The following is a 117,750-nucleotide window of genomic DNA, read 5'->3' as shown; positions in this document are numbered from 1 at the left end:
TTTATCATATTAAACAAAGATGACCAACACTTGTGTGCCTGCCTGTATTTGCTCAGCTCTCAATTCTGCCTATTAAATAGACAGATTTTAGAGTTATGGATACAATGGTACCTCAATATGTGTCATTAATTCATTCCAGAACTTGTGAGGAGTGCTAAAACCATCGAGTATGAAAAAATGAAGTATTTTCTCTTGCAGGGTGGCACTGTGACTCACACAACTTCTAGCAAGTCCAATGAGTCCTGAGCAACCAACAAGTGCTAAAACATTTTTATCTTGTCAAAACGTGACAAGTACAGGGTTTGATGAGTTCTGAAGCCCATGAGTACTAAGGTGTGAATGTATTTGCAAGTGTGGTAATGATTCCAACTCTTAGATATTCTTTCACTACAGAAACTTCATTAACATAGGATAAATCAAAGAATGTGAATGCGTGAGTAATTCAACATTATATCAGGCTGCTAAAGCAGGAAAACAAATTCAGCATAGCTTCCTGCATAAAGATGGAATGTGGGGAAAAGCAGACAGCATTTACATTTTGAGAAGTGGTCTCAAAGAAAGGAGAGCTTTCTCCAAAAAGTAATGCATACAGAAGTGATGCCCGTGTATTTAACTACACAAGTTTGTGTAGGATGCATGGGGATAAGCTTCAGTCCTCCAAACATGGAGACCACCCCCTTTGAATTCCCATTAGTTAATGTGGCTAAGCCAAAGGATGGCTCACTGAGGTGTGAGAAGGAAAGCCTTCCCCTGGTTAGAACAACACCCTGGAGTCACAGTAAATCAGAGCATGGCTAAGTCCTTATTTAGGGATAAGGCATGATTCTAAAACCCAATCTCCATCAATAGCAATCACCTTGGGACTTAGCTTCAAGTTACATATGCTTTACATAACATGAGTAATATTGAGAGTGTCATTCTAATTACAACTAACTCTTCTGAGGCACATCTTACATTCGGCCTCATACTCTTCACTATTTAACACCCAATCTTATAATTTGTTATTTATAAGAGTCTGTGCTTTGTGTTTATTTTCATTATGTTTGGAAGTATTCCCTAGTGGTGAAGCCATTTAGGCCTGGGATTTTCTGTGTGAGAATGTTACAGAACATAAGGGGGGCCAAAGGGGGCCGAGGGCAATATACTATTACTGAAAGGAACCCCCCAGGTTCGTTATGTCCACTGCCAGAGGAAGACATCTCTCGATGCCAAAGATTTGTGAAAAGGAAAGAAAATGTTTATTTAATGCTATACAAACTTAAAGTAGTGGCATAATGTCTTCATCAAAATCCCAAAGTCCCTTACAACATCCACAAACACACACAGTCCTCCCTTCCCCCTTTGCCCAGTCTGGGGTACCATATCTCAGGAAAAGAAATAGAAGTCCGTGGCTCAGGCAGCCCCTGGTTCTTCCCAGTAATCTGTGCTCGGCTGGTAGGCCTCTCTCGGTTCCCAGCACCATCAGTGTGTCACCGGGATCTCTGCTAAAGCTGGGTGGTGGTTCCCCCTTCTAAAGCTCTGGGGGTCCCCACTCTGGCAAAGCTGTGTGGTTCTCCTTTCTATTGCCACAGCAGCATGTTCCTCTCTGCACAATGGCTGTGGGAGTCCCCACTCTGGCAAAGCCATGTGGTTCTCCCTTCACTGCCCCAGCCTCGTGGTCCTCTTTTCTTTATTGCCACCACATCTGGGTTTAAATCCCCGCACCAGTCTTCCTCTGCAGCCTCATTTCCAACTCCTCCCACACTTGTCTACACTTGCCAGCACTCCCATATACTTCCAGCTTTACTGGGCTGTCATTGTGAGTCTGGGCAGGCGTGGCCCCATGTCATGGAGCCAATCTTCTCCAAGCTCCCATGCAGGCACTGTAACTCGGGGGAACTGCCCCCCAGTTACATCTTGGGGTGATGTTCCTTCCATTCCCCTGGCTTAGAGCATGCCCAAAGATATTTAACATATGTATGTAACCAATTAAAGGTAATAAATATGTTAACTGACCACACCAGAGGTTAGCTGCTAAGCTATTGCTATGGAAAACAGCTCTCAATGGCCCTGCTCCATGTCTCCCTTCCCCCAACCCACCCTGAAAGGGAAGGGGTGAGGACATCCTAGTATTTCCTGGACACCCTGAATTCTGGGCCCCATTCCAAATCCCTATTTGGGGCCCTCTTCTTGGCTGCACCCTGTTACAAGAAGGTGTTAAATTACGAATTCAAAAATTATTTGCTACCTGTTAGGACTATTCATGTCATATTTATTCTTATGCCTCTTTGGATTGTGTTTTCTATTAATTTATCCAACTAATATTTTTAAATTTTTTATTTTTTTTAGAGAGAGGGAAATAAAGGGAGAAATAAAGTGAGAAAAACATCGATGTGTGTGTTAGAGAAACATTGATCAGTTGCCTCTCACACGCCCCCATCTGAGGACCTGGCCCACAACCCAGGCAGGTGCCCTGACTGGGAATCGAACCTGTAACCTTTTGATTCACAGGTCAGCCCTCAATCTACTGAGTCACACTAGCCATGGTATAATCAACTAAATTTTTTAAGTTCAGTGATAGGATTTTGTTTATCTATCCTTATGCTCTTTTTATTTATTTGAAATGTCCCTCTTTATTTCTACTAGGGCTTTTTACCTTAATGTTAATTTCATATGATATTGATTTAGCTATACAAGTTTTCTTTGTGCTTCATAGTTTATCTTTTTTCATCCTTTTGCTTTCCACCATTCTCTGTCCTTATTATTATACTATGTCTGTAGTAAATAGCATTTACCTGAATTCAGACTATTTACATTGATGACCTTTGTCTTTTAATTAAATATTAGTCTCTTTGTATTTCATGGAGTTTTGATATTGGGTTGGACAAAAAGTTCATTTGCTGTTTTTCTTTTTTTCTGTAAGATGGCTCTGGTAGTGTTTAGTTGTCTTTAACTTCATCCAAAACAATTTTTTTAAATTGTATTGTGACAGCTGTCATATCAGCATGCATTAAAAAATTATCAAAATTGGTGAATTTTTGTGTAGCCATTTTAATGTTGAAGATGGAAGAAAATATGCAACATGTTTGGCATATTTTGCTTTATTATTTCAAGAAAGGTAAAAACACAACTGAAATGCAAAAAAAAGATTTGTACAGTGTATGGAGAAGGTGCTGTGACTGATCACATGTGTCAAAAGTGGTTTGCGAAGTTTTGTCCTAGAGATTTCTTGCTAAAGAATGCTCCACAGTTGGGTAGGTGAGTTGAAGGTGATAGCAATCAAATCAAGACATTAATTGAGAATAATCAAAGTTATACCATGCAAGAAAGAGCCAGCATACTCAAAATATCAAAATCAATAAAGTTATTGATGAAAATAAAAAATGTGTTTTTTTATTTTACAGAAAAAACTAAATGGACTTTTTGGTCAACTCAATATTTTGGGGTTTTGATCTACATGTCTTTGTGGGCTTTTTATTACATTGAATGTTTATTTTTTTCCCATTTATAGCCACATATATAAATTCAACTGTGTCCCTTTTATAGCCACATATATAAATTCTGAAAGTGTCTGCTTTTCATGTAAATTTTTGAATGTTTTAATTAATTACAGTTAGTTGAAAGCCCATGTTCGATGATGTCAACATTTGCATTTATTTATTAGTTTGATTTTAGTATTCAATCATATGATCTTGCCTCTTAAATTTGGTAAGTTTTGAGTGAATGCCAAATATTTTGATTGAATGCCAGATAAAGTCTAGAGATAAGTTAAATTATTGGATGATTTTATCTATCTCCAGAGAGGTAGATAAAACTAAAGTGTTTGTTTTTGGCTGGCAGTTAGTATTGATACAAGGTCAGGTCACTTAATCTGTTCAAGGACTAAAGTAGTTTGAATCACCCTGACCATTGTGGCCCAGCGATTGGGGATCATCCTGTAAAGCAAAATGTCACCAGTTTGATACCCTGGCCAGGGTGTGTTTTTGGGTTGTAGGTTCATCCCTAGTTGGGGCATGTACAAGAAGCAACTCCCTCTCTTTCTCCCTCCTTTCCCCTCTCTCTATAAATAAATAAATAAATAAATAAATAAATAAATAAATAAATAAAATCTGTAGGAAAATAAAGATAGTTTGAACCTAAGCCTCAGGCTTTATAATGGCTGTTTTAATTCTTGTGTCCCCTATTGACATGATTAAGTCTTTCAACATTTCAATTGAATGTCTTGGGTGTTTACCAGGGCTTTTCTTTATGATAGAACTTAAACTCTAATTTTATATCTTGCTCTGTGTGACTACTTATCTTATGAACTTTTCAGCTCCCCTTTGTCCTCAATTTTTTGACCTTTCTGGCACCATTGGGGATTGGCAAATGCCTCAACAAGGAAATAAATCAGTGTCCCGAACTGAGATTACTTCTGTGTACTTCCTTTCCCTCTGAAATCTTAGTCACTCAAATCTTCACTTTCTTGATAGCTCTCCAGTAACTTACAGTATTATTTGGTCTATTTTGACAATGTTTTATGGTTATTCTTGACAGGAACATCATTCTGCTACAAGCTAGTCTGCTATTACCAAGAGATAATATTTATCCTCTAATCTGGGTAATAAAAAATATTAGACATTTGGGGGCATACGGATGATATGATAAAATCAATGTTTTAGAAAGATTAATCAAGTGCTGTTATGGTGGTGGGCTTGAGAACAGTTTATGGAGATACAAACAAGTTAATAGTAGATAGCCATAGGAAGAAGTATAAGAAATATTCACATGGAATAACCCCAAATCCTAATTTAGTTTTAGAATGCATTAAGTGCTCAGTGGCATTCTCTTCTTAAACATTTTAAATGATTTCTCCAGTGCCCACATAAAAAAGTTCAAAGTCATCTTTCTAGCCTTCAGGCTATGAGTAAGCTTTATTTCTACTGTAAGGTATGTGACCTTGACTGGGAAATGATCAGGAACTAATACTGTGACTTATGGCTGTTCCTAGGGGAAATGTAATACATTTACAGAGAAAGAGCCCAATGTTGATGTCATAAAATCCTAGGTTGAAATAACCCAGCCAGCTAGAAAGAAATACATATATTATATATTTATATATAATCTATATAAAATATATACACTTTATATATGTATATATATATATTAGAGATCTAACCTTGCTGTTTCATTGCAGTGAATATTCTGGTTGTTTAACAGAGTGAAGTGTTCCATCTCCCTGTCTGCATCTGTTCAAGCCTGCCTTGTTCCCTCAGTCTTCAGGCTAATAGCTTCTGCTCTTGACATGTTAATTATTACAGGAATTCTGCTTGGGGCTTGAATTTTACAAAAACAAGTCCTAGCATTTTCCCTTCCCTGGACAAAAAAGAAGCCTGAACTCTGTACATTCTTAAGATGGATTTGAAAAGAAGGGTTCCCATCTACTTGGTTGGTACCTTCCTGTCAATAAAACTTTTCTTACTCCAAATTCTGACATCCTGAGTTTTGGCATTTAGAAACATCAGACACATGGACTTTGGACTGGTAAAAGTTGTGTCACGTGCAAACTACAAAATGCACTGGCTTCCTTCCTTGTAATGCAATAGTATAGAGTTATGTTTCTGTATGTCTCACATTTCATAATAATATAACAGCATAGGAAGAGCAGCAGGCTGGGAGATTAGAAAGGGATATAAAGTGGCAGGTAATAGAGAATCATTTCATCTCTGGATGTGTTATATTTAAGACCCCTATGGGGCATCTATCTTTATATTTAGAGTAAGTGGAAGAAAACTGTCCCAATCCTTTATGTAGTATACCTTTATGTACATCTTCTTTTTTCTCATTTGTTAATTTTCCAGGGAATGAGAGTTGTCACTAGAGATTCAGACCCAGGAGGCATCAATGATTTCATGGTAAGCAAAGCTATGTGTATGGGTGCAATCTCACAGGGAGATAGATGTCAGCCCAGAAGGAAAGGTGGCCAGAGATGAAATTTTGGAGCTTCTTACATTTAAGGGGGTGTAGAGAGAAGTCTACAAGGATGGCAGGAAGCAGCAACGCCAGCCCAGGGATAAATCGTGGATAGAACAGTGACATGCATGCCAAGGGGAAAGGTAGAGTCAAAGGCTGAAGAATAAGGACCTGGTTGTTCATTTCAGATGCCACTGAAAATTTGAGCAAGTTTAGGAATAAGTGTGTCATGTTGGTAAGGCAATTTCAATGGAATGTTGGAGGCAGGAGCCTGACAGGGACTTGGGCCACTCAGCAAAGAAGAAAATCCCAGAAGGGCAGAGCTGGGAGTGGTCATGGGAACTGGAAGAATGTGTTTGCCTGTGCGGCAGACTGGAGAAGGAGAAACACTGTCCTCTGCAGTCAGTCACCAGCAGCAAAGAACTCAGAGAGGATTCCAGTCAACTGATGGGGCCCAGAGCAGACCACTCCAAAATTTGCCATTTTGGCATATTGATTGTTTTTGAATTAAGATTATTTAAGAAATGGTCATTGCAAGAAGGATTCTCTGAACCTCCTTTGTTCCCCTGAAAACACGAGGTCTGTCCAAAAAAAGTCCAGCCACTGTTAATATAAGGAGAATGGTTTGTGCAATATCAACGTAACCTGGCAGCCAAGGAGAGTGGACTGGAACACACATGTGAGAACAATGGTGACTTCACTGTACTAGTCAGTGGGGGTGGTAGACACCTTTGATGGAGCATGTGTACTGTGTGGCCATTGCATTCAAAATGCCTGGATGGGTGCAATAATGAATTTGCATCAAATTTTGCATTAGTTTGAACATTTCTCCATGGAAACTATTGGAATGATTCAGAAGGCTTTGAGGGACAATGCAGCAAGTGCAGTGCAAATAAAAATGTGGCACAGATGCTTCAAAGAAGGTCAACAATCTGTTGAAAGTGATCCACATTCTGGAAGACCTGCAACAAGCAGAGTATCTGAGAATGTGCACAGGCTGCAGTCAACAAAAATTGGTGACTGACAGTGTGAGAACTAGAAGCTGATCTGGGGGTTCCAAAAACTACTGTGTCTGGGATTTTGATGCAGGATCTGGGCATGAAACGTGTCATGGCAAAATTTGTTCCACAGCTTCTACTACTAGAGCAGAAGAAACATCGTGCTGCAGTTGCTAATGACTTGATTCAAACCACTACCACTCACCACATAATTAGAGCCAGGTAGGGCAGTGCAGTATCCCCATTTTACTGATAAGGGTCATATTGAGAATCTTAACCACATGGTCTCCCTTTCTGCCCCTCCTGAACATTCAAGATACCGAAACACATAAAAGGTTCCAAATCATCTTGAAATCACTGTGTGGTCAATAACATTCAGAGGGAGAAATTCTGGAAATGAAAATCTCTTTTGGTAACTCAACAGTCTTTTCTTTTATAAAAAGTATACTTTATTGATTATGCTATTACTGTTGTCCCATCCCCCCCATTATTCCCCTCTGCCCTGCACAACCCTTCCCATTCACATCCCCCCCTTTAGTTCATGTCCATGGGTGATACATATAAGTTCTTTGTCTTCTATATTTCCTATACTATTCTTAACCTCCCCCTTTCTATTTTCTACCTACCATTTATGCTACTTATTCTGTGTACATTTTCCCCCCTCTTTCCTACCTCCACTCTCCTGTTGCTAACCCTCCATGTGATCTCCATTTCTGTGGTTCTGTTCCTGTTCTAGTTGATTGGTTAGTTTGCTTTTGTTTTTGTTTTAGGTGTGGTTGTTAATAACTGCAAGTTTGCTGTCATTTTAATGTTCATATTTTTATCTTCTTTTTCTTAGATAAATCCCTTTAACATTTCATATAAGAGCTAGATGATGATGAACTCCTTTAACTTGACCTTATCTGGAAGCACTTTATCTGCCCTTCCATTCTAAATGAAAGCTTTGCTAGATAGAGCAATCTTGGATGTAGGTCCTTGCCTTTCATGACTTGGAATACATTTTTCCAAGCCCCTTCTTGCCTATAAGGTCTTTTTTTGAGAAATCAGCTGACAGTCTGATGGGAACTCCTTTGTAGGTAATTGCCTCCTTTTCTTTTGCTGCTTCTAAGATTCTCTCCTTATTTTTAATCTTGGCTAGTGTAATTATGATGTGCTTTGGTGTGTTCCTCTTTGGGTCCAACTTCTTTGGGACCCTTTGAGCTTCCTGGACTTTCTGGGAGTCTATTTCCTTTGCCAGATTGGGGAAGTTCTCCTTCATTATTTGTTCAAATAAGTTTTTAATTTGTTGCTCTTCCTCTTCTCCTTCTGCTATCCCTATAATCTGGATGTTGGAACGTTTAAAGATGTTCTGGAAGTTCCTAAGCCTCTCCTCATTTTTTAAAAATTATTTCTTCATTCTTTTCTGGTTGAATGTTTCTTTCTTTCTTTCTTCTGGTCCACTCCATTGATTTGAGTCCCAGTCTCCTTCCCATCACTACTGGCTCCCTGTACATTTTCCTTTATTTTTCTTAGCATATTCTTCATTTTTTTCATCTAATTTGCAACCAAATTCAACCAATTCTGTGAGCATCCTGATCACCAGTGTTTTGAACTGTGCCTCTGATAGGTTGGCTATCTCCGTGTTGCTTAGTTGTATTTGCTGTGGAGTTTTGATCTATTCTTTCATTTGGGCCATTTTTTTTTTCCTCAGCACACCTGCTCTGTAGTTAGGGGTGGAGCCTTGCCAGCCAGCCACCACCTTGCCTCCAGTCCTCCCTGCCTGCTTGCATATCTTCACCCCTCCTACCAGTCTGGATGAATGTTTCTTCTTTTATTCCTTGGTTGTCAGACTTCCATACAGTTCAATTTTCTGTCAGTTCTGGTTGTTTTTGTTTTTAAATTGTTGTTGTCCTTTTTTTGGTTGTGCAAGGAGGCACAGTGTATCTACCAATGCCTCCATCTTGGCCAGAAGTCCTAACAGTCTTAAGAGTCAAAGCCATGCTCACCTGAGGCATCCTTGACTATAAATGAGGCCCAGCTATGGATAGTGTGCAGCAAAATGCAGATTCCAGCACTCCTGCTGGGGCACATGTGGCCTCCTTTGGGCATCTCTTCCTCTCTTCTTTCTCCCCATCTTTTCTCCAAGGTCTTGGCCTGCTCCTGAGACAGTAACTAACTGGGCTCAGGATAAAAGCTGCCTTGCTCAGTCAGACACCTCACCAGTGGAGATAGCAGTGAAGCCTTACTTACAATAGATTCTTCCAACAAGATGCCCCTTGTCTTGTGAACACTTCAGTGAGTCTGCCCAGATCTATAGCCTGATACCAGGGTGGAGGGAAAGAGAACGATGAAATGCCCCTGCCACAGGGACAGGGGAAATAATGCCTATGGCCAGAGGCAGCTGGTTCAGCTAGAATATCAACCCCTCACTGGGAATTAGCTGCTCCTGGTGATAGGTGAGTAAGTGATTGGTAGGGGCTTGGCATGGAGGGAAAAGGAGTAGGGAGGGGTTGTGCAGAGCAGCGGAGTAGGGACACCATCCCCTCTAATGTCTATGGTAGGCCCAGCTGTGCTCAAGCACTGCCTTCAGGAAGGTTTTGCTGACTACTCTGTCTTTGAAAGCTTGGCTCAGCCACCAGAATGTACTGGATAAATCTCTATGTCTCTGCCCAGATCATGGGAGAGGTGGCACTTAACAGAGGACACTCAGACTTAGTGATAACTTTTAGGGTGAGGAAGTCCTTTGTTTGAATGCCTCTGGAAGGGAAGAAATGTTTCTGTCCAATATACAGAATGAAGATATTCAGAGTAGATGGAAGAAAACCTGTCCCAATCTTTCCTGTGCATCTGCTTTTGTATTCATCAGTTAATTGTCAGTTAAAAATCAAAAGTAAATTCTCCACAAATTGCTTTATTAGTATTTACCTTCATATGCAGCAAGTCCTGTTCCCACACTGGAGAAAGAAAATATAACATGTATGCACAGCAAGGCATATAATTAGGAGATGATACAGATGGTCCATGTGGAACAGTCAGCCCTAGACGCCCCCATCCATGACCCACATCTGGCCTGCACATGCCCTCCCTGGGCTGCACTTGCCTTTCTAAGTCCCAGTGGGTCTCAGGACCTAGGCCTCACAGGCTATGCTTCTAGTTCACTGTTAACAATAGCTCAGGTTTTTCTGTTCCCTCAGTGCCTGTGTTACAGAACAACAAGGCGGGGTGGGGTGAGGTGCTGGGACGACACACTATTACAGAAAGGAACCCCCCCCCAGGTTTGTTATGTCCACCACCAGAGGAAAGATGTCTCTTAATGCCAGAGATTAGTGAAAAGGAAAGAAAATGTTTATTTAATGTTATACAAACTTAAAGTAGTGACATAATGCCTTCATCAAAATCCCCAAATTCCTTAAAACACCCACAAACACACACAGTCCTTCCTTCCCCCTTTGCCCAGTCTGGGGTACCATATCTCAGGGAAAAAAATAGAAGTCCGCGGCTTAGGCAGCCCCCGGTTCTTCCCAGTAACCTGTGCTCAGCTGGTAGGCCTCCCTCAGTTCCTAGCACCATCAGTTGTGTCACCGGGATCTCTGCTAAAGCCAGGTGATGGTTCCCCCTTCTAAAGCTGTGGGGGTCCCCACTCTGGCAAAGCCATGTGGTTCTCCCCTCCCATGGCTGCCACATCTGGGTTTAAATCCCCACACCAATCTTCCTCTACAGCCACATTTCCAACTCCTACCACAATTGGGTATACTTGCCAGCACTCTTATATCCTTCCAACTTTACTGGACGGCCATCATGGGTCTGAGCAGGTATGGCCCCATGTCATGGAGCCAATCTTCTCCAAGGTCCCACACAGGTGCCATAACTCAGGGGACCTGCCCCCCAGTTACATCTTGGTGGGGAAGTTACTCCCATCCCCCTGGCTCAGAGCATGGCCACAGCTATTTAAGATATCTGTGCAACCAGTTAAAGGTTATAGATATGTTAAATGACCACGCCAGAAGTTAGCTGCAAAGCTGTTGCTATGCAAAACAGCTCTCAATGGCCCTGCTCCATGTGTCCCTTCCCCCAACCCACACCTGTTTTGGAGGGGAGTGGTCAGGATATCCTAATATTTTCTGGACACCTTGAGTTCTGGACCCCATGTCAAATCCCTGTTTGGGGCTCCCCCTCTTTGCTGCACTCTGTTACACCTGTATTGTTGTATCCCCAGGGATCTGGGGTCTGTCAGGCTGGTGGGGTCCCTCTCCACTGGAGTTGTCCCAGCACTTCCTCTAGACCCAGCCTCTCTCCACATGTTTTATGCTTTAACAATTCTTCACCAATTTTCTGCATTTGAGAAATCTGTGAAAAGTTTCTCAGGTACTGATGGTCTATATCATTTTTTTAAATTTTATTGCCTTATAGTACTTTAATATTTCCCTTTATTAATTTAAAAGTATCTTAGAATGGAAGGGAGTTAAAAGTAGGAGATTGGCCTGACAATTTGAATAGAGAGATCAAGGGAGTTTTTTTGCTTTGCTTTTTTGTTGTTGTTGTTGTTGTTTATTTTTGGATGAACTCTTATCTGAGCTTGTTTAATAGCTAATGACAGTGATCAAGTACAGAAAGAAAAAAATATATAGAAAAGTGACCATCATTATAGAAACAAAATCTTTGAGAAAGGAGAGGAGATGAGTTGCAAAGCATATAGGTAGGCCTGGCCATCTGCAGAGTGGTTGAGTATAGATTCTGTAGTTAGATTTCCTGCTTTCAAATTCCAACTCCAGTGCTTGACAACTAGAAAATCTTTGAAAAATATTTAAACTTTTTGTGCTTCAATTTCCTTTCCAGTAAAAATATAGTATCATGATAATGCATACTGCATAGTGTTCTTGTGAAAGTTTAGATAACAACGTATGTCCTGTGCTCAGTATAGTGACTGGCGCAGAGCAAGAGCTTCATAAATGTTATCTATTCTTAACAGAGTGGACGACATTGGAAGGAAAGAAGATACAAGAAATGCATAAAACCATAGTTTTTATTTCTGCTTGGGACACTAAAGACACTGTCTTATAACTTTTACACTCTCAACGAGGTGAGAGAGTAAGACAGATATTTCTATTTAGCGTTTCCCTGTGAGAATGCTTTATGTCATTTCTCAGGAAATTTGCTTGCTTTTCTGAGTCACACGGAAAATTATTTGAGAAACAGGAAAAACTGAAAAGTGTTATACATCTGTAAGAATTAAAACTTGGTGATTAAGATACTGACAGTAATTGGAAAGCATCCAATTACTGACATCAAACAAAAAGCAAGTACATGAAAGAAACTCTCATTGGCCCACAGAGCTGAACTTTGAGGTTTACTTCCAGAAACCTGAGCAGGAACACAAACCCAAGGAGGAACCCAGCTGACAGCCAGCCAGTGCTGCTTACAGCTGTTGCACTGTTGTGAAGGTGCTCGAGCTCTTGTTGGCTCCAAACACTGAGTGCCAAGAAGGAAATAGTAATGCACATGTACCCAAATACGCACTATACAAATCTTATGCATGAACACAACTCCAAGAATAATGAGTTTTAGAAGAAAACTGGCCCTTAAGTTGGCTATTTTAAAATATGCTAGGAATTTTCTAGGATCAGTGTTGCTAGGAAATACTCTAATATAAATCAGAATTATCTAAAATTTATATTTTCAAAGTCATAATATTTCAAAGACAAAGCTAAGTTAGAGCAAATAGATAAAATATTTTCATTGTTAAAATACAAAATGATTTTAACACTGACCATGGAGCTCAGTTGGTTGGAGCATCATTCCATATATACCAAAATTCTGCCGGTTCGATTCCCGATTAGGGCACATGCCTGGGTTGCCAGTTTGACACCCAGTCAGAGCACATATGGGAGGGCCACCAATCAATGTTTCTCTCTCATATCAATGTTTCTTTCTCTCTCTTTCTCTCTCTCTCACTCAAATCGATAAATATATCCTCATTTGAGGACTAAAGAAAATATGAAATGATTCTATGATACAATACATTCCCTAACACCCAACTTGAAGATGTTTTAGATGCATTCTTAACAAGTCCACCAAAAGCAATGAAAAATTATTTTTCACATCTAAAATATTTAACAAGAAATAAGGATCAAGAGTAATCTGTAGGGCAATTAATGTTTTGTGTTTTAAAGTTTATTTTTAGAATAATGTTTTGAATGTTAAATATTATTGCTGTTCTATATCTTACATTTTTAATCTTTTTATTTGACAGCTATTTTGTGTTAATGTTTTTTTATTTTTTCCTGCTATCAAATGTCTGTGCTAAGTACAAATAATTTTTACATGTAATAAACATATATAATTATATTGGACTACATGTTTCATAATAAAATTGTCATACATTCATTATTATATTATTATACAGAAAACTTCTTAAACTTTAGTATAACCCTATGATAAAAAAATCTACTATTTATTATTATTTTCATTCATTGTCATTTAAAAACTTGTAAGTAAAGTATTAAGAAAACTACAGATCAATTAAAACTTCTAGAATCCCCCCAAATTACTGGAAATTTGAATGATCTGTTCAAAATCCAGATGATAAATTGAGACAGGAAGTGGTGAGAAAGATGTATGTGTGGGGGGAAAGTGGGACTTCACCCTACCTTCATGTAGTATAATGCAGGAAATGTATGAGTGCTAATCAAGGAGAGTATTAAAATAAGCTATATGTGAAATATGGTAGAATGGCCAACTAGTCTTAAGGTAGATAATCACAAATTTATATTCTGAGTGAGTCTCCCTTCCTAGTGACCAGCTTCATTGCTGAGAGGATGGATGCTATGTCAGTCACAATCAGGAGCACTCAATAATGACAATGAAGAGAAAGGTGAGTCAGGGAACCACCTCCACTTCACTATGAGACTGGATGAATTTAGATCTGGTCATAAGTTGGAGAAGATTGGAGAATCCCATTAAGGACTACAGGTTGCATTTGCTAGGCTTATGAGATAATTCTCTGAGAAAGATCATTGGCTAAGTAGTCACATGCATGGCCCTGGGAGAGGAAGTACCTGGCTGAAAGGGACAAGAAGCAAGGTAGAAAAGAGGAGCTATGTAAGGTAGAAAAAAATTATTTTACTCAGTGCACATAATGACAGGTAATGGCAATGATTCCAAAAATGTTGCTATACAATGCGTAAATTCATGATACTGTGCATGTAAAGTCTGATGCTTTAATGTTTCCAACATACTTTTCCATAATTTATTTGTGTGGTTGTTTTCCCTCAGGAGTTTTTAGTTAGTTTGGTGTAGATATGAAGATCTGATTGAGTTTTCTCAGGGATAAAGTTTAGTAAAATAACTATAATGGATTGACATTGGCCAAAAGCAGTTGGTCTTATTTGCAAGGAAATGCAAAGTAAAGAAAGATTTAGAATATATTTACAATAAACAATGAATGAAACAAATACTAAAGGTCCTACATAGATATAGATAGATAGAAAGTTATAGAATCAGCGGATTGCATGTGTTGATAATGGTGAATAGTTATGAACTAGAATGATAAGGTTGTGGGCAAAAATGGCCATTTAAACTCATTTTGGGGATAAGAGTTGTGGGCAAAAATAACTCATCAATATAAGGGTGTTGATGAATCATTTACATAGTGAAGAATAAGGAGAGTAAGATACTGAAGATGAGCAGTACCATGAGCAGATACTGAAGTCTTTAATGGGGTGGAATAGGGAGGAGGAGCCAGGACCTCAGTGAATAACAAGGATGAGGAAGCAGATGGCAAATGCCTCTTCTTGGGGAATCTATAAAAGGGGAGAGAAATAAATTGATATTAGATAATGAAAAGTACATCAGCTAGTTGTAGAGGAGACTTTAAATTTCTATTCTCTTTCTCCCTCTCTCTCCCCCTCTCTCCTCTCTCTCTCTCTCTCTCTCTCTCTCTCTCTCTCTCTCTCTCTCTCTCTCTCTCTCCCCCATTCATTCACCAGGCTAGCACCCTAGCTCAGCACATCTTCAGTAAGTTAGACAATTTATACCAGATCTGATGATCAGCATTTAAAGCCAAAAGGGAAAACAAATGTTCAACTGAATATGCTACAATTATTCTCACTCCTGCTCTTCCTATGGCTTCTGGCTTTCCAATGTAGTCTATGTTTCAATGTTATGTTTATTCAAGTTTTATGTTAATTTCAGTAAACATTTCCATAATATTATGAGAATATATTCAGCTCACTGTCTTATTTAAAAAAATACTTTTCCCATTGATGTTTATTTAATAGTCTTGTAAAGTTAAAACAATAAGAACTATTGGTTTTTCTGGCTCTGACCATGAAAAAATAATAGGTATCAGAAATGCCTAAGGTTACTATAGGTAGTTAACTAGTTATTAATAAGAAAGGGAGCAAAGGGAATTAGGCAGTGAGTTTAATAACCTGGGGAATGTAAGCTTGCTTGCTTGGCTAGGAAGCTACAGCATTTACAGACTCACTCACACACTCCAGAGGGTGGCTGCTGGGGAGGCTTCATCCTATGAGCACAGGAAATCTCTCCAGGAGCACTGTCTGCTCTCCAGGGCTGAATTGTTAGGGGGGCACAGGGAAAGCTGCTTCACCAAAGGGACCCATCAGTCTAACTAAGGGACATGAACCCATCAAAAAGCTCATGGAAGCTTGGGACATTGATTGTTTTGCTTTGTTTTTAATAAGCTCCTGGATATAACTCTAGAGGAGTGCTCTCTCCCTCTCTCTCCTTCCCGCCACCTCAGCCTGCACTCATGCCATTCATTCAGGTACTTTCTAGCCCAGGAACATGTTACCATGTGGGTCCAGCAGCTACTGGAGTCCACAGAAGGTGGCATGGGACCAAAGGACCCAGTTTTAATATAAAACAGAAACTCTGGACACTGGCTTTTGTTTTGGCCTTGCTGAGAATATCGTTGGATTTTTTCCATGGCAGGATGACAGAGATGGGACATAGGGGCAGCCTTCCACCCAAATAAACCTTACCACAAGACCATGATTTCCCATGTGTGGGTCTGTGAAATGCTTTTTTCATAATCCCATGGAAGAGTCTGATTTCCACAAACAACCTTACTAACTAAAATGGCCTCCATGTCCTCCTTAGCTTAGCTAAATTTAGACAAGTTTCTTCTTGACTATAGTTTCCTAGTCTCCCTTTTCTCAGAGCATTTACTTTAGCAATCTTATAATTGCAAAATTTTTCTCTGTCAGTTTGAGGTGTAAATCTCTCAGCCAGGGGGCAAGAGAGAGAGAGGATCTTTCCATTTGCAACAACATTGATAAACTTGGAGTACATTACACTAAGTAAATCAGTCAGACACAGAAAGACAAATCCTATATAATCTCACTTATTTGTGGATATAAAGAACTCACACTCACAGAACCAGAGAAGAGAATGTTGTTTGCCAGGAACTGAGGGGTAAGGGTACAAGAAATGTTGGCCAAAGGGTCCAGACTTTCAGTATAAAATGAAAATGTTCTTGGGCTCTCAGGTATACCATGGTGACTGTATTTAATCATAGTGTATTATATACTAGAAATTTGTTCAGAGAATACATCTTTAAATGTTTTTACCACAAAGAAGGTAACTATGTGAGGTGATAAGTGTGATAAATACATTTACTACAGTAACCATTTCATAACATAAACGAATATCATTATACACCTTATATTTATAATTGTATATTCATTTAAAAGGGATCTAGGTGAGGTAATGGATGTATTAATTAACTTGATTCACTTTAGCATGTTATATGTATAGTAAATCACATTAAACATCTTTAACAATTTATATTACACAACCTAAATATATGCAATTTTTATTTGCCAATCATATCTCAATGAAGCTGGTGTGGGGAGAAACATAGTCATTGGGAAGGGTAGCATTCCTATGCACTAGTTTCTGTGAGTGAAGGAGTATTACTTCAGTAAGTGACACTTAGTAAACAGATACTCACATGGAACAACCTTGCTCTTAATGTCCTCCAGCACTTTTTTATTTAGCTCATTCCAGTTTTTTTAATCCTCCTGCCTTTGGATTCAGGAGAACTGAATTTAATCTCTCTTCATATTGTAATAGTCTTGTTTTCTTGCAATAGTGTGGAATAAAGTCTTCTTTGGCTGTTTTTCTCCATTCAGTGCAATTTCTTGATGACACTAACACAGCAAACAACTATAAAACCATATGAAATACATGAAGGAAATGTTTTCAGGCATCAGAACAGCCTGTGTTCCTCAAGAGAAGGGAAACACAGAGGTAAGCTTCACATTTACTCTACCTTTCTACCTGGGGCACTTTTCAAACGCTGTTAGTTTTCCAAGGCTACTATAACAAATTACTGCAAGCTCAGTGGCTTAAAACAACACAAATGTATTATCGTACAGTTCTGGAGACCACAAGTCAGAAAGGACTGTTGCTGAGCTAAAATCAAGATATCAGAAAGGTTACTGTCCTTTTGGAGACTCTAGAGAAGAATCTGTTTTCTTCTCTTTTCTAGCTTCTTGGGGCTGCCTTTACCCCTGATTCCTTGGCCTCATCCTCCATCCTCAAAGCCAATAGTGTAGAATCAAACCAAAATAAAACAAAATATAAAGAAATATTTGAAAAACAAAAAACAATACAAGAAGAAAAGTGCCCCGATCACTTGAATGGAGCAGCAATTGTTACAATTGCTGCTCCAATTCCAATTGTTACACAATTTTCTGAATGCTTATTTCTCCTTCAGTATTTATCTGCTGTAAGGACAATAGCAACATCTTGACCACTAGTTCTCAACCATAACTACACATCAGAATTACCTATGGCAATTTTTTAAAAAATTTTAAAAAAGAAAAGAACATATGGTTGGGTCTTTTCAGAGATTTCAACTTAATTAGTCTGTGGTGAGACCTTAAAACTAACATTTTTAAAAATTTCTCAGAAGAGTCTGATATGGAATCAGAATTGAAAACCACAGATCTAGGCCAATGTTTTCAACCTAGGTAAGCATCAGAATTGTCTGTGGAAATTTATAAATGTACATTAATATTTACATGTGCCCAGGACCTACTCAAATCTCACAAAATTCAAAGTTCTGGTTCCAGGGCAGGGGTTCATTTACCAAGTGCAGCAGGGAATTCTTAGGGATAGTGCTGGATTGGAGCCATGAATTCAAGCAAACTGCCTTAGTTTACTTGTAAAGAGGTAGAGGTTCTGAAATATTAAACATGAAACTAAATCATGCATAAACCTAGGTATTGTGTGAGAGAAACAGAGCATTTCAGTTTTTAATATTTCACTTTTCACCTATGTGCATCGGATCTTCCTGAGTGTGAAGGAAGAGACCATATACAACAATGTCATTATTGCAAAAAGAGTGAAGGACACAGCCTTGCTCCATCTATAGAAATTGATTCATTATGTTTGATGATTTTGCTTGATGTGTTAAATTACATAATTTTACTTCTAACTAGCTGTTTGTTGTTGAATGTGTGAAGATCTAAAAGGTAAGCAAGGGAAAAACAATAGGTTTATTTAAAAATTGTTGTGGCCACATTGGCCCATAACAACTATAGTTAATAAGTAACCTACAACAGAATTAGGTGGTTTTAATGTTATAACATGTAAGACTGTAGGTGAAGGGCAAGGTGGTATGCTGTGTGTAGGGTCTGGGAGGAGTGAACCTTGCAAGCACCTTTTGCACAAACTCAAAGATTTGGGCACCAGAGGAAAGAGCACTGAGGATGTGTGGCCACCGTGTGCCACCAGAGATGTCCTGCACCTGAAGGAGGCGGGAGATGAGATTTTTCTGGCTCCACAACACTATACAAATTAATCAGGCAGTGAGTAATTTTTAAATCAAAAGTGTAGCTTGCTCTGATCTGAAAGTAGCATGATGCACAAATGTGATTAAGACACCCAAGTGCCAAGCTACCCTGGGAGATAATTTTCCCTTTACATACAATAATGTTGGAACCAGACACAGGTCATTAGTATGGATAACCCATAGTCTGCTGTGTATTCTGTCACATCGTCCTTCTGTCAACTGGAAGGTCAGACTAGGTCACCCTATCCTCAGCCAGGTGGGGTCTCCAGAGAGGAGACCAGTAGCAGGACAGCAAACTATCCAAATCCTGTTTGAAGGACACAGGGAACCCAAAGTTCTCTAATGACAGGTTGGGCCTCATAAAATATTCCTGGGAGGACAGCCACAACAGCCACATCTTACACCATCTCTCTCCTGAGGTAAGCTTGCCCCACTGTGGCAGGCAGACCACCCATGTATCAACAAGACCCAGACCCACACCCACACCCTCAGTCCACCTCTCCTCTAAGCAGCGGACTGTCCACCTGACAGCTTCTCTTAAGGAGCTCACTGGACTCCCAAACTGAAGTTGTTCTAGGTGCCCACCTTCTCTCATCAACCTGTTCTCATGTAATCTTTGTTCTCTCACAAATGACATTATTATTCTACCAGTTCCTTGAGTCCTACATGTGTAAGATATTCTTGATGCTCCCTTTTTCCTTATTTGAAATCTATCACCATCTTGTCAATTTTACCTCCAAAACATGTCTTAAATTCCTCCATATTTCTAAGCCGTAATCATCTCTACCTTAAATATTATGCAAAGATCTTACAGAAATCTTCCAACTGTTCTGCCTTCTTCCACTCTAACTGCCACTCAAATACCAGACTAGTCTTTAAAACTGTTATTAGATCACATCACTTTTTTGCTTAATACAAGTAAGTAGCTTATTGCCCTTCAAATGAAGTCCCAACTCCTTAACTGGATTTGAGGGTTAGCTTTATTAACTGGGCTACAGTAACCAACACCAACACAGGCATGGCTGTGAAGGTGTTTTTGTAGCTGCGATTCACGTCTATAATCATTTGACTTTAAGAAGATTACCCTTGATAATGTGGTTGTGCCTAATCCAGTCAGTTGAAAGACCTTAAGAGCAAAAACTGAAGCTTCCTGGAGATAAAAAAAAAAAAAAAAAGTTCTGCTTCAACACTAAAAGCATCAGTTCTTGGCCAAGTTTTCAGCCTATGATCCTGCCCTACAAATGTTGGACTTACCAGCCCCACAATTACATGACATGTGAGCCAATTCCTTGACTAAATCTCTATTTACTCCTCTTCTCCTTATCCTTCTCTCTCTCTCATATATGTAGCTCACCACTCTTCAGCTGCAGTAGTTGTTCCATTTCCTGATAATCCACAGTTCTCTTGCCTCCAGTCTTTACACGTGCTCTTCCCTCCCCCAAGAATGTGAACATTCTTTATTACATCTCTTCTTGGATGCCTTCTTCCCACCATTCAACACGCAGATGACTGTCACCTTCTCAAAGAAGTTATCCTGACCTCCCTACTCAAAATAGCTTTCCTGCATCCTCTCTCACAACACTTCCACAGTCAGCAATTATATTTTAATTCACTTAGTTGCAGTTTACATCTGCCACTAGACCCCAAGTCCCATCTAGGGACTATTTCTGCTTTGCTAGTCCTTAAAAACTCAGGTGCCTACCATAGTGCCTGGTACACAATAGGTGTTCAATAAGTATATGCCAAATGAATTAATAATACTCTCTTTATTATAGAAAAATACCTAAAAAGGCATGGTGAAAGGGTCCTGGACTAAAATTTAGGACATTTTTGTTTAGTCCTCACTCTGCCACTGAGAGACTTGAGTAAATGTTTTGCCTCTCCAGAATCCACACCTGTATATGGGAAAGACATTGGATTTTGTAATCATAAGAATATTTAACTTCCTGAGACTCTCTGGGTTGGTCTCTGATATGTAGCAAGGGGCCCTTTGGGGTCTGACTGCAGCTGAGGAATCCAGTTGCAAAGTGACTCACTCACATGGGTAACAAAGCAGTGCTGGAGGGTGTATTCCTTCCCCATGGACACTCCACAGACTGTTTTACTATCCTCAGGACAGGGAGGCTGGTTTCCCCAAAAGAGTAATCCTGGAGAAATGCCAAGTTAAGTCCTCTGCAGTATTTTATTGGCCACAGATCTGAGTCCTGTTTAATGTGAGCGAGGACTATACAAGGGCATAAGTACTAGGAGAGAAGAATTGTGGGGGTCATCTTGGATGCTGGCCCCCACGAAGGGTCAAATAGCAGTGGGTATCCTTAAGTGGTAACAAGGAGATTGTATGTTAGCACTTACATTCTTTTTTGATTCCTAAAATGATGGAACACTTTCAAGTAACAAAAAGGTGATGGTAACCCAGAAAACCACCAGAGACACAGCCCATTCCACCCCAGGAATGCTGCTTGCTGGGAGTTAATGGAAATGATCCAAATCTCTCTCCTTCTGCCTTTCAGACATATCTGTTATCATTTCACAGAGAAATAATTCTGCCAACCTGGGAAATTTGAAAGGTCTTTACAGAAACAACCTCTTGACTTTTTTCTTCCTAACTTGATAAATTTGAAGTGTTCAAACATTCTTGGATCTTCTTGCTGAGGTTCTCTTTAAACACAGAGGTGTAGAATTCAGTAACAGAAACACAGGCAGCAAGACTCTTTCTGTATGTGGTGAGGGACATACAGCAAGACTCTCTTTCTGTATGTGGTGAGGGACATTCTTGCTCTTCGAGAGCAAAAATGTAAGAGAGTCATGGAGAAAAGTTGAGGGAGATTTTAAAAAGAGAAGAAAGAAAGGATAAAAAAGGAGAGAAAGAGAGGTGAGAGGGAAATAAAAACTAAAACATTTTTACATAGCAAAGGAAACTACTAAGAAAATGAAAATACAACCCACTAAATGGAAGAACATATTTGCCCATGATACATCTGATAAGGCAGTTAATATCCAAACAACAAATGCTGGTGAGAAAGTGGAGAAATGGGAACACTTATACCCTGTCGGTGGGAATGCAGACTGGTATAGCTACTGTGGAAAGCAGTATGCAGATACCTCAAAAAATCAAAAATGGAACTGCCTTATGACCCAGTGATTCCACCTCTAGGGATATATCTGAAGAAACCAGAAACACTAATTTGAAAAAATATATGCACACCTGTGTTGCAGTGTTATTTACAATAGTAGAGATTTGGAAGCAACTCAAGTGCCCACCAGTAGATGAGTGGATGAAAAGCTGTGGTACATTTACACAATGGAATATGACTCAGTTGTAAAACAGAGGGAAATCTTACCTTTTGTGACAGCATGGGTAGGCCTGGAGAGTATGAAGCTAAGTGAAGTAATCAAGTCAGAAAAAGACACTTATATGTAGAATCTAATGAACAAAATAAACAAATAACCAAGATAGAAACAGACTCATTGATATGAAAAAAAAAAAAACAGACTGACAGCTATCAGAGGGGAAGGGGGTTGGGAGGCTGGGTGATAAAGGTGAAGGGATTAAAATAAAAAAACCCTCATGGACAGACAACAGTATGGTGATTATGAGAGGGAAAGGTGCCCCAGTCAGTGTGGCTCAGTGGATTGATTGAGCACCAGCTTGCAAAACAAAGAGTCACCAGTTTGATTCCCAGTCAGGACACGTGCCTGGGTTGTAGGCCAGGTCCCCAGTAGAGGGTGTATGAGAGGCAACCACACATGGAAGTTTCTCTCCCTCTTGTTCTCCCTCTAAAATTAAATAAAGACAATCTTAAAAAAAAAGGAGGGAAATGGGTGTGGGGGAAGGTAAAAGAGGGCAAATGGGGAAAAATAGTGACAGAAAGAGACTTGACTTTGAATGGTGGACACACAATATAATATAAAGATGATGTGTTATAGAATTGTACCCTTGAAACCTACAAATTTTATTAACCAATGTTACCTCAATTAATTCAATAAAAATTTTTTTAAAGAAATACAGTTGTGATAGGCAAATTTTCACTGCAGCAGGAAATATTAGACAAGATACCAGAGAACACCTGCAAACCAGGAAGATGGAGCTGAAACCCACCAAACAGAAGCTCATGCTTATACTTGATGAGTCAGGGAGATGGAGGAAATGGTCCCCTGGCACCATTCATAGGCGTGTTTAATATTGGCCTGACCTGAGCAGTGGATAAAACAGGAAGAACAGGGGTCCTGGACAGGGGAGACCACTTATTAGGCTGAATCTCTCAGAAGGCCATATGGTTTTTCACTGAGCAGTGATTGGCATCCCAGAAGCACCTCGTGTGACACCCTCACCAGGCCCTGTCTCTAGCATCTTCACTCAGTGTTGAGAACTGCCCTGCCTGGTTTCAGGAGCTGCAACCCCCCATGGCTAAGTCTGAGTGAGAGACCTCCAAACCAGAAGTCACTAAGAAGACAAAGCTTATCTTCCTGGCAGGAACACCGCTTCTGCTCCTTGCCTGGCCCTCATTGCTTGATCAGTTAGCCAATGATGGGTAAGATTCCCCAAGGGGGGAACCACCCAGGACAGGCATGATCATGTGAAAAAGCCCTCAAGGAAGGATTTGGGGTGCTGTGGAAAAAGGGGTGATTGCCCTTCACCCCTCAGCTTTCACAAAGCCTGAGTTCTCATTCTGCCCGCAAGAAGTCTCCAATCTCTTGGCTGCCTTGTCCCCTCTGCCTGACTCAAGCCTGTAACAATGACAAGAGGCAGTGCAACCCTGTACTGGAAAATGGCGGGCTTCCCTGGGGTGATTAGGCCTGAGAAAGGATATGTAAAATCCTGTGAAGACTGCTTTGCTGAGGATGCTTTTAATTAGATTATAAAGGTCCAGGCAGGAAATGAGCTTATTCCCTTAAGTTTTGTAGCCTTTTTAGGTGGTAGACCCCAACTCAGTGTGAGCCCTATTAGTTCTTTGAATGTTATCAATCATTTGATCCTCACTGCCAGACAATGATTGATAAGCTGTATCTGTATTCCTACCCCCCCAAAAAAACAAACAAAAGCCTGTTTAGGCAGTGGTGCAGTGCACTATCCTCTTGAGAGAGTTTCTAGGCCACTCCGAGGCACCCTCCCCTTGAGAAGGTAGCCGTGCCATCCCTTTTCCTCCATAGGACTCGGTAGTCCGTGTGAATTTCTCTAGTGTCTCATCCATCCACAGTGCCTCGGATACTGCTGGCCAGTATCTGTGTCAACCCAACAGTCCAGGAGACCATGGCCCTTCTGCTCCACTGCAGCCATAGGGAACCCTTCGAGGTCAGAGCTCCCGCTCAAGAATGAGTACCTTCCAGGGCACAGGGACCATGGCTGAGGGCACAGATGCTTGTAAATAGGAGATGAGGCATCCCCAGAGACTGGGGCAGGTACACTTGGAAGGATAGGCTCCACCCACAACTGTGTTTAAAATATGGCTGAGGCAGATCACTGAAGTGAAACTCGAACAGATGCTTTTAACGTTGGAAGTTGTCTCTCACACTGGAAGATCAGCACCAGAGTGTGGCAAGACCAGCTATGCTCTAATTGCTAGAGAAGGGTCAGGAGAAAACATCCCTGACAAGGACGTGACAGATTCAGATGCGCCGAAGGAAGTCCTCACTGATGTGGGTGCACAGGGGAAATGGGCAGGTGTGCTCGAGTTCAGAATGTTCACAGGTGACATGAGAGAAAGAAACATGTTCACATGTGCCAGACATTATGTTCTTGCTCCTCTTAATTCTCATGACAGTCCTGAGAGATTCTCTGCTGGTGTTTCCATGATACAGATGATGGAAGTTAAGGCCAGGGAGAGTAAAAACTGCCTTACATTACAGCAGAGGTTAAATTAATAGCCAATACTCAGTTTACTCTTACTATATGCCAAGCACTCCCCTGAGCATCTGCCCTATGAGGTGGGTGATGCTATTGTCCCCACTTTCCAGATGAAGGTGATACAATGAGATTACGGTAAACCCGGAATCCAAGCCAGGGCATCAGCTGCAAGTCCTGGTCTTCCAACCAACGTATCACACCAAGCTGCCTTGTGACAGGTTCAGGGAATAAAAGGGGGCCATCTGACCTCAGAGACACCCCCCTGGAAGGTGGGACTCCTGCCTCTGTGCAGCAGCAGGTTTCCCTCCCTGTAGTTGTGGGAAGACAGAGGGCTCAAGTGAGAATGAGCTGAAGTTTTTGCTTCACATAAAGCAAATAGAAGAGTTTCTGGCACAGGAAATAATCAGCAAACACTTCCTAATTTTACTATTTGCTGCCTCCAGGCTTATACTTTGTGGCTCTCTCTGGCTGAAAGGCCTACACTCAGAATAGAGCATGCACATGGGCTACATTTAATTCTGGATTTGAATCCCAGTTTGGCCACATACTATCATTGTTAACTTGGACAAGTTATTTATTATTACTAAGACTCAGTTTCTTCCACTGAAAATAGCATTAATTAAAGCTTCCTCAGGAGGCTATTGTGACGATGAAATGAGAAAACATATTTAAATACTCAGCACAGTGCCTAGTAAGCATGTGGTAAATATTAGCTGTGGTTTTGTTATTAACATCACTGAAGACTCAGCCCTGGCATTCTCTTTCCAGGATTTCCCTCAACTCCAGGGCTATCTTCCTTCATCCAAGCCACCAGGGAGAGACGTTGCATCATCAACCCATAGTCCAAGAGCTAGCACAACACCTTTGTTTCAACCCCTATCAGCATTTATAACTACTCTGAGCTACTGAATTTCTTAATTTCTCATTACTTAGATCTCAAAATGAAAAAATAAAAAGGTTTGTGTCTAGTTCTAGGCTTTATAGACAATAGGAGGCCACGCTGGTCCAAGGCTCAGGAATGAGTGGGGATCTTGCTAAATCTAGAACGGATGCCAGTAGACAGGCTGTGATTGTGTTGTCAGGTAAACACTAGGCAAAGTATTTTTACTTGTAGGACATTGTTTGGAAATGCTTCATTGTTTCTAGTAGCCTCATGAAACAGAACTAGGAAGTCTCACCCAACAGAGAAAGTAAATACAAAATAGAACTTTTTGTGGAACAAACACATGCACTTACCGAATGCACATTTCCTCTTCTAAAGCAATCTGAGCACATGTCTGTCCTGATGACATGCCCATGGCTCTGGAGCAGGATGAAGGGTGGCCTCAAAGACACATTCATTCCTAATCCCTGGAATCTGTAAACGTGGCCTTCTCTGCAAAAGAGTGATTATTGCCTTATATGACAAACAGAATTAATTATGATTCCTGAGGGGAAGAGATTATCTTTAGTTATCTGCCTGAGCCCTACATGCAATCATATACATCCTTAAGAAAGTAGAAGGGAAACTAAACACAGAAGACAGACACATGGAAGAGGCGGGTTGTGGGAAGACCGAGGCCACACACCCAGGAGGGCCAGGGCAGCCACCATAAAAAGCTAGAAGAGGCAAGGAATCAACACCACCCTAGAGGCCTGGGAGGAAGGGAGGCCCCCAACCTGGAGAAGGGCAGGGGTTTCCCTTAACACATCGGAGCCCTTCATCTGCAGAACGTGTTATCTGCAGACCCGAAAACAAATACTACAGGAACACTTTTTTCCCCATAAGTGATAGGCGCACCCCGCGACTGATCCTAGGGCGAAGTGGAGAGACACAGGAGAGGCCACAGAGGTCTGCCAGTCACCATCACGGGGAAGACAAAGGAACATAGGCAGCGGCCAGCTGCCCCCAGCTCCCCCCACGCTCGATCATCATCGCAGCAGCGTCTGGTAGCAGGGGGCAGTATTGGGCCGTCACGGATTTGGAACCCCATCTCCCATAACATTTTCCCATGAAGGTGGTCCTCTGAAGCCCCGGCAGCCTGAACACGGAGGACACGCCCACCTTCCCAGGGAACGAAGGCCTTTTCCCCTGCGGTGCAAAGATCCGAAGAGCCAAAGCAGTGCAAGAGCAATTAAAAAAAAAAAAAAAAAAAGGTTGTGATTCAGCGCCACCTACAGGAAAACAATAGAAAGACTTCTTATGAAGTGTCACTGGTGCCTAGATGCCTAACTGGAGAAGGAATCTGTCAAATACCAGGAATCACCAAAGTAACAAGCCAGCTCAGGAAGAAAATTAAAAATCTCCAGAAAACAAATTCAAATACATGGAAATGTGTGACTTAAATGACGGAGAATTCAAGATTGCAGTTCTTAATATGTTCAACTAGATGCAAGAAAACACAGATAAGCAGTTTAATAAATAGAAACAAAACCAACAAACAAAACAAGTACTTTACCAAAGAGATTGAAACTTTAAAAAGCCAAGTAGAAATTGTGGAGACAAAGAACTCAATAAAAAAAGATAAAGAATGAACTAGTGAGCTGACCGGATGGAGGGAAGGATGAGCGATATCAAAGACAGGAATCTAGAAATGACGCAGAAGGAAGAAGAGCAAGACTTACATGTGAAAAATAGAATAAAAGAGCTCTGGAGAACTGCTACCAGGGTTCCTCAAAAAGAGCAATGCAGGAGCGACAGGCACCCCAGAATAAGAGAGGGACAAGGAAGCTGAGGGCCTATTCAATAGTGGACAAAGGCTTCCCAAATCCACGGAGAGAACAAGGTCCTTGAACCAAAGAAGCAGACAGAACATCTACTACCTCAATGCCAAAAGGCCTCTCCAAAGCATATGGTATTAAAACTGCCCAAACTAATTGGCAGAGAGAGAATTCTCAAGGCAGCCAAGGAAAAGACAACAGTAACCGGCAAGGGAAAACCCACTAGATTATCACCAGACTTCTCAGCAGAAACCCTAAAAGCTACAAGAAAGTGGAACCAAATGTTCAAACTACTGAGAGAGAGAAACTCCCAGCCAAAAGTAACATATCCAGACTGTTGTCTGTGTTTATGAGGGTTTTTTTCTTTGCTTAACTCCTTCACATTTTTACCCACTCCCCAAACCCCCCTCCCCTCTGATGGCTGTCAGTCTGTTCTCTGTATCTATGAGTCTGTTTCTATTTTGTTTGTTAGTTTATTTTGTTCTTTAGATTCCACATATAAGTGAAATCATAATATGGTCCTTGTCTGTCTCTGGCTGGCTTATTTCACCTAGTATAACATCTGTGAAGCACATATTTTATAATGTTTCCCAGTGATTCCCACAGATTAAGGTGGTAGCTGGTTTGATAGTGTACTCATCTTGGCTGACTCTCTACTCCCAGGACAGCATTCTCAGATAAACTGCTTGTACTTGGACCCTGGCCTCCAAGTCTCCTCTTGGCAGAATGCTGCCTTGGTTTGTTCAGGCTGCTGTAACAGAATGCCATAACCTGGGGTACTTGTAAATAACAGAAACGTATGTCTCATAGTCTAGAGGCCGGGAGGTCCAAGATCAAGGTGCTGGAAGATTTGGAGTCTGGTAAGGACCCACTTCCTCAGTGATGGCTGTCTCCTCATTGGAACCTCCCATGGCATAAGGAGTGAGCTAGATCCTTGGGGATTCTTTTATAAGGACACTAATTCCAATATAAGGGCTCTTCCCTTATGATCAAATTTCCTCTCAAAGGCTCCACTTCCTAATATTATAATTTTGGGGGTTATATTTCCAACATCTGAATTTTGGGGATCACCATCATCAGACCATAGCAAACACCAACTAAAATTATTTTCATGTGCAAATTAGGAATGCACATACTACCTAAATTAAACTATTTTTTAAAATTTAGTTAATGATAGCTATGAAAGTACCTGGAAAGTAATAGACAACAATCTATGTTGTTAACTTCCCACTCCTTTCTCTTAGGCTGGAGGATGGATTCGATTTCAGAAAAACAGGCAGCTACAAATATTGCAATAATGGAGGCAAGAAATGGCAAGGATCGTAAGTCGGCCACAGCTGTGGGGAGAGTGAACTGCACTGGGAGGAACCCAAGACTGAGAATAAACAAAACTAATAATGCGCCTTCTCCAGGATTTCAACATTTACTTTCTTTCCTCAGGAGAGCAAGATTAATCTGGAGCTTTGCATTTGACAGAAGGATTTTATCTCATTTTTGCCACTCTAGCCCTGTAGCTGTCTAAAGATAAGACCTTCCTCTCAAATTCTTTTGCTTCCTGTCTCTCCTAAACTGGTTTTTCAGAGAGCCTTACTGCTCAGAGGCTGAAAGTTTCCTCTTGAGAGGATACAATATAGGCACTTACATTTGTTGAATGAATGTTCATCTTCCAAGCTTCTAGCTCTGCAGATGCAAGTAAGGTTACCATCCACAAACTATGAGAATAAACACTAGTTTACCCTGACGGAGCATCTCCACATAACCCACGTGTACTTTTCCAAGCATCTTACAGATATTGTCAGAATAAGATTCCAGTTCAGTCTCATTCTGAAAATGGTGTTCTGAACAACTTGCCACAAGAATCCCAAGGAAGCTTTCAGCCACTCTGCACGATCACTGTCATCACGTTCGGGTGCGTTCGTTTGTTTCCACCATCTGTAATTCAACTTTCATTTTGTTTAATTCTCAATTATTTCTCCTACAACACGGAATATTCACAGGTCATCTGCACCAATTTCTTGGATTCTGTTTTCTCCCAGGCTGTGTCCGTCACCTTTATTTAGCATGCTTGGGTCCTTCGGGCCTACCTTTCCTCTCCCCTGCTGTGTGTCCCTGCTGGGCACACTGTCATCCCCACCCCCACCCACCCCAGCTGTGAGAGTGCTCTACAGTCTTCAGGCTGGCAGTGCTCTGACCTTTAGAAGTTTCCTTTCCTAACCAATAGCCCCCTTTCCTGGTGAAGTTTCTATGAGGTTGGTTAGGTGCACATCCTGCAGCTTATTGGCTTCAACTGTGCTGTCCTTTGGTGTGGTCTCTTACAGGCTGATAGGGAGGAAGAGAAACCAATAGTGCAACTGTTTGGATACTGAAAATTGAAAATTGAACATAAAGAACCAGTGCCTCCAAAAAGAGTATCAGATATCAGAGACTGCTGTGACCCCAGGGTAATACCAGGGTGGAGGGCAAGTGCTCTGCGCTGCATGGGTTTCTTCAGCTTTAACTGTCCAGGTATTGTAAGAAGAGTTCTCAAGTTAGAGTTTCATAATGTATTCCCTAGCTTGTGATAAATGTCTAAGTTTCTAAGAAACAGATCACTTTAATTCTATTTACCTCTTTTCTTGATATATATCAAAAAATACTTTTACCATTCTATGCAGAAATATCCTCATATTTACCCTCTTTCCTCCTAGAGGTCTAAGCTTCCCTCTGGAATTCTTTCCCTTCTACCTGAGTAACTCATTTTAGAATTATTTGAATGTGGCACTACTGATATGGGTTTTCTACTTTCATTCATCTCAAAATGTTTCTCTTCCAGGTGATTCCTTTTTATAATTCTGATTTTCTTAGGATGTCATTTGCATACCACATGAAGCTGAGAACCCACACTACACATTCTCAAGGCCGACCTGAGGAAGGCGTGCTCCAGCCCATTCCCTGTCCAGCAGCAATTCCTTGCCTCATCCTTCTTCCTCCTATTTTAGGCAAGTATCTAGGTTTTCTAATTCTTTGCTTGATCGGCTTAATTGGGCTGAATTCTAGCCTTCACACTCCAGTGTACTTTTTCCTTGTTAACTTGTCTGTATAGATCGGTTATTCTTGTGTTTTTACCCTTAAAATGATGAATGGTTTTGTGTCAGAAAATATCATCTCTTATATGCGATGCATGACAACTATTTTTCATCTATTTTTATGCCAATCTGGGGTGCTATGTGCTGGTATCAATGGCCTGTGATTGCTATGTGGCTCTCTGCACTCCTCTGCTGTACCCAGTCACCATGTCCCCCAGGTCTGCGCTCTGCTAATGTCTGGTCTGAGAGTGCTCTGGTTTGCCAGGGTCATGGCCCACACCAGAGGGGTTCTGGGATAGCCTCTGTGGTTCTGACATCATTGACCATTATTTGTGTCCAGGTCTCCCCTTGTGCAGCTCTGCTGCACCAGCTCCCATGCCAACAGGCTGGCACTTTTTGGTGTTGTTGGAGGGGTCATCACAGCATCTAGCATCAGTATCTCGATCTCTCATGCTTTGATTCTCTCCCAGATCCTCCATGTTCCTTCTGCCAAAGTCAGGTGCAGAGCCTTTAACTCACGTGGCTGCATATACTCCCTCTTGCTCTGTTCTGGGGGTCAGGGCATTCACCTATTTAGCTACTCCTTTTCCAAGAACTGTGGACCAGGATGAATGTGCCTCAATCTTCTACATCAGAGTGGTTCCCATGCTTAACCCTTTAACCTACAGCTGAGGAACAAGGATGTTCAGTTTGCCCCAGGGAAAACACTGGAAAGAGTGCTTTTCCAGTGGTGCTGTTTGTATCAGTCAGTTACGGGAAGGCATTGTGCTCAAGTATCTTTTTGTCTACATGTAAGGGAATTTCAGTTTTCTTTCTCAAGTATCTTTCACTTTAAAATAAAATTGAAAGTCACTTGCTTATAGTGTTTTTGAGAATTATGCTATTTTGTGCAATTTAAATTGGTTCATTGCATGCAATTTAGCACCTATTAAGAGCCCATTGTTTACTGGACTCTATACTAGGCCCAACAGATGAATCTAATGAAGTCCCATGCTTTCCATCCCTTCCTTGTTAGGCTAAATGGTTTTGTTCAAGCAACATTTTTGGCTGGGAGATGGAGCAGGTAGTGGTATGAGGACCCAGGAGAGTGAATTTATTGTTTCTTCAGTTATGGGTGCAGCCTTATCACAGAGCAAATGTAGGTACCTTGGGCCATAGGTGAAATAGTCTAAGTTCCTAGAAAGATTGCTTGGCTAGGAAGATCATAAAGCATATCTTTCATATACATATATGTACATACAGGAGAAGGCCTTACACCAGGAGTTTCTTATATGGTTTGACATGTAAAGATAAATCAAACCTAAAATATTTCATTTTCAAGTTTTAGAATGTTTAGGAGTTGGTATAGTAACCTTGGGTAGGTGATCTTGTAATTGGACCAAATTCTTGGGCTTTGGATGCTAGGGCTGAAAACAAAAGAAAAACAAAGGAGAAATTCTATGAATACACATGATTGTGTTAACTGCTACTTCTACCCTGCCCTGGAAACACTCTACGTCATGGGGCATTTAGGAAAATTCTTCTATTCTTTAAAGTAAATTTAGACTTTACTGTCTCTAAGAATATGTTTGGTGTGTATTTATGTGTATGTTACAGTTAACTATTAAAGAATCAAGAAGAAAGAGGAGTCATATTACACTCCCCATGCAGTACAGAGAGAGGGAGGGAGACTTGGAAGGACTCCAGATGTCAAGTAACAAAGACCACCCTGAACTGCTCTGCTGAAAATGCTGCCAGTCTCATTGAATAGCTCTGATTTTGAAGAATACATGCTCATAAACTGCCCTGAGCACAGGCAGGGTGGGGAACTTAGGGTTAGACTCACCTTGTAGAGAGGTAAAGATGCACACCCATGGTGTGGTCAGAAGAATTGGGCAAAGGCTCACTGAGCAGAGGCTGTAATTGGGGTGTCCTTGAGGAGAACTTCTGTCTTAAGTATTTGATATTTTTGGACATGGGGAGAATCATATAAAGTTCTGAATCTATATTTTGCTTTGCTTATATTTCTCCAATTCTTCCTTAAAATTGCATAGGTTCAAAGTGTATCTTGGTACAAGAAACAAGGCAGCAAAGAGAAGTAAGGGCTTTCTCACATTTACTGCTCTGCTGACATGCACACGGAAGGAGCAATATCACACTGAGAAGAAAGGTAGGTTTCCAGTCATGGTCAGAAGCAAGGCAAACATAGATGGGGCAGAAAGCAGCCAGAGAGGCACTTGCATCATGGAACTGACTAAGGAGGAGATAAGAGACAAACCTCATATTCTCCAAATATGCTAAGAGAAGGTCTGTGAAGAAGGTGGAAAAGTCTAATACTTGGATTATGCCTAGATTATGATAATGATGTTTAACATTCACGGAGCATTTATTACACACTTGGGAAGTAGGTGAGGTGCCTTCAATATATTGACTTATTGGAATTGTGTTAATGCCATACTGAACCACTGCTAGTTAGTATCTAGGTTCCGTCAGCCCTCCAGGAACTGTGTCTAGGCACATGGGGATCTTGGGATATGAGGAGTGAGCAAGAGTGAGGAAGGATAAGAGTAGATATTTTTGATATAGATAAAGAAAAAAAACAACTGCTATCAGTATACATGAGTAAGAAATAAGAATAAATCAGAACAATAAGCATACAAGTAGAAAGGAAATATGATGAAGCAAATGCATTAAAGCTCAGGAAACTTCCCTTATATTCGTTCCATGTTGGTATTGGGGTGATAGAGGTGAACGCATAAATCTGACTTGATGAAATACTGGCTTGGATCTTTTGGGAAGATCCTTTTGTCACTGAAGATCAGGAATGATAAAAACTCATGGTACCTTGTCTGGCTCTTGCAACAGCCCAATAAAAGCCATTTATTGCTCTGACAGAAAAGACAACATTTTATAAACTCCAAAAACCTTCATCTCTCTCACAAACCAAGGACAAGTCACACTGCATATCATTTTAGGTTGGTGTTGAGGAATTGCTGGTTCTCAGGGGTCAACAAATAGGAACAGGTTTTGGGATTGCTGCTTTACAGTAGCTGAGAGACATGATTTGATATTCTGTCAGATGTCCTGAAGTGAATCTCTCTGCCACAATACCACCATTCTGTTGCTTCATGACATCATGACATTTTGATGTTCAATAAAGGATTTTTTTTTCTTAGGAAGCATACTTAAAGTTGGGATTCCTTCAGGTTTGGTCCTTGATCTACTTTTCTTGACTCTATCTGAGGCATCTCGTTAGCTCCCATGGCTTCATCAACTGTGTATTTGACAGTGACTCCTAAACTCATAACTCTTGTCTTTATAATTATAGTCCATAATCAGTGGTAACTTAGAGTTATAAAAGTATTGTCAACATTGATGTCCAAATAGAATTATGTATCAATTTGTTGGTGCAGTTTTGGGGTATAAAAAAGAATAAACTATTCTTGAAAAACTCTACATTCTCCTATATTCTAAACAGGTAGGAGAGTACAGAGATAAGTGATAGGCACCACATAGCAGAGTGAGAGTTCAAGAATTTTCAGCTGCAGCTTGGGAAGGGTGCCTTCTTATACACTGTGAAAAAAACATGTCACCTTCTCTGCCCTCACACTTCTATAAACGAAACCCATCATTTACTAATTGTTTAGCTGCTAACAACATAAGTTTAACTGAAATGGCTTAAACACATGAGGGTTCATTTTTCTCCATCATGAAAGACATCTTGAGGTAGAGGTCAGGGCTGATATGAGGATGGAAGTCATGGAGGACTCAGCCTTCCTTTGCTTGGTAGTGACTTTATTTTCATAAATGCATCATGGTTTCCATATGGCTGACAGAGTCCCTGTGGTTTTGTTCACATTCCAAGCAGCAGGAAGACAAAAAGGTGAAAGAAGGCAAGGGGTACTTATTCAATGTGGGACTTCCACTGCATTTCATTAGCCACCTCTGCTTACAAAGCAGAATGGGAAACTTAGCATTCAACTTTTTAACACTGCAACCTGGTAAAAAACAAGAATTTGCTTACTAATTCAGAAGGTGGAAGTGGCTAAGGCAGGCAATTAGCCATTTCTACCAAAAACAAAATTTGTTTCACTCGCTAAGAGGGAGCAGTTTAGGAGTCAGCACTTTCCATCCCTGTTTTTTGCTTTCTTTCTTGGTCCACTCAATGGGAGGAGGATAAATAAATCTGACAGATGTGATGGAAAAACACTGACACGTTGGTTATTGACGGAACTGTGCCCATTGTCTCTGATGTAAGGCAAACTCTTGGCAAGGACAAGTCAGATCTGTGCAATTTCATTTCCTATGTCTATAAAAGACAATGTGCTTGTTAAATCTAATTTATGTAGTTTTCATTTATATAATATATCTAAATGTAATGTTATGTGTGTGTGAGTGTGTGTGTAGTTCTATTACAGTAGACAGTTATTAATGAAAGAGAAGGGAGCCAGACCCTGGAAAAGCCTGATGAAGTCAGGAAACAGCAGTTTCACAGTCACCCCCAAGAGTAACCAGCATCACTCTTGTCAATGAACATCCTGCCTAGTCAACTAGGCAGGAAAGATCACTTTGCAGCCATGGGGCAAGGGAGATAACCAAGAGCAGTTCACCGGATTAATGAAGGGATGGAGAAAACAGTAAGGGAGAATTTCTTTTCCTAAGCACATATGCAGTGGGAGCCAAAATGGTGACCATAAAGGAAAGGAGCCTAGCCAGGGAATATCTGAGAAAAAAAAAATCAGACAGGATATGTTCACGACACCCTGAAAGTTCCATTGAGAGGATGGCTGCAGAGTCAGTGGCAGCTGAGTCCACTAGCTTGGGCTCCCAACCTGGATTTGTAGCTCAATGTCTAACAATCACCCTGCACAATCAACTGAAACTTTGCTAACATGAAGGTTTAAAGCCAAGGAATACAGAGATGCTTCATAAAACTGGAAAGAGGGGTTTATAAGTGGAAGGGCAAAGACCCCAAGCATGGCTGCTGTTGCAGCTGAAAGATCTGTTTGAAATAGCAGCTCTGGAGCTCCTTCCCCACTAGGAGCCCTTAGTTCCCTGCAAGGGTCCTCAACTCAGTCAACATTGATGGGAGGAGGAGATTGTTTGATGTCATTGGGGCAAATTGGTGGGGATCCACTGAGCCCGTGAGACTCAGGTCGCATGCTTGCAGCATACAGGCTTCCACTGATGCAGTGTCAACCTGGAGAGCTCAGAGTAGGGGCTCAGACTGCTGAAGAGACCAGGCTGCTGTGCCCGGGTCTGTCAGAGACACCTATAGACTGCAGCCAGCAGTGATTTTGAAAAGCAGTTTGTTTTATGGGGAGGTTTTATGTGGAGACCCAGACAGTGACTCAGTTGTGTGGCATGGGTACTGGATAGAGCTGGATAGGAGGGACTGAAATGTGGATGGGAAAGGATCCATATGTAGCCACTGTGCCAGCTGAGAGACCAGATAGAAAGCATAGATATCACAGCTGTGGAGCTCCCTCTCCTTAAGACTGTGAGGCCATAATCATACCCAGTGATCCCCAACCCACAGGAACACAGACGGGAAAAGAAAACTGTGGGGTCTGTGGCAGTAAGAAACAGTGTAGTTCCCCACACCTGTGAGAATCGGGGAGCACACATTCAGTGTGAAGTACTCCTGCTGCTTCAGTGCCAGCCTGGAGAGTTCACTGTGTCAGCTCAGATGGTGAGAGAGACCTGCTGCTATGATGGGGCCTCTGGGGGAGGCAGACAGCAGCATCCTAAAGGGGCATTCTGGTTTCTTGGGAGGTGCAAGATGGAGACCCAAAGAGAGAACTGACTGAATGGCTTGGTAAAGAGGACCAGTTTCCCTTCTCTGGAGCCTATGAGTAGGACTCTCCACCCACCCCACCGTGAGCCACTCCTGCCATGGTTGCCGCAGAGAGGAACCTAGCAAACCTGGGATTTTTTTTCACTTCTTTTTGCAGCCATGCCAAGTGATTCTGGGTCTGTGGGTCCTTTCCCACTGAGACGAGCTGCACGGCAAGATTGGAAAATTGCACAACGAGGGGTTTGGGGTCCCACCCAGCTCAGTTCAGGAAACAAACCAGATGCTGTATGAAGCAGAGAGTTTCCAACTGTGTCTTCTGAAAAGTCTGCTGCCTGGGAACTAGACAGAAAAGGGTGGGGCTGCTTGGATATTTTGCAGGAAGGCAACCCGAGTCTCAACCCACACTACTCTGGGAAGGGAAAGGAGTGCCAGCCCCTCTCCTACAGATTTGCAGGCACCACCCCCAAGGGGGATACACTGCAGATCAGCCCTGCCAGAGCTCAGACTCCCCTGCTGGGTGCATTTCTTGTGGGGGAGGGGAGAAGAGTAGCTCAGATCAGGCACAAAGTGTAAGGTCATTGGAGGATATTGCCAAGGAACTGGACAGAGTGCTTAGCCTCCAGGACTGAGGTCTTGGAATGAGAGAGAGAGAGCTTAGTCCCCACCTGCAGACTGGTTGGATCCAATCCCAACTGGAGACTCTTTTGACATATCCCCTGAAGTCCAGAGCTGCTGAGCTCACTCCTGCAAAGAGAAAAGCTGAATGTACTCATCCTGAATCAGCAGTGAGCCCACCTGAGGAAGTAAGTGCTGGAGTCTCCAGCAGAGACCAAAGAGGTTGGCTTTGAGCAGGGGATACTCTCCCCTCACTAACTGCCCTATAGACTGTGTGGCCAACCAAGTGGGAAACCTGCTAGTTCTATCTCAGTAGGCCTGGGTTTATCCTACAGTCCCTCATCAACAGGCTCAGTAGGAAGACGAGGTAACCTCAGGGGCAGTGGCTGAAAGGTAGAGGCAAACCTCAGGGAGCCTCAGTTCTTATACAGAGCTGCCACCGGCTCCAAGCAGGAAGAAGCTGATTCTTTTACACAGACTAATTCCTCACATGCACATGCAGGTCCAGTACACACACAGACACAAACAGTGAGCAGCCTGGTAGGTACAGAGAGGTAGCTAGCGTAGGCCAGTGACACACAACATCTGACAGTGACCTGTATCTGAACCTACCTAAGTGGACCCAGTACAAACAAAACTAGTGGTAGGTTTCAACTCACACTCAAGTGCAAACCAATTACCTTACACAATCAGTACACCCAAGTGGGGATTCCTGCAGGCTCCAGACCCTTCTGGGATCAACGCCACATCCAGGGGCAGGCCCTGCACAGCATCTCACACATGGAGGTCTAGGGTTTCCCTTACAGTCTCCTAGCCTGAAGGGGTAACTCTACCCACAAAAGAGCCAACAGCATTTCAGACTCGACTACAACACAGGGGACATAGAACCCAGAAGAAACATTCCTGGACCATGGAGCTTGGGTGTTCTAAAGCACTGTGCAACTGACCCCAGCAAGACACCTTTATCTTAAAACCATCAAAGCAGGGGCAGGAAACATAACACATTTACTGAACACATGGAGATAAGATGGGCAACAAAGAAAAATGTCCCAAGCAAAGGAACAACAGAAATTCCCACAAAAATAATTAAAAGATATAGCTGAAATGTGAGCATGCCAAATACCAGTGGAGAGTTTAAAATAATGGTTATAAAGATGGTCAAATACCTTAGGGGGAAAATGGGTGATCTCAGTGAGAGCTTAAATAAAGAGATAGTAAGCACTAAAAGGGGCATAGAAGCCATAAATAAGAACCAGCCAGAAAGGAAGATTACAATATCTGAAATTGAGAATATTCTTGAAGAAATCAATAGGGTGGATAACAATATCCACCCAAAGAGAATATGAAAAGGAGACTTAAGAGAAATGGTGAAAGTCTAAGTAGCCTTTGGGACAACATCAAGCATAACAACATCCAAGTCGTAGGAGAGCCAGAAGGAGATGAGTGTGAGCAAAGGACAGACAAATATGCGAAGAAATAACAACAGAAAACTTCCCTAACCTGGTGAAGGAAAATGTCACCAAGTTCAGGAAGCACAGAGTCCTAATCAAGATAAACCCCCCAAAAAACCCACACTAAGACACAACACAATTAAAATGGCAAAGTTTACAGACAAAGAGAGAATTTTAAAGGCAGCAAGAGAGAGACAGTTACACACAAGGGATTTCAGTTGATTTCTCAACACAAACACTACAGGCCAGAGGGGACTGGCAGGTAATAGTCAACATGATGAAACTTAAGAAGATGCAATATAGATAACTCTATGCAGCAAGACTATCATTTAAAATTGAAGGCCAAATAAAGAACTAGCCAGACAAAGAAAGTCTAAAAGACCTCATTACCACCAAATCAGCACTGCAAGAAATGTTAAAGGGCCTCCTTTAAAAAAAAAGAAATAGAGAGAGAAAAACACAAGTATAATAAAAAATGGCAATAAACAAGGAGCTATTTATAATCTTAAATGTAAATGGATTAAATATGCCAAACAAAAGACATAGAATAGCTGAATGGATCAAAAAAACATGGTCCATATATATTCTGACTACAAGAGACCTATCTCACAGCAAGAGATTTCCACCAGATGAGATTAAAGGGATGAAGAAAAATATTCCATGGAGATGGAAATGAAAAAAAAAAGCTGTGGTAGCAATAACTATATCTGACAAAATAGACTTGGAAACTCAGGTCATGAAAAGAGACAAAGAGGATCACTACATAAAACTAAAGGGATTGATCCAACTAGAGGATATAACCCTTGTATACATACATGCACCCAATAAAGGAGCAACTAAATATATATTAAAAAATCTTGGTGGACTTTAAGGAAGATATTAACAACAATGCTGTCATAAAAGGGGATTTTAACACCTCACCGTCATCAATAGATAAGTCCTCCAGACAAAAAAAAGTCAACAAAAATATAGTGATATTAAATGACACACTAGATCTAACTGATTTGATATTTACAAAACATTTCATTCCAAAGCAGCAGAATATACTTTTTCCTCAAATGCACATAGATCATACTCAAAAGTAGACCATGTTAGGTAACAAAACAAGTCTTAACAAAATCAAGACAATTAAAGTTATATCAAGCATTTTCTCAGATCACAATGGGATGGAATGAGAAATCAATCTCAATAAAAATACTCGAAAACACTCAAATACTTGGAAACAAATGACATGTTATTGGATAACAAATGGGTCACTAGTGAGATCAAAAAACACCTGGAAACAATTGAAAATGAACACACAACAACCCCAAAGCTATAGGACACAGCAAAAGCAGTCCTGAGAGGAAAGTTTATAGCAATACAGGCCTACCTAAAGAAGCAAGAAAAATCTCAAAAAATACTACACATAAAAAATAATAAGTAGAATAACAACAACAAATAGAGCCCAGAGCAAGTAGGAGAAAGGAAATAATCAAGATCAAAGCAGAAATCAATGACATAGCAACTAAAAACCAGTACAGAAACCAGGAGATGGTTCTTTGAAAATATAAACAAGATTGATGAACTTTTAATGAGACTCACCAAAACAGAGAGAAGCCAAATAAATAAAATCAGAAATGAAACAGGTGAAATAACAACTAGTAGTACAGAAATACAAGGGATTGTAAGAAATTACCATGTACAACTACATGCCAATAAATTGAATAACCTGGAAGAAATAAATAAATTTCTAGAAACATAGAGTCTCCAAAAACTGAATCAGGAAGAAGGAAACAACCTGAATAGATGGATAACAATGAATGAAATTAAAGCCGTAATTTAAAAATTCCCAGCACACAAAGCCCTGGACCAAATGGCTTCACAGGTGAATTTTACCAAACATTCAAAAAAGTACTAACACCAATTTTTCTCAAACCATTTCAAAATATTTAAGAGGAGGGAGGATTTCCAAGCTCTTTTTATGTGGCCAGTATTATCCTAATTGCAATACCAGATAAAGACACAACAAAGGAAGTAATTTATAGGCCAATATCTCTGATGAAAACATAGATGCTAAAATCCTCAACAAAATATTAGCAAACCTGATCTAGCAATACATCAAAAAGATCATATATCATGATCAAGTGGAATTTATCCTCGGGATGCAATGTTGGTACAATATTTGCAAACCAATAAATGTGATACATCATGTAAACAAAATGAAAAAGAGAAATCACATGATTATATCAATAGATGTAGGAAAAGCATTTGATAAAATCCAGCCCTCATTTACATTAAAAAACTCTTAGCAGAGTGGGAATAGAGGGATAATACCTCAACATAATAAAGGTCATATATGGAAACCTATAGCTAACATCATTCTCTTTAGGGTCAAAAACTAAAAACATTCTCCTTAAGATCAGGAGGAAGATGGAGATGACCACTTTCACCAATCATATTCAGCAGAATTCCAGTAGTCCTAGCCACAGTGATGTGACACAAAGAAATAAAGTCATCCATGTTGGAAAGGAGGAAGTAAAATTGTCATTATTCACAGATGACATGATATTATATGTAGAAAATCCTAAAGACTCTACCAAAAAACTATTAGACCTAATAAATGAATTTGGTGTAGTAGCAGAATATAAAATCAATACCAGAAATTGATGACATTTTAATACACTAATAATAAGCTATAAGAAAGGGAAACTAAGAAAGCAATTATATTTATTATTATAACAACATCAACAAAACAAGGTACCTAGGAATAAGGTTAACAAAGGAAGTAAAAGAACTGTACTTGGAAAACTATAGGATGCTACAGGAAAAAAATTGAGGAAGATACAAATAAGTAGAAGCATATACCGTGTTCATGGATTGGAAAACTTAACATCATTAAAATATCCATATTACCCTAGTCAATCTATACAGTCAACATAATTCCTATAAAAACACTAATGGCATATTTCACAGAACTAGAACAAATATTCCAAAACTTTATATCAAACCAAAGAAGACCCCAAATAGCCTCAGCAATCTTGCAAAAGAAGAACAAAACTGGAGGTATCACAATTCCTGATATCAAAATATATTATGAGGCCACAGTAATAATAACAGCATGGTACTAGCATGAGAATAGATATATAGATCAATGGAACAGAACAGACAGCCCAAGAACAAACCCACTACTTTATGATCAATTGATATTTGACAAAGTTGGCAAGATCATACAATTGAGCAAAGATAATTGTCTTCAACAAATTATGTTGAGAAAAACTGAACTAGTACATGCAAGAAAAAAAAGAAAGAAGCTAGACCACCAATTTATACCATATACACGTTAAACTCAAAATATATAAAAGACTTAAATGTAAGTTATAAAACTATAAAATTCCTAGAAGAAAACAGTAAAATCTGAGATATTTCATATAGTAATATTTTTGCCAATATATCTCCTAGGGCATTGGAAACAAAAGAGAAAATAAACAAATGGGACTACATGAAATTTAAAAGCTTCTGCACAGCTAAAGAAACCATCAGCAAGACAAATGGGGAACCCACTATATGAGAGAACATTTTTGCCAAGGATACATCTGATGACGTTTTAATCTCCAAAATATATAAAAAACTAATACAACTCAATATTAGGAAAACAAACAACCCTATTAAGAAATGGGCAGAGGACCTGAATAAACACTTCTTCAAAGAAGACATACAGATGGCTCATAGACCATGAATGCTCAACATCACTAATCATCAGAGAGATGAAAATTAAAACCACAATGAGATATCACCTCATACCTGTCAGAATAGCTACCATCAATAAATCAACAAACAAGTGTTAGTAAGGATGTGGAGAAAAGGGAATCCTAATGCACTGATGGTGGGAATGCAGACCAGTGCAGCCACTATAGAAAACAATATGGAGTATCCTCAAAAAATTAAAAATGGAATTCCCTTTTGACCCAGTAATTCCACTCCTGGGAATATGTCCTAAGAATCCTGAAACACCAATTCAAAAAACATAAGCACCCCTATGTTAATAGCAGAACTATTTATAATAACCAAGTGCTGTAAACAGCGTAAGTGCCCATCAGTAGTTGAGTGGATAAAAATCTGTGTACTATGCAGCAGAAAGAAAGAAGAAACACCTACCTTTAGCAACAGCATGGGTGGACCTGGAGAGTATAAAGCTAAGCAAAATAAGCTAGTTAGTGAAAGACAAATACTGCATGATTTCATTTATATGTGGAATCTAATGAACACAATAAACTAATGAACAGAATAGAAACAAAAGCATAAATGTATAAAACAGACTGACAGTGTCCAGAGGGGAGGGGGCACACTGGATGAAAAATGGTGAAGTGATTAGCTGAAGAACATTTATGCACAACCCATGGATGTGGACAGTGATGTGGGCATTGACTCTGGGAAGGGAGAGGGTGGGACTGCGTGGAGGTGGGCAAGGGGAGAAAAAGCAGGAACAGCTGTAATTTCATAAACAATTAAAGAAAAATCTGGAAGATCCAGGAAATGGATTGGATAGGGGAGGGCACAAGCACAGCCCCTGGAAGACCCAGGAGAGAGACAGGGTAGTTTGAAAGCAGCCTGCTCTCTTTAGAACCTTAGAAAATACATGAAGACTTAGCAAGAACGTTGAAGCTACCACTAGTAGCCCTATAGTATAGCCCTAAGAAGTCTCGCCACTATCACTTTAAATCCTCACTAGTGTGTCCTATAAATTCCTTTCCTGTGACACCACAGAAGAATCCTTTCTCCAGACCATGCCAAGGCAGACCTACCTTGGTCTGGAGAAAGGATTCTTCTGTGGTGTCACAGGAAAGGAATTTATAGGACACACTAGTGAGGTGTGTCCTCTATTACTTGAATTTCTAAATTTTTACTTGTAGAAGAGAGAAAAAATACAAAGTGGTGAAACATCTAGAAAATGGATATGATATGCAGTGTTTTGCCACATGTAATATGTGCAGCTTAAGCAGAAAAATAATTCATAATCTTAAAAATTAATTAGCAATTAATAGGTCAGTAAAAAGAAGATAATAAAATTAACTAAAAATAGCAGGTAGAAATTAATAAAATTAAAACAAAAATTATTTAATTAGAAAACATAAATGATAGATTTAATGAATAAATTTAAAAGCTGTCTCATTGTAAAATTAATAAAATAGATCAACTACTATTTATTCTAATTTTTTCTAAGAAAAAAGTGGAACAAATGTGAAATTTAAAAAATACAGGAGAAATAAAAATACAGGAAATTTAGCAACTCAAAATAAACTACTTTGGGAGTTCTGGCCAAGATGGGGGCATAGGTAGAAACCCTTTGCTTCCTTGCACAACCAAAAGGAGAAAAACGACCAATCTAAAATCAGTAAATAACTAGAAGTGCCAGAAAATCAGACTGCATGGAACTCCGACAATCATGGAATTAAAGAAACAGTCAAACAGAACAACCAGACTGGTCAGGCAGCAGATGGAGAGAAACTGTGGTGAGGAGATAGACCATGGGGGCAGGCCTGGCTGCGTCAAGAGGGCAGGCTGCATGGAAGTGACTGATTTAAGGGGAAACTGAGACTCAAAGATGGCTGTGGACTGCAGCAGTTGCCGTGGTAGAAGAAACTTCCAGTCTCACACAAGAGTTCATTGAACAGTGCGCTAGAGATGAGCAGGCAAGCTGCATTGTTCCCTCTCTAGCTCCTCCCCCGCAGGCAGCAAGGAGGTTTGCCCTGCCTGGGTGCATACCGAAGGCCCCACCCCCTTACAATTTATCAGGGGCCCTGAGCAAAGAAATAGGGCCAAAATGAAGGAACAGAGCAAAGCCTCAGAAAGAGAGCTAATCGAGGAGGATATAGCCAACCTATCTGATGGAGAATTTAAAGTTCTGGTAATCAAAATGCTCACAGAACTGATTGAGCTTGGTTGAAAAATAAAGAACAAATGAAAGATACCCAAAATGAAATAAAGCAAAATATTCAGGGAACCAGCAGTGATAGGAAGGAAACCAGGACTCAAAGCAATGATTTGGAACAAAAGGGTGAAATAAACATCAAGCCAGAACAGAATGAAGAAAAAAGAATAAAAAAAATGAAGAGAGGCTGAGGAATCTCTGGGACAACCTGAAACATTCCAACATTCAAATTATAGAGGTTCCAGAAGGAGAACAACAGCAAGAAATTGAAAACTTATTTGAACAAATAATGAAGGAAAACTTCCCCAATCTGGCGAAGGAAATAGACTTTCAGGAAGTCCAGGAAGCCCAGAGAGTCCCATAGAAGTTGGACCAAAGGAGAAACACACCAAGGCACATCATCATTAAGTAACTTAAGATTGGAGATAAAGAGACTATCTTAAAAGTGGCAAAGGGGAAGGAAAGAGTTACCTACAAAGGGATACCCACAAGGCAATCAGCTGATTTATCAAAAGAAAACTTACAGGCAAGAAGGGACTGGAAAGAAGCATTTGAAGTCATGAAAGCCAAGGACCTACATCCAAGAATACTCTATCCAGCAAAGCTATCATTTAGAATGGAAAGGCAGATAAAGTGCTTCCCAGATAAAGTCAAGTTAAAGGAGTTCATCATCACCAAGCCATTATTATATGAAATGTGAAAGGCACTTATCTAAGAAAAGGAAGATCAAAAATGTGAACAGTAAAATGACAACAAATCACAACTATCAACAAATGAACCTAAAAAAATAAAAGACAAAAAAAACAATGAAAACAAAAACTAAGCAAACAACTAGAACAGGAACAGAATCAGAGAAATGAACATCACATGGAGGGTTTTCAGTAGGGAGGAGGAAGGGAGAAATAGAGGGGAAAAGGTACAGGGAAGAAGAAGTATAATTGGTAGGCATTAAATATATGGGGAGAGGTCAAAAATGGTACAGAAAACAGAGAACTTGAGGAACTTATATGTACAATCCATGGACATGAACAAGGGGGGTGGGGAATGCAAGAGGGCTGAGGAGTGCAGGGTGGAGGGGGGATAAATTTGGGGAAATTGGGAAAACTGTCATAGCATAATCAATAAAATACAATTTTAAAAAATAAACTACTTTGCTCAGCTTCTTCCCAAATGCTTTCACAGAAGAATTCTATGAAAGAACAAATAATTCTAATACTATTTAAACTAGTCTAAAGCCCAGCAGATATTTCAGCAGCATAAAAAGTAGTAACACATCATACCTAAGTAAGTTTTATTCCATGGATTCATGATAGTATAATGTTAGGAAATCTAATATGATTTACTAATAGAGCTAAGGAGGAAAGTCATATGATTATTCCCATGGATGCTGAGAATGTATTTATTAAAATTCACTATAAAATCTTGATTAAATTGACCTTATAAAATAGGACTTGACAGAGCCAATCTGAAGGTTAGGTCTCTGTTCCCCACCTTCCCAAAGATAGAACTGAAAATCCTATTGGCTTTATTCCATTTACTTTTATTTATAGAGATACACAGTGGTCAGCAAACTGCCTGCCTTCTTTAAAGAAAACTCACAGAGACATTTTGTTTGTCAAATTTCTTTCCTGGCCCATGCTACATTAGGTAAGATGTAATATTCTCACTGTCTTCTTTATTTATATTTATAAGTCCTTTTCTTCTGTGGCCACTTTCAAGTTCTGGACAACTATTCTGGGCTCCATAATTATAAGACCAGAAAAACACAGCATATTGTCCTTAGCTAAGGCCAAGTGCCTATATGTGGCATGAAATGTCTGTTTTCTTAATTGTGCAAATATAGCTCTCTTGTGCGAATGAAGATATTTTATCCCCCTTTGAAAATGAAAAGAAATGCAGCAGAGAAACTTCTAAGGAGTAAATTGAATACGTTTTCATGTAACTCCCACCTGTCCTTAGCTTCTTAGAAGGTAGAAATAAAGAGCATTCTCCTGGCTATCATCTTTTACAGAGGAGGATGCTTTCAGAATTAAAGAGTCTGCTAAAAGTCACCAGAATGTGGCAGACTGATTTTAAACCCCACATTATCTGGCTCCAGCTCCATGCTTTTTTGTGCTAATACACATTGCCTTCTGGGAAGGAATGGGAAAACATGGGAAAATGAAATAGAGAAATATGAGAGCACAGAAGAAAAATGGCAATCTGGAGAAGTATCTGCAAATCCACACAGAAGAGGGGGAAGCAGGACAGTGGGGTCCCAGAGCCCTATCAGTGCAATAGCCTCACTGGTTTAGATTCCAGAGTGGATGCTTGCACATCCTAGGTTTTCAAAAAGTTTGTATCTAGGACTTGGCAAAGAAAGTCTGCTACAAAGGAACATTTGGCCTTGATTTGTTTCCAACAACAAATCTCACAAGATTGGGGAGAGTCAAACTGATGCCAGGAATATGTCAGAACCCTCAGGGACATCATATGTACTTAAATAGTGTCACATACTTTTGCATATTGAAAGTAAAGTTAGTACAAACAAGTCCATAATTCAATTCAGTGATACAACATATTCTGGTAAGAATACAAAAGAATTTATGTTCCTGGCACCATTTATTCTAAAGGATGGGGGAAAAGGCTATTCCTTTTATGTATATATCAAAGACTTGAGGATTATAAAATTGAAATTTTAATCAAATGGTTTTAATATGATTAAAAACACAATTTTATAAGAAATTTCCACCATAGGTTATATTAGTAAGCATTGAAAATTAGAAAATAAAAAGAGCTATGTTCATAGAAGTTTCTATAAACATCTATTATATACTAATTAATTTATCAACTATTTTATTCCGTCAAAAACTATTTATTGTACTGCTACTGTATTCCAAATATGGGAATAGAGCAGTAAGCAAAATAACTTTTAAAACATTTATGCTAACAGTTTAATTTTTTATGTTTGAATAATTTGTGTATTACTTATATTGTGATTGTCATGTCTTATTCATTACTTCTTCATAACATAATATAGTAAGAGCCCAGCAAGTTTTACAAATTGAATATATTCAACTTGTTTATTTTTCTATTTTTTATTTCATCTTTACTGTACTTTTTCCATTACCATTTAGTCCCTTTACACACCCCTCCCCCAGCAATCACCACACAGTTGTCCATGTCCAGGAGTCCTTCCAACCTGTTTAATTTAAATCTGTTCTAAAGAACATCTTTTTAAAACATTTGTTTTAATAATGAATTAAAATTTTTATATGTGTTATATAAAATCAATGGCTATACATTCTATGGGCATAAAAATGCAAAGTATAATCTTAAGTAAATTCATATATATACATGTGTATATATACACATGTATATGTATGTATATACATACAATTTGATTTAAACAATGTTATTGAGTCAGCAGCACAACCTGGTGGCTGCTTAAGTGAACTGCTTGGTTCTGTGTTTAAATTTTCTATTGTGAACTCTGTTTCCATTCTTCTATTGGCTTGGTCTTTTTTTTTTCTTTTGTATTTATAAATCACATTATAAATTTTATAACTATTATCACTAAAATTTACACAACTTTTCACAAAACAAATAGGTATTTCAAAATATTGGTTTTCCCTGGCTGGCGTAGCTCAGTGGATTGAGCGTGGGCTGCGAACCAAAGTGTTGCAGGTTCAGTTCCCAGTCAGGGCACATGCCTGGGTTGCAGGCCATGGCCCCCAGCAACCGCACATTGATGTTTCTCTCTCTCTCTCTTTCTCCCTCCCTTCCCGCTCTAAAAATAAATAAATAAAATATTTTTAAAAAATACTGGTTCTCTAATAACAAAGTAATTAGAAGATTCCCTCTCCCCCTCAAAGTTAATTTCTAGAGGGCCAAATGAAGTGTCATTCACCTTTGAATTATCAATGTCCTGCTCCCTTGTAGGAATTCATCCATTGTAAAATGAAAGCAATTATTGTTTTATTTCTTTGCAACACTTTAATGGGTTTGTGGGTTTTCTGGGTGATTGGTGCCTGCTTAAAAGAGTTTGCCAAAAGTATTCTTTGTCATATTCATACCTGTAATCTGCGTTGGAAATGGCCCTTCTTCCAAGTGACCATGACTAGAAATATCTGGACACAAACCAAATGACTATCTGCCAGAGAAATGTCTTGAAAGGTACTTCACCATTGATGGGGGTGACTGTCCTGGAAGAACTCTGCTTCTAATATTTTAAAACCACTAATAATTTATTAAAATAGGTAGGGTTTTTTTTAAGTTTTATTGATTTATTGGAGTGACCATCAGGAAAAACACATAACTTATGATTTTACTTATATGTGGAATCCAATGAACAAAATAAAATAGTTTTAATCTGCTTGTGCTTCCACAAACTAATTCAGGAATTCAGCTCCTGGGAAATCCCCTTAAGGATTTCTGGCGGTTTACAGAAGGATCTGGTTGTGCTTAGAAATCAGTCATTTCTCTGGTCCCTTACTGACCCTCTCCTGCAGCCTCCTCCTCCCTCCTAGTTGGAGAATACAGTGTGTGACAGAAAAGAAGGGTTGCTTGTGCCCCTGAGTTTCTGTTGGATTTACTACCTATAACCCTCTCGTATCAGAAGTCAAGGGAGTACAAATACATTTTCTGAGGCTCTGTTACCAGCCCCTGGCACAGAATTCCACTTCTTTGATCCTTCATTTCCCACCACCTACACATCTCGGCTGCTGTCTGGAGGCTGGCCCCTTTCCGTGCTTTTTTCTTTTTCGTGTATCCATGTAAGAAGCGTTAACCCGTGCGCCTGCAGTGCACTGGCCTCTGCATTCGGCACTGGGCTCTGCATTTGGCACTGGGCATACAGCTTGGAACTATGCAGGTACGGTCTTGGTTCATGCAAATAAATGCAGACATGAATTATTAATGAAGCCCACCACTGAATTGGATTTATGAATCTGCTTGGGGTACTCCTGTTAAATAAGTATTGATTTTAATAACTTTGGTAAATAATACAATCTTTAATGAGTTTTAGGTGAAAATGTAGGCTTAACCTAGATAAAAAAAATAGAAAAAGATAAAAAAATAGAAAACAAACAAGGGAAGTCCAAGTAAATATGCTGTGTTAAAATACATACATATGTGTGTATGTATGTATTATTTCCAAGTTGTGACATATCTTAACCAAGATCTGTGTTAATATATGCATGTATGTGTGTATTTGAATATATACACACACATTTTTAAAAAATGTAGATGATATAGGTAATGGAGTTCCTAAACCTTTAGGGAGTCCAGAAACTGAGTATTTTGAAAATTTGGTCTTCCTTTTTTCCTTTGTGCCCAGGTGTTTTAATTGCTATAAAGCTGCTAGAAGACTCAATGAAATGAATACTCCCTGGGAAGAAAGAGCATGGATGCTTTTGGCAATGGAGAGAATTAGAGGTTTCTGGTCATCTATTTTAGATTTGAGATAACTAAAAAAAACACCTGGATGCAGAAATACGGGAAGGGGGTAGGGAACTGAGGTAGCTTAAGGCAGTGTTGGACATGGGCAACCCTGTGCGCCAAGAGAATGATTCAGACAAATGTGTAGGGATTAGGGATATATGATCAATGCTTTCGTTCTAAATACCAAGTCTAAGTTGCTTGGATGCAATTTTATTTTCATCAGTGTGAACCAATGTGGGATGAAAAAAGTGTTTAACACATGCACTTCTAGTGGGCTCATTTGAACCTTGGGAATCATTTGGAATGTTGAGTGGCTCTATAAGTGGGGAGAAATTAATTCAGGTAGGAGCAAAATGCACAAGAGGATACCCCACAACAGTGTGTATTAAGGACACACTAAAGCCTAAAAATGCTGTCCTAGTATGTAAAATGTTTATTATACTGAAACCATACATTTAAAATAAATACAAGATAATGGTAAAGTGAACCTAAATGGATAATATCTTAGGATTTCACTTTCAAGGATAATATAATTTTAAAAACATTTTGAATGCCCCAACTTTCCTGTTTCAGATATAAAAAGCATATACTTTCAATTATTTAGAAATAAACTTTTAATTTAACTACAGATTCATGTGTAATTATAAAAACATTTCAGAGAGATCCCATATATCTTATACAGGGTGGGGCAAAGTAGGTTTACAGTTGTGAATATGTGAAACAGTTTGTTTTTTTAAGATTTTATTCATTTATTTTTAGAGAGGGAAGGGAGGGAGATAGAGAGAGAGAGAGAAACATCAATGTGCGGTTGCTGGGGGTTATAGCTTGCAACCCAGGCATGTGCCCTGGCTGGGATTCGAACCTGCGACACTTTGGTTCGCAGCCCACGCTCAATCCACTGAGCTATGCCAGCCAGGGCATGACACAGTTTTTCTTGATTATTTTCCATACTCACAACTGTAAAACTACTTTTGCCCCACCCCGTAGTCCACTTTCCCCAGGGGTTACATTTTGAAACTATAATATCACCCCCAAGATATTGACACTGATACAATCCATTGTATTTCTATTGGACAGTGTGGTTCTAAGGAATATTGAATGAGAGAAAACAACTGTTTACATGCTCTTTCGTTTCAACCACAGTTTACACCCATGAAGCAAACATCTGTGGCCTCTATGTAATAAGAATGCTTAGACACCTTAAAAGAATTTGGGGATACTTAAAGGAGTTAATTGCAGAGAAAGATGTTTTACTAAATCTTGGCTGTGGAGGACTTAGTAATAGTCACAAATCAGCCAACATCTAAAATATTGAGCATACCATTTGTAAAAGCATGGGGCACAGACATTCCCATTCCATGTAATCAACAAAGGCTCTCTCATGGGACACTCTTATGAGTAACAGCCCCTGACCAATATGGGCCTGGTCTATGTACACCCATGGTTAGAGAACTGTAATTCCTATACTCAGGGCCTCACAGTTTTTCACCTTGATATAAAACACTAGATTGTTGAGTAAATGATTTGATTTAAAGCAGAGAATTATTAATTAACCCTCAAGTCAGAGTCAGGATAACCGAGGGAGTCCGGACACAGAGGACTACAATTTCCACTGAACTGGGGAATAGACATCCCTAGATACAATTTGAGTAAAAGATGGCGTCCCTGAGGAGACATTGTGCACACCCCAGCTCAAATATAAGTATAAAAGTGTCAGTTTTCTAGGAGATGCTCTATCTCTGGGTACTAATCAGTCACCTAATATGACCAAACACAAAATAATTTCCTTTGTGCTGTATTGCTAAGTTGTACATCTGATAATGACCAGGCCACTTCTTCTGCTGCAACTGAAGTAGACTTGGCTGAAGGTCAAGACATGGAAGCTAGATCTTCAGTTCCAGGGGACTCCCAGAGCCATTGTGAGGTTGAGGTCTATGCTTGGATGCCCTCAGCACTTAGAGCAGCTACAGCTTTTATTATCAAAACTATTTTATCCAAAATAGTAGCAAATGAGAGAAAATAGGGGCCAACACTGACTTCTCAAAGGGGTAACCCTTTGAAGGATTTTTTTCATCCCCTAAAGCCATAGCCAGTGGAGTCAAGGGCTCTGTGAGCTCCATCTGTCTCTTTGTGGCAAATAGCTCTGAGCATGAGGTCCTCTGATTGCAGAATCTGCAAGGGAAAATGTAGCCAATGCAGAGAGAGAATGAGAGTCACTTCACAGCCAGACAAAACCTTGCTCTTGAGACTTTCCTCTGTGAGCTCATCTAAATTCAATAGACTTCCAGCAATTTGATCTTGGGTGAGGTCCAGTTGCTATGCTAAAATATTATCTAGCCATGTCTGAAACAGAAAGAACAGTTACCTTGAAATGTCTACACTGTCAAGGGAATATCACTGATGAAGACAGTAAGAGTAGGTAATAGAAATCACATAGGAGTAATATCCAGAGAAGGATAATTTTGAGTTAGTTTTTATTCCACAACATCAAAAATGTGTTAGGTGTGTAATGTGTGTCTGGAATATATTATGCAGAATGAATGCACAGTGAATGAGGCAGGCAAGGGGCTGGTCTTCATGAATAAAGTTACACTCTAGCAGGAAAAAAAATGACACTAAATAATTAACTACATAAATGCTGTCCTATCCCAGAACTTTATTTTGTCTGAGTCTTTCTCTTGTTTCATTCCAAGTCTTTACCAGCCCCAGAAATTTCATCCATCCCTAACTCCATGTTCTTGCTCCTCTCCCAAGAACTTCTCTGTAGCCCTCATCTTAACTCTGACTTTGCCTCCTATACTTCATTCCTTAGTTTCTCCTTATCACTCACTCAATCTCTGATTCTAATTCTATCTTTAATCCTTACCAATTCCAGATTTTAACTCGTTTTCACCCCTGTCCAACTTCCTGATTTTATTGAATCCTTACTTCATAAACTCTCACCCTATTCTTTACCTCTGAACACTATCCTATCCACGGAGCCTTAAATAGTATTTGAGGTTCCCTTCAGTCCTCACTCTGTCTATCAGCTTTACTGTATTGTTGACATTCTCTTCATCTTTGGACCTCGTTCCATCAATCACCACATCCATTAAACTCACTCCATCCTTGAACCTCACTTCTTTTTACACTTCACCCATGTCCTTCACACATTAGTGACCCTCACTTCTGAGAATCTGACCCATACCATGTCTTATGTTCATCCACCTCTCTGAGTGAAGCTTAGAGATTGGATGAAGTTTAATGACATGAGACACAGTATGAGGTTTAAAAAATGTGAAAGTTCAATGTTTTAGCATCAGGAAACAGATGTGTATGCCAAAGTGTCAACTCTATGAATAATGCTCTGCCAAGTTATCATATGCTTCAACTCTTCCTCACCCTTTTATCTTTATATTTGTTCTGATTACTCCAGCCTTCTCTCCTCAGGTATGCTGGAACAGCCAGCTGTCTGACACGGTAGCCTTTCTATACATTTAATGTTGCTGAATATCCTAGGGCCTGAAAAGTCACCCCAAGGATGCCAGTCTGCATGCCTTTTCCTGGGTGAGAAATGGCTCAGAAAACTGAAATTTTCCTCATGGGCTTTTCCTTCATCTCAAGGATGATAGATTAAAATTACTCCTTGGTCCTGGGGTTTGTCCTCAAGGGTTTAACCAGATCCACACCTTAGGCCAGGGCTCCAGATCCACACCTGTTTCCTATTCCTAGGGATCTGGTTCCAGTGGCAGCTAATTTGGGCTTGATTACATTAATTTTTACTAAACTCATACCTTCACATAATCATCTAATATTTATTCTTTAATCTGTTTTCGTATATATCTATTACACTTCTGTCTTTGCCCCCAAAATGCTAACAAACTTTCTGTTGGAGGAAGACATCCTCTCATATACAGGATGCCAAACGCAGCTTTATTTCCTTTTTGTATCACACTGCTGAATGTTATGTATTGACAGAAATGGTACACAATAACATGTTTTTGTTGGTAAACCACTGATATATAAAGTGATACTGTCCTCTTGTGTTTGGGATATATGCAATGGGATGTTGGGGCTCCCTGGCCTACACTCTGTGTAGTGAGACTGGCCTTCTGTGATGCCAATATTGCCCACTATCACCTGTGTGACATACTCCCTGCGTTCCAGCTTTCTTGCAGCAGTACCTACAAAAATTAGATTGTTGTGTTTATCTACTTTGCATGAATTTGGTGTTTACAAACACTACTTTCACCTCCTATGTTTTTATCACCTCCAGCATCAGCTCCACAAAGAACAGGGAGAAAGCCCTCACTAGCATCTGTAGGTCCCACGTGATGATGGTTTTACTTTGCTTTGGGTCAGCAGCATTGAGGTACCTCCAGCCTCCCAATGAACCAGGGGGAAGTGGCTTTAATCTTTTATACAAATGTTGGGCCCCTGCTGAACCCCTCTATGCACAGCTTAAGAAATGAGGATGTCAAACTTGCTCTGAAGAAAATCTCTAAGAAGAAAAGTATTTTTTGAGCAGCAAATGTATTTGTATGAGAAATTTTCAGGACTGAATTATTCTGCTGATTCAGTGAGGGTGACTTCATGGCTAGAGTTTTAATGTAATCAAATGGAATACATTTTCAAACGTTGAAAACACTTTCTCCATTGCTTCCTCCCTTTCTCCCTCTATCTCTTCCTTCTTTCTTCCTTCCTTTCTTTCTTTTCTCAAATTTTTCTCCTGCTTCTCCACTTAGCTTTTATGAATGTAATTATATAATTGCAACATTAAGAAAAAAGAAGAATTATTATTACCTTGTTTTTTATGCTGAATGACATGTATGTGGGACAAATATTGTAGGTTCTATAATTAATTAATTGAATAACATTACAAAACATATCTACACATCAAAGTAATATGTTTAATAGCCTGAGGACTCTGCTTTGCTACACATGTCTTTTTTGTCAATAGTGGAATTCATATGACAGAGTTCTAAATTTGTTCACAAAAGCAAAAATGTTCAATATGACTTTTTAATTTACTACTTTCATTTTTTCCTTGTTTTGTTAACAGTTGCAAAATTCTTACCAACTGTTATTAGTCTTTAAAAATTATTAGAGGGAAAAATATAAAATGACAGCTTACATATCTGTGTATTGAAAATAAATACTATGATTATTACAGGACAGATCTGGGGGTGGAGGGGGTTGAATGATATACTGTTGCCAAATGGACCCCCCTTGTGCTTCAGGGGTCCCCCACCCCACACTAGGTTCACCTTGCCCACCACCAGGGAAAGACATCTCTCAATGCCAGAGATTGGTGAAAAGGAAATGGATTATTTATTTAAAGAGTTATACAAACTTAAGAGTAATAACTTAATGTCTTCATTGAGATCCCACAGTCCTTTAGAATACCCACAAATGCACTGTCCTTCCTTCTCCCTCTGCCCAGTCCAGGGTACCATATCTCAGAAAAAGAAATAGAAGTCTGTGATTCTTCTCTGCTCCAGTGGCATGGTCCCAAGAAGACACCCCATGGCTGCTTCACCATTAATCTTCCTCTGCCTCACCATTTCCAACTCCTCCCACAACTGGCCACAGCTGCCAGTATTCCTGTGTTTTTCCAGCTTTACTGGGCTGCCATAGTAAGTCCAGGCAGGTGTGGCCCCATGGTGTGGAGCCAATCATCTCCAAGTTCTTACGCAGGCTCTATAACCAGGGGGAGTTGCCTCCCAGTTACATCATGGGTCGAAGTCACTCCCATCCCCCTGACTCAAAGCATGGCCACAGCTGTTCAACATATCCATGAAACCAGTTAAAGGTTGTATATATGTTAAACAACCATTCTAGAAGTTATCTGCAAAACTGTTGCTATTCAAAACAGCTCTCAATGGCCCTGCTCTATGTGTCCCATCCTCAGCTCAGACTTGTGGAGGTGAGGACATCCTATATATGTATACATATTTTTTTATAATATTTCCTGGACACCAAGTCTGGACCCCATAATATATTCCTGTTTGGGGCCCCCTCCTTGGCTGTGCCCAGTTATATAATGAGTACTGCCTTTTACAATTTGAATATTTTACTGTTTTTGGCAGAGTTGATCTTGAATAAGAATTATTCTCTGATACACCTAACAGATCATGAACTTTTAGAGAGTACAAACTCTTTTTATCTTTGTATCTCTGGTGTTTGACACAGTGTTGGTTTTGAAGTCCTTGACTATTTAATGCTATTAATGTTATAGTGTATAACAAGTTATAATATTTTCCATTTCCAAAACATAAAGGTTAGTAGTTCTCTCTTTGCAAAATTCAGTATGATAAAGATAGTCAAATTGTTTAATATAAACATTTAAGAAATGATTAAATGCTTATAAAATTCATGCAATGTCTATTTTGCAGATATTAGTAATTTTTAATTCTAAATTTTCAGAAAGCCAAAATAAAACATGAGTGTATGTTCTATTTTTATTGATTTAGAGCATGAACTCATTACTACTCATATTAAATTTCTACAGTTTCTATTCCTTTTTTTTGGTTATGATATTATAGTTGTCCCAGTTTTTCCCCCTTTGCCCCCCTCCACCCAGTACCCCCACTCCCTCACACAATCCTCACACCATTGTTCATGTTCATGGGCCATGTGTACAAGTTCTTTGGCTACTCCACTTCCTACACTGTACTTTACATTCCCATGGCTATTCTGAAACTACCTATTTGTACTTCTTTTTATTTTATTTTATTTTAATTTTTGTTGCAGTACAGTTTTCTATCTTTTACTCCCATCCCAACCCACCCACCCATCCCTCCCCTCCTCCCTCCCATTTTCCATCCACCCCTAGTGTTTATCCATGTGTTCTTTATACTTCTTCCTGTAAATCCTTCCCCTTTTCCCTGAAATTCCCTCTCTTCTCCCCTCTGAACACTCTGAGTCTGTTCTGTATTTCAGTGTCTTTGGCTATATTTTGCTTGTTTCTTAAGTCCTTCACCTCTTCACCCATTCCTCCACAACCTCCTCTAATCTGGCAACCATCGAAATGCTCTCTGTATCCATGATTCTGTCTCTGTTCTTCCTGTTTGCTTAGTTTGTTCTTTTAGATTCAATTGTTGACAGATATGTATTTATTGCTGTTTTATGGTTTTGATCTTCTTTTTCTTAACTAAGTCCCTTAACATTTCATATAATAATGGTTTGGTGATGATAAAGGAACAAGTAAGTACAATATGTAAACATGTTTGTTAACATTTGCAAATAGTATCAGCATCCAGTTTTTGAAAGTAAATGTCTGAAATGAGTATCAGTTTCTCAGCAGGTCATAGAAAAAGCTTTCTATGATGGCTGGGTTGATTCTACTTAATACTCTAATTAATGATTTCTTCTTCACAATATTAGATTAATAGTATCAAACATATAATAATTCATGTGTATCAGGGGCTTTTTGATAACCTCTCTTAACTAAAAAAGAATTATGAGCTAGATGTTACAGATGAGAATATTGAGTCATAGGTGATATAATTTGTCTGTGGTCACGTACCTGTGAATTACAAAGCCAAGATATGATCCCAGGTAGGCTGGCTCCAGAGTGGCATTAAAGCTCTAATTGCTATACTGTTGTATTTATTTGTTTTAAGTTTGTATGTGTTTGTTTCATAAATGACTTAAAAGAACATACATTGCAAGACAGGCCAACTGTTCTGAAAGGTAACCCTGAAGAAAGGTTATTCTCAATTTTGCATGTATGAACGTATTTACTTTCTTTCAGTAATACAATGGATGACTTCATTTCCTTGATATGATGTCCCATTATTTGCATTTGATTTTTCTATCAGAAACTCCAGTGAGCCAAGCGGTTTGCACAGACCCCAAAATTTAATGCCCCCTGTCCTATTACATTGGTTTAAATAAAAGATTTTGCTTGTGTGGATTGCTTTTTTTATTAAAATGATATCTAATGAAAGTCACAATTGGCAAATGAAACACCGAACTGTCAAATTGAAGTTGCTGAGCTGTTAGCCATCATTGTTAAAGTTGAAGAAATTTGTAAGAATATAAATATGCAAAAAGGCCACATGCTTGATGTCAGTGACAGCAGTTAATGACCTCACCCTCCTGTGGCTCCCATGCTTATCTAGGGGTGTGGCGGTTACTTCAACAGCTCTTCCTAACAGTGAAGAAAAAGAGATTGGCACAATTGCCAACACAGCTCCTTCTTAAATTTGAATCATAATATCCCATTATTCATAGCTTGCAGTATGCACCCAACTCTTAATAATTCTCCCAAAGTCACTGTATGAACCCCAAGAATCTCCTGAACTCTCTGTTCCTTGAATGATAACTTTGTAAGTATTGTAGTTGAAAGAGAGTGCTCTTGATGAGGCCAACAAACAAGCACTGTTTTTCTCTCTAAATACACTCGTCCACTTTCCAGTGTATGCCCTCTGAGTAAAGGTGCCTGTTGTTTGGGGGATCTTTGGAGTAATACAAAGTAAAGTCAGAAATTATTTTATAAATGTAAAAGAATTTTTAAAAAATAGTGACTGATAATTGATTCTACATCAAGTGTGTTTAGCCTGTACTTCTGACTCCAAAAAAGATGCTCTCCATCTGTGTCATTATACAATCATAAGGTATGAGATTTGAAATTAACAAAGATTTTGTTACTATGAAATTCATAGAGATTTTGTGTCATTTGCTCTGGTTAAAGTAGCAAACACAGGAATATCTCATCCCAACAGTATCTGAATCTCATGAAAAACTAAACTTCATTCTCTACTCAAAAACTGAACTAAGTAAATTATATTTTCTTCAAATTATACCCACTTTATTAGAGCCCAAAGAGACATCCATATTCCCAATGTTTGGGATTCTGATATCTAACCAATTTTATTAGTTTCTCTTGAATGAAGAAGTTACATCACAGGAAGGTATTGGCCCCAAGAATGAGTGTACCTGTTGGAAAGGGCTTGTAGTGGCTAACCAGGCTCAGACTAAAGAACAGAGGCCAGCAGCTATTACCTACCGCACAGGTGGCCTCGCACACAAGCCAGGCTTCAGGGAGCACCCACACCACTGCCTTCCCCCTGAACTAAAGTGCTCGTCTTGCTGTTTCCAGTTTTCTTTAACAGTTCTCTCATGTCCCACCTCCGTTTTAAATTGGCTGCCTTCATTCTAAATTCCTCCAGATTTGTTAAAATCATTTCTTTAGCAAAAGAATAATGTGGACCTGAGAAAGGATCGGTGTGGACTGGTATCTTCAATGAAGAGATACTGTGATGTTGATATTGATGTCTTACAGATGTTTTTACTTACATTCAGTTTCCTGGCAATACTAAAAGTTTTAAGTCACTAGATGATATCCTCAGATAAGTAAAATATTACTACACAGTTGTTGCTTTCCTCAATCTACTGGGCTCTCTCAAAGCATAACACAATGGGTTTGTTTATCCTGACATCAGCAATTTTAGCCACAATATCAGCGGGAATATCCCTACAGTCACAGAAAAATAGATGTTTTGGTTCTGACCTCTGAATGACCCCTCCTAGTGGTAATGCCTTAAATATTATTTGGAATTATAAAAGAAAATTTAGTAAGTTTATGTGTGAGCCTATTATAAAATGGTCATACCCACTATGTGCATCTCAACCCAAAATGCCCCACCTGTTTTCTGACTGACTTTCATGGAGTGTTGGCTTCTATATGAATAATAAAAACATCAGACAAGCCCTGGCCAGGTAGCTCAGCTGGTTAGAGCACCGATGATATGTCAAGGTTGCAGATTTGATCCCTGGTCAGGGCACACACAAGAGTCAAACAATGAATGCATCAATAAGTGGAACCACAAATCAGTGGTTCTCTCTCTCTCACTCATTCTCACTCTCTCTCCCCCACCTTCCTCTTTCTCTCTAAGATCAATAAATACAAAATATTTTAAAAATCAGTCTTATTCCTATGAATCCTTGAACAATTTCCAAGCCTGTCTGGAAATGGCCTTATGGTCATTACTACTCAGGCTGCTTTCAGTTGTATCCTGGAAACTTTGGCTTCTTCTCTTAGAGTGTCATCCAATTTTCTGAACCCAGAAGCATGGCTCTCTCCTCGTGTGTTTCTGGAGCTAACACCCACACAAATGTACCATACTTTGTCATGTATAATGTGCTCCCTTGTATAATGTGCACCCACATTTTGGGCCCAAAGATTCAGGAAAAAAATCTTTCATTTTAATTTTTTGATTCGATTTTTTTATTTATTCATATTTAGAAATAAAACTGATTGTCATATTCCAGGATATTATTTTGCATACAGATATCATTATTACTTTCTAGAGTTATACTTTTAAGCATAAGCACAAATAAAATAATTCAAAATATTTTATAAATACAAAATTAGTACTACCCATATATTATGTGCATCCTTACTTTTCCCTCAAAAATTTAGGCAAAAAAAATGCTTATTATACATGCCAAAATATGGTAATTAAGCCTCTTAATCAATTATAGAGAACCCTTAATATGCTATGAAGAGTATAGAGAAAAAATAGATTGCAGCAAAGTTTCAGAAATATTTATTTTTGATAATATGAAACTGATCACATGTTACATATATTTTTTAATGATTTTATTTATTTTTAGAGAGAGGAGAAGGGACAGAGAAAGAGAGGAAGAGGAACATTGATGCGGTAGAGAAACATCCTTTGGTTGCCTGTCATATATGCCCTGACTGGGGTCCTGGCCTGCAACCCAGGCATGTGCCCTAACTGGGAATTGAACTGGTGGCTTTTGCTTTGCAAAATGACTCTCAACCAACTGAGCCACATCTGTCAGGGTAAATGTTGCATATCTTTCATGCAAAATCAAAGCAAATTATGTTTTTTATTCTATGTAAGAATTTTTCCTCCATTGGTATATTTTCTCCTTTTGGAAAATGAATTTAAAATCATACCAAGGCTTAGATACTACATATGTTCTTGCTTAAGTACCATGAGACAGGACCATTTGTACTATTTAACATGACTAAATAAAACTTTATCACTTCATTCCTTATGTTAGCGATTTTCAACCTTTTTCATCTCATGGCACACATAAACTAATTACTAAAATTCTGCAGCACATCAAAAAACATATTTTATAGCAATCTGACAAAACTAGGTATAATTTTTATTCACTCACACTGAACTGTTCTGTTAGCTGTTGTCATTTTTTTATTTGACAGTCTCAGGGAAAAGAGGTCAGTGACCTGACTGAATAGCCAGGCACTACATGTGTTCAAAATTTTTGCGGTACAACAGTGTGTCTTGGGCAGCGCACCAGTTGGAAACTGCTGCTTTGTGTAATGTATAATGTATAAACTGAAATCAGGAAACCTGTTGCATTCAGCAAACATGAGGACAAGTGTCGGAGACTTTCAGGATATCAAAGATTTTGCTTTATTGGCCAAGTTTAACCTGCGCAGGGGCGAACTTTTAAAGTGTCCAGAGACACGGTACCCACAGGGGCTGCAGATGAAAGAGTCGCCTTGAGTGCTCACAGCTAGGTTCTTATATAGGGGTTTTGGCGCAAGCAAGCAAGCAAGCGCTTTACAGAAGCTGATGTGGCAGTTAGCTATTTGCTTACAGAGACCTCGCACGGGAATAGGGTAAAATTCAAATTTTTAAAACTAAACAAAGCATTGCTTATCTAGCATACCCAGGGGAGAATATCTGCACGACACAGGACATTTGCTTAACTACATCCTACACTCTGTCTCCCTTGTTAGTTCCTTTTAGCTACAATGCAGTTCTTGTTTACTAAGGCCACATTTAGTTCTTAATTTTCTTGTTCCCAACAGATGGCAGCCCAGTAAAGCTGGAAGGATATTTAAACCCAGACTAGGCAGCCATTGAAGAGAGAAGCATGTGGCTGCAGCCATGTAAGGAGGACCATGCACTTTTGGCACAAGAGGACACCCCCCGCCACCCCCCCCCAGCAGCCATGAGAAAATGGTGGCTTTAGCAGAGAAGCACCACGCAGCTTTAGCAGGAGATCCTGGCAACACAGCTGATGGTGCTAGGAACTGAGGGAGGCCTACCAGCTGAGCACGGATTACTGGGAAGAACCGGGAGCTGCCTGAGCCATGGACTTCTATTTTTTTTCCTGAGATATGGTACCCCAGACTGGGCAAAGGGGGGAAGGAAGGACTGTGTGTTTGTAGGTGTTTTAAGGAACTTTGGGATTTTGACAAAGACATTAAGTCATTACTCTTAAGTCTATATAACTTGAATAAATAATTTCTTTTTCACCAATCTCTAACATGGAGAGCTATAATTCTCTGGTGAAGGAAAAGGTGAACCTAGTACAGGGAGACCCCAGGAGAAGGAGTGGTAGCTTTAAAGTAATACAACTACTTGTACATACTCAGTAAAAGCCCACCAAAACTAGCCAGGAAGGGTCCGTGCTATAAGAATAGAGTCCCTCCAGCCCATGAAGTCAACTCTGCTTGGAGTTGGCCTGCTCCCATGTTCTCTGCTATAAACTCTGGGTATTCAGTTCAATTCTTTGTCCCGATCACTAAGAACCTGGTTACCTATGCCTACCTGTGACAGATACACTGCAGTATATTTACATCTTATTGATAAGCATTAACTTTTTTTAGATTAAAAATGCCACTATTAAGTATAATGCTATTTTTAAAATATATACATACACATATTAGTTTTTTATTCTTATGGAATAATTCCCAAGGAGAGATATTTATGTATTAAATAATTTATAACTTTTTAAATATAAAGGAGGCAACTTTAATTTCCCAAAACTGCAACTTCTACACTTTGGTAGCAAGATATAAGTACCCATTTTAGTGCATCCCTACCAGCAATATTTGTCATCTGTTTTTCCCAGTGTGTTGGGTATTCATGATAACTCATTATTATGCAATTTGTCTTGATTTGTTCTTAAATTGTCTATTGTGATGTTCATTGCTTTCTTTTAAACCGTTGATACTCTTTGTCATTAAAAAATTAACCTTCTGTCTCTCCTTTGCATTATGATTTTTTCAGCTATTACTTATGTATTGATTTTATTGATGGTATCTTTGCTATAGATTCTTAAATATTTAAATAGCTGACTATAGTTAGCTTTTTTAATTTATAGCTTCTAGATTTTCAGTATTGGTTAAAAAGATTTTTATGAGACTGACATGCTATCTACTGTGCTGACAAGGCACCTGGTTAAAAAGGTTTTTACAAAGAAAATTTAGAGAAACATTGAAGAGAAAATAAAGTTCCAAGGGTAGCTTGAATGTGCAGATGTGGAAGGGAGTTACATGAGGTATAAATCTGTTACAGTCAAATGACATGCACAAAATCATCACATTTTTTTTTAGTTTATTTAGATCTCTGGTGCTCAAACCATGAGCACCAGAGATCTAAATCATTTTTTAAAACTGTAATCAAAACTTAAAACTTAAATAAGAAGCATCACCATGCTAATATTATGGAACATAGTAGGCTCTCACTAAATCAAATGTTCCTCAGAAAATATCTGTTCAAAACTTTACTCTATTGATTTCCCTTTCCAGCTTGAAGAAAATTTCCCTCATTGAAGGTCAAGAAAGGAGTAGCGTTGGTGAAGTAAAAGCAAGCCAGTCATCTGAGAGGTAAAGAATGTGACTATTTTAGTAGGAAAAGTAGGGAAAAGTCCAGGCTTGGGGTCTGAGGGTCACTAGTGGAAAATTTCTGAGAGGAGCTTGAAATGGGCTCAGTCTGCTGTTCACTAGTTATTACTGAATAGCAAGGCAGGGCTGGGCTTGGTTAGAAGGAAAGATAGAAAATTACTCTCTAGCAATACTTCACTGCCACTTATTCAAAGGTAATATACTAGGCTTCCCAATAACACTTCCTGAGGATACATGCTTTAATTGTGTTCAGGCATTTATAATACACATGGGAGGTAGTTTATCTATAGAATAGGTGAAAAGAGATGATAAAGATCCTCTCCTTCACTGATTTCATACCACTTCTAAGTGCTTTACATATAGTGTTTAATTCTTCAAGCACCCTTGAAATAGTAGGTATCAATTTTATCCCTATTATACAGGTGAAGAAAGTGAGGCACGGAGAATTTAAGAGTCAAGATTTAAACCTAGAGAATTTAGTGCCAGAGTCTTCCTGTTCTTGTCTACAGAACCCCCTACTTCTACTTAAATGATAGATTAATACCTGTTTTTTACATCTCTTATCTTCTCACTTACTACAAAACCCTAAAAGACTGAGACTACAAGGAAATTTGGACATCATGGGATGTTATAGAATGGTTCAGATTTCAAAACATTCAAGGAAAGAACAAACCTAGGTGATGTGCTACTACAGGGACATGCAGCTCATGCATCGTGAGCCACCTGGGGACACAGCACATCCTGAAGTGGGTTAAAACAGGCCTGTTGGAGATCTAATACAAACTTTTAGATCTCAGAATGTTACCTAACAATGACTGGGGCTTGGAGGAAACACAGAAAAGTAAAACATAGTTTTGCTTTTGAAGGGACTGTTACCTAGTAGAATATAAAATGTACACAAAATTACTTCAAGAACTTCTTTTCATACATTCTTTAAAGTGATACCTTGAAGCCTGGCCAGTGTTGGTTAGTTGGTTGGAACATCATCCCGTAACCAAAAAAGGTTGCAGGTTTGATTCACAATCAGGGCACATACCTAGGTTGTGGGTTCAATCCTCTGTCGGGGTGCCTACAACCCCCAGTCCAGGTGTATACAGGAGGCAACCAATCAATGCTTCTCTCTTACATGGGTGTTCTCTCTCCCTTCCTCTCTCTCTAGAAGCAATGGAAGAAAGTCCTCTGGTAAGAATAAAAAGAAATTAAAGTGACACACCAAGGCACTGTATCTTCATAGCTTAGAACAGCATTTCTGAGACAATACTCATGATGTTCTGGAAAGAAAAAGAACAGAACAGAACAAAACAAAACAAAACAAAACAAATACATGTATTTTCATTTCCAAGTAAGTATTTTCATATACTTCTGGAAGTCTGTAGTAAAGATATGTGCATTAAAGGCTTTAATAGTTCTGGTAGAAAGAAATGTTTTCATCTTTGTAAACTCAGTACTTCTTATATTTATTTGATAACAAAAAATGTTTAATGAACTTAACAAGGACGAAAGGATTTCCAAGGTCTGCCCAGAAAAAGTGCAGCCATTGTTAACATAATGAGAATTGTGTGGCCAACATTCATGTAACCTGGCAGCCAAGGAGAGTGGACTGGAATGCACATGTGTGAACAATGATGACTTCACTGTACTAGTCAGTGGGGTCAGTAGATGCCATCGAATGAGCATGTGTGCTGTGTGGCCATGTTACAGAACAAACAAGGGGGGCCTGGGACGACATACTATTATTGAAAAAAAAGCCCCCAGGTCCATCATGTCTGCCGCCCGAGGAAAGACGTCTCTCAATGCCAGAGATTCGTGAAAAGGAAATGTTTATTTAATGCTATACAAACTTAAAGTAGTGACCTAATGTCTTTATCAAAAAAATCCTAAAGTCCCTTAAAAGACCCACAAACATACACAGTCCTTCCTTCCTTCCCCCTTTGCCAAGTCCAGAGTACCCTATCTCCTAAAGCTGCAGGGGTCCCCACTCTGGCAAAGGCACATGGTCCTCTCTCCCTGGGCCATGGGAGTCCCCACTGTGCCAAAGCCTCGTGGTTCTCTCCCTCAGGGCCACAGGAGTCTCCACTCTGCTAAAGCTGTGTGGTTCTCTCTCTCAGGGCTACGGGAGTCTCCACTCTGTCAAGGCCACGTGGTTCTCCCTTCAATGGCTGCCATGTCTGGGTTTAAATCCCCATGCCAATCTTCTTCTGCAGTCCCATTTCCGACTCCTCCTACACTTGGGCACACTTGCCCCCAATCTGCTGTCTTCTCCAGCTTTTCTGGTTGCCATCGTGGGTCTGGGCAGGTGTCAACCCGTATCATGGAGCCAATCTTCTCCCAGCTCCCACGTAGGCTCTGTAACTCAGTGGACCTGCCCCCAGTCCCATCTGGGGGGAGATCCCTTTTCATCCCCCTGGCCTTGAGCATGGCCATAGCTATTTAGCATATTTAAGCAACCAGCCAAAGGCTATAGGTATGCTAAATGACCATGCCATGGATTAGCTGCAAGGCTGCCTTGCATGTTCTTGCTCTGTGTGCCCCTCCCCCCAACTCACACCTGTGGGGGAAGGGGTGAAGACACCTTAAAATCTCCTGGACACCTTGAGTTCTGGACCCCATTTCAAATGCCTATTTGGGGTCCTCCCTCTTGGCTGCACCCTGTAACAGCCATAACATTCAAAATGACTGAGTGAACAGAACAATGAGTCTGCATCAAATTTTGTATCAAGCTTGAACATTCCTCTAGGGAAACTATTGGGATGATTCACAAGGCCACAGCTATGGGCAGCTGGTGATTAACAACTTCATTACAACAATGTGCCTGCTCATGCATCACATCTTGTACAGAAATTTTGGTGAAACACCAGATTACCCAAGTGACTCAGCCCTCTATAACCCATATTTGGTGGCCTGTAACTTCTGCCTTTTCTCAAAACTAAAATTGTCTTTGAAAGGGAAGAGATTTCAGACCATCAGTGAGATTCAGGAAAATACCTCAGGGCAGCTGATGGTGATCAGAACTGTGTGAGGTCCCAAGGTGCCTACACTGAATGGGACTGAGGTGTCATTGTCCTGTGTACAATGTTTCTTGTATCTTGTATCTTCTTCAGTAAATGTCTCTATTTTTCGTAAAATAGAGTCATGGCTCTATTTTATACCTTCTGGACAGACTGCGTACACTCAGCAAATCAGTGGAAAGGCCTGGGTGTCCAAGGCAGCTGGTTTCAGTGTCTCACTTCTCTACTGACCAGTTTGCAACATCTCGCAAAGTCATGTAACATAAGCATCAGTGTTCTAATTTGTGAAGTGGGAATAATAATATTGTACTTGCTTCAAAGGTTTATTGTAATCAATGAAAATAGTACATTTATGTAGTAGACCATTCTGCAGTCATGGGCCCAGCTCCCACTGGGAGATGCACAGGACCCACACCCATGGATAGGTTCTCCTGTGGGGAATCAGGCCTGCAATGTGCATACGCTTCTATGAGTCTTGCTTTTTGCTAAAACTCCCTCACCCTGAATTGAGGACATTTACTGCAAAGCAACTTCCTAAAAACCATGCTAAACCTTCCAAGGATGAGTGTAACCGGTTCAACCACTTTTGCCTTTTCATTTGCAAATATCCCTTTTCTGTGATGTGATTAGCAGCATTGGTCCTTTGTTTTCTGTAAAAGGTAACCACCTCAAGCGAATCTGTGCATAGTAAATGAGGACCGGCATGTAATGGGTGGAGAAAGAGAAACTCAAAAAAGGCCTGTCATGGCAGAGGCCGAGGCTTTTGCTCCCCTTGAGAGAAAAGCCATGCTGTCCCTTTTCCTCCACCGAACTTGGTAGTCTGTGAATGTCTCATTTCATCCATAATGATGCGGACACTGTGAGCCAATGCCTGCTTCACATTTAAAGGTTCACCATCTAAAAACGCAAATCAAAATTTAGTGCATTTTAAAAAATATGATTGAATATAGAAAGGAACACAATATAGAGACATGGAAATGCATTACCTTGCTATGAAGCAAAGAGACATGCGCATTTCTTCTTTATCCTAGATCCTTCACCTTAATGTGAATGGTGAAAATATTGTAAGCATTTGGGGTGATTAAGTTTTTAAACATTTGTGTCTCTTCATTTGGAAATTTTGAAAGGAATTGAAAGAGTTGAGTGTTTTTTTTTAAACTGAAGTATAGAAATTTCTTTATCCTAAAGTATACCTTTGTCAAGTGCTTCTGAGGCCAGGAGGAAGCAAAGCAGGGCTAAGCAGGCTGAATGGATTCTTAATCTATCCCTTACTGGTCAGAGGATATTCATTCAAGATCAATGAAAGGTAGGAATTCATCTTTAATAGTCTATCCAATAATTAATACCTTACCTAGGATTCTATCTGCTCTTGTATCCTTATTTCTTAGATAGTACTTGGTCTAGGCTGGTGTAAAAGAAGATGAGGAAAACTACTAAATACATAAACCAAAAGCACTTCAGGGAAGCAAAAGCTTCAGAGTCATGTGGAAATCCTGGTGCCATTCCCCGTACCACAGTTGGGTGAACTTAGCCTGTGAATCACCACTGGAGGGGACTGGGACCCAAATTAGAAAGAAGTGACAAGTCAAGATGAATAAAAAGGAAAGAAAGAATATAACCAAGTAGAAAGAATAAAGGGCAAGTGTTTCTGGGAAAAGCCAAAACATTATACATGGTTAACTTTGCTGCTAATCACCAACAAAACTTTTATCAGGTAGGGTACAATTGCCCCAAAACGAAACTGGGCACCTACCTTGATCCTGCACAGAGATAGACGTTATTAGGACTCATTCATGTTGTTCTTGTCACAGGTTATTGTTAGAGTAAGAAAGAGGAAAGGCTCTTCTGCTGCCTGATGTTTATATTTGTATGTCAGTGGTTGAATTATTTGGTTGGCTAGAACCAAAACATCAAAATTCATCTGAAAGTACAAACCCTCTGGATCTTGAAGCAAATCATAGTATTTAGCATCCCCAGTCTTAAAAGCAAGGTGTTGATATATATCACTTTTATTTGAAGCTTATTGAGCTTAAAAATATCATTAAAAATACTTAATTCCCCTGCATACACAGGTCCCCCAAGACGTACTGAGCCTAAAGATTACTGGAGAGCTCAGCATATAATAACTCTTTGCAGAAAATATTTATATCATCCCCTGGGCTTCCTTTTTGCTATATTTCCCAAGAGAAATAAATACCCTAAAAGGCGTTTCTTATTTTATAATACCATGTGACCAATGAGGATTCTGAAACAGGGAAAATAGATGTATGATTTCCCAAGCAAATGTGTAGACAATTGTTGATTCTTGACTATGATTTCATCAGCCAATAGGAAAAACTGGAGAAATATAATAAAATGTATTTTTTCTCAAAGTTAAATTTATTCAGTGTAAACACCTTGCTTTATTTTTTCTTTTTATTGACATAGTACTATACTCATATCATAAAATTTACTATTTTAACCACATTAAGTGTACAGTTCTGAAGCATGAAATACATTGACATTGTTATTCAACCATCATCGTCATCACCCATCTTCAGAACTTTTCTATCTCCCTCACTGAAACTCAGTGCTAGTTAAACACTAACTCCTTCTTCCCCCTCCCAGACCTCAGCAACCACCTTTCTACACTCTGTCTCTATGAATTTGACTATTCTAGGTACTACATATGAGTATATGTGAAATCGTACAATATTTGTTTGGCGTGTCTGGCTTATTTCACTTAGTAGTGATGACTTTAAGATTCATGCATGTTAAAACATGTGCCAGAGTGTTTTCTGAAAGGCCGAATAATCTTTCAATATGTGTATGGACTGGGTTTTGATCATTCATTTACCTGTCAGTGAAAATAAGGCTGTTCCCACCTTGTGACTGCAGTGAGTGGCGCTGGGATGAGTGCGGGCACGCAGGCTTTTCTTTTCTCTTCAGGTTGGCGTTTTCACTTCATTTTTTCCAGTATGGTTGGGATTCAGAATACCCTTTTATTCAGTGATATTGTGCTGATAGTAGATAATAGTTACATTTCTCATTTCTTTTCTGTGTGAATGCCTTCATGTAGCAAACTGAAATGTTGACAACTCTTTGGTGCCATCATCGGCATGTACGTGTCCTAGGAAGCCCAAACCCTGAGATCTGTGCTGTGTTGTGACATAGAGAAAAGTCTTGCTTGCCCTTCCTGTCTGTGTAAGCAGAGCCTTTAACAGGTCGGAAACTTCTTTTCCATGAATTCTTTGCTTGTGAGCCCATCTTTAATTGCCGGAATTCAGTGATTATTTCACCTCTGCTCCTACACTGTTTTCTGTGACAGCAGTTTATAGCATTGAACAGCTTGAACAGCTTTAATACATTTTCATTATTACAGCTTTCCCATTCCAGGGTAAATGAGAGGTGTGTTCTCCTTACTAGAGCCACTGTCAAAGGTGTGGGCATCAAAATTTTCTTCCTATTCTAAGTGCTTCTGACTGGGTTCACATTAAAATTAGCATTAGGAAGATTACGAGAAGAAAATGTTCCAAACTTATGATGGACATGTGTGGGGGTGCCACGAGAACATGAGGTGGCGACACAGTGGGCGGTGGAGGTTTGTATGCCATTGTGTGGAACTGAGGAGAAGAGGGGCCTGTGACTGGGGACTTCAGGGTACAGGGAGGTGACTCATGTGCATAAGGAAAAGCATGTGTTGAGTTAATAAATGTTTGCTAGGCCATCTTTAACTGTGGGACACTGAGAGCACTTTCGTCAAGTAGGCCTTGCTGGGCCCCTCTTTATCACACACTAATGTATTGAAGTATTATTATATGTGGTGATATCTCTTTTCTGGGAACAGGTCTTCTATCAAATTCCTCTTAGACAGTTGTGGGGAAGGTCAGGTTTCTCCTGAGTCTTTTGTTTCTTAAAAATAACCCAGCTTAAAATCAATATCTCAAAAGGCATATTTTAGGGTGGCAAACTCTTCATCTTTCCAAAGGGATGGTAGCACTTAAGGGCTACCTCAGCCTTTCTGTGCTAGGCTTGCTGGAGATACCAGGGTTTCCTCAGTGAAATCCCTGATTTAATGAAGTCAATTTGTAAAGCATTATGGGTATCTAGCAAAGTTTACACAGAGATAATATAGCAGAGTTGAATCAGAGCTGGATTTGCTCAGTAGTATCTTTTAGTCCCAAATCTGTTTCAATTATTTAAAAAAAAATAGCACTGACTATAATACCTACTCTGTGTATTATTATTGAAAAGTTTTCTTAGGCTCTGCCAAGGAATAAATGTTAATCAGCCACAAAGTTAGGCAGTATAAAGCTTTTTATTGGGGTTTGCACTTCCAGGTGAGGTTCTCTGGTCCAGAGAAAGGGGGCCAGAGAAGTCACAGGGAGCAGGGAAAATGGTGGGATTTTATTTTGGGTTGCCTCTCCATGGGAGTTGGGGATTGGTCCCTTGTGAACAAAGCAGCAACATATCATTGGTGGTTCCCCTCGTGCCCTGGTTTGACATCAGCCATCTCTTTTGGGTCATAGTTCAGCCACCATGATTAATTGTAGTCCAGCCGCCATTTTGATTGTAGTCCAACCACCATTTTGTCCTACCCCACCCATCCTGACAATTATAATTAGCAATACCATTTATAGATGCTTATGTATAGTAGACATAGGACTAGGCACTTTACATATATAATATTCTTTTGATCAAAATGACTTTGTGACTCTGAGGAAGTCATTAATATTCTCTGACACTCAGCTTCTCATGTGTAGAACGGAAATCAAATAGAGTGCTTTCCAAATGTCTTAGTGCTATAAATTTTGTAATAAGAAAGACTCCTACAAAAGAAGAAAGGCATTCTTTGTGGTCCAACTAGCCTTTAATTTGGAAGCCATGTTAGAAATCTTTTCAATTTTATCCCAATAGTTGTTCATGTTGGGGAGGCAGAAAGGGCTCTGGGTTGACATTCAGGAGACTCCAGCTCCAGTCCTACCTCATTATCTGTGTTCAAGTCACTTTAAACTTACTAAACCTTAATTTCCTCAACTTTAAAATAGCCCCATCTGCTTCACAGGAAAGTCATAAAATAAGATCACATATGATACAAAATTAATGTTGTAAATTATGATATACTATAAGAAATAATGAAATAATATATTCCATAACCCACCTCACAGACAACCCAAAAAGCATGCACAATTAATGTTGTACCATTCATATATGTCTTTTCTTCTCACTAATGGAGATATCTCCCTGGGCAAAAATGTTCTGTATGTTGGTAATGGTGGGGATGGATTTGTTTGCTAAGTATGACATATAGGACCTATTCTTGATGTTTCAGAAACTAGCTGATTAAACTGGAGAAAGTCAGATAAAATGGAAGAGACTCTATTTTGATTAATTCAAGTAATCAAACAGTTCCCCAAGCAAAAAGAAGTGGGATCATTATGGCTGGCTATAGTACCTACCGGTGCTTGCTAAGAACAGACAATGCCTCTAATAGGCCTCTAGGATGTAGAATATAAAACAAAGGCATCATTTTTATGTATTGACAGAACCTGAGAATAACTTGGACTCAGTGAATGACCCTTTCTAGGCACTTGGACATGTATCCTGAAGGAATTATAGTAACAGAATTTTAAATCATTTTTCATGCTATTTGCCTAAGTCAATCCTCTGAGAACACCAGAAAGAATATGCAATTTAAAATAGTCTTACAGGTTCTTGTTCCCCAGTAGCCTGCAAGAGTCTGAAAAGACATGTCTCCTGAAGGATATTTACATTCTAATCTCTGGATGCTGTAAATGCTATCTTACATGGCAAAGAGGACTTGGCAGATGTGACTAGTCAAGGACTTTGAGATGGGAAAAACATTCTGGATAATCCAGGTGGACCCTAAATTCAATTAAATGTGTGCTTCTAAGAGAAAAGCATGGGGAGATTTCACACAGAAGAGGAGAAAGAAATGTGACTGTGGAGGTAGGGATTGGAGTGATGTATCCACAAACCAAGGAATGAATGCCAGCAGAAGCTGGAAAAGGCAAGAAACAGGCCCTCCTCTAGAGCCTCTAGAAGTAATTGGATTCTGCAAGCACGTTTATTTCAGCCTGCTGACACTATTTTTGGATATTTGACCTCCAAAACTGCAAGAGAATAAAGTTCTGTTGTGGTAATTTGACAGAACAGGAAACTAATATAGAGCTCAAGACAGAGATTTGTTTATTATCACCTTAGATAATAAGATTGAAAAGAAGGATTTCCCCATACTTTAAATATGCCTCAGTTTATAAGGGCCTTTGTGCAGGCTAAGAATTTAGCACATTGAAACTGGAAGCAGTGTAAGATCTCAGCCCACAGACACATACTCATGGACCCTGAGTGAAAACATACCTACTAAAAAGGGCTCCCCATGGCTAACAGGACCCCAGTTAAAAAAACAAACAAACAAACAAAAAACAACAAGACAAAAACAGACCCTAGTCACCATTTCTGCACAGGGACCTCTCATGCAAACTACAGTTCAGGGAGAAGCCTGCAGTGAACTCTTTGATGAACTGTGTTCCTGCCACGTGAGCCAGCCCTTATAAAGGAGTTCCTGGAACCCTGTTTCAAGCACCAATAGGAGGCTTCCCCTCTCCAATCATAGCTGTGCAACAGTATCCCCATCAGATTCTTCACTGAGCAGAGTGGCTCCTTTCTGACCAATTAGAACAGTGCCTTCTGGACCGATCAGACTGCAAGGATGTAGAGTCCTCATTTGCATGAGAACAGGCCAATTAGGGACTAGGGGCGGGGACTTCTGTCTATGTAAATCAGCTGCCCTTTGACTCTGTAGTGCTCTTTCTGTTTCCACTGAAGCCTGACAACTGCTTTTTCCCAGTTGAGCTGAAACACTGAAGATACCTTGAAGATGTTTCACAGGAGCAGAGCAGAGCAGACCAGCACAGGTTGGAATAGACCAGCAAGGAGCAAAACAGAGCTGTCTAGCAGGAGAGGGACCTGGCCCCTGGGTCGCCTCACCAGTCACATTGTTTTCATAGCTGTGCTATATCGCAATTGACCTGTTTTATGCTAAATAAAGTTTCCTTCTTTACTTCACTCCAAATTGGGGATTCTTGTTGGCATTTGATTGGTGCCAATGACCTTTGACTGACACAGTGATGGTATAGGGATGTGAAATATGAGAAAAAGATGGGAGCTACAAATGCTTTGGACTGTCATTTGTAGCATCCAGCACATGCGAGAACCAATATCGGAGACTTTCAGGGTATCAAAGATGTTACTTTATTGGCCAAGTTTAACCTGCGCAGGGGCGAACTCTCAAAGTGTCCAGCGACACAGTGCCCACAAGGAGCTGCAAACAAGAGCCACGCAAGCACTTACAACTACGTTGTTATATAGGGGAGGGCAAGCAAGCGTTATACAGAAGCAGACGTGGCAATTAGCAATTCGCTTACAAAGACCGCGCGCGGGAATTTCAAACCAAGCATTCTTGCATAAGGCGGGAAGGCAGGCTGTTTGTTCATTAACCTAGTAATCTCCTGGCTCTAGCTAGCTAGTTTTCTATTTTCTCATTAAAAATTACAAAGCATTGCTTATCTAGCCTATCCAGGGGAGAGCGTCTGCTAGACACGGGATGTTTGCTTAACTGCCTGTGTCTCCCTTATCATTTCCTTTTAGCTACAATGTGGTTCTTGTCTATTAGAGGAAATTTAGTTCTTAATTTCCTTATTCCCAACATCATTCAGTGGAGCAAATATGGCAGATACTAGACAGGGTGAGAGCATAAGAGATACGCACAGTTAGCACAGGTGCTAAGGTACTAAACTCCTGTAAGAATAAACAACGGTATCTCATCCATGTGGGTGCTGGAGCAAGACAGAGTCAACAAGGGGCCACTATCACAGAAATGATTGACAAGAGGAGACCCGCAGAAGGACAGCACTGACAGACAGGTGGCATGGACTGTGGTCCTAAACAAACCCAGTGAATACACCACAGCCATCATTACAGAACAGCCCCTAAGGGGCATGATAATATTGTAACATAATGGGCTATAAACAAACTGACATGCCCTGTCTTGATTGGTTCTGTTCCTCATTGTCACGTGACTTGATCATTTCCAGGGACTACTTAAAAGCTCTGGACAAAAACCAGGAATGTCATGTAGACCCTTGGATCCCCCCAACACTTTCAAAGTCTCCTCTTTAAGTCAAAACCCTTTCATTTTGCTCTTAGCCTTCAGTTTCTAACTACCTCACTTTGAAAGAAAGCAAAAATGTTAAGACCTAATTAGTTTTCATTAATGTTATGAAAAGGACATTGCTCACCTTCTTTTTCTGGGCATATAACAATAGAATCTTCGGTTTTGGTTGTAAAATGGCTTTCAAATTGGCTCTGATAATATGAAAGTAGTTCATTTCAATTTTTCAAGCCATCTACATGAGTCAACATAATTAATATTCTTTAAAACTGGGCACTTAGAAGCATAAAATCCTGCTATACAGATACCATGAGTTCAAAAAGAAATTATTGAAATGACTTTAATAAATTCAGATGCTCATTCTCCCACTTCTGTTCTTTGACAGAAAACTCTAGTAGGCCAGGAAATTCTTCTTTTCAGCATAGATGTGGTTGACAGAGATGTGGTCCCAAAGCTATTCTTAGATTATATTTTAAACCTTTTCCGTGTAAGAACCAGCAAAAATGTAAGGTTGTCTTTCAGGTGTGATACCTGAACCATCAGTCATTGCATCTCTCCCTGACTCTTCCCTGCTGTCCATAATTAAGAGGCCAGGCTCTCACTGACCTTTCTCTCTCAAAGGTGTTAGATCAGAACAGGAGGAGCATTTCACCTCTCCTAACTTAGTTTTCCCTAAAGTAGAAGCAGAAGATTCTGAGGAAAGGGTTTTGTTGGGAACAAGAAAATTAAGAACTAAATGTGACCTTAGTAAACAGGAACCGCATTGTAGCTAAAAGGAACTAACAAGGGAGACAGAGTGTAGGATGTAGTTAAGCAAATGTCCAGATACCTGTGTCGTGAAGATATTCTCCCCTGGGTATGCTAGATAAGCAATGCTTTGTTTAGTTTTAAAATTTGAATTTTACCCTGTTCCCGCGTGAGGTCTCTGTAAGCAAATAGCTAACTGCCACATCAGCTTCTGTAAAACACTTGCTTGCTCGCGCCAAAACCCCTATATAAGAACCTAGCCGTGAGTGCTCGGGGCAACTCTTTCATCTGCAGCCCCTGTGGGTACCGTGTCTCTGGACACTTTAAGAGTTCGCCCCTGCGCAGGTTAAACTTGGCCAATAAAGCAACATCTTTGATATCCTGAAAGTCTCCGACATTTGTTCTCGAGTTTGCTGAATGCAACACCATCCATGAGTCTATGCAGGGGTGGCCCCATGTCATGGAGCCAATCATCTCCAAGCTCTCACACAGGCACTATAACTAGGGGAGTTGCCTCCCAGTTACATCTTGGGGGAAAGCTCCTTCCATCCCCCTGGCTCAGAGCATGGCCACAGCTATTTAACATATCTATGCAACCAGTTAAAGGTTATAGATATGTTAAATGACCATGCCAGAGGTTAGCTGCAAAGGTTAGTTGCAATGCAAAACAGTTCTGAATGTCCCTGCTCCATGTGTCCCTTCCCCCAACTCATACCTGTGATGGAGGGTGAGGACATCCTATATATCTTTCTAATATTTCCTGGACACCTTGAGTTCTGAACCCCATTACAAATCCTTCTTTTGGGGCCTCTCTGGCTGCACCCTCCTGCATATCTACACCACTGAATATCATGTCACTATTTAAAACAACCAGAGCTCCACATTTGCCTTGAAGGAATATTCTAAGGGCACTTTTAAAAGATAATAAATTGTATGTAATAATATTATCTTACATTCTAAGCAAATGACAAATGTGTGTGTGTGTAAAATTATTTGAGCACATACAAACTTAACTGAGAAAACTTAAAGGCTCCATGAACAGGGGAAGCAAGAAACAGGAAAAAAGTCTATATTAAAATAAAAATAGTACACAAATTATAGTTATTCACTTGTGTGTAGTTACAAACATGTTTGATATGTAATGGTTTAAAATTCTGGCATCTAAATAAAGAGAAGAATATTTAGTTTTTAAAAAATCTTAATTAAAAGACAGTGGCTAAAGAAACTGCACACACAAAAAAAATGTGACTAGTAGTTTTTCCCACTCCCTCCAGTAACCTCATTATCCTTGAGGAACAGCCATGAACATCACGTCTTCCTGCAACAAATTTATATGGATTGTCCACAATGATTTAGGCAATAGGGGCACAAGCTGGTTATATACTATTGTAACAGGGTGCAGCCAAGAGGGTAGCCTCAAATAGGGATCTGTAATAAGATCCAGAAGAGCCTGGAGATAATTGGCTCCACACCACAGGGCCACACCTGCCCAGAATCTGGCAGCTGTAGCCAATTGTGAGAGGAGCCGGAAATGGGGCTTCAGAGGAAGATTGGCACCAGGATTTAAACCGAGACACAGCAGCCATTGGGGGGGAGAGCCATGCGCAGCCCTGCAAGAGAGAACCCCACAGCTTTGGCAGAGTGAAGACTCCCTTGGCCCTGAGAGGAGAAGGAGAACCACGCGGCCTGGCAGAGTGGGGCCCCCACAGCTTTAGAAGGGGGAACCACCACCTGGTTTTAGCAGAGATCCCGGTGACTCAGCCGAGGGTGCCGGGAACCCAGGGAGGTCTCCCAGTCGAGAGGGAGTACTAACTGAGAAGAACCAGAGGACTACCTAAGCCATGGACTTCTATTTCCTTCCCTGAGATACGGTACTCTGGACTGGGCAAAGGGGGAAGGAAGGAAGGACTGTGTGTTTGTGGGTGTTTTAAGGGACTTTGGGATTTTGGTGAAGACATTAGGTCACTACTTTAAGTTTGTATATAGCATTAAATAAACGTTTCCTTTCCTTTTCACAAATCTCTGGCATTGAGAGACATCTTTCCTCTGGCGACGGACATAATGGACCCAGGGCCTTCTTTCAATAATAGTATATCATCCCAGGCCCCCCTTGTTGTGTGTTCTGTAACACTATCCCTAACCTTGAAGAGCTTAAAGCCTAGTGCAGGGAGTTTTATGAGAAAACAGCTGTCACATACAGACTTCATGTCAAAATGAAGGTATATGGAATGTTTTGGGGACATGGCAAATGCCAATGATTTTAAAATGAGGTGCTGGTTAAGTTGAGCTAAGAAGGATGAAAACAGTGCAGATGGTATATAATCAAGACAGAGAGAAGAACATTTAATGGTGTGTAGGCATGAAAGCCTTCCAGTGTACTAAAATAATATGCAAACTCTCTTATATAGATGAAGTACAGCATGTGTGAGTGGATGTATAGGGTCAAAGAACTGTGGACAAAAAGGAGCCACATGCTAAACCCAGCAAGCTCAAGGGAGGCCTGCATGGCAGACTTACAAACTCAAAGACTAAAGTAACCACAAAGGGTGGTCTGAAATGAAAACTTTCTAACTAAAACAGGTCATGGTGGACAGTCATGTCCTAGGTTAGAATCTTCCCTGACAAGTCAATCATGACCTTAACTGAGTCTGTCTGTTGTCTTTTTGCATCTATGATCTCACACCTTTGGAATGTCAGATTTCCTTTTTCTGGACCCCTCCAAGCATAAGCACCCACAGCAGCAGAGACCACAAAGCTCCCAATTGTCATTCTTACTGTGTTAAAAGTTGTTAACTATCTTGTACCCACCTGTGAAAAAGAAGTGTGTCTGTCACTTTACTTTTTATTCAGTTCCAGAGACTTCCCCACTTTGCTTTCTCCCACTCCCTAATCCATCACCAATGGGTACCATGAACTCATTTATACCTCTTTCGATTGTAATGTATAAAATAAGGCACCAAACTTCCATTCTCAGGGGTATTTTCTCAATCCCTTGTGCTTTTGCTTCCTGGCAATTGTCATCAGTTTGTTTCAAATAAACTCATAAAAATTCTTACAGGTTTGGATGTTTCTTACATTGACAAAATAGAAGCTTGAAAGTTCAAGTGGGGCCTGATTGTGACAGGTCTTAGGTGTCAGGTAAAGAATTTGGATTTTTTTGCAAAGGCCATGAAGAACCACTGAGTGGTCCTAAATGGGAGAAAAGAATAACTAGAATACCACCAAAATTTACATTCATCTAAAACGGTTCTAGTTGGGAACCATTTCATCCTGCAAGAGGACAGACTAATTGGATTTCAGCACTTCTGGAGAAAATGCAGCATTCCACACTTTTTCTTCAGACCCAGAAGCCAAACCACTGAGGTCACTGAGCCAATAACAGCATTCATCTCCAATGTCCCCAGAGGCACCTCTTCCTTTCACAGTAGAGAGTGTTCCCTGTGGCTTGCGGTCTCATAGGTAAAGGGACAGTAGTTCACCCCTAGCATTGAAGACAGCCAGCATTTCGGTTAATGGTTGAGGTGAGAAGATTCTCATTATAAATTTCGCAGTGACCTGACCCCTGAGTTAAAAGAAGTTGTACTTCATCAGTGATTCTTACAGTGAATTCCTGGTCTCCTCCCGCAGCTCATCCTCCCCCAGCTGAGTGGAGAATCAGCCAGGGGTGTTATGAGTAATTCTTCTTCTGTGGTGCTGTTGACTATTGGAGGCATATTCGTTGAGAGGATGTTCATACACACCTCATGCCCAATGCCATGCCCAACTCCATGCCACCACCATTCCAGGTGGAAATGGAAGCCACTGTCAGCACCCAAGCTGTTATTCTCCTCTTGTTTTCAGATGCTGTGGGGGATGGCTGCAGGCCTCAGAGTATGAGAAAACTGGGGACATTGGAAGACAAATTAGAATTTGAATGAATCTTTTCTTCTGTTTGGAAACACCTCTTGGCTGATAGAAATCTTCACCACAAAAGGGGCTTTGATTTCCGTGGTTAACCTTTCTTAACCAGACAAGGAACACTTGTGTGTGCATGCGTGATGGAAATCCTGGGACCCACTTGAAGGAGGCTGGGGCGGGGGGCGGGGGGGTTTAGAGAGTGCCTCTGTTCCTGGCCACCTGCCTTATGTAGATCTGGTTCCATTTGGAAAGTGAAGATCCATTTTGGTATATTTCTTATGTAACATTCCCACAGAAATTTCTAAAGAACAATAGTCACAGGAAATCATTCCACAGCAACCCTATTCATCTTAGTGGGTTTGACACAGCAGCCAGAGCTCCAGCTATCTCTCTTCCTCCTGTTCCTGGGCATCTCTGTGGTGACAGTAATGGGGAACTTGGCCTTGGCCCTACTGATTGCTGTCAGCCCTCCACTCCATACCCCATGTACTACTTCCTCATCAGCTTGTCCTTCATCAATCTCTGCTACTCTTCAGCCATTACCCCCAAAATGCTGGTGAATTTTCTAAGGAAGAAGAATACAATCCTTTATTCTGAGTGTATGACACAGCTCTTTTTCTTTATGGTCTTTGTGGTGGCTGAAGGTCACCTCCTGACTGCAATGACATACAACCACTAAGCTGCCATCTGCAACCTGCTGCTCTACAGTGTGATCATGTCCTCTTGGGTCTGCTGCCTGCTCATGCTGGTTGTCTTTATTCCTGGGCTTTCTCTCTGCCTTGTCCCATACATGAGCCATAATGAAACCATTCTTCTGCAAGCCCCACCTCATCAGCCATTACTTCTGTGATATCCTTCCTCTCCTCAACCTTTCTGACTCCAGTACACACCTCAATGAGCTTCTGCTTTTTGTCATTATGGGATTTAACACCTTGGTGCCCATCCTAGCTATCTTCACTTCCTACACCTTCATCTTCTACAGCATCCTTAGCATCCAGTCCTCAGGGGGCTGGTCCAAAGCTTTCAGAACTTGCAGCTCTCATCTTGTGGCTGTGGGGGCCTTCTTTGGTTGTATCACATTCATGTATTTCAAGTCCCCTTCCAGTAACTCCCTAGAATAGGAGAAGGTCTTCTCAGTGTTTTACACAACAGTGATGCCATGCTGAACCCTCTGATATACAATCTGAGGAACAAGGATGTGAAGGAAGCAGTGAGGAAGCTTTTGGTGAAGAAATGTTTTGCTACTGGGAATTTATAGTCTAGAGAAATAAATAGTTTTAATGAAAATATGTTTGTGTTCATCATGTCCTTTACCATTTAGCAGTTGTACTAAAAGAATCAGGGGAAGAGCCACTCTGTCTAGCACTCTGCTACACTCAGATAAAATAACTAGACCTTGTAACAGAGCTTGGTAATTTTGTCAAAAGAATATTACAAGGTGCCTAACCAATCTTTGTGGTGTTTTATGGATGGGATGCTAATAGAGGAATTGATACCAACAGAAGGAAATTGAGCAACTTCTGAGAAGATTGTTATTATGAGTAAGAGTAATGACCATTTATATCATGCCTAAAAAATTGGACACAAATTTATCTCTACTACAAGTATAACAGGTGTGGAATGAGGTCCAGAACTTAGGGTGTTTTGGCTAGGGGTCTCTCCAAACGAGAGAATCCCTTTCCCCAGGAATATAGAGAAAAAAAAAAAACCCAAAGCCTCCACAACCTGGCAGGGGGGAAGGGAAAGCACAGCAGGGCCATATCTAAAGAACTTAGCCAGTGTTTTGATAATGTTAAGTAGCTGTGCCTGCCATGTTGGAAGCCAGGGAGGTGGGCATGACCCTAACTCTGTGATGTAGCTGAAGGGGTTTGCTGCATCTGCAAGAGAGGCTTGGAGGTGGCTCCTACTATTACAGAACAGACCTGTGGTGGGGTGGAAACAAGATAGTGTTACTGAATGGACACCCTTCTCTCCTAGGGTCCCTCTATACTAGGTTCACCTTATCCAGCACCCTTAGGGATTATGGCCCTCATTGCCAGAGTCTGGTAAAAAGGAAAGGAACTATTTATTCAAAGGTTAATCAGGTTTAGAGTAATGACTGAATGTCTTCTCTAAAATCCCAAAGTCCCTCAAGCCACCCACCCACAAACACACACAGTCCTTCCTTCCCCTCTTGCCCAATCAGGTTAGTCAGGTGCACCATATCTCAGGAGAAAAATAGAAGTCCATGGCTTGTCCAGGCCCCAGCTCTTCCCAGTAATCTGTGCTCAGCTGTCAGCCTTCTGCAGTTCCTAACACCATCATCTGTGTCTCTTGATCCAGTTCTCAATCCAAACCCACATGGCACCTCCTCCTGGACCACCAGTGAGAGTCCTCTCACCCCTTTCCTTCTTGCAATGTTTCTCCTGCATTCTTGTAAACTGCTAAGAGAGAGCCCTGAATGTCTGCTAGATCTTGCTTTCCTGCTTCCTAAGCCCCATGGTTAAGGGAGCCCCAAACCCAAGGAGTTAACCCCCAAAACCACAGGTCTCTACCCAAAACCAGTGCTTCGCACCACATGGCTGCCATGTATAGGTTTAAATCCCGGCAGGAATCTTCCTCTGCAACCCCAGTTCTAACTCCTCCCACAATCAGTTACACCTGCCAGCACTCCCATATTTTTCTAGCCTTTCTTAGCTGCCATAGTAAGTCCAGGCAGGCATGGGCCCATGGCATGGAGGAAACTGTCTCCAAGCTCTCACACAGACACTCTAACCAGGGGGAGCTGCTTCCCAGTCACTCCTATCTTCCTGGCTCAAAGTATGGCCACAGCTACTTAACATATCTATGAAACTAACCAGCTGTTATAGATATGTTAAATAAACATTTCTGTGGTTATTTGAAAAACTGTTGATATGCAAAATAACTCTCAATGGCCCTGCTCCATGTGTCCCTTCCCCCAGTTCAGACTTGTGAGGGTAAGGACATCCTATATTTTTAATATTTCTTGGACACCCCAAATTCTGGACCCTGTTACAAATCCCTCTTTGGGGGGGTGCCTGGCTGCACCTTGTTATACTACATCATGCGTTCACACCTGTCAGGACTAACAATGGGAGCCAAGAAAGGGAGAAGAAACCAGAGTACTGGCAGGTGTAACCCTTTTGAAAGGAGTCAGAAATGGGGTTATGGAGGAAGAACCATGCCAAGATTTAAACCCAGGAATGGCAGCCATGCTAGGACTTAACCAGGAAGCTTAGAAAGGAGAAGCCTCTTGACCATGTTGCAGCAGTGTGGGGTCTTGGCCATGCAGTTTGAAAGGATGCGGAAGGATCCCTACCAGCTCACCATTAGAATGTGGTGTTAGGTTAAGTAAGAGCAGGAGCCTAGCTGCACCAGTATTCTGAGAAGAAGCCAGAATACTGATGGGAATCTTCCCTGCTAAGCTACAGACTTCAGTTTCTTATCCTGAGAAGCAGTACCTCTGTCTGGCCTTGTTTGGCAAGGGGAGGCTGGACTGTGTGTTGGTGGGTATTTTTTGTTTCTGAAGGGTGTGGGATTTAATGACAGCATTCCACCATTATTCTTAACTTGTATAACTTCTGAATAAGTAGTTCCTTTCTTTTTCATAAGACTCTGGCATTAGGAGTCACAGTTCTTATCAGTGGCAGGCAATAGAGCCCAGAGCAACAGAGCCCAGAGTGGTTCCAGTACACAAGCACCAGAAGCATCAATACATAGTTGAGAGTTAGTGTGGTTATATCCAGATGGACCTGCTGTAAGAAGTCCTCACTAGGTATGCTTGAGATGTTTAAAATGTCTCCTTCTATAGAGAGTGCTCACCGAGTTCCTTAATGTCCGTCTCTTCACAGACTTCCCTTGATCAATAGTTTAACTCGTGCCCTCATCAAAGTTCACTCAAACCATTATCAATATAGCCTTGAAAAAAGTGTTTCAAATTTAACTAGTCTCTGTCTCAAAGGTCAGCAACCTATGGCCTGTGGGGAATATCCCGACTGCTGCATATTTGTGTAACTGAAATTTTATTGAAACAAGCTTTGTCCATCTGTTTATGTATTTTTCTATGGCTGTTTTTATGCCACCATAACAGAGAACATACAGTTCTCAAAACCTAAAATAACTACTATCTGGGCATTTAGAGAAAGTGTTTGCTCATCTCTGGTCTATGGAATGGGGACAATGGCACAGGTTTTTATCAGGAGGAATTACTTCCCAGGTGTCTTTATTAAAGTAACATCTTTACAACTGCCATGGATATATGTTTAAAAATTACTTTAACAAACAGATGGGGAATTAAAAAATCATCTTCACTCACAAGTAGACTAGTTACCTCCTGATGAAACAATCTGGCCCCCAGCAAGTTTCTTCAGGGCTCCTTTGACATCTTTGTTTCTCAGAGTGTAGATTGTGGGGTTTAACATGGGGGTGACCACGTTGCCAAAGATCTGCACTGGAGTTACCAGCATCTCACTCAAAGATGGCTGGGTATAGATGAGGGCACAGGGCCCAAAAAACAGTGTGACCACAGAGAGGTGGGAAACACAGGTAGATGCTGCCTTGCGCCTCCCTTCAGCAGACCGCATCTGGAGGATTGCAAGGACGATGCGGATGTAGGAGGCAAGGATGAGGAGAAAACATATCATGGGTACAAGGCCAATGTTGGTGAAGCTCACTGTCTCAATAATGAAGATGTTACCACAGGCCAACTTGACTACAGGAAAGATGTCACAAAAGAAATAGTTTACCTCATTAGACCCACAATATGGTATTTGGAAGGTCAGTGTAGTAAGAATTGTGGCATGAAGAAAGCTAGTGGACCAGGTGCCAGCAGCCAGCAGGGCACACACCCGGCGGTTCATGATGATGGTGTAATGCAGTGGGTGGCAGATGGCAGCAAATCGGTCATAAGCCATTACTGTGTAGAGCCAGCATTCAGCACTGCCTAAGAAATGGTAAAAAAAGACCTGGGACATGCACCCACCAAAGGAGATGACTTGGTTCCTCATCATCAGGTTGGCCAACATCTTTGGGGTACTCACAGAAGAGAAACCAATGTCTAACACAGAGAGGTTACAAAGAAAGAAGTACATGGGAGTGTGGAGGCGAGACTCAGACATTACAGCTAAAAGGATGAGTACATTTCCTAGTAGAGTGCAGAGGTAGAAGATCAAGAAGACCACAAAGAGCAGAGTTTCCTGACCCTCTGTGTGTGGAATGCCCAACAGGATGAACTCTGTAATCAAAGAGTGATTCTTTATCTCCATAGAAGTTTGATTTTCATTCTGGAAAGGAAAAAAAAAAGACAGTAAGTTAATGACCCAATGCACCAAAACCACTACTTTCTTTAAAGAAAAAGACAATGACAAACTCTATTAGTAAAAAGATAATTTTTATTGTGACTCAGACTATAGGAGCAGCAAATGCCACAGAAGAAGGTTTGGTCTCTGGGATGAGGACTGCATGCAGACAACTTGACTGGTATATGGACAGATATTATTTTACTATTATTAGATAGATAAAAGCAAATGACAAAGAGGTAAAAGCACTGAGGGTTGAAAAAGGCAGGAAAGACAAAGAAAAGAAAGGAAAACAAAACAGAAAAGATGAAAAAGATAAGATACATTTACTGATTATATCACATCTTCATAATAATTTTCTAGTTAAGCCTTAATAACATTCTATAAGATGATAAAGTTTTCCATTTTTATAGGTATTGAAGAAATTATAACTTGAGGAAGTTAAATAACATGGAACTTTTAACATACAATTTATGGCAAATGTAGGATGGAAACCCAAGGATTCTAAATTCATTGTAACATAATTAGAAAAGGAGAGAAAAAGAACTGCAAAAATACAAACAAGACACAAATTAATATATTCTCTAAACTGAAAGGACCTTAAAAATAATGTACCTCAATCATTCATTTTTTAATTTATATTTCTTCATAAGCTTTCCTTTTTATTTTCTTAATTTTTATTGAATTTATTGGGGTGGCATTGGTTAATAAAATTATATAGGTTTTAAGTATACAATTCTATAGTACATCATCTGTGTACTATATTGGGTGTTACCAATTTATCTTTGAGTTCCTCCCTGACAATTTGTGTATTAACTTTATTCCTTTTGTCTACCAGTGTTCAACACTCCAGACAGTTACACAACAAGAAATGTTTCCAATGCAGGTCTCACTCTGTCAGTGCACTTAAGCATCTTATGAACCTTCAAATCAACTTCCAGAATACTGTAATACAAAACTGAATTTTGTATTACAATTCAATATACAAAACTGCAAAAAGGCTTTCACACTGGTTTCTGTTGTTGAGTACTAGAACCATTCTTTGTTTTATTTTGCTTCTACAAAAACACAGTTCCTTTCATATTTAGTTTATAGGTGTCCATTTCACAACTTCACGCTGAATTTTAGTATTCACCTATCACAGCAGCTTATCAAAACATTTTTGTGAGTCTGGATTGTCATACCACACATTCTGTATTCTTTCCAGCATGACCTTCCTTTAATCATGAAATCCCCTCCTGTTTGCCTTGAAGTTCATGCCCATAGAGACACATAATAGTTTTTACTTAGGATACATTGGTAAAAAAAATGTTAATAAATTATCCTTTACTAAAAGAGTTGGAGATAACATATATTGTTTTCCTGATCTGAGTAAAAGAGAGATGTTAGATTATCTTTTCCAATTATTTCAGTTTAACTAATTGAGTGGGAAGAGTGTTATTTGGCATTGCACAAATGTACATACAAAAAATTTTTTAGATCCTGTGGGTAAAGTCAGTCACCAAGAAAACACAAATGGCCTCCAGGTACATGGAAAGGTGCTTGACATCATTAATATGTAAGAAAAATGCAAATTGAAGCCACAATAAGAGACATCACTTCACAGCTATTAGAATCAGTAAACAAGAACTAGTAAGTGCTGGCAAGGATAAAGAGAAAAGGGAACTTGTGCACTGTTGGTGGGAATGAAATTTGGTATATCCACTGTTGAAAACAGTATGTAGGTTCCTTAAAAAATCAAAAATTAAACTACCATATGATTCAGCAATCTACTTCTGGGTATATATCTAAAGAGATAAAATATCTATATCTCAAAGAGATAGCTGCACCCTGATGTTTATTCCAACATTTTTTATAATAGCCAAGATATAGAAGGAACCTTAGTATCCATGGATGGATGAATGGTTTAAGAAAATGTGAGAGATTTTACATATGCATGAAAGAGAAAGAAAGAAAAAGGAAATTCCGCCATTTGCCACAACGTTAAGAAACATTAAGGGCATTATGCTAAGTGGTATAAGTCAGAGAAAGACAAACACTACATAATCTCATTAATCTGTGAAATTTTTTCAAAAGCCAAGCTCACAGGAACAGAGTGAACCAGTGATCAGCAGGGCTGGGGTTGGGAAAGCAGGATATGGGGTGATGCTGGTCAAAGGGTGCAAACTTCCAGCTGTAATGTAAGTGTGTCCTAGGGGGCTAATGTCCAGCAGAGTGATTATATTCAATACTTTATTATATATGTAAAAGCTGCAAAAACCCCAGATTTTAAATGTTCTTGCCTCATGCAAAAAAGATGACTATGTGAGGTGATGGATGAATTAACCATCTTATTGTGGTAATCAGTTTATAATAAAGACATATCAAATTATCATGTTGTACACCTTAAAATTGCATTAAGAAAATTGGGAGAAAAATCTCTAAATAAAGTAAATGCTAGGATTATATAACTTCAATGCTGAAGTCTACCAAATGTTGAAGGACAAATTAATGCCTATTTTTGTCAAATTCTTTTTAAAATAATTGAAGAGGGAAAAACACTTCCAAACTCATGAACACAGACTAAAATATTTAACAAAATACTAACAAATTTATTAGCACATTAAAATTATCACACAATATGACCAAGTGGGATTTATCTCTGGAATGTATGAGTGCTTCAACATATGAAAGCCAACTAACATAGTACACCACATTAACAGAATAAAAGGGAAAAAAATCACATGATCATTTCATGTGATTTTTGGTCTGGAAAAAGTATTTGACAGAATTTAATAGCCCTTCTTAATGAAAAAAAAAAAACTTTCAACAAAATTGGAACAGAAGAAATGTACTTCAAAATAATAAAGGCCACATTGAAAAGCCCACAGCTAATCTCATACTCAATAGTAAAAAACTGAAAGTTTTTTTTTAAGATCAGGCAAAAGAAAAAAAAGTTTAGGGAAAAGGCAAGAATGTCTAATTTTACTGCTTTTAGCTAGAAAATTAGGGGAAAATAGAAAAAAAGAGAAAAACAGCCAAATTGAGAAGAAATAAGTAAGTTGTAGAGGACATGATTATTTATAAAGAGAACATATCAATGACTTCACACACACACACACACACACACACACAAACCCTGTTAGAGTTAATCAACAAATTCAGTAAATTTGCAGGATTTAAAAAAAAATACAAAAATCAGTTGCATTTTTAATACACTAACACTATCTAAAAAGGAAATGAGGAAAACATTTCCATTTTTTACAATAGCAACCAAAAGAATAAAACAGAAGCAAACTTAACTATGAAGAAGAAAGTTGTATACTGAAAACTATAAATCATTGATGAAAGAAATGAGAGATGGAAACAAATGGAAAGGGATCATGTGTTCATGCATTAGAAGACTTAATTTTGTTTAAATGTCCCTGTCAACCAAAGTTATCTGCAGATTCAATGCAACATCAAAATCTCAATAGCATCATTTACAATAGCAATTCTAAAATTCATATGGAAATGCAGCAGACCATGAATAGCCAAACCAATATTGAGAAAGAAAAAGAAAGCATCACAAGTCTTGATTTCAAAATATATTATGAAGTTACAGTAAGAGAAACAGTATACTGTTTTTATACTGGCATAAAAACAGAGATATATATCAGTGGAACAGAATAGACAGCCCAGAAATAGATCCAAGCATATACATTCCACCGATCTTAGACAAAAGTGTCAAGGACACACAATGGAGAAAGGATAGTTTTTCAACATATGGTGTTGGAAAAACTGTATCTCACTTGCAAAAACTATGAAACTGAACACCATCTTGAATCATAAAAATGTCATCTAAAAATGGATTGAAGACTTAAATGCAAGACCTGAAATTGTAAAACCTAGAAGAAAACTTAGGGGAATGCTTTATGATATTGATCTTGACAAAGAATTCATGGCTACAACATCAGAAGTATATACAACACAAGCAAAAGTAGAGAAATGGGATTACATCAAACTAAAAATAAGTTTCTTCACAGCAAAAGTAACAATCAACAGAGTAAAAAGTCAACCTGTGGAATGGGAGAAAATATTTGTAAACCATATGTCCAATAAAGGGTTAATCTTCAAAATATGTAAGAAATTCCTACAACTCAATAGCAAAACAAAACTAATAACCAGATTTTAACATGAGCTAAGATCTTGAACAGGCATTTCTCCAATGAAAGCATATAAATGGCAATCAGGTATATATAAAAATGTTTAATGCCAATAATCATCCAGAAAATGGGACTCCAAACCACCATGATGTATCACCTCACATCTGTCAAGATAGCTATTAATTACCTGAGAGACAGAGACAGAGAGAGAGAGAGAGAGAGAGAGAGAGGAGAAGTGTTACAAAGGCTGTGGAGAAATTAGAATCTTTGTAAACTGTTGGTGAAAATACAAAATGATGCAGCTGCTATGGAAAACGGTATAAACATTGATAAAAAATTAAAAATAAAAATACTATATGATTCAGAAGTCCCAGTTTTGGGTATCTAACCAAGTAATAGAGAAATCTCATATTTATCACTGTGCTGTATGTAATATAGAAGATGTAGAAACCACCTAAATGTCCATTGACAGAATAGATAAAGAAAATGTTATACTTACATGAAATAAATTATTAACCTTAAAAGAGAAATTTTACCATATGCAATAACATGAAAGAACCTTGAGGATGCTGTGCTATGTGAAATAGGACATTTACAGAAGGAAAAATACTGTATAATTCTACTTACATAAAATATTTAAAATAATCAAATTCATGGAATTAAAGAGTGGACAGTGTTTGCCAGGATCTGTGGAAAGAGCAAAATGAGAAATTTCCAATCACAGGCCAGAGCATTTCATTTAGGCAAGATGAACAAATTCCAAAGATCTGATACACATAACATTGTACCTATAGTCAACATGCAGTATTTTACACTTAAAATCTGTTAAAGTGGTAGAACTCATGATAAATGTTCTTACCTCAATAAATAAATTTGGAATAAAATATATTTCTAAAAACAAAAACATTAATCGCTCAACCTAAAGGAAAACAAATAAAAATAAATGAATACTATATCATGTAATAATTACAGCATTAAAAATATATGCATGAAATAGTTATAAAATGATTAACACTTGGGATTTTGAAAGTATTTACAAAAGAGGAATGTATCTGAGGTCTGTACTGTAAAAGGCCCTATATGAAGGTATACAATCTTTGGATTTTAATCAATGATGTAAAATATGAGGTTCATATTTGAGATAACTGACTGCCCATGTATAGGAAGTTTTACACAATGACTAAGAGCTAAAGAGACAAGATTATAATCTAAAGCAATCATCTGGTCAACAAAGAAAGAAATTGTAAACTCACATACACTTATGAAGTAGATTTAATGTTTTAGTAAATAGTAGAAACACTAGGTGGATGGTAATCCTGTTAAATGAGGTATGGAATGAGATATGAGATATGGAATGGATATGAGATATGAGATAATTAAGTGAATTACTGAATGAAAATCTAGCCTTTTGAAGGTCAATTATAAGATTGCTTTTGTATCTGTTGATGGTGAGGAACCTATGAACCAACTAATTGGTGATATCTGAAGGGCAGTTGGATGCATGACTCTGAAACCCCAGAGAAGTTCAGGGTTAGGCATGTAACAAAAAACAGAACATGTAGAAGTAGGAGAATACTGAAGGTAGAACATAAGGGCTGGGAGCACTTGGGAGAAATCTGAGTAGTTCTGAGCCCTCTTCCAACTGTTCCTTCACCATTCCCCAGATTTTTCTGTAGCTTAGATGCACTGTTGAAATCAGTAAATTTAAATAAATAATTAATAATAACAAATGTTTAATTAGCACTTACTTTGAGCTGGAAGATGAGCCTTTATATACACTAACATATTTCATCCTGTTAACAGCCATTCATAGAGGACACCGTTATTATTCCCAATTTGCCAGATCACTTAAGATTACCAGACAGTAATTTCTGGAGTCCCCCCACTCCCCCTGCCAAAATAGAGATCTGGTGAGGTCTTGGGCTTAGCTTTAGTACACGATTACAGTTTGTCTATTTTACAATATGACTATTTCTGAGTTTTTCAGAGTCACAGTCCAGGTTTCATGTTGGTGAAAAAGCAGTCTCATGCAGTTGTGTGGCTGAGTTCCATAGGTGACTCAAAGACTTAACTGGATATAGAAAAGACTATTAGGATGAGCATTCACTTCATGTATGATATAGTATTGAAGTGAATACCAGAAAATGACACATCAAGCAATGCTAGTCATTTGAATGATTCTCTGAAAACAACACTGTAAGTTTGTTAAGAAAGTGACTTTGAATCTCTTCTCTTCAGCAAGTACCGAAATCTATGAGAACATTTATGCTAGAGGAGCCCACAACAACCCAGGCACCCACATCTTGAGGTTTCAATGGATGGTCCTACAGGAACAGTTTCTTAACTGTAGACGTGTCTTTATGGTTATCAGAAAAAAGAGGATCACAGAGCAGGGCTATATATTCTAACCAATGCAGAACAAATCTTACATGATTAAATCTGGAGGGTTCCAAAAAGGTGATCTCAGTTTGTGCCTCAAATACTATTTGGAGAGTTAAAGGTCAAGGGTCATAGATTCAGAATCAGAATTTAGGTCCAAGGTAGGTTGCAGTGATTCTAAATCAATTTTATCTGCTCTCTTAGCATTGATGTTGACATTTTATGGAGAAGATGCACACACACACACTATTCTCTGGGGAGATATTCAATAGTATGATTGTGTTCTTAAAAGAGTTCACAATCAACAAAATGGTGAATAATACTACTTAACAGAGTAAATTAGAAAAATGATGCATGACATCTGTGATTGAACAGGTTAAAGAAATATATTTTTGTTTATTTTCAATGAAGAAATAGTAAAAAATTGTAGAAAAATAGAAATAGTAAAAAGTAGTAAAATATAGTAAAGAGAAATAGTAAAAATAGTAAAAAAAATTGTAGTCCACATAATATGAATGTTAACTTTTTTAAATAGAGTAAAGGGATGCAGCAGAAATGGCAGCAAAGAGAGACTGTGATGGGAAAAGATAAAAGGAGAGAAAGCAAAGTGTGTAATAAAAGTGTATGCTTACCACTGTTATGTAAACATTGCTCTGATCCTAGTCAAATGCAGGCTTTTTCTCTTCTATTCTTCTGGTACCATTTGTGAGTGCTTTTCTTATTAAGAAAGAATTCTACAGACTGGCTTGGTCCTAGGTCTTAAAACTGCGGTGTGTCTTGCTACCCTTAAGCTAGTCAGGCTCTGTGCAAATCAACTCCCAACCATACCCCAGTGATTCTCCAATACTTTCTGTAGGTTCTAAAGCCTCCACCAAGAGTATCAGAAGCTTAAATAGAGCAGGTATCACTAAGGAACCAGATTCCCCAGAGTCTTGTTTTGAGTTTCTAAAGCTTAGAAGTAACATTATTATCTCACTAATTGGTTCAGAGAAACTATTTTTTAGAAGTGACAAATCTAACTGGTTCTTGTACATAAGATAAAACTTTTACCCAGGACCATTCTGGAGGAGCTATCAGATACTCTGGAGAACATTCAACTTACTATCTGAAAATCAAAGGGATAGTGCTACTTGTAAGTTCTTATTTCTGACACTTGAACAAAACTCTCAGTGGCTGATTCTTCCCAAGCCAATTACAAGATCTGTAATTATTTTAGAGAGCCACAGCATGAGGTTTTTCAATCTAAATATTTTATCATTTATGCTATTACAGTTGTCCAAATTCTCCCCTTTTGTTCCCCTTCACCCAACCTATTCCCCACTCCCACAGTCAATCCCCACACTGTTGTCCATTTCTGTGGTTATTCTGTGGTTATACATGTTCTTTGACTAAGCCCTTCACCTTTTTCCAATTAGTCCCCACCTTCCACCTTCCCTCTCACTGCTGTCAGTCAGTTCCATGATTCTATGCCTCTGGTTCTATTCTGCTTATTAGATTTAACTTATAAGTAAGACCATATAGCATTTGTCTTTCACCAACTGGCTTATTTCACTTAGCATAATGGTCTCAAGTTCCTTCTGTGCTGTCACAAAAGGTAAGAATTCCTTCGTTTTTACTGCTGCTTACTATTCCATTGTATAAATGTATCACAGCTTTTTAATCCACTCATCTACCGATGGGCACTTAGGCTGTTTCTAAATCATGGTTATTGTAAATAGCACTGCTATGAACACAAGAGTGCATATGTTCTTTTGATTTGGTGTTTCAGGATTCTTAGGATATGTTCCCACCAATGGAGTCACTGAATCAAAAGGCAGTTTGATTTTTAATTTTTTGAGGAAGTTTCATACTGTTTTCCACAGCGGCTGCACCAGTCTGCATTCCCACCAACAGTGCATTAGGGTTCCCTTTTCTCCATATCCTTGCCAGCATTTGTTTTTTTGTTGATTTATTAATGATAGCCATTTAGACAGGTGCAAAATGATTATCTTATTGTGGTTTTAATTTGCATCTCTATGATGGCTAGTGATGTTGAGCATTTTTTCATATGTCTATGAGCCAACTACATGTCCTCCTTTGAGAAGTGTCTATTCAGGTCCTTTGTCCATTTTTTAATTGAAATACTTATCTTCCTGATATTGAGTTGTATATATACATAAGTTCTTTTTATATTTTGGAGATTAAACCTTTGCCTGATGTATCACTGACAAATATGTTCTTCCATATAGTTGGTCCCCTTTTCATTCTGATAATGATTTCTTTAGCTGTGCAGAGGCTTTTTAATTTGATATAGTCCCATTTGTTTATTGTTTCCTCTGTTTCCCTTGCCCTAGGAGATATAAGGTCTGTACAGAAGGTATCCAGCCATCTAATATGAAAAATAGAGACATTTATTGAAGAAAATACAAGAAACATTGTACAAAGGACAATGACACCTCAGTCCCCTTCAAAGTAGGTACCTTGAGACCTCACACAGTTCTCCCAATTGCTACCACCTGCCCCATCATATTTTACTGAATCTCATTGATGGTCTGAAATCTCTTTCCTTTCAAGGTGATTTTAGCTTTGGGAAAAGCCTAAAGTCTCAGGGCACCAAATCTGAACTATAAGGGAACTAAGTCACCAGGGTGATTCGATGTTTCACAAAAAAAAAAAAAAAAAAAAAAACCCTACCTAAGACATGATGCATGAGCAGGTGCCTTATTGTGATAAAGCTGCCAATCACCAGTTGCTCATAACTGCAGCCTTTTTAATCATTGAAATAGTTTCCTCAGAAGAATTTTGTTCAATCTTAACACAAAATGTGATGGAGATTTGTTGCTGTACTCACTTAGACACTCTGAGTGTGATGGCCACACAGTACACATGCTCACTCAATAGTGTCTACTACCCCCATTGACTAGTGAAGTCATTATTGTTCACACGTACACATTCTAGTTCACTGTCCTTGGCTGTCAGATTACACTGATGTGAAAACTGTTCTTCTTATATTATCAATGGCTTAACTTTTTTCCACACAGAATTTGTATATTGGCAAAATTATTGCTATGTGAGAAAAGGTACTGTTTTCCACTAGGATTTTTATACTATGGCAACTTATGCTTGAGTCTTTTATTCATTTTGAGTTTATTTGGTGTGTGGTGCAAGATGGTGGTCTAGATTCAACATAGTGCTAGAAGTCCTAACCACAGTGATCAGACAAGAAGAAGAAATAAAATTGGAAAGGAGGAAGTAAACCTGACATTATTTACAGATGACATGATATTGTACATAGAAAATGCTGTAGGCTCCACCAGAAAACAACTTGACCTAATAAATGAATTAGGCAAAGTAGCAGGATACAAAGTCAATAATGAGAAATTGGTGGCATTTTTATACACAAATAATAAACTATTAGAAAAATAAAATAATCCCATTTACTATTGCAACAACCACAACAGGCAAATAAAGTTCCTAGGAATAAATTTAACCAAGGAGGTAAAAGACTTGTACTTGGAAAACTATAGGACACTGAAAAAAGAAATTGAAGAAGATACAAATAAGTGGAAGTATATACCATGCTCATGGATTAGAAGAATTAACATCATTAAAATGTCCATACTACCCAAAGCAGTGTATAGATTCAACACAATTTCTATTAAAATACCAATGTCATATTTCACAGATCTAGAACAATATTTCAAAAGTTTACATAAAACCAAGAAAATAGCCTGAATAACCTCAACAATCTTGAAAAAGAAGAAAAAAGTTGGAGGCATTCTACTACCTAAAACTATACCACGAGAACATAGGAATCAAAACAGCATGGTGTTGGCATAAAAATAGGCATATTGATCAATAGATCAGAATAGAGACCCCAGAAATAAATCCACCTTTTTATGGTCAATTAATATATGACAAAGGAGGCAAGAAAATACAATGAAGTAAAGACACCTCCTCAATAAATGGTGTTGGGAGAGTTAAACTGGTACATGTGGGAAAAAATGAAACTAGACCATCATCTTACATGCAGCATGAGATTTTGAATCATAAGATTGGGGTTTAAGTCCTGACCATGCAATAGACTGATGTATGAAAATGAACAAGTTACTTCAATAGTCTGATCAACAAATTTCTTTATCTATAAAATTTAGTTGTTACTACTACTCACATTATATTTTTATTAATTTCAAGTAAGATATTGTGTATATAAAGCAATTTTGAAATGTAAATTTCTCTGTAAATATGAATAATTAAATTATTTTGATTATTTTTTATTTAATTAAAAATACTGCCCTGGCTGATGTGGTTCAGTGGATTGAGCACCAGCCTGCGAATCAAAGGATCGCTGGTTTGATTCCCAGTCAGGGCACATGTCTGGGTTGCAGGCCAGGTCCCCAGTTGGGAGTGAACAAGAAGCAACTACACATTATGTTTCTCTCCCTCTCTTCCTCCCTCCCATGCCCTCTCTCTGGAAATAAATAAATAAAAGCTTTAAAAAATACTATTAAGATGGCTAATGTCAAAGAGACCTAGACTATTGGCATTTTTACTAACAGGTTCAATGAGATATAATTAAAATACTATAAAACTTATCCTCTTAAAGTATTCAATACAATGATTTTTAGTAAATTTACAGAATTTTGCACCCAATACCATGATCCAATTTTATAACATTTCCATCACTTCAGAAATATCTTTCATGCCCATTTGTAATCACTGCTTATTTCAATTCCTAATTTCAGGTAGCCACTACTCTACTTTTCTGTATGTATGGACTTGTCTTTCCTGGACATTTCATTTTCATAAAATTATATACTATACAGTCTTTTGTGTCTGGCTTCTTTCATTTACCCTGTTTTAAGGCTCATCCATGTCATAGCATCTATCAGTACATTATTCCCTTTCATGATTAAATAATAGTCTACCATATAAATGCAGCACTTTTATCCACTGTTAGTTATTAATACATGGGTTGTTTTCACTTTCAATTATTATTAATAATATTGCTATAAAAATTTATGTACAAGTTTCTGTGTATAAGTTTCATATGTTTTCAATGATCTGAGTTTATATCCAGAGGTGAAATGCTGGATCCAAACTATTGATATTTCAAGTTGAGTTATACACAATATACATACACATTTGTGTTACTTATAGATTCTCTGATATGTTTTGTTATCTCAAACATAAAACTATATATGAACTCTTCCATGCCAACTTTCTGTAGTAATAAAATAAAAATAAATGAAATGCAAAAACCCTATAGAACCAATTAAATTTTAATTGTATTAATTTGATCTAATGGATTATGGTGTTTTTCTGTAATCACATACTTTATACTAAATTTAATAAGATACATATATTTATGTTTGTATGTCTTGTTTTACTTGTCAGCTTGATTCTATAATTCAAGTTATAATGACCATCGTTTGAATTATCTTTCTCATTGTCATAATGTTAATTCATTTTAAAGTGATCTTTTAAACTTAAAATATTATTTTCACTGACCAAATAATTAAATTTTAGAGAAACTATAATAATTAAGTCTTGAAGGAAAATCGTTAGCCCATGTCTCCAGTGTGTGACGAGGACGTGCACCCACCAGGACAGTGTTAAGCATCACTGCGGGGCCTTGTCACAGGAGGGAGGCCGACCTCAATGGACATGATGTGTATGACCCAGTGACGTCACAGGACACTGAGCATATCAGAGGACGCTAAGGGAAAGCATATCAAGTGAAAAAATGGGCATTCACCCCCACCAATGTTGCAGTGTCACATACGTCCCAGAGCACCTGGGGAAATTAAGGATAAGGGCAGAAGTTCAAAACTGACTGGACCTGTAACTTGAGCATAATGACTCCATAACTTGAATATAATAAATGTAGCTTGGATGTCAATGTCTTTGATTTAAATGTAACTAGAATGTTTTCCTACCATTTAACAGAAATGGAGTTTCAAGATAAAAAAAATAAGCTTAATTATGGGAAAAGAAAGGAAGTTATATTTTGCACATATGAGTTTGTAGCATATGAACAATAGTTACCCACTATATATCTTTTTAACATGTTTGAAATCACCTTAAATTGTGGCTGCCCAAGAAGTAAACAGTGATATAAGTTACACCAGACACACGAGCTCTGTCCAGAAAGTCTCCAGACAAGTAATATGAAAAATAAAGACATTTACTGAAGAAGATATAAGATACATTGTACATAGGACAATGACACTTCGGTCCACTTCAAAGTAGGCACTTTGGGACATCACACAGTTTTCCAGTCACTATCAGCTACCCCTGTCACATTTTCCTGACTCTGATTAATGGTCTGAAATCTTTTCCCTTTCAATGGTGATTTTAGTTTTGCAAAAATCCAGAAGTCACAGGGTGACCAATCTGAGCTGTAATGGGACTGAGTCACCTCAGTGATTTGATGTTTTACCAAAAACTGCACAAAACGTGATATATGAGTAGGTGCATTCTTGTGATGAAGCTGCCAGTCACCAATTGGCCATACATAGCCGAGGTCTTTTTAATCATTGAAATAGTTTCCATAGAGGAATGTTCAAGCTTAACACAATATTTGATGCAGATTTGTTGTTCTACTTGCTCAGTTATTTTGAATGTGACGGCCATACAGTTCACAGACTCAGTCAATGGCATCTACCACCCTCACTGACTAGCACAGTGAAGTCATCCTTGTTCACACATGCACATTGCAGTCCACACATGCACATTACATTCATGTTGCACAAACTGTTCTCATTATATTAACAATGGCTGGACTTTTTCTGGACATACCTCATATATCTAGCTGTGAATCAAGGGTCTGAAAGTATGATGGTTAGGAGAATTACAGGTGGAAGGTAATAAGCCTAATTACATTTCATGGACTTTGAAAATTATTTGACCAGTGTGTTAATTTATTTGCAACATTTTAAGTGACCTTAAATCTTACATCTCATTTCACAGAACACAGCAAGCCCCCTCTGGCCTGGTGCTGACTCACAAGGTCCTCTCTTGAAGGACTCCAGGGAAACCAAATGCAGAGAGAGAGAAAGCGTACATTGCTTAACAATAACTTTAAGCTGGCTGTTCTTTTTCCTTAAGTCCTGACAACAGAGCCAATGTTTTTTAGCATGTTTTATGCCAAATGAATATAAATATTTATATAATACTGTGTAATAAAAAATCTAAATACTATAAAATACTATACTTTTATTAATAATGAAAAAGAAATAATGTATATGAAATATAATTGTACACAATATATACATATTCACATATACATATGTGTATACATGTATCATATATATGTAATACTGCCTATAATACCAACATATTATTAATGTATAATACTAAAATATGATATATATTTCTGATTTTTAACAAAAAACTAATGGTACTTTAAGCCAAAAAATGGCCAAAAAACTAATGGCCATTTTTATACCTTAGCCTCTCTTAGGTGTTTCCTCTGATACCACTTCCATTCCTAAATTTTCAAGTTCTATTAGTCAAAAAGACTCAGTTCATAACTTGTCACCAGATCAAATTAACCTCTCTCATTGAATGCACTTTATATTTTATGTGTATTTTTCTTATAATAAGTAATATATAATATGTTCATAGTTAAGTTCATAAGATTTTGATTGACTTTTTTATTCTCCAGAGCACCTAGCTAAGGGACTTAATAGATCCTCAAAAATGTTTGCTAAATTAATGCATCAGTTAATTAAAATAAGGGGAAGCTTCCTCTAGCTTCAGATGCCTGTGGGAGAGCAGAACTCTCTGTTTAGTACACTCTTTCCACACACTCATTTAGCTGTACAGGCCTCTTGCCTCGTTTTTAGGAGAGGTGTTTATATTAGAGACCTCTGAGGTACCTTCTAATTCAAAGTGTTTAAAATTGTGCTATTAAAATAAGATATCATTATGGTGCATTTTGACTAGCGTTTTTTGTGGGGCCTTGTCCAAATCTGTTATTTTAGTTCTGCTTACCATTGGCTTCCCAGTGGGCAGATTTAGTTCCATAAACAATACAGTGATCATCTCAAATGCATTAGAGGAACTGTGAAAATTTGCCACAGAAGGAGTGATGGATCCATAGTCAGAAAAGTTACTGCAACTTAAACAGGAAGCCCTTCTTGTTCAGGACTGTCATAACCGCAGCTTGCAAAAAGTGCAGCTATTGATTAATGCAATGTAGTGTCAATTGGATGTACATCCCTGAAGTCTTTTATCTGTTGTAGCTTTGTCTTTTTCATCTCATTACATCAGGTATATTGCCCTGTAAATTGTGGTAGTGGTATCAGGAATAAAAAATTAAGGAATTTTTAACTTTTCAAAAAACAAAACAAAATAACGATCAGAGGACTGAGGGGCTATGCTATGTAAGGAGATCATTTACAAGAAGGTATCCAGCTCAGTAGTACAAATAGAAACAGACTTCCAACTAAGCCCAGGCCCTTGTAGTGAGCCTCTGAAAGGGAACTGAAGATGGGACTCGGGGCAGAAAAACACATGGGCACACAGTTCTGGTTTTCAGGGAATTTGCAGTCTATGAGGTGGGTAAGACAAGTACAAAGATAATTATAAAACTTACTCTAAAGCAGAAAAGAGCAATAAGAAATTTACTAAATTAGATACCAATGCATTCTTTTCATTGTTGTTCATCTTTTTTTATTTTTTATTAAGTTTATTGGGGTAACATTGGTTAATAAGATTATATAGGTTTCAAGTGTACATTTCTATGATCTGTATATTGCATCATGTGCCCACCACTCAAAGTCAAATCATCTTCCATCACCCTGTATTTGGCCCCCTTTAGCCTTTACTAGTACCTCACTTTTTCCTTACTTGTTTTATGTTATTGTATGTATGTCGTTTGGCCTCACTGTGTCTTGTTTCATGGTACCTAAAAATTTCTTTATATAGTAAGGTCCCATCCATCTCTATCCTTTTATGTCTAAAAGAATTTCTCTTTATTTTGATTTTTATGATTAATGATTTTTATAATATTTATTTTAAAAACAACAGATTTAATTCTATCGATGTATTATCAGAGTTGTTGCTATTCCTATTGGTTATATTGTGGGGGGTTTCTGTATGTATTTAAGGATTAAATATTTGTTAATGCCCCCAAAATAATTAACAATGTAAGGTGCTTCTAAATTTTGGATTTGAAAATTGTGGGGGAGCGACATGAGATAGGATAAATCTTCACAGGATGCACTGATGAAAAGAGCCAGAAAAATCTGATTAATTTAAGTCATGAGAACTGTCATGGTTGAGAAATTGAGCTTTCTGCATTTACTCTTGAAATGTTCTGATTCTCAAGTTGCTTATCCTGGTCATGCTGCTCAGTCTAACTGCCTTATTTTAATTCTGTTACTCAAAGCCAGCTCTGAGCACTGAAGTGTGACAGACAGATTCTACTAATGCTTCTCGAGAGTGAGACGATTCCACACTCAGAATGTGGAGACATCTGAAGCCTCGACATTAAAAGCTCCATGTTTTCACTGTTGTGTCAAAGCTATTGAATTTCACTGTAACTGGTTAGTGGAATTTCTATCACTAATTATCACAAGAAAAGTAATATTATAGGATCTTCTCTCTCTCTGTCTTCATCTCTCTCTCTCTCTCTCTGCAGTGATTTAGAAAAATATAAGCTGCATTTTGAAATTGCTAGAAAAATCAATATGAATAAAATTATGTATAAATATGTGTGTGTAAAGGAGGCTGAATGCCAGTATATGCATTAGTATATGCATGAACCCATATGTTTGTGTTACATTTACCCTTAGCTTTTCCTTAGAGTAATAACTGCAGAGAGAACTCAAGACCATAAACACTTTAACAAGTTTTCTTGTACTTCCTATGCCAATTCCCAATCTTATTAATCCACTTTGCTCCATTTCACAATTCACAAATGGAGACCAAATATTATAGAGCAATAAGACACAAAGTTATAATGAGCATGAGATGCATCTCATAGAAATGAGTACCTTTGAGATTAATTAACTAAAAAGTTTTTAATGATTCCCTTAGAGAAATCTCAAAGCTTGATGTAAGTGGCAAGAAAAGTTCTGTAAATATGTTTCTTATATGGAGCTTTCCCATAGCTATGTGAGAAACTAGGGATTAACAGTAATGCACATGGAAACTACATGCCATTGTGGGCAGCAATGATCATACACTGTACCTGAGAGGCATTAGAGCAGACCGGGGCTTGCACATGTACTAGTTAGATAGGGCAATCACAACACCACACTATTAGCTTGGTGGCTAAACAACAGAAATGTATTTTCTCACAGCTCTGGAGGCTAGGAGTATAAAATCAAGGTGTCAGAAATGCTGGTTTTCACTAGAGGGACAAAGGAAGGGTGTGTTTCAGCCTCTTGATTTCCATATGGCCACTCTCTTGCTGCCTCTATGTATGGCTGTTCCTCCGCATGTATATCTCTTTGTCCAGATCTCCTCTTCTTTTAAGGACCCCAGTCACATTGGATTAGGGCTCATCCCATCAGCCTCATTTTAATTTAATCATCTCAGTAAGGACACCATCTCTAAATACAATCACATCCTGAGACACTGGAGGTTAGGGCTTCACATGTAAATTTTGGAGATACCATTCAGCCTATAACAGAGAGTAAGCTAACTTAAGACTAAATGTTAGCAAGAGCATACACTACATATATGATTTTGAGCAAGCTGTCCCAAGTTCCCAATCTCATTTTTCTAAAATGTAAAATAAGGACAATAAAAATAAGGATTTGCCTCATAGGTTTATTATGAGAAAGAAATAGGGTAAGAATGCAAAGGGACAAGAACAGTGCTTAGCACATGGAGAATGTCCTATAAAATCTCAGCTGATCATAACATAATTTTACATTTTTGTACCATTTTTTATAGTAGCTTTAGTTTACCCTCTTTCATCTATAGTTATAATTTAATAAGACTATCAACTGGCTTCTCTAATAAAAGTGATATTCAATCTAATATAACCTTTAATATTTTTGTTTCTTTAAAATAAGATTTACAAGCAGCAGTATTGTCTTCATTTCTGATATTTCCTAAGAACTTTGTATAGTGTTTACTTTTTGGAAAACGGGGTTTTTTTTGCTTTTTTTCTTTCTAAATCTTTGTTTATATCTCTTCATAATTTGTTAGTTATAGCTGGAAGCCAATAGTTGTTGAGTTGACATAAACTGTGTAACTCCACTGTTAATTCCATTACCTATCACTTCTGTGGGATCATGATGAAGGAAAAGTCATTGTAAGAACTCTGTGTAACAGGAAACAGAGCCTTGTTCAATTTTGTCTCAGTCAAACATATTATGTAAGTTTAAATTAATGTATAAAATAAATATTTAATATTAAATCAAAATGTTTTAATATGCACAATACTGGCTATCATTTACTTATTATATGCTGAAGCCGTACACTGAGCACTTTACATGGATAATATCAGGAAACCGTCACACTGATACTATGAATCAGGTGCTTGTATTCTCCTCATACTTCATTTGAATAAAGTGTGTTCTGAGATTTGCCTAACACCATGTGAATGACAAGTGGCCCAGAGAGAAATTAAATACAGATCTGTCTGACTATGACCATCACACTATTCGTAAACATTGCTCTATGTTTGAAGAATTATTTCCAGGGAAAAATGTTGTAAACTGAATGTTGCTTTTCTATTGCATTTTTAAACTTCAGTGAATGTCTTCCTAAAGAAGCACAGAAGAGGGGAAAGTAATACATTTACCAAATCTCTATTAAGTTCATGATACAGTTTTAAGTGCTTTATTTTTGTCTGCCCTTCCTACCCACTTCTCTCTGGTAACCACCATACTGTTGTCTATGTCTATGAGTTTTTTGCTTGGTTTTTTTTGTTTGTTCATTTGTTGCTTTCAGTTTTATGTCCCACATATGAGTGAAATCATATGCTTCTTTTTCTGATTTATTTCACTTAGCATAATATTCTCAAGATCCATCCATGTTCTCACAAATGGCAATATTTTATCTTTTCTTATGGCTGAGTAGTATTCTATTCTGTATATGTACCATATCTTTATCCAATCATCTATCAAGGACACTTTGCTTATGTCCATGTTTCAGCCCCCATAAAAAATGCTGAAATGAGTGTAGGGGTGCATATATCTTTGTGAATAAATGTTTCCAAATTTTGGGAGTAGATACTCAGAAGAGAGGTTGCTGGGAAATTGGTAACTCTATTCTTAATTTTTGAGGAGACTGCACACTGTTTTCCATGGTGCACATACCAGTTTACATTCCAACGAGCAGTAATTTATTTTTCTCCACATCTTCTCCAACACGTTACATTTCTTGTTGATGATAGTCATTCTAATAGATTCGAGGTGATATTTCATTGCACTTTTGATTTGCATTTCTTTAATAGCTAGTGAAGGTGAGCATCTTTTCATGTATCTGTTGGCCATTGGTGTGTATTTTTTCTTCTTTTTATTTTTTCCCATTACCATTTATCCCTGTTATATCCTCTTCTACTTCCACCCACCACCTCCCCTACCACAATCACCAAACTATTGTCCATGTCTATGAGTTTTTTCTCTTTTATTTTATTTTCTGCTCCAACCCTTCACCTGTCCATTTCCCAGCCCCCACCCCACCCAGAGCTGTCGGCCTACTCTGTCTCTATTTTGTTTGTTAGTATGTTTGTTCATTAGGTTCTACATATGAGTAAAATCATATGGTACTTGTCTTTCTCTGACTGGCTTACATCACTTAGAATAATGTTCTCCAGATCCATACATGCTGTCACAAAGGGTTGTATGCCTTTTTTTTCTTTTAAAAAATATATTTTATTAATTATGCTATTACAGTTGTCCCATTTCCCCCCTTCACTCCCCTCCATCCTGCACACCCCCCCACCCACACTCTGCCCTTTAGTTCATGTCCATGTGCCATAAGTTCTTTAGCTTCTACAGTTCCCATACTATTCTTACCCTCCCCTTGTCTGTTTTCTACCTACCATCTATGCTACTTATTCTCTTTACCTTTTCCCCCTCTATCCTCCTCCCACTCCCCTGTTGCTTGCTAACCCTCCATGTGATCTCCATTTCTGTGGTTCTGTTCCTGTTCTAGTTGTTTGCTTAGTTTGGTTTTGTTTTTGTTTTAGGTGTAGTTGTTAATAATTGTGAGTTTGCTGTCATTTTGCTGTACATGTTTTTTATTGTATGTCTTTGTCTTGAGAGAAGTGTCTGTTCAGGTCCTCTGCCCATTTTTTAATTGCATTGTTTGTTTGTTTGTTGTTGAACTTTATGAGTTCTTTATATATTTTGGATATTAACCTGTTATCAGTGCTGTTGTTTGCAAATATCTTCTCCCATTCAGCTGGTTGCCTCTTTGTTTTGCTGAGTTTTTGGATTTTTTTTTGTGCAGAAGCTTTTCTTTCAATATAGTCTCATTACTTTATTTTTGCATTTACTTCCCCAGCCTTTGGGATCAAATTCATAAAATCCCCTGTAAGACCAAGGTCCATAAGTTTAGTACCTATGTTTTCTTCTATGTACTTTGTTGTACCAGGTATATATAATTATTTAGGTCTTCAATCCATTTTGAATCAATTTTTGTGTATAAAGAAAAGAAGAACTGTTGGAGTCAATCTTTAAAGTTCAATGAAGTGGATTTAAATATCTCCATTTTGCCATTTAAAATATAGCAATTCAGGTGAGTAACTTGTTAAAAATCATAAAATATATCCATATTAAGATCAAATTTAAACCACATCTGTCTGACTACATTATGCCTTTAATGATAAACCATAACTATTCTTCTCAAAGTAGAACACAAGTCTGTTTCTAGCAGATACTTAATAGCATCTCAAAATGTATAGGCTGAGGACCTTATCACCAACAGAATGTCATCTAAAAGTCACATTTTCATTTATTCACTCAGCAAATGAAGGGTTGGACAGTTCTACACTGTTAAGTACCCATCTGTCTCTCCTCATCCCTCTGCATTTAAGGTACCTATTACTCTTGAGAATCACTTTGTCAATCTTATTTTCACTGGACAATTTGATACTTTATGTGATGATATAAACCTGAAACACAGAAAAATAAAAACTTAATTGCATCTTAGATAGGAAAATTTTGCGAAGTAAATAGCTAAATGTTCAGCTTAGGCTTTGAAGGTTAAGTAGAGGTGTTTCCAGCAGAGGAATCAGGGAAGGACATCTCAAGAGGACATAACACAACTTCCAAAGGCACAAAATTGTGAATGGATATATTTTAAATGTTTTTTGAAAACTCTTCAACTTCTGCACAGGATTAATTATTTCTGCTTCATTTTCTTGTCTATTTTATATATTTCTGTTAAATATTCATTATACTTTATCTTAATCAGGTATATATCTGCCTCCCATACTTAGCTATAAGTTTCTTAAGAATATGACTTGCAGCCCTGGCTAGTGTGGCTCAGTGGACTGAGGGCTGTCCTGTGAACCAAAGGGTCATTGGTTCGATTCCCAGTCAAGGCTCATAACTGGGTTGTGGGCTGGACCCCCAGTTGAGGACAGGCAAGAGGCAATCACACATGGATGTTTCTCTCCCTCCCTTCACCTGTCTCTAGAAATAAACTTTTAAAAAAATGACTTGTAGATATTTGTTAATCCAGTGCCTAGCACAGTAATTATTCAATAAATGTGTGTTTATTTAAAAAAACAAGACAACGAATGTATGAAAACATGAAGAGGTAGCTTTAGGGAGTGGTCAGGATAGTTGAGCTAGAGAGAGGAGTATTGTGTGTGTTGCTAGGTTCACATATAGCTTTGAAAGACTAAAGAACCAGGTGGGTCAGACTGTGGATTCCATGGATACTACACTAAGTTATTAAGTTATTTTAATTTAACCTATGAGCAACAATTATTAAATATTCTAAAAGAGTGGACTGGTATTATAGGGTTTGCATTCTGTATGGATACTACTTTAAGGTGTAAATCAATTATGGCTACTGGACCCTGTCAGCCCACTGCAGCAGTCATCTTCAAAGTGTCTTCATGTCCCAAGAGCTCCCTATGTCTTCTGTCTGGGAGTCCTTTCTGGCCAAGAAAATGTTTCAGTCACCATATATGGAGCTGATCAGGAATGCCTGATAATTAATAGTCCCCAAAACATCCACCTACCAGGGTGGGACAGAAGTTGGCATAAAAATACCCCAGCTTTCTTTACACTCCAGTGCAACAACCTAGAGGTTTATGTACACCATTTTTCAGAGGATTTCAGGTATGACTGAGTCCCAGTTCTCCACAGTGGTAAGCCACTTCTTCACACTTGCTTAATTGGTGTCCTATCCTGTCCCACTTTCCTGTTCCCTTATCATGCTTCCCCGGATCATCCCCCAATAAACTGTTTACAGTGAAACCCTTGTCTCACTGTCTATCATTGTGCAAATCCAAACTAAATTAAATTTTCTCTTTTCTCTTTCCTCTAGTAGGAGGACCTCTTGAGGAAAGGCCAGTGATGACATCTTTGTGTGACATCTATGCACACTGATAGGTATGAGGAATCCAACAATATAATGGGGCTTTACAAGGAGTTCTTATACTCTGCAAATCATATTTATTAATGAATAAAAACAACAAGAGAAAATAAGTGTTTATTTACACAATGGGATGCTACACTTTGGTAATAATGAATTAATTTCAGATGTATACAATGACATAACTGTCAAAAAGTAACATTTAAGTTAAAAAAAGCAAATTTCACTATAACTCAATTCATATAAAGTTCAAAAACTTCCAATGTGGTATTTAAGGACACAAATATAATGGAGAAAACTTAGAGAAAAACATGAAAATAATAAGACAAAATTCAGGGGAGTGATGCTTTTTAGAGAAAGTGAAAGGTTTGCAGTCAGCCAGGGGGTCCAGAGAAATCCGAGGCATTTACACTGTGCTACTCCTACAGTGGGGGAGTTGGGTGGATGGGGACCCAAGCACTCACTGTGTCCACGTTCTTTCTACCTACCATAACTTTATTAATCTTACTTTCTAATTGTGTGCTACTTAATAAAAACATTTTTTAAAACACAACAAGCTAGACAATGAAAGATGGCTTTTTGATGTCATCTAGAATATTACCAACGCAAGGATGAAAACAATATTTTTATATAATGAAATATAAAATAAAGGAATGATAAATAATAGATTATTCCTCACCAATATTTTATTGTAATATCACAGGCATTAATTTCTTCAACAAAAAATGCAAACCAAGTGACTAAAACATTAATTCTGACTATTTATTTCTTTATCTCAATTAATTTGATTTGGAACAAATCAGGAGGGTGCCAGGGAGAGCATGGAATGAGCAGAACAGGTGGCTTCTGTGAACATTCCTTGGAAGACATCTATCCACACCCCTGCAGTACAGGTGAGCGGCTGTTAGCTTGGCAACACTCTCAGGTTTCTAAGTCAGCTGCCCTCACCCTAGGGTCTCTCTCTAGGGAATGTAGGTAAAACACAACACATGGGTGAACTTCAGCACAGCCACTGGCTATGTAACAAATATACAGGAAGGCAGAAAGAAACTGATGACAGACAACAGTGGCATATTGCAGGATGTGCTGAAGAGAGCAGAGAACCCTTTTAAAGAAATTGGGATCTGCCTTGGATCAGATATTAGGTACCCCTCTAGACCACATTTGAATCCAGAGCCTCAGGAAATGCCAGTGCTGCAGTTCACTCTGTTCAGAACACAGTTGAATCTCTGCTTCATTATTTGTGTTCTCTCCCACACACCCCACCCCAGCTCTGAGCCTTGAGCTGCTGTCTGAGTTTCAACCCTGTAGATTAAATATCCTGGTTTGGGGTTACTCCCACTGAAGTTCTGTTTTAAAAATTCTTCTAATACTGTCCCTTTATACCTAGTACACAAAAAGTTCTCATTCCAACATCAAACCCAAATGGAGCCTCCAAACACTATGCTCCAACTGACATTCTGGGCTCCTGGTTAGGTAGAAAGAGCTCAGACACTCATGCAGACAGGAGAGCTTCCTGCATCTTTCAGAAACCCTAGGACAAGCTGAGAAGTCCATTTGTTTAAGGAGATATAGACAGAGTACTTCTGTGCAAGGCATTTCCCCAGTTCAGAACAAAACCCCAAGCTGAAAGGAAGAACTATGAAAAAAAGTCAAATTAATTCATTTTGTTAAATATTTTATTATTGTTCTATTACAGTCATCCCAATTATTCCCTCAATGCTCTCCTCCACCCAGCCTAACACATGCCCCGTTTTTTTTCCTAAGAACATTTCCTTCCAGATGACAAATAGTTGAGATGCCCACCTGAGGCATTATGTCTCATCCCCATCAGCCCAAAACTAAAAGGTTGAGAAGTACATCACTTTTCCCTGTAAAACATTTCTCCCTGTAAAAGCTATTCTTCATGGGGGATGGGGAGGAAACAGACAAAAAACTCTTCAACCCTCAACACCTCTTTTCTGAGGTCCCTCAACAGCCCCAGAAAAATATGCTCCATGTTTTATGCTGCATTTCATACCTTTATCATGAGATGTTAGTTACATATCTGGTTTTATTCTAAGCAGACTATGACTCATTCTGCTGCTCATGTCTTCTTCAACGTTTCATTACCCCTCCCCACCCCCAGCACAAAGTTATGCATCAAATGACATCTGTGTGAGTGAAAAAGGATGAGAATTGGATCACATCTTTCATTCTTACATATTGTTGTGTTCTGACAATCTGAGCAGCTCCTTCCAGGACATTGGGGCGTGGGAAGGGATTCTCAAGTGGACTTGGAGAAGCTTCAGCAGGGATTTGAAATAATCTCAGGTATATTTCCACATTCTTCTGTAAGCTCCTGTTTCCTGGGAAATGAGAAGAATCAGCATGGAGAGGGCTCCTAGGCTTTAAGGGAAGTGACATGAGAGTGTGTCCCTACTGCAGGTGCATGTGCTGGCTCAGCTGAGTGGCTGGAAGTAGACATGCAATACTGGCTTGGTCTGGCAGGTTCCTTGGTTGCTCTCTGATTCTGGGAAGCACAAACTGGTCTCCACCTCTGACTCTTACTTTTCCATCATCCTCTTCTCAGTTTCCTTCCCACTCTAATTCACTGTTGGAATAAACTTCATAGTGACTATATGTTCCAAGAGCAATAGGATTCTCACTGCATTCAGTCATATAAAGCTCACTGCAATGAAATAGCTCATTATTTTCTCCTTAGCTTATTTCAGAAAAAAAAAACAAGAAATGGGAAACAATATCAAACACTTAAAATGAAATAGAGAAACCATAGACACAAAACAGTGACAGCTTGAACCCAGAAACATCCTCTGGCTATGCTGATAGATGGAAAGCCACATCCAGATTTTGTCACAAGGTATCAGACCCCAGTCCTTAAATTTGCCAGCTCCTGTTTCCACATTCTCACTCACCTACTGTACTGCTACAGCTAGAACCTGCTTCCAGGACAATGCCCAATAGATAGGGTTTGTGAGTGACAACAGTACACTAGTATCTTTGCTTCATTCATAAGAAACCTGCCTCCAGTCCCTGCTACAAGTCCTTCTCTTCACACAACTTCATTTTTAGGGTGCTATTGAAAGCCATTGGGAGGCATCTCTACCATGTTTCAACAACCTCTGGAGCAATGCAACAATAGTTTATTCAATTCGGGCATTTGATGAGACAATCAATGCAGGCAAGATTAAGAAGTGTCACGGTGAGGGGAAAAAACAAAGGAGAAGGAGGTGTAGGTGGGTGAAGAAAATGAAGATTGAGAAGTAGAAGATGCAGGTCCTCCTGCCTAGTGTGGCAAATCCCTTTCTTCCCTCATCAGAGAAATGATGCCTCCAGAGAGCACAGGTCCCAGCATCAGGAAATCAGTCCTAGGGTCTTCATTCTGCCATTACTCCTTATGCATCCTTTGACAAGTTACTTTACCTCTTTAAATCTTAGTCCCTACATTGTGAAATGGAGACAATTATAATAACACCTGCACTCTCAAATTGAAAAGTATTTGTGAGAACCACATAAAAATATTTTATGAGCTACAAAGTAGAATTAAAGTGCATGCCACTGTTCTCTCTCTATGACTGCTCAGGAAGACAGCCCAGTTGATGTAGGACTTTCCTCAGAGAGGATTTTACCTCCTTATTCCTGAGGCTGTAGATCAAGGGATTCAGCATAGGGGTGACCAGGTTATTCAGGACCTGAACAGTTGCATCCAGCCATGGGCTTGGGGTTGGCCTCAAGTAGATGAGCACCACTGGCATGTAGAACAGTAGGATGGCAGTGAGGTGGGCACTGCAGGTGGAGAAGGCACGACGTCGGCCCTCTGCAGAGCGGATCTGCAGGACAGAGTACACAATGCGACTGTAGGAGGTGCAGATGAGAAGAAAGCAGCTGAGGGGCATGAGACCCACACTGATAAACCCCACCATCTCCAGGGCTGAGGTATCTGCACAAGCCAGCTTCAGCATCACGGGGATGTCACAGAAGAAATAGTCCACTTCATTGGGGCCACAGTAGGGCAACTGAAAGGTGAGAGTGGTCAGAAAGGTGGCCTGAATACAGCCAAAAAATGAGGTACCCATGGCCAGGATGGCACATACTCTGTGGCTCATGATGACCTTGTAGCGTAGAGGGTGGCATATGGCAACAAAGCGGTCATACGCCATCACTGTGTACAAGAAACACTCAGTACAGCCCAGGAAATGATAGAAGAAGAGCTGGGATGCACAACCTGCATAGGAGATGGCTCGGCTATGCCCTGAGAGGTAGAAGAGCATCTTGGGGGAACTCACAGAAGGGAAGAATATGTCAAACACAGACAGTTTACACAAGAAGAAGTACATGGGAGTGTGAAGTTGGGTGGAGGAGACGATTGCCAGTAGGATGAGCAGGTTTCCCACAAGGGTGAAGATGTAGAAGAACAAAAACAGGACAAAGAGCTCAGTCTCCAGGTCCTCTGTGTGAGGGATGCCCAGCAGGATAAACTCGCTCACCACAGAGGCATTGCTCATGGCTTTGATGAGATCAGACCTTGCAAAAAGACTCAAGACACCAAAGTCTGAACACCAGTATTGAAGTATCAAGCTCTTTTCAGCTGAGGGTTTGGCTATGTTTTTAACAAGCCACAATCAGCCCACTGATGAATGGCGACATCTGTATAAAAATATTGGTTACTAAGAAATGCTATTTTGGAGCCACTGTCTATCCAAATCTTGGAAGAAGTATTTTGTGGAGGTAGGTGGTCATCTTCAATGATAAGATCAGAAACTTAAAAGTATATTCAAAACATTCTTATATTAAGTTCAAAAATTTCCACAGTTGTTTAGTTCCTGGATTTACTTTCTTTAGAGAATTTTATATTTTCAACTGTCACAATATCGTAGAGTAACAAACACCCACTATGTATTACTCTGAAAAATATCAGAAAAAAATCACATTAGACATCAGAACAGTTAATTTAAGTCATGGTTTTGGCACTTATCAGCCATACTAGTTTAAGTAATTCATGCAAAATTTTTCATAGACATAGTTCCATTATCTACAGAATGAAAACTGTAATGATTACAACAACTCCAACTCCAACACCTAAAGACGCCCTAGTACCACAGTAAAGTCTATGAAATGTCCGAAATTTGGCAAAAACATAAATCCAATGAAAAGTGTTCCCTTCCTTTATGTATCTGAAATTTATCTCAAGTGCCTTTCTTTAATGTGCCATGTAACTATCTACAAATAAATGTTTCATTAAACAACATTGTTGGGTAGACTGAGATCATACCCTTTTCAAACTCCATCCTTCTGGACTTGGGAGGCCTCATTTCCCCAAATCTCTCAGGAGCTGCTGCTCTGGTTCTTCTGCTCTTTTCAACGTTTTCTAAGTGGACTTGAGGCCACTCAGAAATGCGAAGCAAAAAAAAAATGTTGCAGCAAGGAAAACAACAAATTCATGTTACTGTGATGAAGAAAGGAATATAGTGGCCCATATAACAGAAAGGCAAAGAACAGCTCTGATGAGGAAGGTTAAACAAGCCAAGAGCAAGACATAGTGTCAGAACAACAGAGACCTCCTTCTCTGATAATGCAGGCTAATTCTAACACTAATACTAACAATAATACTAACAGTAATACTAATACTAAAAAGACAAAAGTTCATGCCTACATATGCATTCCACTTAATGAATATTTACTGTGTTCTGAGGACTGGGCTTAACACTTAAAACTGTAATTAATTTTTCAAATAAACCTACAAGAAGAAACTGTCATTGCTATGTGCATCTACAGATCAGGAATCTGAAACTTCGAAAAAGTAAACAAGTAGCCCAAATTTACAAAGCAAGCATGTAACAGAGCCAAGGCTCAAACCTTTTTTGCACCATTTCCCATACCCTTAGCCATGAGGACAATTGTCCTATATGACCTCTACTTTTTGAAGAGAGCCCTTCCATTCTCAGGCACTGTCTCCTTCCAGATGAGGTCACGTCATCATTTTATGCTGAGGTGGGAAAGCATTCTTGTTTTACCTCTTGCTGGTCATTTCCAGTCCTGACTTTAGACTACATTCAGTTAGCATCTATTTTAGCTTAAAAGATCAGACAGCAGGCTTATGCCTTAACTTTGACACTATACCTTAATGCTGACTCCAATATAGGAGCTTTGAAGTTATAGAGACCCACTCACCACGGGAATTCAAATCATTAACTGTGGCAAGTGCCACTTAAAAACATACCTACAGAGAATGGCCACACCAAAATGAGTGACTCACATACCACCCTCTAACTGAACAAGAGTGGAGATGGCAAGGAGAGAAACAGTGACACTATGGGGGAGAAATGCTGCTGACGACTTGCTTCTTGTGACTCATTTTAGCCAAACCTGAGTATCATCTCTGAGCCATGCACATTTCTGTGAGATCTGGATCACCCTTCCCTGATTGGCAAACACCTAGGATCAGACACCATGATAATGTATGATTCCATAATCCTATTTATTTTTAAGTCCGTTTTAGGGAAAGAAGCCCACAGAGACCAGAAATGACCCTGTGTGAGGCCTTTCACGTGTGAGGAGAAGAGGCTCACAGTGAGACATGGGCAGCAGTTTCAACACTCACACAGTCCACTGAGAGCACAGGTAGGCTTTCCACGGGGCTGTCATGAGACCTGACGTTAGCTGTTTCTGAGCAGAGCCCGAAGTGCTCCACCAAAGGCACCTCCGTTGTCCTCCTTATAAAGAATTCAGTCTCTTAGGGTTTGTACAACAGAGACCTGGACACGCTCACTCTCCCTGGATTGCTGCCTTGGATCCTTTTTCAGGACCTCTTAAGCCCTGCTTTGGATTAACTGATGGCTCTGAGGGAGCAATTAGTTGGTCAGACGAATTTATCATCTAGTTATAAAGCAAGAGCAATGAGATCATCAGAAAGGGGTGCTGTAAGTGGGAAATATCTCTCCAAGATAGTTTGAATAGCAGAAAAAGCTCCAAGTCTACACTTTCATCAAAAGCATTGGTATGCCTTTTTTTGGTTCATTCGTTTTTTGAGTTTTTCTACATCTTCAAGCCTTCACTTGTGATAGCATGTGTCTCACTGCTTTTGAAATTACCTATATATCCATATGACTCTGTAGCTATTTCTAATGAATATCTCTATTCAAAACATAAACCTAACTATTTAGTAAGTATTCATTATGATCAACTCTTGTTATGTTCATCTTAAGTCATTTTTAAAGAGAAAGAGTCACATACTAGGCACATTCATAGGGTGAAGGATGTGTAAATGATCTCAAATGAAAAATATGGCAAAATAGTTGATAATCACTTAATTATTTACTGTGAGCCAGGGGTGTCAAACTCATTTTCCCAGGGGGCCACATCAGTCTCATGGTTGCCTTCAAAGGGCTGAAATAATTTTACAACTATATAAATGTAACTGCTGCTTAACTGTTAAAGAGTTGAAATTACATTTGGCTCTTTGAGAGCAACCAGGAGGCTGATGTGTCTATCAGTGAAAATAAGTTTGACACCCCTGCAGTAAGCACTTACCATGTTCCAAGTATTTTGCTAAATTTTAAAGTTATTACATTTAATCTCCAAAATAAATTTTATAAAGTATGTGGTATTATTTCACAAAAAAGCTGAAAAACAGATTAGATAACTTGATGATGACATAACCTGAAAGTGACTAAACTGAGACACTTTAATTTCCAAACCAATGCTTTCAAGCTTTATCTTGTAAATTCCAGAGATTTAGTTTTGTATTCAAAAAGTAGCAGAGACATATTATGGTCTTGAAATGTCTGAAGGGCTGGTAGAAACCTGATAAGCACTATTCTATGAGGTGCCTTAGGAACTATGGGCAGGCATCGTAGAAAGAAATTTATTTTCAATGTAGACACAAAGTGTTTAATTTTTAGATGTACATCTAAATGGAAAACAATGAAATAAGCAGCCCTGTAAAGAAGTTAGCTCTTTGTCACTGGAAACGAGCCAATGATCATTTACTGTGTTCATGGAGCGAAAAAATTAACTTTGTCAAAGTGTCCACTCTGCCCAAAGCAACTAGTAGATTGAATGCAATCAATAAAATACCAATGACGTATTTCACTGATATAGAACAAACATTTCAAAAATTACATGGAACCAAATATGACCCCAAATAGAGGAGCAATTTTGAGGAAGATGAGCAAAGTAGGGAGAATCACAATGCCTGATATCAAAGTATATTACAAGGCCACCATAGCCAAAACAGTCTGGTACTCAAATAACAAAAGACACATACACCAATGGAACAGATTACAAGGCCCACAATAAACCCACGCCTCTATGGTAAAATAATATACAGCAAAGGGGGCAGAAACATAAAAAGGAGTAAAAATAGCCTCTTCAACAAATGATGTTGGAAGATCTGGGCAGTTACAAGCAAAAAAATGAAACTAGACCACCAAATTAAACCATACACAAAAATAAACTCAAGATAGATAAATGGCATAAATATAAGTCGTAACACCATAAAAGTCCTAGGGGAAAATATAGGCAGTAAAATATCAGATATTCCATGGACCAATATTTTCAGCAATATGTCCTCTAGGACAAGAAACATAAAGGAAAGAATAAACAAATGGGACCTCAACAAAATAGAAAGAAAGCTTCTGCACATGTAAACAGAAACATCAGCAAAATGAAAGGGCAACCAACTGTATGGGAAATTATATTTGCCAATGATAACTCAGACAAGTGTTTGATCTCCAATGTATAAACAACTCACAGGACTCCACTCCAGGAAAACAAACAACCCAATTAAAAAGGGGGAAAAGACCTGAAGAGACACTTCTCCAAGGAGAACACACAAAGGGCCCAAAGACATATGAAAAGATGTTCAGCATCACTAGCCATCAGACTGATGCAAGTTAAAACCACAATGAGATACCTCTTTACAACAGTCACAATGGCCATCATAAACAAAGCAACAAACAACAAGTGCTGATGAAGATGTGGAGAAAAGGGAACCCTAATGCACTGTTGGTGGGAATGCAGACTGGTGCAGCCACTGTGGAATTTCCTTGAGAAAACTAAAATGGAACTGACTTTTGACCCTGCAATCCCACTGCTGGGATTACACCCTAAGGATCATGAAATACCAATTCAAAAGAACCTATGCACACCAATGTTCATAGCAGCACAATTTACACTAGCCAAGTGCTCGAAGCAACCTAAATGCCCATCACTAAATGGGTGGATCAAAAAACTGTGGTACATTTACACAATGCACTACTATGCAGTGCAAAGAAAGAAGGAGCTCTTACCCTCGCAACAGCATAGATGGAACTGGAGAGCATTATGCTAAGTGAAATAAGGCAGGCAATGAGAGGCAAATACTATATGATCTCACCTATAAGTGGAACCTAATCAACAAAACAAACAAACACACAAACAAGAAAAATATAACCAGGGATATTGAAATAAAGAACAAACTGACAGTCACCAGAGGGGAGGGGTGGGGGGGATAACGGGAGGAAGAAGGGGAAGGGTGGTCAAGGAACATGTATAAAGGAGCCATGAACAAAGCCTAATGGCGTTTGTATTGAGGGTGGGGCACGGGAGAGTGGTGGGGGGAAAATGGAGACAACCATACTTGAACAACAACAAAAATAAAATAAGTAAATAAAATGAAAACTGAGGAAGAAATAAATAAATCTCTAGAAATATACAATCTCCAAGACTGAATCACGAAGAAACAGAAAACTGAACAGACCAAGTAGAACCAACATAGTAATCAAGACAGTAATAAAAAATGTAAGAACCCAACAAACATAAGTCCTGGACAAGATGTCTTCACAGATTAATTAACCAAACATTTAAAGAAGAAATGCCATCTATATTTCTCAAATTATTTTAGAATTCAAGAGAAAGAAAGAGACCCAAGCTCATTTTGCAAGACCAGCCCTATCCTGATTTCAAACCCAGATAAGGACAAAGACATTACAAGACTGAACATCCTAGATTGTTATTCTTGATGGACATAGATACAAAAATTATCAAAAGAATACAAGCAGTTAGCCCTGGCTGGTGTGGCTCAGTGGACTGAGCACTGGCCAGTGAACCAAAGGCTTACTTCGATTCCCAGTCAGGGCACATGCCTGAGTTGCATGCCACACCCCCAGCAGGGGGCATGCCAGAGGTAACCACACATTGATGTTTCTCTCCTTTTTCTTCTTTGCTTCCCCTCTGTCTCAAAACAAAAGAAATAAATCTTTTTAAACAATAATATAAGCATTTAAAATTCAGCAATACATTAAAAAGATCATATGCCATGTTCAAGTGGGATTTATTCCTAAAATACAAGGTGGTTATGATATTGGCTAATCAATTAACATGATATACCACATAAACGAAATGGAAGACAAAAATCATCTGATCTATCAATCAATAAATAAAAAGTACTTAACGTGATCCAACCCTCCAAAAATAATAAAGATTCTCAACAAAGTAGAACTACAAGAGACATATTTCAACATTATCAAGGCCATAGATGGCAAACCCACAGCTAACTTCACACTCAATAAGGAAAAGCTAAAAGCATTTTACTTAAGACCAGGAATGTCTCCTATTCAACATAGCACTATAAGAATTGGTTGTAGCAATCAGACAAGAAAGATAAATAAAAGTCATTCAGATGGACAAGAAAGTAGTAAAACTATCATCATTTGCATATTACATGATACTGTAGGTAGAGAACCCTAAAATTGTACTGAAAAATTGTGAGAACTACTGTTTGCAGATGACATGATAGTGCACATAGAAAATCCTACAGACTCCACCAAAAAACTGCTTGACCTAATAAATGAATTTGGCAAAACAGGGAGATACAAAGTTAATATCCAGAAATCAAAGGCATTTCTGTATACCAACAATGAAACAGCAGAAGCAGAAATCAAGAAAAAAAACCCCATTTGAAATAGCAAAAAGAAAAATAAAATGTCTAGGAATAAACCTAACCAAAAAGGTAAAAAACCTGTATTTAGAAAACTACATTAACACTCAGGAAAGAAATCAAGGAAGACACAAACAAATGGAAACATATACCATGTTCATGGATTGGAAGAATTAATATCATCAAAATGTCCATACTGCCGAAAGCAATTTACACATTCAATGCAATTCCTATTAAAGTACCAATGGCTTATTTCACAGACATAGAACAAACACTGCAAAAATTTATATGTAATCATAAACGACTCCAAATAGCTGCTGCAATTTTGAGAAAGAAGAGTAAAGTAGGAGGGATCACAATACCTGACACTAAACTATGCTATAAGGCCACTGTAGTCAAAACAGCCTGGTACTGGCATAAAAACAGGCACATGGACCAATGGAACAGAACAGAAAGCCCAGAAATCAATCCAAGTCTCTACACTCAATTAATATTTGACAAGGGGGCAGAAGCATAAAATGGAGTAAAAATAGCCTCTTCAACAAATGGTGTTGGGATAACTGGACGGCTAC

General features: G+C 39.0%; 3 protein-coding genes across 3 annotated transcripts; 1 reads left to right on the top strand and 2 right to left on the bottom strand.

Annotated features, from left to right (window-relative positions):
* Window positions 1-24,210: 24,210 nt before the first annotated feature.
* LOC114510247 (olfactory receptor 8D1-like) lies at window positions 24,211-80,217 on the top strand. Its single transcript, XM_036013662.1, is given in 8 exon segments — window positions 24,211-24,391; window positions 28,519-28,596; window positions 29,054-29,183; window positions 63,039-63,116; window positions 79,267-79,436; window positions 79,439-79,740; window positions 79,781-80,117; window positions 80,120-80,217. Coding segments are annotated over 8 exon segments (1,374 nt in total).
* A 3,035-nt stretch (window positions 80,218-83,252) lies between these two features.
* On the bottom strand, window positions 83,253-91,570 carry LOC114510246 (olfactory receptor 958-like). Its single transcript, XM_028528905.2, has 2 exons — window positions 91,392-91,570; window positions 83,253-84,241 (listed from the first exon to the last, which is right to left on the bottom strand). Exon 2 carries the CDS (start codon window positions 84,221-84,223, stop codon window positions 83,282-83,284), a length of 942 nt encoding a protein of 313 aa, XP_028384706.1. The 5' UTR covers window positions 84,224-84,241; window positions 91,392-91,570; the 3' UTR covers window positions 83,253-83,281.
* A 17,609-nt stretch (window positions 91,571-109,179) lies between these two features.
* On the bottom strand, window positions 109,180-110,844 carry LOC114510244 (olfactory receptor 149-like). The gene has a single exon (XM_028528904.2). The coding sequence runs from the start codon at window positions 110,763-110,765 to the stop codon at window positions 109,830-109,832; it is 936 nt and encodes a 311-aa protein (XP_028384705.1). The 5' UTR covers window positions 110,766-110,844; the 3' UTR covers window positions 109,180-109,829.
* Window positions 110,845-117,750: the final 6,906 nt, after the last annotated feature.

The sequence above is a fragment of the Phyllostomus discolor genome, chromosome 13, assembly GCF_004126475.2.
Source record: "Phyllostomus discolor isolate MPI-MPIP mPhyDis1 chromosome 13, mPhyDis1.pri.v3, whole genome shotgun sequence".
Taxonomy (NCBI): Eukaryota; Metazoa; Chordata; class Mammalia; order Chiroptera; family Phyllostomidae; genus Phyllostomus; species Phyllostomus discolor.
This window is presented reverse-complemented; position numbering and strand designations above follow the sequence as displayed.

Coding starts and splice junctions, on each gene's coding strand:
- LOC114510244 (XM_028528904.2), bottom strand. CDS start 110,765: ATGAGCAATGCCTCTGTGGTGAGCGAGTTTATCCTGCTGGGCATCCCT.
- LOC114510246 (XM_028528905.2), bottom strand. CDS start 84,223: ATGGAGATAAAGAATCACTCTTTGATTACAGAGTTCATCCTGTTGGGC.